This window comes from Lygodium microphyllum, chromosome 21, assembly GCF_053477565.2.
Source record: "Lygodium microphyllum isolate KBCC chromosome 21, Lygodium_microphyllum_v1.1.10, whole genome shotgun sequence".
Lineage (NCBI taxonomy): Eukaryota > Viridiplantae > Streptophyta > Polypodiopsida > Schizaeales > Lygodiaceae > Lygodium > Lygodium microphyllum.
In genome coordinates this window covers 121,609,808-121,753,986 of record NC_141155.1, presented here as the reverse complement: position 1 = coordinate 121,753,986, position 144,179 = coordinate 121,609,808, and the positions used below count along the sequence as shown (strand labels likewise).

At 39.4% G+C, this 144,179-nt stretch overlaps 2 protein-coding genes across 10 annotated transcripts; one reads left to right on the top strand and one right to left on the bottom strand.

Moving 5' to 3' along the window:
- Nucleotides 1-34,473: 34,473 nt before the first annotated feature.
- On the top strand, nt 34,474-41,052 carry LOC148018496 (uncharacterized). Of its 5 annotated transcripts, none has more exons than XR_015687640.1 (12): nt 34,474-35,278; nt 35,359-35,453; nt 35,835-35,938; nt 36,031-36,131; nt 36,245-36,348; nt 36,652-36,942; nt 37,030-37,176; nt 37,403-37,537; nt 37,614-39,148; nt 39,226-39,603; nt 39,736-40,317; nt 40,399-41,044. XR_015687640.1 is itself a non-coding variant. In XM_087661291.1 (9 exons), exons 1-9 carry the CDS (start codon nt 34,961-34,963, stop codon nt 37,801-37,803), a joined length of 1,485 nt encoding a protein of 494 aa, XP_087517417.1. In that variant the 5' UTR covers nt 34,474-34,960; the 3' UTR covers nt 37,804-39,670. The 5 variants fall into 5 exon arrangements, 1 of the variants encoding a protein (XP_087517417.1); XR_015687639.1 differs by having other exon boundaries at nt 37,614-39,394; nt 39,544-39,603; nt 40,399-41,041; XR_015687641.1 differs by having other exon boundaries at nt 34,475-34,859; nt 35,007-35,278; nt 37,614-39,603; nt 40,399-41,052.
- A 30,656-nt stretch (nt 41,053-71,708) lies between these two features.
- On the bottom strand, nt 71,709-130,434 carry LOC148018495 (uncharacterized). 5 transcript variants are annotated; one of them, XM_087662300.1, is made up of 10 exons: nt 130,031-130,434; nt 118,014-118,073; nt 102,996-103,116; nt 78,293-78,328; nt 78,163-78,201; nt 77,803-77,996; nt 72,576-72,619; nt 72,432-72,468; nt 72,264-72,338; nt 71,709-72,151 (listed from the first exon to the last, which is right to left on the bottom strand). In XM_087662300.1, the coding sequence occupies exons 1-10, from the start codon at nt 130,228-130,230 to the stop codon at nt 71,953-71,955; spliced, it is 1,005 nt and encodes a 334-aa protein (XP_087518426.1). In that variant the 5' UTR covers nt 130,231-130,434; the 3' UTR covers nt 71,709-71,952. The 5 variants fall into 5 exon arrangements, with proteins under 5 accessions (XP_087518426.1, XP_087518425.1, XP_087518429.1 ...); XM_087662299.1 differs by having other exon boundaries at nt 102,996-103,134; nt 130,031-130,433; XM_087662303.1 differs by lacking the exon at nt 72,264-72,338 and having other exon boundaries at nt 102,996-103,134.
- Between the last annotated feature and the right edge of the window lie 13,745 nt (nt 130,435-144,179).

Below are 144,179 nucleotides of genomic sequence, written 5' to 3'. Positions count from 1 at the left end.
TACTTAAGTTATCTTCCTTCATGGAGCTCTAGATGGCAATGTTAAACAATGTAGATATTTCCTTCAAAAACCTGGCGAGTCTTGGCTACAAAATCACCCAATACTTGCCCACTTCTAGGGGCTTCACTGATAATGATCCCTTTTGCTTTGGCTACCTATGTAGAAGCACGCCATTCATATCAACCATGATTAATTTTTGGGTTGTGGGAGGTAGCTATACATGCACACATGGAAGGGTGAGAACCCATGTATTGGTATGACGAAAAAGAACACTACATTATAATCAGATATTGTACAAGTTTACGTAAAAATGTCACCTTTGCTCTTAGATATCTTCCATCTTCAGCGAAGTGATACAGACATGCAATCAGTCTATTGAAATTTAGTGCTACCGATGCAAAGTCACCACATCCTGCATTGCAATCTAAAATGGTGTCCCCTTCTTTTTTGTACATTTGCAACAATGAGCTCCAAAAAAGCCCTACCACGTTGCATGCCATCTACAATATTTGGTAGTCATATAATGTATTAGGAATCTACTAAATGTTTACAAAACATATCAACAATAGTTTAACAACATTGGATCTCATATTGACCTCTCATTGGGGATCTTGATGTATCTTGCACCCATTCATTCGCAGTAATGTCATCTTTTGTGAACTCTAGAGGGATGATTTCACTATAAGCAATATCTCAACGCATATACACTAGAATATATAGCACATGTACCTACATTTAAAGATTTAAATACTAATTTTAGTAATTATATTCACTAAATGGAGCCAACAAGTGTGATACATAATTAGTATATAGCATGAGCATATCATGACTTTAAAACTCTCACCTCTCTACCTCTAATGACACATACATGTGTCTCACAATGAATAACCTGTGCCATGCGTAAGGCCCAACACTTCTGCCCTAACTCCATCCGTCGGTGTCCATCCTCCACAACCTGCTCGACAAGCTCTACCATGGAGTGTGTTGTGGCAAGGAATAGTAACATCCATGTGTCCTTGAGAACACGATCAGCCAGATAATTGGCATCGACTAACTCTGCCTTGGTATGGGAGTTCCATGATGGAATTCCATCCATCCATGCATGGCACCATCTTCAAGGAGACGAACCACCATGATATCGCATGCTGTATTTGTGGTTTCTTCGTCAAGCTCGACCATCTTGTTTTGGTTGACCTCCTCCAATGCCTCTACCAATCGAGAGAATGCCTCACTTGGCTGATCATTTCGCAATGCATGTCCAATATCGAATGGGTTGCAGAGAATAGTACGCCACTCCACCTTCGCCATCATAGCGGCATGGGAGACAGTAACTCGCAAGGGGTCTTCCATAGGGCTTTCAATGTTGTGGATCTCTGCACATTGACTCCTCGATTAGTAACATATTCTTCTTACTGAATGTTAACAATTAATAGATAATATTCTTCTCACATATTTGTTTACCTGCATGTGTGGTTGGAACATCTTGCACCATTGTAGCTTTGTGGGAGACAATGTCTTGCAAGTGGAATTTCACGTGACTTTCAGTATGGTCCTCTGTATGATAAATTCATAATTAGAAATATATTTTTCATTCAAAATGTTATTGTAGATAGTATCCTTGAGACATGTTAGTTCACCAATGTTTGTGGCTAGCACATCCTCTAGCATTATAGGTTGAAAATGAAAAATTGTATCCCCCTCTGCAAAAATACAAACCATTCTTATTGGCATTGTATTGTGGGAAAAAAAAAACCACGAGTCATGCTTGTTTATCGATAGCTGCCACGTCCCCTATCACGGCTAAGTCTATGTTCTTGCATTCTTTCCTTCCCTACACAAGGACACACATCACTATTAACATCATATAATGATAGAATATTTTAAAGCTATGACATCATCCAATCATGACATGTGTGGAATTCACAAGCATCATTTCTTTACCTCCCTGCGCATGCACCACATCCGATGTGACTTCAAATCCAAGACACTCAATTCTTCTACCTCTGCATGTTAAAAAATATTGTTGATGTTACTTTGGTGATGAACAAGAATTGTGTGCCTTCACATCATGAGTTTTGTACAAAAGCAAGCTTACTATATTGGTGCTCTATAATACGTGTGCCAATTCCATGTGATGCCTCACTGCTTCTCATCATTGTCGTGCATCTCTCTATAGGGATATGTAAGGTAACACTCTCCATCGCAAGATCTGGAAGAACTTGTTGTATCATTCTATCCATGCCAATGTCACGAACCTCCTCGATGATGCCTTCCATTGAAATCTGCTCTTTAGTGGTATCAATGAAGGGGCCTACATGGTTTGGTGGTTACAATTCATATTCAAGAAAATATTTTTACTGGAGGGACACAAGAGATGTCTTGGCTATAGTACTTCAAAACATCAAACCTTTTAGGTGTGGAGAAACCAAATTAATTGGTGTAGGGCTGATCTCTCTTCAATGATATTGGATGTGTGCTTACTCTTGTATTTTCTTTTTATAGTAACCACACTACTAGTATCAGTTTCTTGTGAACCCATCATAGTCTCTTCATTAGGAGACAACAAAGTGCAATATACTCTTAAGAATGCAACTCATTTCACTTACCATGCCTTTGGATCCTTGTGTCTCTTGTGTTTGTTTTTTCCTTGAGTATTTTTGGTACAAACTTTTCTCATTGGAGGGGTATTCACCTTCTGTATAGTCAAGGAAAATAGGGCATCTTCAATATACCTCCTCGTCCCACTGTTGCTCTATTTGGTAATCCTCATACATGCATTGATCCTCCTGCACATTTGCCCAGTCTCCTCACACTCTCCTAACAAAGTTTGTATAGCCATCCTCTCCATCTACCCGTACATGAACTTGACTTGCAAAGTCACCATTACAAATCTTGAATGGATTGGCAAGATAGCACAGTAGACATGCTACTAAAGAAGGATATTGTGAACTACCTGTACAAAATCCTCCATGCTGCTAACTTCGTTGACTTCTATAACTCTATATCTTCAGCTGGCTTGAAATCATGGAATATAGTACGAAACATTTGCTCTCTATGCTTTCTCTTTATCTCCTGGGTGTATTGGAAGAACAAATCGTGTTCCACTCGAATGTTATAGCAGCCCTCCCAACTTAAAAGCAATCTCTTTCTACCATCTTGCAACATGGCCCAAAAGGGCTCTTGTCTTACCCAACTTCGAAATGGTGTATTTCCATCTACTTGAATCAAAGATATGTTGTTTAATTCCAATTTGTCAAATTTATGATGCACATAATTTAGATGAATAAGAATAACCTACGTTCAAGCATGCCCATCAACGTTCGAATTTTCCTATCAGAACTTTCCATGGCCTTCAATATCCTTATGCGATATATCTCGTTAGCTTTGAGGATGCCAATGTGTATACTCTCTCCTCGTTTTGCATTGACAAAAACATTGCTACTTTGGACAAATGTAGTATAAGTACATATAGATGGCAAGTACAAAGAGGTAGCAACTTACGGATACCACTTCTCATCGAGACTGGGGCCTGCAACTCTTAGCAAACATCGAGTTTTCTTGATGAGATTTTCATTGACACTATAGTATGCCTCACCCCACTTGGTTCTAAACTTAGAGTCGGAGAGTTGTGTCTATTTCTGTTCGATCAGTCGCACTGCCATATCATACTCGTCTTGGACTTGGTAATTAGGGACAACATCGTTGCATTAGGAAAAAATGCATCAAGAAAACCATTTTTAAGATAGCTCTTGAAGAACTACCTACCTTCCACATAACATGGGCCAATGCAATCAATGCTGCCTTGTACCATGCGAGAATGGGTGTCAGCTTTCTGTGCACTTACACCCATGCATTTGCCTCATCTAGCTTGTCAAAAATAGTTGTGTGATCAGCCTGCCCTAGCATCCTTGCTTCACAAACAAGGTCTAGATATGAGGTATGGACAACCCCCTTTTGTGCCAGCCTGTGTACATTCTATATTAGGATCTCATGAATATGGTCCATTGCATACCTATTTGTACGAGAAATATCTTACAAAATCTCCCCCTCTGCGACAATCAACACACACATGTTGCCTCACATTATCCGGAAAGGCTATTGTAAATAGTCAACTATGTTAAGGATGATGTAAGAAACAAACACATTGTAGAATGTTAAGGTCCTATGGTTTAGGGCCAGAGTGTCTAATGACACTATGAATATACCCGTCCCTCTAACATACTCGTTGCTAAAAAAGGTTTCCAAGAGTTGCTTGTACCTCGATGTGACTTGTCTAATTGTAGGCATGGAAACAAAATGACATGATGGGATGGGTGGCAAAATGGTGGATGTCCGCATCTGAATGAGATGATGAAGCAATTAATGTTCAATCAACGTAAATAAATAAAAATCATAATCTAAATCATGCTGCCATCTCTTACAAGCACTCATCGTCAACGTATCCACCTGGTCTTCTATGCATGCTTGCACAATACGTTTATCGCAAGTGACTGTAAGAGTGGTTTCGCTATTTATTTCATGGCATCTATCACGCACTTATTTTCGGTTCTTTGTGTTTGATTCTTCTTGGGTTGCATACGGCCATGCCCTTGTTGTGCACTAAAGGATTTGATGCTTTGATGGTCATTGCTTTCCTCGTCACTATCACTCTCTGATAGTACGAGCTTTCTCTTGCCCTTCCTCGCAAGCGTTATCAAAGCGTGCCCACCTTCTCCTGATGTCACTCCTTTCCCAATGCAATTGCAACGATTGCTTATAGCTTGGTGGAAGTCAATGATCGTGTTTGTGTTACTCTTCATCTTGCTCTTGGAGGGCGACTCTCCCCTTGTGATTGCATGTTGCTGGTGACAATAGCCCGTCGTCCTGCTGTAGATCATGGAGGCAAGTCAGAGTCCTTGGGAGACTTGTCCAGTCGCCACTCTCTTTCCTGTAAACAATGATCTGAAATAGGATAAGAGGGGAAGATAGAGCAATTGTAACAAAAATCAAGAGAGGATTTGCTTACCATCTATTCAATTGGCCATTGTACAATTGCATTTTCCTCAATGTCAATCTTAGTATTGCCTTTTCCATGGGTCTTCACACCCCTCTGATGCACAATGGTGATAAGAACTCCCACTCATCCAAGGAGCAAGCTTGGTGAGGGGAACCTTTGTTGAACTAAACCTTCAGCAATCCTTTCGTTGCCCTCGTAAAGGGTGACATGATCTTGTCTTTTGAAATCAGATTTGGCCATAATAGAGGGGCTTAGGGTTACTTCTTACAGATATATTGCTTCCTCAATTTCCTGCCAATGAAATACCAATTGAGAGAGAGAGAGAGAGAGAGAGAGAGAGAGTGTGTGTGTGTGTGTGTGTGTGTGTGTGTGTGTGTGTGTGTCTAGAGGGGGGAAAGGAAGAGATGACATTGGGATAAAAGAGTGAGAGATAAAGAGAGAGTGTGTGAGAGGTAGATATAGGGAGAGAGAGTGAAAGCGAGGGCGAGAGCAAGGGAGAGGGAGAGAGATAGAGAGAGGAAGGAGGAAGGAGGAAGGAGGAAGGAGGAAGGAGGAAGGAGGAAGAGAGAGGGAGGAAGGTGGAGATAGATTGAGAGAGTGTGTGTGTGAGCGAGGGAGAGGGAGAGGGAGAGGGAGAGGGAGAGAGAGCGAGAGCGAGAGCAAGGTAGAGGGAGAGAGACGTAGAGAGGGGGGAGGAAGGAGGAGATAGAGAGAGGGAGGAAGATCGGGATAGAGAGAGAGAGAGAGAGAGAGAGAGAGAGAGAGAGAGTGTGTGTGTGTGTGTGTGTGTGTATGTGTGTGTGTGTGTGTGTGTGTGTGTGTGTGTGTGTGTGTGTGTGTGTGTGTGTGTGTGTGTGTGTGTGTGTGTGTGTGTGTGAGTGGGAGGGGGAGAGAGAGAGAGGGAAAAAGCCAGGGATAGAATGGTGAGATAGAGTATATGTGACTATGTTAGAGAGAGAGGTGTGGAGAGAGAGGGGGGAGAGAGAGACGGAACCATAATGAGGATAAGGGATAGAAAACAAGAAGTTGAATTGCAAGGGGAGGGGGGTTCTTTTAAAGACAAAGGAGAGAGAGTGAGGGAGGGATAGAGAGAGAGAGAGAGAGTCACATACCGAAAGTGGAACGATTTGCAATGTGAAAAGGGGGGGATGGGTCCTTTTATAGGTGAAGGAGAGAGAAAATAGGGGAGGGAGAAAGAGTGATGAAAGAGAGGGGGAAAGAGGGAGAGCATGTGATATGTGTAAATTTTTCTCACCAGAAAGGGGTCACCGGCAACCCCTTGTCAGACAATTTATTTTTTCGATGACCCATTCTTGGATAGTAAATTTTGGCCCAACAAGATTTGTGTGTTTTTTTTTTTGCCCATTAGGGGGCTGTTGGTGACACTTTTTTGGCGAAAAACAAACCACAGATCCGAGAATATATTGCATGAGGAGAATAGGGACCAATAGGGTATGCTTTGTTTTTTCGCCAAAAAGGGGTCGCCCCGGTAGTCCCTTATTAGGCAAAGAAAACCCACAAATCCAGTTGGGCAAAAAGTTACTCTCGCAAGGAATGGGTCACCAGAAAATTTTTTGTCGGCTGCTAGCGACCTCTTTCTAGCAAGAAAAAATTACACACATCACATGCCCTCTCTCTTATCACCCTTTCTCTCTCTCCTCCCATTATCTCAACTAATTAACAAATATTTAACTAATTAACTTTACGAGCGAAAGAGAGATATAATTTTCTAAATAGTAGATCTTTACACTCCTAGAAGCACCATATGAGATAGTCATACAAAGTAGAAGCTTATACACACTAGTTCAAACATTGTTTTATTGCTTTAAAAACACACTCGTTCAAACATTGCTTTATTCATGTTGTCTCTCTCTTTCATCCCTCTCCCATCACTTTGTTACTCTCTCTTCCCTCGCCCAACTAGATTTGTGGTTTTTTTTCACCCATTAAGGGTTATTGGCGACCCCTTTTTGGCGAAAAAACAAACCACAGATACAAGAATATACACCATGGGGAGAATAGAAAATAAAAACCGTATCCTATTGGTCCCTATTCTCCCCATGCTGTATATTCTCGAATCTGTGGTTTGTTCTCACCAAAAAAGGGAAAAGCTCGTACCCTATTGGTCCCTATTCTCCTCATGATGTATATTCTCGGATTTGTGGTTTATAGTCACTTGGCAATTAAGTGCACTTGGGTGATGACACTATCGGGATGGGTGACCTCCCAGAAAAATTAACTATTAATAAATTAGTTAATTTCTTATTTTAGTAAGTTAACGAAAAAAGAAAAAAAAAGTTATTTAATTTCTCCTAAATTGAGAAATTAATTAACTAACTAATCAATAGTGCTTAATAATTTTATAATTAATTAATTAACTATTAACAAATTAGTTAATTTCTTATTTTAGCAAGTTAACTAAAAAAGTAAAAAGTGTTATTTAATTTCTCCTAAATTGAGAAATGAATTAACTAATTAATCAATATTGATTAATAATTAAGTAACTAATTAACTACATAATTAATCAACTATTAAGTTAGTTACTTTTTTATTTTAGCAAGTTAACTAAAAAAGAAAAAAGTGTTATTTAATTTCTTCTAAATTGAGAAATTAATTAACTAACTAACCAATATTAATTAATAATTAAGTAATAAATTAACTAAATAATTAATCAATTATTAGCTAATTAATTAACTATTAACAAATTAGTTAATTTCTTATTTTAGCAAGTTAACTAATTAACGAGTTAATCACTATTTGATAGTAATTAGATAAATAATTAGATAAACAATTATTGAGTTGAAAAATAAGTGAATAAAATTAACTATTAACTAAATCAACAAATTATATGTTAAGTATTTAATTAATTTTTAACTAAATTCACTTACTAATCAATCTATTAATTAATTAAGTAACTAATAGAAATTAAGTAATAGCTTTTTTAAACAATTAATTAATTAATAATTTTTAAATTTAATTATCTAATAAGTAAAGACTAATTAAGCAATTAATTAACCAATAAATTAATAACTAGCTCATAATTAGTTATTTAATTAAGAACGAAGTAACTAATTAAATAACCATTTAACCAATTAAGAATTTAGTTATTAATTAATAAATAATGTTATATTTTATCATAGTTACTTAGTTAAATAATTAATTAAATAATATTAATCATTAATAAATAAATACTTTATATATTAATTATTAATTAATTACTTAGCCAATAAAATTATATATTGATCGATTAGTTGAAATTAATAACTACACACTAAAAAACAATTAGTAATAACTAATAACTAGTTATTTAAAATTAATAAATAATAATTGATTATTTATTAATTAGTTATAAAGTACTTAAATATCTTTAATTAGTTATAAATTAGTTTTTAACAACCAATAAATATCTTTCTTTTCAAGTAGTAATTGCTCATGGTAATATGATATATTTATTTTATTAAAAATATTAAATAATTTTATCACATAGTTATTTAGTAATTAAAAATACTTATTACTCAATTAATTAATATTAATCTATTAATCAAATTTTTATTGATTTAATATAAATCAAATAGTATTTAACAAGATTGTATCTGTTAGTTCATTGATTAGATATTTAGTATATCAATCAAATTATATCAATTAAATTATTAATGAATTTCCTAATTCATAATAGTTAGCTTGTTTTACAATTCATGTATATCAACTAGCTTATTAACTAATTAGTTATTATAGTAATCAATTAGTATGAAGTGAACCATTGATACATTAATATTACTTAACTTGTTTATTGAAAGGTGAGAAGGATCGAAGCTTGCTTGGAAGTGAGCTATGGCGGAGAGCAAGAGCAAGAAGAGAGAGAGACACAAATGGGAACTCCAATAGTCACAATGTGTGACCGGGCCTTCCTTTATTCAAACTACCACTAAAAGAATAAAGAATAAAGTGACGGTGGACGAGCGCCTACCACTTGCAATGTGCAGTGGTGGGTACTGTCAGTGTAGTAATACACGGGTGGCTAGGCGAGGCACCTTTGCCCCCAACAACCTCCCACTTAAAGGTGAATCTGCCCCAGTGAGGAGTGAAAAGAAAAACAAAAGACAGTACACATGTACAGCAGGATGAGGAAAAACGTCATCTCAACCAACGCCCATCAATCTCCTGAGGAAGGCAAAGCGCTCAGTAGTGAGGCTTTTCGTGAGGAGATCTGTAGGATTTTCATTAATGGAGATCTTGACAAGATCAATCGACTTCTCCACGACCCCACGAATGAAGTGATACCTCACCTCAATGTGTTTCGTCTTCGCATGGAAGACTGGATTCTTGGCTAGCTGAATAGCACTCATAGAATCTGAATGCAGCATAGGTATAGTATCAATCCCAAGGTCATGAACCAAATGGCCCAACCATATGGCCTCCTTGCAAGTCTCAGTGGCCACAACATACTCGGCCTCAATGGTAGAGAGAGTCGTACACTTCTAGACCTTGGACATCCAAGAAACAGCACCTCCAGCATAGGTAAAGATATAGCCGGCAGTGAACTTCATACTATCTACATGTCCTGCATAATCAGAGTCTGTGTAGCCCACAACTCTTGTATCCTAGCTACCATAGCAAATACACATATCTGTTGTGCCCTTCAGGTATCTCATGATGCCCTTTACGACATTCCAATGCTTTTTTCCAGGTGTAGCCATATAGCGTGCCACAACACCAACTGCAAAGAAGTACATCAAACTGTCCATAGCTGACACATAAGGGATCTTGACCATCTCAGCCCTCTGCTCATCCGTTTGCAGACAATCGGCCTGTGAAACTATCACATAAGAACGTAATGGACAGCCAATAGGCTTTACGTCCTGCATGCGAAAACGCTCAAGGACTTTATGAATGCACTCCCTATGTGAGAGGTAGAGTAGTCCGTGATGCTTATCACGCGCATACCAAGAATGTGAGAGGCCTGTCCCAAATCCTTCATCTCAAAGCTCTTCTTCAATTGAGATTTAAGAGCATCTAGATCATCATGAGCTTTCCCTGCTATTAGCATATCATTCACATAAATTACCAAAATAAGTAATGAGCCAGCACGAGCTTTCTTCGTGTAAAGACACGGATCCATAGCACTTCTAATTTAGCCCTGTGACTATATAAAGGCATCAAACTTATGATACCACTCCCTAGGTGCCTGCTTCAAGCCATAAAGACTTTTCTTCAACTTGCACACTAGGTGCTCCCTACCAAGTTCTGCAAAGCCCTTAGGATGCTCCATGTATATCTCATCATGCAAATCCCCATGCAAGAATGCAGTCTTAATATCCATCTGGTACAAGTCCAAGTCAAGCTGCACGACTAAGGCCAAAACCAAGCGTAGGGTGGTCATCTTAACCACAAGAGAAAAGACTTCATCAAAGTCAACTCCATGCTCCTGTTTAAAACCCTTAGCGACAAGTCTTGCCTTATAAGCCGACTTGCAGTTTCCAGGGGTACTTTTCAGCTTGTACACCCATTTGCATAGCAAAGCCTTCTTGCCCTGAGATAGTGCAGCCAAATCCCAAGTCATATTCTTGTGCAGGGAATCTATCTCAGACTGCATAGCCCTCTCCCATGAGTGACTGTCACCCCTGTGCATAGCCTCATCATAGGTGAGAGGCTCTCTTGCATATGTAACCAAGACATAATGTATCAAGGGCTCAAATCTATCAGGTGGACATCTATCTCTAGTAGACCGGCTCTGCGGCCGATCCAACACCCTAGCCATGTGTACCAATTGTTGTTGCAGGCTATCCAACTGGCCGTGCAGGAGCATGTAGCTCCTCCTGGAATATAACCCTGCGTATCTCTACCACCTTCTCAGGTTGCCTATGCATCTTGTCTTCGTGGAAGACTACATCATGGCTGCATATGACTTTTCGCGCTTGCGGATCCCAGAGGAGGTAACCCATCTCACATGTATCCCCATAGCCAAGGAAAATGCATTTGACACTCTTAGAATCCAACTTAGTACGCTTGTCTTTGGGCACATGGCAGAATGCCTGACATCCAAAGGCACGTAGATGCGCAGAAGATGGAGGTTTCCTAGTCCATACCTCCTTTGCAACCTGGAAATCCAAACCACTAGAAGGTGATTTATTTATGACATGCACAGTTGTACTAACTGCCTCACCCCAAAAGCTCTGTGGTAAGCTTGCATGGCTAAGCATACTGTGTACACGCTCCTGGATGGTTCTATTCATTCACTCAGCCAAACCATTCTGGGGTGGGGTATAGGGGGGGGTCAATTGACGATTAATACCCCTCTCATCACATAGTTTCTCAAAAGCATGTGACACATATTCTCCCCCATTGTCAGTCATAAGGCATTTTAGCCTATGTCCAGTCTGGTTTTCAACAAATGCAAGCCATCTCTAAAATACAGCCAAGACATCAAACTTAAGCTTAATGGGGTAAGCCCAGACTTTACACGAAAAATCGTCAATGAACATCACAAAATACTTTGCACCACCCATATACTGACAAGGCATGGGCCCACAAACATCCGAATGTACCAATGTCAAGGGCTCACTCATGTGTATCCTACTAGACTTCTTATGTGTATTCCTAGTCTATCTGCCATAAAGACATTGCTCACATGAATCAAAACATGCGTAGTCAAGGGGCGGTAAGTATTGCAAACCAGAAAGCATTTTCATTCCCTTCCAAGGACATATGGCCCAAATGGGCATGCCAAAGAGATACATGTGGGATGGAGCCCATTGACAAAACATGGTCAACAGAGGACCCATCAACTACAAGAGGATAGAGGCTGCCATCTTTGGCACCTCTAGCAAGCACAAGTCTGCCATGGGTGATCTTCCACGCAGAATCCCCAAATGAAACATGAAACCCAGCATCATCAAGCTACCCTGCAGATATAAGACTGCATGTAAGTGCAAGTACATGACGTACATCTTGTAACAAAAAAGTACTACCAGTAGAAAACTGCAGTTGTACATCCCCAATGCCAACAATAGAAAGTGACATGTCATCACCCAAGCGAACTGGACCAGAGACAGTGTGGTAGGAGTGGAACCATTCACAGCATGGTGTAACATGAAATGAAGCACCAAAATCCAAAAGGCAACACTGCGCATACATAGAGTGAACATTGGTCAACGACATAGCATCACAAGAACTAGTTGCAAGTATGTACTCCTCATCGGAGTCATCAGTCTGCATGTCATTTATCTCCTCGATTTTCACACTAGATTTCGTAGCCATAATGCTGCGATCAAAGGACTTTTCCTGTACTTTATCTTTCCCCTTCTCTTTGCGCTTCTCATTGCACAACTCATGACATGTTGGCGTATATGACTCTTTTTGCCACAATGATGACATATCACATTAGCATTTCTCCCACGAGACTTGCTACGTGACTTACCATGCGACTTAGACTTAGACTTCTGTGAGTCTCTACCATGGCCATTCCCATGGTCATTCTTGCCATTACCATCTCTGTCTCTAACAGTCAAAACATATGACACACAAGAGGCATCCAAGTTCTTACGGTTGATCTCTTCTTGTAGAAGAGCACTCTCTACATCATGCAAGTTCAAAATAGTAGTAGGAGTGCATAAGGCAGTGCGAAATACATCCATGACTCACTTAGAGTCCCAAGAAAAAACAATGGAGTAACCTCATCATTAAAGGTAATACCCTGCGAAGTCAAGTTTTTGAGAAAAGCATGGAACTGGCTCAAATGAGCAGACATTGTCATATTCTCCTTCATGAGAAGGTCCATAAGCTGCTTCAGCCCCAATACCTCTGACTTGCTTGACTTTTCTTGTCATAGAGGTTCTTAATTTTATCCCAAAGCTACCAAGTACTCTGTGCTTCCTCAATCACATTGTAATGCACATGTTCATTAAGAGACAAGATGAGGGTGGACTTGCATAACTCATCAAGCTCATCCCATTCATCATTAGTCATAGTTTCAGGCTACTCGCCATGCATCCTTAATGGCTTTATCTGCAATTTTTGCACCAATACCTGCCAAATTGGCTCTTCCAATAGGCATTATTCGTACCATCAAGCTTAGTGATATTGAAGATAGCACTATCAGTGGAAGAAGAACCCATAATGCAATCCAAAACATTGCAGACAGTTCAAAACTGCTTGCTGTTTTCTGCTGTAAACAACCAAAAATACCACCAAAACCAAGGCAAAATGACCACGAACTGATAGCTAATGATGCTGCCCACCAAGTATCATCAAAAGTACACAAAATCAAGATGATTTAGCATGAAAATTCCACACCATACCATACATAACTGCTTGCTATAATAAATTACAGCCAGGTACAATGAGAGCAAACTGTAGGCAAAATCAATGCACTAAGTCAACCACTGACTGTCAAAGCATAACCCACATCAAGCGGGCATAATTCAACATATGACAGTCATACAGACATCGAGCAAACACGTAAGCATGTCAAACAAATCCCTCAGTAAGCCGACACACCCCCTGTGTAATAGGGCAAAGTGTACACAACACTGGCAAGACCTCACACAAAGAGGTGTATGCTCAGGGAGTGCGAAGCCCAAATCAGCCCAAGTACATGTATGCGGACCACAATATATCAACCATGCAACATCCAAATGAAGAAGATCCCAGTCTCAGAAGACTCAAAGCTCAATAGCATAAACCACCTACTAAATGTCTGTCAAACATCCAATGATGCTCCCACTAGCACAAAAGCCATATGGATCAAGCCAAGAAGCTCAAGAAGAGATAAAAAATAACTACTAATTAAGAGTATCATACTATGTGTGTATGTATTATGTTTTCTTAATGTGAGACAAAGTAGTCTGAGACTTTGTGAATGAACTATATTGAAATGTTTGGACCTTTTGAACAAAAATGGGCCCCTCTCTTTTGGGTTTTTTTTTAAACATAGGAATTTAACATTTGACATATCATATAATGGCTATTCTCTTGACATTGCTTGAGAAAATAAAGACCTTATCAAATATAAAGAGGTTTTCTACTGTTGAAATAATAATCAATATGTGACTTTTGAATGTAATTGTATTTAGGTAACAAAATAGAGAAATTTGATCTCACAAGTTGAGAGAGAGAGAGAGAGAGAGAGAGAGAGAGTGTGTGTGTGTGTGTGTGTGTGTGTAACAAAGAAAGGTCTAAAGCTATTAATGTAGGAGAAGCACAAAGGTAGTATTGTGGTATTGTAGAAGAGAGTTGCTAGAATTTTTTAAAGCCATACACTCACAATGTATGTGCATATATATGTTTTGATAAAGATTCAAAGCTATTAATATAGGAAATACTGAAATGTATATTGTGGTATTCTAGAAGAGAGTTGCTAGAATTTTTGTTAAAGCTATGTGTTTGTGTTTGTGTGTGTGTGTGTGTGTGTGCTTCCATAGAGGTCCAAAGCTACTAGTGTAGGAGAGGGTCAAAAGTAGTATATATGATAGATATTAATGTAAGAGAGGGTCAAAAGTAGTATTATAGAAGAGAGTTGCCAGAAATTTTTTTAAGCCAAAGAAAGGGGCACCTACAATAAAATAAATTCTAGCAACTCTCTCATATACTACTTTAATACTTCTTTTGGGTCTCTCTCACATTGATTTAAAACTAGTGTTCCGCGTAACACTAGGCTACTTCGCAGCAACTTTACTGCCCCGAAGCGGCTCAACAATCTATTTCTCATCTTTCTCTCTCCTCTTTTTCCTCTCTATTTTTAATTTTTTAATTTACTCTCTCTCTCACCCCCCAAAATTCCCTCTCTCTCTCTCTCTCTCTCTCTCTCTCTCTCTCTCTCCACCCCCTTTTCTTCTACTCCCCTTTCTCCTAATTTTCCTTTTTTTCTTCTCTCCCTCTCTCGCTTTTAACTTTTATATTTTCTCTCTCTCTCTCTTCCCCCTCTCCCCTTCTACTCTCTCCCTTCCTCTCACTCACAAAAAATATTTAAATTAAGAAAAACTTTTCTCTTTTCTCTTTTTTTCCATCTCTTTTCCTCTTTCCTCTTTCTTCTTCTTCTTCTTCTTCTCTCTCTCTCTCTCTCTCTCTCTCTCTCTCTCTCTCTCTCTCTCTCTCTCTCTTCTTCTCTTTAAATTTTTTTCTTTTCTTTTCTTTTAAATTTTATATTTCTTCTCTCTATAATTCTCTCTCTCTCTTCAAATTATCTCTCTTCTTCTTCTTCTTTTCTCTCTCTCATTTTCATCTCTCTATCTCTCCCCCCTTTTTCTTCTCTCCTCTCTCTCCTCTCTTTTCCTTTTTTATTTTCCTCTCTCTCTCTTAAATTTTATATTTTCTCTCTATAATTCTCTTTCTCTCTGTTCCCCTCTCTCTCCCTCCCTCTCATCTTCTTTCTTTTTTGCTCTTTGTATATATATATATATAATTATTTTTCTTTTCCTCTCTCTTTCTCTTTCAAGTTTTTTCTCTCACTCTCTTTTCTCTATATATTTTTTATTCTCTCTCTATTTTTCTCTTTTCTCTCTTTGTCTTTCTCTCCCCCCATTTTCTCTCTCTTTCAAATTATATATTTCCTCTCTATCTCTCTCTAAGTCAAAAACTATATTAAAAAATTTTAATTGAAAAATACTTTTCTCTTTTCTCTTTACCCCCTCACTATATCTTTTTCTCTTTCTTCTTCTTTTTTTAATCATTCTCCTTCTTCTTCTTCTTCTTCTTCTTCTTCTTCTTCTTCTTCTTCTCAAAGTGTGTGAAAAACTATGTCCAAAAAACTTTAAATTAAAAAAATAAAAATATTTAATTTAAAAATTTAAATTAAAAATTTTAATCTAAATGAGAGAGAGAGAAAAAAAAACGTAGGCCCTACACATGAGAGAGGGGGAGGGGGAGAAAAAAACATTTAATTTAAAAAAGACTATTCTCTTTCCTCTTTCTCCCCTCCTCTCTCCATCTTCTTTTTCTTTTTCCTCTTCTTCTTCTTCTTCTTCTTCTTCTTCTTCTTCTTCTTCTTCTTCTTCTTCTTCTCTCTCTCTCTCTCTCTCTCTCTCTCTCTCTCTCTCTCTCTCTCTCTCTCTCTCTCTCTCTCTCTCTCTCTCTCTCTCACTCAAGGTGTGTGAAAAACTATGTTTGAAAAACTTTAAATTAAAAAAACCTTTTGAAAATGTTTAATTAAAAGAAAAGTTTAAATTAACAAGTTTAATCTAAGAGAGAGAGAGAGAGAGAGAGACAGAGACAGAGACAGAGAGAGAGAACCTAGGCCCTACACATGAGAGAGAGGGGGAGAGGGGGGAGGAATTTCATTAAAAGAGGGAGGGAAAAAGAAAGAGAAATATTATAAGTGAGAGAGAGAGAGAGGAGGGGGTTTTAATTTTAAAAAGGGAAAGGGGGGTGCTTTTAATGAAAAAAGGGAGGGGGAAGAGAAAAGGAAAGATTACATGTGAGAAAGAGGGGAGGGGAGGGGGTTTTGATTGAAAAGGGAGGTTTGGAAAAGGGGTTAGGTTCTGGAAGCCCTCTAGAGGTTTGGGGCTTTCCAAACCTATAGTGAAAATAATATAGTAGTAAGATTGAGACCTCTCTAGCCAGAATGCTTTTCATATGTCTTTGTCCTTTTTCTTATCAAAATTTTTGATAAATACACTTCTATCTTGACTCTCATCAATAACACACACACACACACACACACACACTCTCTCTCTCTCTCTCTCTCTCTCTCTCTCTCTCTCTCTCTCTCAACGTGCCAAAAATTGGCAAAGTAGTGGCAAGGCATACCTCTATGTGAGCGTAGCTGGTAGCGGTGTCGTGACGCTATATATTCATACTCGAAAAACCTCGATTGAACACTTGGAATAATGAGGCATTCAGTCTTGTGAGGTTCATCAATTTTTACCACTTTGGTTTTCTTAGTAGCTAAATAAGAGGTGAAGTGAGGGGACTCATTGCAGTGAATGGAGAAGCCAAACTCATTGGCTAATAATCTTAGTACTCAAGTGCATGTTCAATGATTCTTCGGGAATGCAAGGTTCATGTGGAATAAATAACATGGTTGCATATGGTTCAACGACCTCATGTGAGCCGATGGCTATTGTGACTTGCAAGAAGCTCTTTCATTGCAACTGAAATAACAAGTCATCCATACTTTGGAGATTTATCTTATCACAAGATCTTCTTTAAGGTTGTGTGAAGCATGAGAGAGGAAATCAAGCTTGTATTATGCTAATGCTTTTCCAAAGGCATATATTTAGGCTAGCTTTTGCTTTGTCATTACATGCAATTGGAAGCGCCATCTTTTCAAAAAAAAAAACACGTGTGGAGGAGGTGACTTTTATTGGATGCATGGCACTTTAGCAAAAAGGGAGGAGAAGAGCATACGGGAGCATTGACACTACGATATGAAGGTGTCAAAGGTAGCAAGCATACATGCTTTTTGGGATGATATATTTGCAACAAAGAGATGAAGCTACAGTGAGCCATATTTGCCAAGAGAAGCACTTAAACTTTCCAATTACAATTCATGAAGTAGGTGTCCGAATGAAGCAAGAGGACATTGCTAATCAATGTGACCATCAGAGTTGGCTTTATTGACAATTGTGAAGACTAAACCAATACAATATGGGAAGAGAGACAAGGATGATGTATCACTTTTGTGATTGTGAACATGGTGAAGGTGACAGAGCTGCAACAATTGTATGTGCATACACTGAGTGTAAGAATCCAGAAGGATTGTGATTGCAACCTTGGTTCGGTTACTTCCTTCTCTCTCACACACTCTTGATCAAGTGTGTTGAGAAACATGGATCTAGAGCAAGGTTTAGCTATGTTGGATGAAAAATGAAGACACTACTCATGATGATATGGACTTAGATAGACTAATTGTTACACAAGTGAATTAGGTTCCAAGATGGAAGCTTGGACTCATAAAGACATTCTTGTGTAAGATGGACAATGACTCAAACTGATAGTTCCATTGCATTGAAATGAGTATCAAGTACATGCTTATATAGCATTTGGATAGCACCACTCTACCTCATTGTGCTTATGGGATTCTGTCGTCTCTTCCTAGAGCATACATCATATGTCTACCTTCCATACAAAGCCATTAATGGGCAAGCCTCTTTTGGGCACACATCCAGTCTCTATGGGCATACATGTCAAGCATCATTTGCTATTCTCAACAAGGTGATGAGACTATAGCATCATCTATAGGCAGTTCTTCTAGGCACTCTCATGTTTCTAAAGGAGACAAGTTTGATGTCTATGCATTATTTGAGTATTGGTCGCACGTATTAAAGATTCAAGAGGCCCGTGAGCATGGTTTTTGTCTTTCTCGTTAAGTAGAGAATATCTTTCTAGAATGGGCTGAGAGGGAAGACAAGGTGCAATCGGAGTGATTCAGTACAACCTTCATCAAAGGTTACAATCATGGTGAAGGTGACCGATTGTTATTATTAGTAGGCAAACATCTCCAAGAGATGAACTAGAAGCAACAAACGTGTATGCAAAACAAAGGTGTCTGTGTTCCTTCAAAATAAGCTAAGAGAGCTTCCTCTTAGGGGCCTAAACTCTCCAATGTTGCTTTGGGTCTACTTTTCTTGAGCCAAAATCTTAGTGAATGGCCAAACTCATTTTCGATTTGTATCTCTTATTAGCTTGACTTATACTCCCTGTACCCAATCATGTTCATGCTAATCCAAGACATATTGATGTAATGAGTATTTGAACTCCGTGGAAGCCAAATCTCATGAAATACTAGCTTCTTCATGAAGTTCAACTTCAAAGCCTTAGTTGATCCCCCTTGGGATTAGATTCTTTGAGTCTACTTTGTCTTGCTTTTTAAGAGCAACAAGTCAAGAGTTCTATGGTTTGGATATCAAGCTGCCTTCTTCAATTCAAAACAAATCTCACTTGTTGCACTTTTAGTGACTTCTTTCATCTTGCTTCGCTCCTGATCCTCTATGGATTTGTGGTGTCCCACGAATGCCCTTCAACAGCGGGATGCCTCTCTCTCTCTCTCTCTCTCTCTCTCTCTCTCTCTCTCTCCTCCCCTTTGTCAACCTACAAGCAGTGCCAATCTCTCTCTCTCACGAGACGATAAATAAAAGAAAAAAGAGGAGATAAAAAACAAAAGGGAGAGAGAGAGAGAGAGAGAGAGAGAGAGAGAGAGAGAGAGAAAAGAAGAAAAAAATGAGAGACAGTGGAGGGAAATTTTTTATAAAGAGTGACAAAATAAGAGGAGAGATAAAAGAAACAAGCGAAAAGAGAAAGAGGGACAAGAGAGAAAAGAGAGGAAAAAAGAGGAGAGTAAAGAAAAGACAAAAAGACGAGAGAGAGAGAGAGAGAGAGAGAGAGAGAGAGAGAGAGTAAAAAAAGAGTAGAGAGAATGAAAAGAGTGAATGGAGAGAAAAGCATTAAAGGGGAGAGAGAGAGAGAGAGAGGGAGAGAGAAGAGAAAAAAGAGGAGGACAATGAAAGAAGCAACATGAATCAAGAAAATTGATTATATTTATACCAAGTAAACACCTACATCTATATGTTTATCAATCTTAGGAGTTTGCTACATTTCTTGAGGATGCATTAATTTAAGATATATTTAAGTTAAACTTTACGTGAGATTGGCCAACTTGTGTTGCAACTCTAAGGTAGTTGTGTAGAAAAATGGTATGTACATGTCTGTATTATATGTATGTATGTATTGCATGTCTACAAGAGAGCAAGGTTGAGAGCATTGTAACAAAAAAGGTCTCACAAATGAAAGAAAAGTAAAGCAAATCTATATATTAATTTCCACTCACATTTTTCTTAAACCAAATGTGTGAAATATTAAGGACTAATGATGAGAGAGAATTAATAAGGAGAGACAAATAGTTCATGAGAGAGAGAGAGAGAGATGTGTGGAGGGTCAATATATATTAGATTAGATTATATGATAAATTTTAATTAAACTTTACATTAGATTGACCAACTTTTGTAACACCAAGGTAGCATGTACAAAAATTGTGTATGAGAGAGAGATAAGAATAATAATAATAGTAAGTATGAAGAGAAGAAGAAAAAGGAGGGAGGGACAAAGGGAGAGAGAAGAAAAAGGAAAAGAAAGAAGACACAGAGAGAGGGAGAGGACAAAAAGATGGGAGAAAGAGAGAGAGGGAGACAGAAAGGACAAAAAGATGACCAAATGAATGTAGCTTAGTTGGTTAAGTTCAACACATGGTGACCAAAAGGTCTTTGTTTAACCCCTACATTTAGTATAGGTATAGAAAAAGAGAGATTTGAACCTAGGTTAGTGGGTTAATAAAATAAGTGGCTTACCACTAAGGTAGCCACTAGATCACACCCAAAAGAAAGACAAAAAGATGTGTGTGTGTGTGTGTGTGTGTGTGTGTGTGAGAGAGAGAGAGAGAGAGAGAGAGAAGAAAAAAGAGGAGAGAGAGATAGACAAAGAAAAGAAGAGAGAGATTGGAGAGAAATATGTTAAAAGGGAGGAGAGAGAAAAGGAAAAAGAGGAGGGAGAGGACAATAGAAGAAGTGAGGGAACTAGAGTTATCATGCAGTAGCATGGCAACTTTGCTTCCCTCATAAGGTTGCTTTGCAGTAGGCTTCACGCGATCCCTAAACATCCACATTGATCCCAAACCGCCAAGCCTCCACAAACCAAAATTTAAAATTGAAAGTCTATCTCTTTCCCTCTTAAGATACAAATATCTTTGACCCTCTCCCCTCCTCTTTTTGTATGATCAAGGTGCTCTCTCTCTCTCTCTCTCTCTCTTCTCTCTCTCTCTCTCTCTCTCTCAGATCAAGTTAGTCACATGGTTGAGGCACACTACACAATGTGTAGGAGCATAGCCAGTAGTCAAGCAGATGGGGAGATGATGTGGAGGAAGTGGCAAATGTTTCATTTTGTGTAGGAGAAGCCTCAATAATGGAGGACATTGACAAAAGCAATTGGGGTGATGTGAAAGAAGTCTTTGCAAATGGTGCATTGAGGGGAGGGGAAGAGCGCTTGATGGACGCATGTTGGAAGGGGGGTGCAAGGGGGGGGGAGGGAAAAGCATAGATAGGGAGGAGTGTAGAAAGGCAAAGGTGATTCTAGCTAAAGAAGAAGAGGAAGAAGGGGCCACAAAAGTAGAGGGAGTTGGGGAATATGGGTTATCACCAAATTGTGGTTCACTGGGATCAAGGGAGGGTGGGTTATTGCCAGATGGTGATTTGGTGGGAGGCGATGGCCTATGGTGTGAGGCCATAAGGAACACTTCGGAAGGGGGGAGTTCTTGTAGAAGGTGGTGGAGTTGTCAACAATGTTAGAGTGAAGTTGCAAAGAGAGTAGAGACATCTTTAAAAAATGAGAGGGAAAGAAAAAAAAAAGGAGAGAGAGAGAGAGAGAGAGGTCAACAATGTTAGAGTGAAGTCACAAAGAGAGTAGAGACATAAAAAAGGGATGGGAGAGTGTGTGAAAAACGAGGGGGAGAGAGAGAGATTATGAAAAAAAGAGAGTTATAAAAAATGGTAGAGGAGAGAGGAAAAGGGGAGAGATTGGCAGACATAGAGGGCTGTGTAAAACTAGAGAGAGAAAAGTCACAAATAGATGAAGTAAAAGAGGGAGAGAGAGAGAGAGAGAGAGGGGGAAAGAGAGAGATAGAGGTCATAAAGAGAGGAGAGAGATAAAAAAGGGGAGAGTGTGTGTGTGTGTGGGTAAAGAGAGAGGAGAGAGGTAAAAAGGGTGAGAGAGAGAGAGGGTCACAAAGAGAGAAGATAGATAAAAAAAGGGGAGGGAGGGAGAGGTGAAAAGGGGGGGAAGAGAGAGAGAGAGAGAGAGAGAGAGAGAGAGAGAGAGAGAGAGAGAGAGAGAGAGAGAGAGAAGAGAGGTAAAAAAAAGAGGGAGGGAAAGGGAAAAAGGGGAGAGAGAGAGAGGGAGAGAGAGAGAGAGAGAGAGAGAGGTAAAAAAAAGAGGGAGGGAAAGGGAAAAAGGGGAGAGAGAGAGAGAGAGAGAGGTAACAAATAGGAGGGGGAAAAGTTAGAGGAGAGGAGTGAAAAAGGTTAGGGAGAGAGAAATTGGATATATATAAAGGGAGAGTGAGAGATACAAATGAGAGAGAGAAAAGTAATAAGAAATATAGAGAAAATTTTTTAGAAAAGGGAAATACAACGTGTGGGGGAAGAAGTGAGGGGAGACAATGTTGTTTCATGGCAATGTTGCACAATAGTATGACTACACAACCTAGCATTTTGAAATTGTAAAGAGAGAGAGAGAGCATAGGTGAAAAAAGTAACAATTTGCACGGCCAACAAATAATGTATGTGGATGGGAAGTTTGTTCCTTTTACAATGTTGTTCACGATAGCTTCATGCAATAAGTTGCCATAGAAAAGGTGAGAAAAACTTTGTGGCCTAGTGTTCTATGTGCGTGAACTGCATAAGGAACGCTAGTGTACATTATCTACTATAATCTACAAAAATCAATACAAGTTCAATGATTTTATTTTGCATTTTTTATCTAATTCTCCTATGAGTTGTTAGGTTTGAGAGTTATATCTTTGTCTATTTTATAAGGCAAGTAACATTTCATATTCTCAAAGGTCTTTCTAAATTATTTAGGCCATGTTATGAGAATATTATGTTTCTCACAAAATTAACAATAATATCTAGTACAACACACGAAAATTGACAACACTATTCAATTTAAGGCTTTACAAATCTTACAATGCTTTGTTGGGGCAACTCATCATAACTTAAGATTTTTCTATCATTCTTCCAATCAATTCACCATTTATACTAAATCAAGATCTCATAGCTATGGTTGCAAAAAGACTTTGAAGGGCCTCTCTTACATATTCCAATGTCCATTTCTTTTTTGAATCCTCATCCTCCAAACTTATAGTTATAATAAGTGATGATTGATGGAAAAAGAAGGAGCAAAAAAGAAGAATGCAAGACAAGAGAAAAGCTTCGCCCTCTAAGTTCCTCACTCACTCCCTCACTCTCACTCTCAATTTGATGCACAAGAAGATAGCATGAAAGTGAGAAGAAGATGCTCTCAAGTTTGCATACACAAGAATGATCACTTCTATTCACTTGTTGGATTTTATACATGGACTTGGGATTCATGGTTTTGCCAATAGGTAGGGTATCCCTCCCACTTTTTGGGTTCTTGACTAGTTCTTTTCAATATTTGCATACATCTTGTGCTAATTGGACAGTCCTTCCTAAAAGTGAATAAAAGCTAAATGCCTAGCTACAATCTCACTTGTTGTGTAAGCCTTCCCTCGTAACTAACTTGGAGGCTTTTTACAATTTGCAAAAGAGTGAGCTTGGCCCTCAATAATGTTACATAATAGTGCAATCTGAAGTTATTGGTGCTCATGTGAATAAGGATGCCTCAAATATTACAATGCACATTGAAAAATATAGTCTTTTTCAAAAGAAAAAATCTAGAATGTTGCACTCTTGCTTAACTTGCATTCTTGTTGCCATTTGCAATTTGCTAGTTTCTTGACTTGGATCCTTGTCACTATTGACTTCACCATTTGTGGTTAGCGATCCTCAAGTGTAAGACATGATTTCAATGTGCCAACATACCTATCTCCTTGGGCATGGCGCATGCACCCTAACTACTCTACCAATAGGGCCCTCAAGTTTGGGGCATACCTATAGGGCTAGCTCCCCTGGTGTTAGACTTATACTCTAATTGCACTTACATGCATACCCCCATTCCACCTTTAGACATGCACCCTACCGATGAACCTCTTCTCTAGGTATGGTGGACCATCCACTAACAAAAACAATGGCCCCCTCCAACCCTCAATATAGTGATGAAGATACTAGCACACATCTATGAAGGGGATAATTTTGCCAAGCTTATGGGTTTTGTGCTTGTATAAAAAGTAAAGGGTCTGATGGAGTTGAAGGAATTGAAGAAATTGAAGACAACTAAAGAAAGGCTAAAACTAAGAAAGAAAATTGCAAAACTAAATAAGAAGGTTAGCGCATGCATGGCTCAAGCATATTAAATTCTTGATGTTCCTTGTAAAATACCAAGAATTGCAAATAGTTAAAGACATGAAACAGGGTTAAATGAAGAAATCCTAATCCTAGCACTTATATAAAGTGTATAATCAAATAGTTGACTCATTCTTGTGTGTACCAATGTTACTCTCAATTCTTTGTAGTTGTTAGTGTGAATGAGGGAGGGAGGGAGTTTGAGTGAGCGAGTGTTGGAGAAGGGTAGCTTTCTAATCATCCTCTTGTCTCTTATTCTTTCTTCTTGCTACTAAAGTTTGAAGCCTCAAGCCATTCATGGAACTTAGAGAGCTTGGAGACATCGGTGAAGCTTGGAGGTATCATCTTATCAAGGCATCAGAGAAGGTTAGAGTCCATAGTTAGGACTAGTGTACCCATCATTTTGGCTAAAGGGTGAGAGCCATGTGGTTGGTAAGCTCAGAACCTTTCCTTTGATGCATAACTTTTTAGTTAGCTTGCTTGTGATATATGTGCATAGTTTGTTAGCCTAGGATATGGAGAGTAGATGAGGAGAATCTTAAGTGCAAGTAGAAAACTGACGAAGTGTGCAAAGCTCTTGCACACGAGAGATCCATCCATGTACCATTTTGTTCAGGCTTGGGAAAGGCCTTAGTACAATCAAAGTTGAGCATGACAACTATAATGATCTAGGGTCCATGCCTCTAAAATTACATTACTCTCCACATTTTTATGGTAATGTTCTCACCACCCACTTGTAAGCTATACGGTCTTATTAGGGGTCAAAAAGCTTCCCTAGATTTAACTTAAAACAAACAATTTCACCATAACAAATAGATTCACTTTGTTTTCAATCCTGACTGATCTATATGTTCTGAATCATTCCTTCCATCAAAGGCTCATTTATGACCACATAGACTCCATTTCATAATTTAGATAGTTGATTACTCAAAACAGATAACAGTTTTGAATACAAAGAGAAACATAGGCAGAGAAATCTGTTTTGTTCCTTTACAATCACAACATTGTTTTTAGGCTCATCTATTTTTTTGACGTGAACAGACATACACAAATCTCACGACTCCTCCTTCTAACTTCCCCAAAGAGACTCATAATCTATTCATGACTTTTCACATCTGAACCATTACAAAGGTTTAAAATACCCTTACAAAACTAAATAAGGAACTCCTAGGTTATGCCCTTACCCTACCTTTAACACTAGCACACCCTATGGTTACAATTTTTCCAAAATAGTAGACTTGAACCCACAAAATCCCTTGATTTCATTTTAGTCCTGAGAATTTGATTCCTGCATTCCTGACTATCAATTCTGCTTTGCCTGAATATCAGGTAAAACTGATTGAATTGATTTCTCAATCTCTGCATCATTTTTGGTTTATTCCTCTCCTCTTGGAACAACTTCATCAATTTGGGTTGCAAAAAATGAATTTGTGTCCACTCCCACCAAATTCAAATCAACATCTTGGAACTTATTGAGCAAAAACAACTTTAATCTAAAACCATTCACAGGTTTAGCCAACAATTTACCCTCCAAATCAGCCAACTGAAATGTTCCTTGCCCTAAGTCCTTAAAAATTTTATATGGTCCCACATACCTGAGTTTTAATTTGTCAGGATGCTTGCCCAATTTAGAGTTATACATTAACACCAAATTTCCCTGTTTGAATTTCTTCTTCTTCAAGTATCAATTTAGCCATGCAGATCTTCTATTCTGAATCGCAGTAGCCACATAAGCACTGTGAGATTTGTCTTCATCCAAAGACATCAAACTGCTCCAATCTTTGTTTAAGTGAATCCTCTTGTGTTAGTCTATTTGAAACTGCCACCCTCAAAGATGGTACTATGAAATCCATTGGCACTACAGCTTCCATGCCATAGACCAATCTAAATGGTGTGAGTCATGTACTGACCTTAAAGGCTGTTCTAAATGCCCATAGTGCTGAATTCAATTTCAGATCCCAATCCTTCCTATTTTCTGAAATAGTCCTTTCAAAAATTTTAACCAATATCTTGTTACTGCTCTCAACTAATCCATTGACCTATGGATGATATACTGAAGACATTTTATGGCTAATCATATGAGTTTCAATCAAAACTTTAATCACCTTGTTAAGAAAATGGACTCCTTGATGATCTGATACAAGTTCCACTGGGCAGCCAAATCTGGTCATTGTGTTATTGTACAGGAAATAGGTCGCACTCCTTGCCTTATTATCCTTTAATGCAATAGCTTCTACCCATTTGGTACAATAATTTGTACCAACCAAAATATATATGTTTCCTGAAAGTTTTGTTGCTGGCTTGAATGGACCCATAAAATCCATTCCCCACTTCTCAAACGGACCTAATGGCAAAACTAGATGTTGCCTCATTGTGTCCCGATTCCTTGGATATCCATCCCTTTGACATTTATCACAGGCCTTAGCATATTTATGTGAATCTTTGATTACTGTTGGCCACCATAAACCACTCTGAAATATTTTTCTACTGGTTATGTCACCTAAAAAGTGACCTCCAAAACTTCCTATATGAGCTTCAGTTAACACTGTTGCCTACTGACATGAGACAAATATTTCAAAAATATGTTATGCCACTTGATCCGTCCAACAAATCTACTCAATTCCTTCAAGTTTGCTAGTGCCTTGGCCTTTTGAATAGCTGCCACTTTCTTGGGATCAACCTGCATTCCTTCTTCTGACATGATATGCCCTGGTAAAATCCCTCTTTTAACAACAAAAGCACACTTGGCTAGATTAACACTCAACATAGCGATTCTGCATCTTTCAAAGCATAATCTGAGTTTATTAAGGTGATCCACAGCCTTCCCAAACACACTAAAATCATTTAGAAAGACTCTCATGAATGCTGTCAAGTATGGAGCAAAGACTTCTTGTACCCATTTCTGAAATGTGGGTGGAGCATTTTTCAAGCCAAATACCATTACATTATTGGCATATACTCCCCACTCTGTAACAAAAGCAGTCTTCTTCTGCCATCAATATTTGATTATAACCACTGAATCCATCCAAGAAACTATACATCTAATGACCTACAACTGCATCCAACATAGTATCAGAAAATGGTAATGGGAAATGATAAGTTATAGTAGTTGCATTTAGTTTCATGTAGTCAACACAGATTCTGAGTTTGCCATTCTTCTTTGGCACCACCACTATAGGTGATAACCATGTCACCTTATCCAAAGGATAAATAAATCTCACTTCAGAAGTTTATCCAACTCCTCCTTGACAGCATTTGCATAATTTGGATTCATCATGTATCTCTGTGAAATAACAGGGACTGCATCTTTTTTGAGGTTAATCCTATGCATACAAAACCTAGGATCCACTCCCTTCATATTAGTGTAAGTCCATGCAAAAATATCTTTAAATTCCTGTAATAACTGACTCATATCTATTTTAAACTGGCCTTCCACATGAATACTGACTTTGACCGTCTGAGGATCCTCTATAGAACCTAAGTTAAGATCCTGTAAATCATCTTCTTGGACCCTGGCAGTTTTAGCCATATGTTCCTCAAAAGCCTTTTCAGCTTGAATAATTTGTTGAATATGCATCTTTTCTTCCTGTTCAAACAACTTCCTGTTTATGTATTCCTCTTTTGAATCTTCATGTTTACTTCACTCTATTGTTGTGAAGTTTTAGGTTTCTTCTGCTCCTTATAACATTCCAAAATTTTGATTACATCTATATCAAAAATAGGTACAACTGATTCATTAACTTTAAGGAAAGCATCTTCTTCATCATCATCAACTTCCTTTACCATGTTAATCCCTTGTGCATACAAGGCTCTGGCTTCTCTAGGCAAGGTTGCACTAGGTACCATATTCACGTGAACTTTCTTCTTCCCCTTCCTAATTGTAATTTTAGCAGCTCCCTAATCCTGTTTGACCTCTGCTTGTTTGTACCAAGGCCTTCCCAACAAAATTGGATAAGGGATGTCTTCTTCATCCATTTTCATAACCACAAAATTCACTGGGAATGCGAGTCCTGAAACAATAATCTGTTGATTTTGGAGAATTCCTAAAGGTTGAATCCTCCTATGATCTACCATCTTCAGTTGAAAAGGAGCATCTTCTAGCTCGGGCAGCTTTAATCTGGCATACATGAATTCAGGTAGAATATTCACACCTGAACCTCCATCCAGCAATGCTCCCTGTATTTCTTGTTCTTGAAAATTAACAGTGATTTTGGGCACTTTGTAGTCCACATCTTCAGCTTCAATTTGACATGCTTCAGGTTCATCCACCTATTCTTCCTCCTCACTCAGATTTTTGAGTACATGTCTTTTGAACTCATGGACCAAACTTAAAATCCGATCCATTGTTATAGTGGTATTCCTCAAGACTTCAGCTATCAACTGTGCCTCCCTTATCTGTTGCTCCTGAATACTTAACTGTATATCAGGTATTTGCTACTGCAATTTCTGTTTACCATAGTTAGTTTTTTTACTCTTCTGAATTTTCTTCAAACACCCCTATTTAACCTATCTTTGATTCTCCCAATACTGAGGATGTTTCATCTCCTTATGAGATATAATAGGATCAGCCACATACTTTCCACCTGATCTTGTAATAACCAGAAGTGATGCTGATTTTTCAAAAATCTCCTCCACCTATATGCAGTTGGAACAATCACACTGTACATTCAACACATCAAGATAATCATTATGTTGTCTCTGCACCATAGCTTCATGAACCTGTTTGGCTTCTTCCACAATAACTACATAAGCTTGTGGTGGCCTATTCTTCTGTGCATGTGCAGGTGGTCTCTGATTGTTATATCTGATAATAGGAATACCTCTCTCTCTCTCTCTGTGTTTACACCGCAATGAGCAGTTAGGACCCTACCTGTGATTCATTTCTCCATAGCATGTGCATGGGTCATCATTCAAATTACCATTTCCTTGAGGATTAGGTGGTCCCCAATTATTTCTCCCCTAAAATCTTCTAGGTGGACCTTCCATTGCTCTATTTCTGTCTGGTTCTACTGCATTTGTAGCTAGTGCATTTGCCCTTGGCACTTGCTGTCTTGGGTTTGCCCTATCGTTAGGATTATACCAACAAGTAGCATCTGTGTGCCCATGCTTTTGGCATGTGTTACAATATGGTTTGTCCTTCTTCTGAGATGTTGAAATTCCCATACTCTTCAAAGTTGCAATAATTTGTTTATTCAGGTTCTGAGACTTGCTCTTTCCCCTAGCTTTACTTCTTTGCTTCTCTTTACTTTTCTTCTTCCTGCTTCTGGATTTCCTTTCCTCATCTTCTAAATCATTAGAATCTGAATCTGAACTTTCATCTTCTGAATTTGAACCTGAGTCAGACTCTGAATTTGAGTCTGAATCTGGAATTGAGTCACTGCTATACTTCTTTTTCTTCTGTTTGATGACTCCCAACCTTTTCGCTGCTCTTTTAGCAGCTGCTACGAACTGATTAAATCCTCCTGCACCTCCAGGAATATCTATACTGGCTACTGCAGTTCTTAGGGATTCCCTCAACCCATTACAAAAGTACTCCCCCAACATCTCATTGGTTGTCCTTTCAGGTGGTGCAAGTCTTCCATTCAGATCCAAGAAATACTATGCATAATCTTCCACAAGAAGTCTCTTCTCCTTCATTATTTTCAACTGCTTCAAAATGTCAGTGGATGTTTTTTACTTTCTGAATCTTAACAGAAATGTTGTTTGTAATGCTTGTGTATCAGCAAAATGGGTTGCACCATATTGTGTAAACCAGTTCATAGCCTTACCCTCCAATGTGGCAGCAACTTGTTGCTTTTTCACATCATCTCCATACAATCCTCCTAGTCCACTTGCTTCCCATTTTGTGTTGAATTGAGCTATATGGGCATCAGGGTCTTCCTTTTTGGACTCACCCTTGAAGTTTGCAAATTTGACTTTGAGATTTACTGGATTAGGGGGTTGTGCCATTGATCCTAGCTGTTGCATTGCTACAACCTTTCTTCTTGTTGGTGTTTTAGGCAATGGTTGAAACCTTAGTTTTCTCTTTGTATGTATTTGAATTTGAGACTATGCTAGCAGTCCCACAAATTTGTTTCTATTTCTCTCCTCCTCACCTGGTGTAACCTCTAATTGCTGATCAATAACAACATCTTCTGCTGTATGACTAGGACCTACTTCTTCAGTCTGTACTTCCTAATCATTCAAATACTCTAAATCCAGGATATTCACCTGACTGCCATTGCTGGAACTCTATTGTTCCTTCTTCCTCTGTTTCTCTTCCTGTTCTAATTTTGCACATACATGGTATAATTAGTTCCAAAACCTTCACCCCTGTATTTTTCAGGAGACATACACCATACACCTGTTCTGTCATCAGATTATTCTACTGTTGAGACCCAGGTGCACAATGTTCACAGTGATGACCTGCACACCCACGCTGATTTTTTCGTCTTCCCCTGACCAATTTAGGTGTATAACTCAGTCCATATGGTTGACGAAATTGCAAAGATACTGATTATGCCAAATTTGCTTGAACGCACTGCCTGTATACTTCAAGCCAAAAGGAGCAACTTGTTTTGTCTGTTCTTTCCACACTACCTCTCTAACCTTTCCAATAATGTCCAAAGGTAAATCAAGAAACTGTGTATTCAGAAATACTTGACTATATGCCTCAAACTCCTCCTATTCTGTTGTCCAATTTTGAAACTCCTGTAACAAAGCCTGTGCAAAGGATTCCCATTCCTCCTCTTCAGTAGTCCAATACTGAAACTCCTCAAGCCAAGAATTCATTTCTGACTGTATCTTTTAACTCATGAATCTTCTGGACCTGTTTCATTTTGAACCATCCCGCTTGATGCCCAAAGACTAATTTGTAGGATCGCCAAGTGTTAGGGGTAAAAAAGCTTCCCCAGATTGAACTTAAAACAAAAAACTTCAACATAACAAACAGATTCAATCTGTTATCAATCCTGACTAATCTATATGTTCTGAACATTAATTTTGAATCTATATGCTCTGAACATTAATTTTGAATCATTCCTTCCATTAATAGGCTCATTCACAACCACATAGACTCCATTTCATAATTTAGATAGTCGATTACTCAAAACAGATAACAATTTTGAATATAGAGAGAAACACAAGTAGAGAAATCTGTTATGTTTCTTCATAATCACAACATCGTTTACAGGCTCATCTGTTTTTCTGACATGAACATACATACACAAATCTCAAGACTCCTCCTTCTAACTTTCCCAAAGAGACTCATAATCTACTCATGATTTTTCACATCTGAACCATTACAAATGTTTAAAATACCCTTACAAAACTAAATAAGGAACTCCTAGGTTATGCCCTTACCCTGCCTTTAACAGGTCTATGGATTTACCTAATGCAGGAAATATTGCCACACTTTTTGAGTCTATAAGCCTGTACATTTAAGGGCTTATATAAGTTAAGTAGGACATCTCCTTTAAGGCATGGGTAGGAAAACTTAAGTATAACAGATGTGGTTCATATAGAACACCCCCAAGTAGCTACACATTTTATCCATTAGTGTGTTGCCAACCACTTCTTTGATATGTAAGTTAGATGCTTTTCTTCTTAAATGCAAGCTCCTTAGTAAATGCAGCCCTTTTAATGTGATTGGGATTAAATTTTCCTTAAGTTTATGCTTTCCTTCCACAAGTATACTTTACATTTAAGTCTTTATAAATAGGTGTGGTTAGATTAGATGCATTGATTAATAGCTAGATTAAAACTTGATAATTGCCCCATTGCACCACGAGGAGTGGAGGGAGAGAGTGAAAACAGCATTAAGGCACTTGCAATAATGTCAAGAGGCATATATCAAACAACTACATGTTGGCATCCATTCATTACCTCCATTAAATCATATATGGGGCAGAGAAATGTGGTTCTTTTATAGAGATTTAATAGAAGCATTTTCCATACAAAGACTACAAACTAAGAATATGTGTTTATGATGAACATTTATTTTTCATTGAAATCATTTCCATGAATTATGAGCCAGTAAAGTTAATTTCAAGGAGAGATGAATGTGAGAGAAATGAATATCGATATATATGAACTTGTGTGAATTAGCATGATAAGATCTACCATAGGTAGAAGACCATAATGGCCTTGTCACTTTTCTTGTTGCACATGTCTACTGCAATGCATGTCTGTGTTCTAACAAAAAAACATGGCTTTGTCTTTGTTGACTACTTTTCAAACTCACCAATAGTTAGTCCTCTACCAATAGGTCCCAATAATATTATAAGCACATGCCTAACATTTATAGCCTTAGGTAATGAAATAATTTTACAACAAAAATAATAGAACCTTTTGAAAACTCAAGAATTTTTGTGGCCTAGGAGTTGAAAGTTCTTTTGAGCACCATATCCTTAGAAATATATTGTTTCAAACGAAATCAGGAGTACTTTCTTCATGACATGTGTATTAAAATCTCTCTTTTTTACGGGGGGAGATTTCACTTGGTGACTAAAGTCATAACGTTATGGTCTAGCAATGAGGATCATGATACTTTCTACATCTATAACCTAGAGAGGTTCTTAAATCTAGGATAGTCTAACAAAAGAACTCTCTTTTAATGCAAGAGAGAGGAAACGTTTTGGTTGATCAAAAGGGACATCCTCTAGAAACATTTTGAAATGTTTACCAACCACAAAGGATTAGAAAATATTAAAAGAGAAGAGTTACTCGTTATGATCTTTTGTAAGATAGTACATTCTTAAGTCTTTACAATTGTTCCATCTACAAATATATTATACCTACACACATAACGTAAGTAGTTTCAATAATTGTGTGGATTTTTTTTGGTAGAAAAAAGTGTGGCTACTTATATTACTCACAAGAAATTTACTATGAAGTACAAGAGCTCAAAAGTCTAGTTAAAGCTATTTGTAGATAAAAGAACGAGTCATATATACAAGCCTCTTGGTGGTCTAGGGGGGATGGGGGCTAGAAGCCATGGAGGATAGATGATTACAGCCCTAACAAAGTAACATAGATTGAGAGCTTCTCATTACAAAAAATCATATGTCAACATGCTTTCTAAATGTGCTACCATGTTAGACTCGCAACAATGATTTCCCAAACCTATTTTTGTGACACTATAGGCTTAGGCACTTGGTGGCTTTGCAAATCCTCTAGGCCCACCATGGCACATGAGCCTGCCTTAGTGATGGAGATTGTATCATGCACCTTTGTCTCCTACAATAAGTGGCAACCATGGCTAACTGACTACTAGTAGAAGGCCCCCCATGAGATGCACCCTAGGCTAGTGTGAGTTGTTGGAGTAGTCGACAAGGTTGTTACCACACCAACTGCGCTATCTTGCATGACCATAGGCAATGCTTTGGAGTCTCAAGGTGCTACAGTAAGCAATGCTTACAGACTCATGAGGGGGCCCTATTCATGTAAACCTACATCAACATGCCTACCAATCCAAGTTGTGTAAGCAAAGAGGGTCATTGGCTTTTGAGCAACTGTTGAGATCGGCTAGAGCCACTCTCATGGATCCAAATCCAACTTATCCAAAGGCCTACCCTCCCAGATCCAGAGGTGCTACTCTTGGACATATAGTAGGATTACTATCTTTTTGAAGCAACCTTGAGAGTTCTGTTACACTAACTATAGTAGTGTGAGAGGGTTTTTTTGCAAACCTTATTGGTAGTTCGGTTGTATGAGAATCTGTAACATTAAGTGGAAGAAGATTGTGACCAAAACCTATCAAAACATTCTCATTTGTTGATGCCTATTAGCTTATTACTGCCAATGCATTAAACTCACAGGATTTGTTGATAGCCAACATGGCTCCCGATTCACTATCACTACAATCATTACTAACCCTCATTTTCTCATTGGGTCCTGTAGCACTTGTGGGGGGTTAAAAAAAACCCTTACTCCCCCCAATCCCTCTCAGTGCGACTGGGGTCAACAATATAGCCTTAGTATCTCTGTAATTTGACACTACATAGGCTTGAGCAAATGGAGTACTCCAACAACAAGATTTGATTATAGTAATGTGATTGGGGGCATCCTCTCTCTCTCTCTCTCTCTCTCTCTCTCTCTCTCTCTCTCCTTGTAGCCTTTTGTTGGCGCTGTCCACCTACGTTCCATTGTGTAGGTCAATTGACTTTAATGTGGATCAACTCTAAGGAAGACGAAGGTTCCGTTACACAAGCTGTGGCTTTGTTAAACAAGTTAATGGTGGCAAACAAGCTCGTTGTACGTTTTAAATTCTTTAGGTGCATAGGACAACCTTCACTTAAAGGGGGGGGGAAACGAAAGGTGACGTGGCAAGGCAGGTCGTCGAGAACGTGGGGGACGAGTGTTTTCATTTGATGGTTGGGCCCAAAGTTAAGGCCACTTGTTACGGAGAAAATGATTCACTTGGAAGAAGGAAGAAAAGAGATTTCCTTACTTCAGGCCCCCCCTCCCCCCCTCTCTCTCTCTCTCTCACACACACACACACACATATCTCATCATCGTTATCAATGATCATAACTTCATCAATCACCAACAACAAAATCCATGGCGGGCTCAACAAAGAACAAGCCTACGAAAGCAAGCCACCTACCCTATCCGCTCGCATGGCACTGTCCTTTAGTAGCGCAAGCTCCTTGGAGGCTTTCATGGCGACACGCCCCGTCGCCTCCCCTGCCTCTTCCCTCTCCTTCTTCTTTTCCCGTGTCGGCCTTTCACACGCAACTTCGTCATCATAACGCGAGTTTTGACTCGGCAAAAAGCTTCTTGCCTCCGTGCGCCCCCGCCCCTGCACCGACATAGCCTGACCCCGTCTCGCCCCTCGGGCATTTTCTATCTTGGTGAACCCGTCCCGGGCACCTCGACCTCCGTCTTCATCTTGATGTAGCAGGATTCGAGAAGACAAAGAGGTTCCTTCCGCTGTTTTCGGGTTTCCTCTTGTGGCGAACGTTCGTAGCATGTGACTTCTTCGGTTTTAGGGTTTCCCCTTGCAGTGAACGTTGTCGGAAGCATGTCTTTTCTTCAAACATTGGTTACCTTGGTTCTCTGCTGCGCAGAGCTCTCCATCAGCGCTGTTGTTCATATCCAGTACGGCCTTTCCATCTTGCTCTCTGCCATTGTCACCGATGTAGTCGAATGGGTGTCCACGTACACTTTTCGGAGTTTCTTTGCCTCCTCCTCGGCAACTGCGCAGATAGTCAAAGGTGCCACGACTTCCATGGTTCCGAGCATTCAAGAGCATGTAAACGGTGACTGCATCCAGGCTGTGTCAGGGCTGGAGGATGCACCCATTGTTCTGGTTCACGGCATTTTTGGTTTTGGGAAAGGGGTAAGCACTCTTACTCAGGCTCTCTTCCTGGGCTTATCATCTCCTTATCTTGGTGATCTTAAATCTGGTAAATGCTGCAGAAAATGGGCAGTTTGTCCTACTGGGCAGGTGCCGAGCAGAGAGATGATCACATATTTGTTCCCGACCTTGGGCCCCTGACCAGCATTCACGACAGGTAAAGTTATCACCTAAAGCTATAAACTCCTATGCCTTCAAAATGTACTGCATTTATAGTTGCAACCTGTTTAGTTAAGGCTAAATTGTTCAAGATTGGGTATGTTATTTCCCTCACGACAAACTGAACACTTGATATTGTATTTCTGCTAGTTAAAATAAACTGAATCTGTTGTGGACGCTTTGTTTATTGACGCTTTTCTTCCCCTATTTGATTTAACAAGTGATGGTTCCTTGCTGAATTTGCTTCTCACATGTTCTTGTGCAATAAACATTGGAAAACACTCATTGCTGTGATTTAATTCAAGCTATCTTGATCCAGTGCATTTACAAAGCCTCAATAAGTCTCCCCAGAACTTTCATAACTCGGACAATATGGCAGGGCCCGAGAGCTTTTTTATTTTCTGAAGGGGGGAACTGTGGATTATGGGTTGACCCATAGTATTAAATGTGGCCATTCTCGATATGGCAGGACATATTGTCAAGGTTGGTCTTGTCTAATGTGTTTGAGCAATTTTAACAGGCCTGGACCTTCTTGATGTCAGGATGTGAAAGCTGAATTGTGAAGTTTTTCTCAGGACACTATCCAATTTGGGATGAGAGCCACCCAGTCCACTTTGTAGGTCACTCCTCAGGAGCTCAAGTTGTTCGGCTTTTGCAACAAATGCTGACTGACAAGGTACTGGGGTTCTCCAAACATCTGAGACTTTTCATGTCTTGCTATTCAGCTTCTTTAAAATTGTGGCCATGGATTGGTTCTAGAATTTGTTATGCATTCTCCTTGTTGTGCAGTGCTTTGAAGGATTTGAGAACACCAATGCGGACTGGGTGCTAAGCTTGACTAGTTTGTCTGGGGTTCTAAATGGATCAACGAGAATATACCTGGATGGCATAAGGTTTGAATGCTTCCTCTATATGTACTCCATTTCCTCAGAGCACATGGTTTAGTGTTGAAGGGGACTATCATGAAGTTAGTCTTCTTGTGGGGTTAGTTTGGGCCTTCTAGTGTGAGGAAATGCTATACACCAGTGAGGTTATTGACATTTTTTGGCTACTGATACAATATACTTGCCTTTCTGGGTGCATCGGTGTTACTACACAATCCATGTTACTCTTTGTCATTACACGAGATAATTTCTAGGCTTCCAAGTTCTGGCGGGAATAATATATTTTTGTGGCTGCCAAATTTTGCTGTGCAGACCTGAGGATGGGCGTTCATTGATGACAATAAGCCTGCTGCAGCTGCTGCGAGTAGGGGTTGTGATCTTTGAATGGCTGGACATCCCAATGCTGAAGAAGTACTATGGGTTTGGGTTTGACCACTTTGATATGACATGGAGAAAAATTGGCTTTACTGGACTGGTGAAAGGGCTGCTGTTTGAGACAGGTCCTTTTGCAAGTCGTGATTGGATATGTGCAGATCTTGGTATTAAATCTGCTGTGGAAATGAACAGGAATCTGCAAACTTTTCCAAATACATTCTACTTCAGGTGCAAGTTTTCTTGCTGTTACAATTAATGTGATGGAATGTTGGCACACAAATTGATCTATTAATATAGGACTAGTTATGCCTGCAGCTATGCAACTCAAAAAACTCGCAAGTTTTTGGGCTTCACTGTACCCTCAAGTATAATTGGCATCCACCCAATGCTTTGCTTGAGGGGCCTTCAAATGTGTCAGTGGAGGCATCCTTCTAATGTTCCTCCACCCTACGAAGGTTACAGGTGCTGATCTTTTTTCACACGATCTGTCTTGATACTAATTATAATAATGGTTGACTTCCTTGCCAAGAATTTGCAACAATCTGTGTTATCTTTGTCTTGGCTAATCTGGGTAATGAGGAGGGGCAATTTACTCAAATAAAGTGGATGCTTAGCATGTATATGAACTATGGAGTTTTATGTGATACGCGCTTATTTTGTCCCCCTACAACTTGGTTATCTGACACAGAGATGAAGATTGGTATGATAATGATGGTGCCTTGAACACCATATCTATGCTATACCCCCGTTTTCCTACAGCTCATCCTAACTGTTTCCTTGGCCCAGACTTCAAGGATGGCCAGTCTCTACAAGCAGGAATCTGGTATATCCCTTTTTTTCCTTACTAATGTCATGTATGCTACCATTGCTTTTATTAATACTGTTGTTCCATTCTTCAGGTATTACACCTTGATTGAAGGTGATCACATATTTTTTATTATCAATCGAGAAAGAGCTGGCATCCAGTTTGACTTGCTGTACACTAGCATTTTTCAGCGATGTAGAAGGCAAATGAGGAGAGAGATAACCCAAAAGATTCTGGGAAGTATCCCTTTGCCTGATGCAGCCAACATTCTTCAGGCTCAGTGATTCTTTGACAACATTCATTGTTTACTTGGCTCCTAGTGGAGCCACACAAAAAAAGTACTTTTGAGATTTTCAACCATCTTCTTTGCTGTGCTGCTGATGGCTTCATTGCGTCACAGACAATTATACTTTCATGGCAGCTATAACTTGTTTATATGTCCAGGCAACTACTCTGATGGATCTCCAGTTGGTGCTGAGGTTTGATGTATGCCTGCAAATTTCTGGGGTATTGATTGCCCAGTCAGTAAAAAGAACAGAAGTGAGAGGGTTTACGGGAGGCAAAAGAATGTAAATAGTACAGTGTGAGATTAGTTTGAAGCAGCAGTTGGTTGGAAAAGATGGGTGGCCTTGAGAGAGTGATATTCGACTTTCCTCATTTAATGCTGCTTGCGATTTCAGCAGTCTGTGGCACGAAGCACATATTTGTGTGCAACATGCTCTTGCCTGTTACATCCCACTGCACATAGCTGCAGATACTCGTAGAATTAGAGGAACTACATTTATAAAGTCTCCGTGGGGAACTCTATGTGATTGCTGTACTGAAACAGGTTGTAGTTGTCATCATCATTACAACTATTCTTCATTTTGTAAGTTTTCTGCATTTTGAGATATTTTCTTGGAACAACTTGAGGAGTTTGATGGTCTACATTTCAAGTCTGGCCTTGGAACACATTGAGGAGTTTGCTGTCAAACAATAAATGCTTAATATGATTGATTTGGTGCCAATAAGTCCTTGTGTATGCTGTTTGTTATAATTAGCTTGTAGCATACCTCAGAGCATGTGACTTCGGACAGCTCAGGAGGACAATTGTGTATTTGTGTAAGCAGTTATCATACACTCTATGTAAATACACTTGTCCTGAGTGTTTGAATGGCTTGATCACACTAGTTTATGTTAATTCTAGCATGAGAGGTCATTGGAGTATGATTTGGTTCAACCTCGAATGCTTGAGCTACTTGTATTCTTGCCTGCTTTGGCAGGGTTGCCCTGGGCAGGTACAGACGAGAACTGAACTGCAGAAATGCACATCATACGGCAGCTACTGGTGACCTTCAATTTGTGCAAAAGGAGGGAGATTTCCGGAAAATTTCAATCAGGAAAGTAACTTCTGGCAATCGTTGAGCTTCCAAAGCATCAATCAAAGCCTTGTGACCAATTTGTGACTGCAAAAATTGTGCCTGGTGAAGAGAGGCATGGAGGACCGGGGGAAGACTGGACCACTTTGGCATCTGTGTTTTCCTTAAACATCTGTGACCCAATGACTGGACCACTTCAACATTGTGTTCTCCTTCTGCTTGCCACAAGAAATTGCAACACTAGTGGGCTTTACTGGCCCCCTTGCCTAAGGTGGGTCTATTATCTCGTTGAACAAATTCTGTTTCAGGTAAAACTGCACATTGGCTTCTTAGAGATCATTTTTGCAGAATGTCAAAGTATCTACTGCAAGTCTTGTTAGAGATAGGCATTCCCTGGACAGGCAGTTGCATTTGTGAGCAGTTTTGTGCAGTTGCAGCAGGTAGGACACGTGGCAGTCTGACCTTACAGGTGACTTCAGAAGGCGGAAGGCTGTGCAAGTGCCATGTGGCATAGCAGGTACAGTCGGTCAGCTGCAGGGCAGTCATGCAGCTGACCTGCATTATTTATGGCATTTTCTGTGGGCTATTTATTTGGCTCAGTCTCCACACATGCATACAGTTCAGATCTTAGGTTTCTAGACTGCTAATCATGGAAACTGCCCTCAGGGTTCACAAAGTGCAAGATCTTGAGGTGGAGACATACATAGACATACACTCTGCACCCATGTACATTTCTGCATCCTTATATAGCATTCTTCGTTGCAAATTTTTTGTGTTCTACTCTCTTCTCTCTCTCTCTCCCCTCTGTTCACTCTTGGTCATATGCTTTTGCACTGCTTCACTTTGACATGGTTTCAGAGTATTGAAGAAATGACCAACGGTGGACCTACTTGAAGAGGAGATTTCAATGTGACACAAGGCTTCGTTTTCAGTGTTCAAGGGCGAGCAGGAGGGTTGCGCATTAGGACAAGGTTGAGGTGAGCATGGGCATGTAAGAAAGGAGCAGAGTTGTTGAAGTTGCTTGTGATTTTTGCTGCTTGAGAAGGAAGGTGTATTTTGAGCTTTGAAGTGCAGATTTTACCTTTTTTTCGCCTCCGGCAGGTGGAGTGGGATAAGCAGCATAGAGCCTAGGAGATTGTATTCACATAGTCAGAGGGTGTTGCCTTTTGTGTTTTGTGCACACATTGTAGGTGATGATATCTTCTCAGATCAAGATAGTTTCAAGTGATCATGGATTGAAAGGTACTCGTATTATAAGCTCTTCCATTAGATCAAAAGCTTGATGGCAAGAACTTTTATATTTGGCCATTTATGATGCTTGCTATATTGGAGTCATGATTTGACAGAGCTTTTTACGGAGGCCATGCATTGTCCTTTGCAAGACGAGTCTAGATTCTCTTCAAGTGATAAGTTGGAGTTGACAAAGGCTTAAGCACATTGGTACAAACTAAATGCTTGCATCCGCTCGTTTTTCTCTCTTATACACTATAGTTGTGATCTCTCATATCGAGCATTTGACAGTGGCTCGGGAGATGTGGTTGGAGCTTTGATTGGACGTATGATCGCATGATTGTCATGAAACTAGTTTCTTTGGAAGTATAAATGAGGACCATGGGTATCAAGTCATCTTCTATGCGAGAGTATATTAACAAGTTGAGGCAATTTTAGATGCAAGTGTAAAACACTAGTAAGGTGATCAGTTTTGAAAACATGGCAATAACTCTTTTTTCATCGTTTTTATCTTTTTTCAATGGTTTTTATTTTTCCTTGATTGCCTTAGGGCAGCCTGAGACTCTTCAGCAGAAAGAGTTATTTATTATGGTTTTGGACCAAGAGTAGTTGAAAGGGACCAATGCTTCAAAATTGGAGGCGTTGGTAAGTCAATCCTCACAGAAATAGGGGATAGACTAAAAGAAGAAAAACGATGAAAAATTAGAGGAAAAAGTTTGCTTTGGCATGCTTGTTTTGGCCACCTCAACTATAATTACATTTGGAAGGCGTCAAAGGGACAACTTGTTTGAGGTTTGTTGGATCTTATGGTGAGCCAACAGCCTTGTGTATCTTACATCCGTAGGAAGCGGACTTGTGATTCTATTCCTAGTAAGGCTTTGAGCGGTCTTCAACACCCTCGGAGCTTGTTTCTATCGATCTTTGTGGATCGATGAGGACAAAGTTCCTTGGAGAGAGCTTGTATTTACTATTTCATGCTAATTGTGGATGATAAGAGCATGATGACACATGTTTATTTCTTGAAGCTGAAGTCAGAAACTTTATTCCATTTTGCGGATTGGTTGCTCTTTAAGGAGAACCGATTGGTTGAAAATAGAAGACCTTGTGGTTAGATAAGCACGGGGGTTTTGTTTCTAATGAGCTTGCTCGTTTTTGTGTAGATCGTGGTATCCACCAAGAGTTTGCCAACACAAACACCCCTCAAGAGAATGATATATTAGAGCGGAAGAATCGTAGTGTGATTGAGACGGCCCGTACCATGGAGCATCGATATACACCTCATTGTTTATGGGTCGAGACTATGGCTATTGCAGTTCACATTCTTAATCATTTCCCTATTTTTGTTGTTGGTATGCCTTGTGAGGCATATTTCGGGTCTAAGCGAGATGTTTTTTATCTTAGGGGCTTTGGGTATGACGCCTATGTTCACATTCCGAAAACACAGTCAGACATTTTAAATAGGCTTCCAAACAATATGCGTTTGTGGGCTATAGCTCGCAATCTCAAGGTTACTGATTGTATGATCCCATTAAGTGGGATGTCTACACAAGTTTTGATGTTTGGTTTGTGGAAATTCCAGTCTTAGGGGGGGGTGAGAATCACCTTTCTCTTGCAAATCCCGGTGATAGCTGGGTGCTAGCGATTGTTCCTCTGGAGCATGTGTCTCTTGAGGATTCTTCTTCAAATGAGAAGCTTAGTTCTCAGTCCTAATGAACTCATTGATTGAGCCTTAGTAGTCGATGGATCTTCTAGAAACCTTAGCAGATGGAGAGTAATGAGGCATGATCATGTTGCCTTCTCATTGGGCTTGTGACACTTTGTGATATAAGGATTGAGGGGGTCCTTGAAGAGTGGCAGTTGCAGGATGGCTTGTAATGTTCTCGGAGAAAGCGGACGCACCATGCCAAGCTTATGTACTCTAATTATTGTTTGATGACTTGTGCCATGCAAGATTGGGAGCCCCTCTATGTGAAGGAGGCTTTACAACATGATCATTGGCAGAGCGCAATAGAGCAAGGGCTAGAGTCAATTGAGAGGAATGACACTTGGAACCTTGTGCCTAAGCCTTCTAATAAGAAAATCGTTGGAGTCAAATGGATCTTCAAGACTAAGTACCGCATTGATGGCACATTGAATAAGCACAAGGCTCGCCTTACTGGTAAAGGTTTTGCATAATGCCTAGGCATTGATTACCATGATACTTTTGCCCCTATAATAGTGCGGATGGCTACTATTCGTGCATTTCTTGTCTTGGCCAGCCATGGGAGATGGCATGTCTATAAGTTGGATGTGAAGTCTACCTTCTTGAATGGAGAATTGAAGGAGATCTATGTTGAGCAACCTCCACGCTTCGATTCTTTTGATGGTAAGGTGTATAGGTTGAGGAAGGTGCTCTATGGCCTTAAGCAAGCTCCCCGTGCTTGGAACGAGAAGATTGACTCATTCCTCCAAGAGAGATTGGGGTATCGGCATTCCAAGGCCAACCCCTAGCTTTATGTTTATACCTTAGGTAGAGGTCGTGTGTTGTTTGTCCTTTATGTCGATGACTTGATTATGATAGGTGATCATGCCAAGATGGTCGAGCAGACGAAGGCAACACTTCATGAGAAGTTTGAAATGACGAATATGGGGTCTCTTCATTTCTTTCTAGGTCACAAGATCTATCATACTCCGAGGGGAATCTTTATTTGCCAGCAGTAGTATGTGCAGGAGCTCTTGACTACGTGTGCGATGGAGGGATGCAAGTCTTTACACTCTGTCCACGCTTCCTATCGCCGATCTCCGCTCCTCCATTGGCTGCCTAGTTGTGGAGATCAGATTTCAGTATTTCTCTCTCCTGCAAGGGGCAGTTCTTGCGTGTGGAGAAGAATGCAGCCCGGTTGGTGAATGCTCGTCCGGCGTGGTACTAGCTTGCTTCCAAATTGAAGGTGGGCTGAAGATGGCAGTGTGGAGGTGGGCTGAGCATCAAACAGGCCCTAGTTTGCAGACCCATAACAAGTTTCAAAACCCGTAATAATAAAAAATATATTGTAATGACATTTTTACAAAGAAAATATCTCTTTTTTCGCATTTGATGACGTTAGCAATGTTCATATGGACTGAAAAGTGATGGACATGTTGTTTGCTGTTGTTTTTAGTCTTTCATAATAAAAAACTCAAAAAATATACACTTAAAAGTGTGAAAAATAAATGAAAAAAACTTGAAAAGCATGGTTTTTAGAGTAAAAATGGGATTTTTGGGCTTAAAATGGGAAAGCATGAAACAAAACACCAATAAAATCTACATGGTTGCTGTTTAAAGACTCAAGAGCCACATCTCTGAAATAATGCTAATTTTCTTTCCTTTTTATTGATAATAAATAAGAAAAAATAGGAAAAAATACTTTTTAAAAGGGAAAAAAATAGGGAATGGACGAGGAAAATTATGGATGTGTCTATGAGTGTATAATGAGGATAAAGCATGAGGGTTTGCCTCAGGTTATCCCCATTTATATATTTTTGTGAGTATTTACTGCTTATTTCGTGCGAAATACACATGAAATTACCCTTTTACCTATCACCGCAAGCAAAATTCTAAACTGTAGGGGAGGAAGGAAGATTTGAGTGTTGAAATATGTTATAAAATCTGATGTATTTGCTGCATTATCCATATAGGATGACGTTAAGTTGAATAAAGAGAAATACAATACGAGTGTGAGGCTCGGTGTCTTCTCTCATTACAGTAATTATGTGTTAGTGTATGGAAACATGAAAATAATAGATTTGCAGAATGCACGAGGCTATTTTTCAAATGTTTGAGCACTTAATCATATACACATGTGCATCAAGCATCGTTAAATGGTATCAATTACAAGCTCCTGGATGCATAGCACTTGGTTTCTCTAGGACTTGACCCACGTAGAGAGAATGAGCAACCTAGCTGTAGGTCTAGACGGTGGGTCAAAGGGGATGGATAAATGAGGATAAGTGCATTCCTGGAACGTTAAATATACTGACACTAAGAGGGGAGTTTGTTTCGAGTGTGTCTATGTATGGAAGCAACACATCGAGGGGCCAATCCCTAAGATATAGGAGAGTTGTAGTAGGGCTACGGCAATCAGTCGGTGGGGTGCCCTTGTGTCCGGGATATGTGGCATCTATTGCCGATATATGTATAATCTCCCTTTAAGGAGACGGGAAAGGGAACATTCGTTGGATTACATACTATAAACGCGCAGTGATTAGTGTTTAGGATAGTGTATCCCTCGACAGACGCTTCTGGCCCGCGAGGTCGTGTGGTGGGATTGTCTGTTGAGTGCATAAGGTCTGGTTAGTGCCTTAGCCAGTACCGGCCCATTTTAGGTCCCATCAGTGGTGTGTCTACTGGGAGCCGCCAACAAGTGGTGGTTCTCGAATCTAGGGTTTCTAATGACGAAATAGTTGGTTTATGTCCTTAGACAAGGACTGTCAAGTCGAAATACAAAAAGCAGAACATGCTGAGAGGGCTAGACGGCGGTCAGAGATTGTAAGTCGTTATTCTCCTCAAAGGAGCAGCCCATTGCGCATAAGTGGTAGTGGTTCCAGTAATCTAAGTGTTACAAGTAGTTCTTCGAGTGCAAGTGGAAGTCTTAGTACTTCCCTACTTCTAGTTAATCAACCCATAACAAGTGGGGGTGTAGTTTTACCTACAAAAACTCTTGATGTCAATCTGGTTGTAGCCATGGCACAACCTATCGCAATTCCGGCAGGGACACCAGATTTGTCGGCATTAGGAGCATTTTTGCCCATTTTCCATGGGTTAGCACAAGAAGATGAAGAATTCCACATCAAGGAGTTTCAAACACTCATGTTCAATTATCGAATCCAAGACGAAGGACACCTAATGATGTTCTTCAACATGACGTTAAAAGGAAGAGCGGCAGTATGGTACCACAGTCTCGAAGGTGGAACCATAACTAGTAGTGCCCAATTCTTTACGACTTTTCGTAGAGAGTTTGCCCTTGAGAAGGGTGGAGAATATTGGTTGCGTGTCTTGAATGTAACACGCCAAGAGCCAAATGAGAATGTCCAGACCTATGCCAAGAAATTAAAGCAAGTTCTTCATAAACTAAATACTTATATTCCCATTTCAGCGGTTTCCCAGTTACAATATTTCCTACATGGATTGGATTTTAATATCTAGGTGCAGTTGAGTGTTGTTGCTTTGGTCGACATTGACACTACTATTACCCAAGCAGAAGGACTAGAGTCACGCTTGCAAGCGGCTTATGTAGCAATGATAAATTGGAATGGTAATAACTTGGCCTTGACCAATGGGAGTCAAGGGGATCCCATGTCAAATAAGAATGGGAGAGGAGGGATCATGCTGAATTTTCCTATGTTACCAGCTCCTCCTAGCATGATTATGCCCATGGCTAGTTAGGCAGCCTCACTAAATAGTGGGGGCCAAACAATGAATCCTAATGTTGTCCTAGTAGGTCAACGGCCAATCCCTAATCAAGTGGTTAGGCCCATGGGACGACAAATTGACGATCGCGGCTACGAGTCGAGTGCCTCTAATGTCCTTGGTGAAGTTAAAGACATGATGAACCACTATAACGATATGATCTCTAAACAATATCGACAAATAGCTGTGGATGTTAATTTCCTTAAGAAGCAACAGAATTTGATAGGGAGTTGACGCCCTGAGATGGTGGCCCCTCAAGATTCAGCTGTGCGTGGTGTGGTGGCCAGCATTTTTGTAGGAATTGACCGAATGTCAAATGTGATATTTGCGAAAAGTCTGGTCACTTACCTGCTACTTGTTGGAGTAAGATCAGTTCTCTCCAACAAGGAAGTAAACAACCCGGTCCAGTTAATCATCGTGCATAAGGGAATAATCTCCAGCAAGATGAGGGACCAAGACAAATACTGCAATGAGGAAAGGACGTTGTAGAGGAGTTGCCTCATGGCAATGGAGTCAGCCTTATTGAGGCTGTACGTGTCAATGATGCTGAAACTTTTAATTTACGAGCCGACAAGAGGGCAAAAGATTAAAGAGGGTGATAAAGGAACCATTAAACCTGTCGAGGGAAACCCTAAGCACGATGCTAGGGAAAAGCGAGTCCTAAATCCAGATATGGAAGGTGGACCTCTAAGGCCTGTTGACGGTAAAGTAGATCCTGAGAAGGATAGAGAGATGCTAAGAAATAAGACAAAAGTAAAAAAAGAGGCACTAAAGCCGGCGGTCCAACGACCAAAAAAGAAAGAATGGTTTGGCGCGAGAAGAAAACTTTGGCTAACTATCATGACTTTGACCTAGCAAGTTCTCTTTGTGAAGTCAAACCAGATGTGAATCTCCTGCAATTGATTAAACTTTCTCTAGGAGTACGCAAGGAATTCAAGAAAATCCTGCGTATCGGGTATATAGTAGAACCTTTGGGAATAGCTAGAGTGGGAGAAGATTGGTTCAATCATGCTGAAAACCATTGCCCTAGGGTTCCAGCGTATGTGGATGGAATATTAGTGCATACTGAATGGTGCTCACCAGTTGTGATCAAGAAGAATAATAATAATCAAATCCGGCTTTGCGTAGATTTTAGAGAGTTGAACAAGCAAACTGTTGAAGATTACTACTCGTTGCCGTTTATTGGCCAAATTTTGGATCAACTAGCAGGTAGAAAAATCTATTCGTTTATGGACTGCTTTGTAGGGTATAACCAAATGGCGATTGCTGAGCAAGACAAGCTAAAAACGACGTTTATTACTATCTTCGATACCTTTGCGTACCATGTGATGATATTTGGGTTATGTAATGCACCAGGTTCGTGGCAAAGAACAACCGACAAGACCTTTGCTGACATTTCCCCCGAGGAATTGAAAATATTCATTGATTATCTGGGGGCAACCACCGTAAGGGATAGACAATTAATTATCTTACGTAAGTGTTTTGAGCGTTGCAGACAATTCTGCATAGCTCTCAACCCATGGAAGTGCATCTTCGGAGTTCCTTATGGGCTCTTGTTAGGCCATGTGGTCAGTTTTGTAGGGATTGCGACTGATCCTGAAAAGATCAAGGTCATAGTCACCATGAGTCCACCGCATACCCCAAAGGAAGTGCATAGCTTTCTGTCTCATCGGTAGGGTATTATCGGAGGCTTATCAATGCCTTGGCAGAAAGAACATTGCCACTGACGAACCTATTGTCCTTTAATTGTCAGTTTTCATGGAGTGATGCTTGCAAAGTATCTTTTGACGATGTAAAGCAGGAGCTTGCCAAAGCACCTGTTTTAAAAGCACCAAAAAGAGGTGAAATGCTTTATATATTTTTAGTAGCAAGTATGTATAGTATCAGCTGCTGTTTGGTCCAAATTTGGGAGGAAAAGTGGTACCATCCGATAGCTTTTGCTAGTCGAAAGTTGGGCATATCGGAAATTAACTACACCTATATGGAGAAGTTTTGCCTCGCAATGGTATTTGCGACCAAGAAGTTCAGGCACTACATTCTTTATGAGAGGATGGTTTTTTATACGAAGGCAGAAGGGCTTCGATTGTTGTTGAATAAGTTACAGTCGCCTGATCGTTTAGCAAAGTGGTTAATCACTTTGTAGGAGTTTGATTACGAGATTAAGAGCAAGTCGTCGAAGCTTTAGGGCCTTGTTGAGTGTTTTGTGTATTTCAGAGAGCCAAAAGAGGTCGTGGCTGAAGGAAGTGACATGGAAACATTGTTTAAGATTGATAGGGCGTCTATTCCCTCATGGTATGCTGCTATAACTCACTATCTTTCTACGGGAGAGACTGGAGCCACTCTATCAAAACCCAAGAAAAGGAAGATTAAACAACATGCATTGAAATTTTCCTTGATCATAGGGACATTATATTGGAAAGGTGTTGATGATATCTATCACCGATGTGTGATGCCTGACGAGGTTCCCTTCATTTTGGAAGAGTGCCATGACTCTGCTTGTGGAGGGCACTTTGCTGGGCGGTTGACGGCACAAAAGGCTTTACGAGCTGGTTATTGGTGGCCATCCATCTTCCATGATTCATTTGACTATGTTAAGAGACGTGACACATGTAAAAGACATGACAGTCGAGAGAATAGGAAGCGTCCACTTACGTCTATTATGGCTATCCTTCCATTTGAGAAGTGGGGCATCGATTTTGTGAGACCTATTACCCCGTCGTCTACTACTTAGAAAAGATACATTATAGTATCAACTGATTACTATACAAAGTGGTCAGAAGCACGGGCGACGAGGCAAGACAATGCAAAAGAGACTGTTAGTTTCCTACTTGTTGAGCAGATCATCTGCCGTTTTGGCTCCCCAAAGGAAATAGTATCGGACCGTTGAACTCACTTTTTGAATAAGTAATTAGAAGCTTGATTGAAGCATGGAGCATTAAGCATAACAAGATGACCCCCTATAATCCGCAAGCCAATGGACAGGTTGAAAGTACCAATAAGCAGCTTGTGGGTATCCTATCTAAGATAGTCTCTAAAAAGAAATGGGTTTGGGATACAAAATTATATGTGGCGGTTTGGGCGTATAATACGACGTTTAGATGAGCCACTGGCCACACCCCATTCAAATTAGTTTACGGAGAGGAGTGTGTCTTGCCCTTAGAAATTGAGTTGTCGCCCATAAGATTTGTAATCAATCATTCTTTGGGTGATAAAGGTGCCTTATTTGAGCGGTTTATGACTATAGCCCACTTGGATGAGCTCAAATTGCAGAGTTTGATGCACCAAGAGGTAGCTAAATGTCGGATGAAGCGATTGCATGATCTAAAGGCGAAGAAGTATTCCTTTAAAAAAGGGCAATTAGTTCTGTATTATGATGCACGTAGGGAGCTATTTCCAAGAAAGCTGGAACCTCGCTGGGATAGCCCTTACAAGATAGTTCGGATAGGTAAAAATAAGTCAACGGTTTTATTAGCTGATCTACAAGGAGTGGAATTTAAGAATAAGGTTAATCTTAATATGATTAAACCTTATTATTTCTAAATATGCTAACGCGCTAAATGCATTGCAGGTCCATGATGGTGCTGATTTGAGACCTGCACGAGGAGCTTAAACTAGTTGATGGGACGGTTAATCCCTTATTTGGAGCACCCATATCTAGAGCGAAGATATCATCAAGGGAGGCTTATCTGGTGGAGCAAGGGATACAAAGTGGTTGAGCAAGAAGATGGTATCTTTGTGTGGGAGATTAAAGTTTTCTGTCATCACTGTTTATAAATTTCGATAAGCATCCCTATTGAGTCTAATGAAGAAGGGTGGGATGGAGCCATCAGTTCATCCTTTAAATATGTTGAGTTTTGATTATCATACTTATGAATAGAGGAGTTTTTGATGGCTGGCTGTGCAAACTCGTTGTGGATGTAAACGTTATACTTTGATGGAGTGTCCAGGGGGCCTAATAGAAAAGGGAGTGTTGGAGTAGTTATTCGAGATCCCCGACCTAGAGTTACAATGAAATTAGCTGCTTATCTCAGGGTGGGATTCACTAACAACATGGCGGAGTATAAAGCCCTGATTATGGGATTGAATATTGCCAAGAAACGTGGCATTAGGAGGTTATTAGTAAAATGGGATTCCCAACTGATCTTAAATCAACTTAATGGGACATATAGAGTCCGGAATCCTATCCTTCGTATGTACCATCGAACTGCTATAACCCTACTTGATGAATTTGAGAGCATATCTCTTCAGCTCATTCCACGTTATTGGAATCAGTTTGTAGATTCATTAGCCAATCTTGCTTATGAGGAGGACCTCTTTTTCAACTGTGGTCCTAGTCCGGATGTTGTTATTGATAATGAGACGGGACCTGGTTACTTGTGGGGACTGTTATTAGACCACGCGTTATATGGCAGGCGATGGATGATATGGGTAATGAGAAGAGTAGCCGAGACCCATCTACCACTATTATCTTGGACCCATAGGTTGATTTGATGACAAGTTATGCGTACGCCTCTTGCTGTATATGCAGGAGGTATGGGTCATAACTTGATGCATTTAGTTTAGGGCTGAGCGCCCTGTCTTTCCCCTTAGAGTGGAGCGTGTGTTTGTATATCTGCCTTCTTCCAAGGAGGGATCTATATGAGCAGGTTTGCTTGATTTCTTTAGGCTAAGAGGGCTAGTTTTTTTTAGGTTTTAATGATCTATTTCCTTAGGCCAGGAGGGCCAACTACTTTAAAGTTGGTAATGTCTGCTTTCTTTAGGCCAAGAGGGCTAGCTAGTTTGCAGTGAAATGTGATATTTCTTTAGGCCAAGAGGGCCATTTGTATGTTTGGTGCAGGTACAATTAATGGGTTTTTGTTGTAGCGATTGCATCATACATGTTACGGAAGTCGTTGGAGTGATTGCATCATACATGTTACCGAAGTCGTTGGAGGGAGCCTTTGCTGCGAAGGAGCTTCTTGTAGCCATTCCAAGTGGTTTCGTCCCCTTTTCGAATCTTTTCCATTAAGCGATTAATGATACATGTGTGTGTAAGGGTTACTTTCTTTTGTTGGTGGGGACCGACAATTGAGGCATGAAGTCCCAAGATTAGGCGCTATATATCTGGGGGAGGTCTGAGTAGTCATTGCCTCCTGCAAGGCATTATCAGGCATTGTAAGACCTATTTTAGATGGGAATTCTAGTGACCTTGTTCTGCTGACATGCTAGGCGGCTGTTCTAGGAGTTCTTGTTAGTTGTGAGGCTGTTAGAGAAGCCTACTAAAATAATGATGGAAAGAGACAAAACCCTAAATATTTGAAAGACAATATATGAATATACGGAGGTGTGTAAAAAGGGGTTCTAACCCCTATAAAAATAGAAATGGAAAGAAAGAAAAATCCTTGAGCTGTTGGTTATCGCCTTGCGAAGGCCTGGTAGGTTCTTGGGGATGAGACAAGACCCGAGGCCAATGCCTTGTCTTCTGAGGGGTGGCATCTAGCTAAAAAACAAAGAATATAAGAAGGTTGGAGCGAAAATAAAAGTGAGCATCAGAAAAGGATTAAGTGTCGCCTTGCGCGGGCTTGGTAGGTTCTTGGATATTGAGACAGGACCTAAGGCCGATGCCTTGTTCTCCTTGGGTCACTACGCTCAGCTCCCTCCTTTTTACACGCTCGAGTATGAAAAATAAGAGGCTAAAGATCCACTGTGCTAAAAGATAATATTTGTTGATCAAATTATATGAGTCCTCACCTAGTAGGAGCTCCTAGTTGAGTTGTCCTTAGTTAGGTAGGTAGTTTAGACCACCACTGTTGCGGATGACCTCTTTGATGGTTCTTTTTAGCTTAACTGTGTTGGAGCAGTTGGTTAGTGACTAGCTTTCAACTTTCTGTCCGATTATGCTAGGCCTACTCCTCGTGGATTTCATGCCTTGGTTTGGACAAGGGGGTAGAGTGAGAGCTGTGTTGTGTTTTGTTGTGTATCTATTTTGTATCAACTTGATGCTCTTTGTGGTTGTGGTTATGTGCAGATTTGTTCGTGGGATTCAAGGGCTGAGTCGCCCTATCCCGTGGTCACCAAGGACAAATGATTTTTGATGTCGAAAAGTGCTTAAAAATAGCATTCGTCAAAGGCAGGGGTGGCAATTAGTATGATTTTAAGTGGGCAATGCTCGGAAAAAGCTTAAAAGACCCACTTGACGACATTTGATGAAATTTCATAATTATTTGGCATGTCAAACAGGATACTGGGAGATGCCTGACAGTGGAGGACTTCAAGACGGACGCCCATGATTTTTCGGACTGCGAATTGGGTACCAGATGTGGAAATGGGAGTGCCCGGGAGGCCAAGGACCAAATGCCAAGTGTGAATAGGCTTTAGGGAGCCCAAGAGATGTGACTTTTGGGGGCTCCCTTTGGGCCCCCCTCATTTTTGAAAAAACGCGATCAAGAAGGCGCCATCATTTTTTGATGAAGAGGAGGGGCTATGGAGGCTGTAAACAACCCCCCCAACTGATCTTAGGCCTGATCTACACTCTATCTACGCTTCCTATTGTCGGTCTTTGCTCCTCCATTGGCTGCTTAGTTTTGGAGATCAGATTTTAGTCTTTCTCTCTCCTCCCTCTCTCTCCCGCAAGGGGCAGTTCCTGCGTGTGAAGAAGAATGAAGCCCGATTGGTAAATGCTCGTTTAGCGTGGTACTGGATTGCTTCCCAACTGAAGGTGGACTGAAGATGGCTGCGTGGAGGCAGGCTGAGTATCAAACGGGCCTTGGTTTGCAGACCCACAATAAGTTTCAAAACCCGTAATAATAAAAAATACACGGTAATGACATTTTTACAAAGAAAATAGATTTTTTTTCGCATTTGATGAGGCTAGTAATGTTCATATGGGCTGAAAAGTGATGGACATGTTTTTTGCTGCTGGTTTTAGTATTTCATAATTAAAAACTCAAAAAATATACACAAAGTGTGGGAAATAAATAGAAAAAATCCAAAAAGCATGGTTTTTAGAGTAAAAATGGGGTTTTTGGGCTTAAAATGGGAAAATCATGAAACAAAACACCTATAAAATCTATATGGTTGCTGTTTAAAGACTCAAGAGCCACATCTTTGAAATAATGCTAATTTTATTTCCTTTTTATTGATAATAAATAAGAAAAAATAGGCAAAAATACTTTTTAAAAGGAGAAAAAATAGGGAATGGACGAGGAAAATTATGGAAAATTATGGATATGTCTGTGAGTGTATAATGAGGATAAAACATAAGGGTTTGCCTCAGGTTATTCCCATTATATGTTTTTGTGAGTATTTACTGCTTATTTTATGCGAAATACATATGAAATTGTCATTTTACCTATCACCGCAAGCAAAACTCTAAACGATAGGGAGAGGAGGGAAGTTCGAGTGTTGAAAGATGTTATAAAATCTGATGTATTTGCTGCATTATTCATATAGGATGACGTTAAGTTGAATAAAGGGAAGTACATCACAAGTGTGAGGCTCGGTGTCTTCCTCATTATAGCAATTATGCGTTAGTGTATGGAAACATGAAAAGAATGGATTTGCACAATGCACGAGGCTATTTTTCAATTGTTTGAGCACTTAATCATATACACATGTGCATCAAGCAACATCGTTAAATGTTATCAATTACAAGCTCCTCGATGCATAACACTTGGTTTCTCTAGGACTTGACCCACGTAGAGAGAGTGAACCTTGGTGTAGGTCTAGACAGTGGGTCAAAGGGGATGGATAAGTGAGGATAAGTGCATTTCTGGAATGTTAAATATATTGGCACTAAGAGGGGAGTTTGTTTTGAATGTGTCTATGTGTGGAAGCAGCGCATCGAGGGGCCAGTCCCCAAGATGTAGGAGAGCTACAGTAGGGCCATGGCAATCAGTCGGTGGGGTGCCCTTGTGTTTGGGATATGTGGCATCTATTGCCAATATTTGTATGATCTCCCTCTGAGGAGACGGGAAAGGGAATATCCATTGGATTACAGACTATATACGTGCAGTGATTAGCGTTTATGATAGTGTATCCCTCGACAAACGCTCCTGGCTCGCGAGGCCATGTGGTGGGGTTGTTTGTTGAGTGCATGAGGTCCGCCATGTGGTGGGGTTGTTTGTTGAGTGCATGAGGTCCGACTAGTGCTTGAGCCAGTACCGGCCCATTTTAGGTCCCATTATCATTCTAAATAGATGGAATATGGATTTCTACAATTATTAGCAAAGGTATTGGATTATATGCAATAAGTAAAATGTAAGAAAAGACAAAGAAGGGAGAGCTCCGTCATCTCTGCTTAGAAGAATAGGATTAAAGATTTCCACAAACTTGGAGCAAACAAAAAAAGCATAAAAAGCAGTTTTAGTACAACATATATTTACGCACAGAGAGTTACATTTGGAACCCTTGAGCTTCAGATCTCCCATTGCATAGATCGAATTGTAAGTAATTTATTCTCAATGCTTTTCTTTTATTAAATTTGGTACTAGGTTTTATTATGCCAAGTTTTCTTTTTATTTGTAGATGTTTATCGTTCTAATATTGAGGAATGGCAGCCTGTCGAGTTTATCATTGATGTTATGCATGGTTTGATTGGAGAAAAAATATACAAAGGCAAGAGAAAAACATAGCTCATAGGGAATGTGATATTTTAAATACCCATTCTTATATTATCCCTATGCATAATGGCCGATGGGGAGCAATATCCCTGCTCTCTTTGCCTGATTTTACAAGCCTTGAGTGGTCTTTACCAAGTCAGCCCCCACCACTAGTGAGAGCTATAGATGTAAAATCTTTTGTGAGATATAGATAATATTAAAATCTAATAGCTCAAGTAGGCTAAGCAACAATACTTGTTTATACCTATAAACGTATTTATTGATTTATTTTCCAATGCTAAGATAAGAAAATCGAAGGCCATGTTGTCAATTAAGAGGCTGGCATATAATCATGTTCTACAATTTGTTGATGAGGGATGGGATATTATTATAGAAGGCAAGATAACTTGTGAGACAGATTAAGACTCTATTGCTTGCAAATACATGCTTTCTTCTCAAATTTTCATCCTTAGCTTTTATTACAATAGATGGTATTATGTTGGTGTTAGTCTAGTTTCTTTGGATTAGAATCTTAAGGATTTTAGCAAAGATCATATAGAGGATCTTAATGTTTGGCTCAATGAGGACATTATTACGATACTTAACATTAGATCATCATGTGCACTACATCAAGTGAGGTTGGATTTATAAAATTAAGATATCAAATTGCCATGTTCATTTGCATTCCAACTTAACAATAAAGGAGTAAGTTTGTACATCAAGTGATATATAGTATATATATATATATTTGATTCCACTTCTAGAATGGTAAATATCTATGCTAATTTTTTTGCAGATATCATAGAGAAGAGAGAGAAATATCCAGTGTAAGGATATTGAAAAAAGAATCTCTTTACTTTCAAAATAAATATAAGTTTAAATATTGTAACAAATTTTTATTTCCTTTCTTCATGATCTATATGCACGAGGTTTTACAAGACAATACATAAATGATATTTCTTTTTAGGAGTTCTTTTTCATTTCTTTGATGCGTTGATTGCCTTAGGTGTTGAGGGCCCCTTCTTCTCTATTTCCACACTCTCTATCCCCTCCTTATCTATGGTCTCCTTGTCTCCTTATTCTTGATGCATGTAATTGACAAGTATGTACTTGAAAATCTTTGCTCGCATATACCAAACATGCTCATTATTGTAATAATCATCGAAAAACTATTATACATTTGAAAGAAATGAATATTAATTTAGTGCTATTTCACAATGTACTATATTTTGAGTGAAATAATATATTAAAATTAATAATATCTCACATTATCTTTATAAAATTTTCATCATTAAGATAAATAAACTTGACCAATCTCCTAGGGTTACAATTACCCTTTAACCATAAGAATGACTATCATCTTGATATCCTTTTTTTTTGTAGAACTTCAATCAATCTTATTATAGCTTTATATAAAATAATAATAAAATTTAGAGTACTTAGAACAAATAAAGGTTTAAATGATCAATCGCCTTATGCTAATTCAACTTTCATCTTAGCATTTTTATGTATTCTTTTCAAAGAATTGATTCAAAAAACATTGATTATCTATACAATTTATGGCAATCAAGCTCTAATGAGATCTGGAAATAGTCATACGTAAATAATTTATCATAATAAACTCTTCTGAAAGTAGCAAAAATATCAAACAACTTACTTTTCATAATATGGAATCATAACAAGCTCTAAGGTATCAAATTAAATTCTACAAAGCCAATGGTCAAATGTATTTGCTTTAAGCTCACTTAGCCTCATATACTAAGAGATTGAATGATCAATAATCTCAACCTCTTGTTGTATATCAAAAGGGAGTTCATGCATCATACATCTAGTAAAAGAAGTAAAATAGTGAGTATATAGGAAAAAAATTATTGCTAGAAAAAGGAAGGATGGAGTCATTTACTTCTCTCCTTTTATTCTTAAGGATTTGCACACATTTTGAGTCCTTTAAAAAATATTATTTCTATTACCTATGTCACAGGAAAGAACCAATATACATTGAAACTTATTGGCTTAATCTTGTCAAGAAAGCTCATCTTCTAGAGGTCCTAGTTGCTTTGCTTCCTTTTCTTTTGCTTTTTTCTTCTATGCTCCCTTCATTTCTCTACTTGTACGTATGTAGCCTTTTCCTCCTTCTCATGTTGTCTTATGTCTCTCTCATATGTGACATCCTTAACTTTAGGACATGTGTCATTCTTTTTCTTTCTATATGGTGACAAATTAAGAATATTATATGTCTTCTCATCTATAAGAGAAACTGGCTCTAAAACCTTGGAGAATCTATATCTCAATCTTCATGGAATAATCATATCATTATCCATAAGTATCACCGTATGTGCATGCACAACATAGATGTATGTATCTTAAATTTTTTTAATAAAAAGTCACGTGTAGCTTCTTAGATGCAAGTAAGGGCACTCCTTGTCTATATGTAACGATTGAGACTATGTCCGTCATATATTTTTATGACCATCCTTTGGAATGGAAGCTTTGGAACTATATTATCAAGAGCTTTCAATGCCTTCACGATCTCCCTAAGATATCTTATATCCTATGAAAATCTCATTTTACGCTTTTCTGTGGCCTGGATGGCTTGAAGGATTGATGGATGTCCTCAGTAATGTTCCTAGGATCAACCTTCTGCTTGTAGTAGCCTTAATTCTAGCCATAGCTCAAACTACAAAAAAATGACCAAAAAAAGGGTTATCAAACCACCAAATTGCAACCCAACATATGAAACATGAAAATGTTCACATTTAACAAAAAGAAGGCCTTAAACTTGCATTTCATTCAACAAAAAGTGAAAACAGATCCACTAAATGTATGAAATGTGAAAAAAGACCAGTGGGAGAAGGAACCTTGCAACCCAATTCACATTTCACATGATAGGGCTTCAAATTGATTGAAATCACTTGGACTACGATGTTTTATTCTACAAGAGATAGAAACCAAGTAGTAAATGTATGAAATGTGAGAAGAAGACACTGGAAAAAGGAACTGGGCAACTAAATTTGCATTTCATATGACATAACAAAGTCCATCGAAAACCAAATGTTTTACAATGTACAAAATGCGAGATTTTTACTAAACAATGAAGACTCGTAGTTTAAGTTATTTTATTCGACAATTTGACAACAAAATATCACAAAATGTAGATTTGTGTATGTATACCTACTTGATTGCTAAAAAAAATTCATTGGAGTATGGATTCTTACGAGTAGAGGGATTGATCTTGCTTGAATACTCTTGTTGGAGCATGAATGCCAGATGTATTCAAAATGTGGTTGCCTTGGAATAGGAAGATGTAAATGAATCTTTACTAGAAGATTTGGGGTTGAATATCAAGTGAACATATTGTAATTATTGATTAGGATGGTATGTGGTAAAACATGGTCTCATTAATTACTTTTTCTAGGACCAAAAAAGAAGTCTTAAGTGTAGAAAAGCTACCTTAAAAATAACAAAAACATAAGCACCCTCTTTTTAGGTGAAAAAAGTTCTTTTTGGCACAAATTCTAAGAACAACAACTCTATTATTAAATGCCTTTTCAAGAGTCCTTTTAAAGCAACATCTTGCAATCATCAACCATTTTCACTTGTATCTTGTGCTCTATTCAAAGAGAAGACCACCATACATTATTGAATCAAACATTGTAAGTGGCTAAATCAATTCATTTTTCCTCTCATGTCGAACAGAGCACGATTTTTCAGCTCTACTTGCATTTTTGTGGCTTATGATCGCGTTTCATCAGGGCTTTCATTTTGCCAAGGTGTCTATTATTGTGTCATATGAAATGCAAATTCAGTGATGATGTTACCTATTCCGTGCTTCTAAACTTGCTCTCATACATTGGGCCTTAGTTTTTTGACATACGATTTGACTATTCAAATTTTTTTGCTTTTAAGGGTATGCTTGGCATATTTTTGCTTTTGCAAGGTTAGGATGTCAAAGAGAAAGCTATCCCTTGAGGGAATGGAGCAAGAAGTGTTGGAGGACAATTGTGATGAGAGGGTTTTTCATCTCCTGTAGAAAACAAGGAACTCATCCATATGTATGTGCATTATGGATGTGCTCAATGTCCCATTTGATTTGCAAGATCTCTTGGGACATCTCAATGAGAAGCTTAAGGACTATAGAGAATTCTATTCTAGACATGCAGAGTCTCTTACAATTGATGAAAATTATGTTCATTTTAATGATGTGATGTACACAACCAATGCTTCTAGGACAACTTTGATTACCATGTATTATCTTATTGATGAAGAGTTTGGAAGGCGTGAAATAAACTTCCTTTTTCATAGGGATCAACCAATAGTGTCTTCTTTTGATTTAAAGAAACATAGGTTTTCTTGTGTTTCTCCAATATACAGAGGATTCTCCTTCAAAGAAAGTGCAAAAGAACAAGGGAAAAGATGTTGCATGTATAGATAAGGAGGTTGAGGAGAAGAAAGAGATGTTTCAAGGGGATGTTGAGAACTAGCTAGTGCAAGGTTTTGATCATGTTATATTCAAGAGTAAGAACATTACAAAGGTAGAAGAAAAAGAGACAAAATTGAGCACAAAGATTAAAGAATGCACTATGGATTATATCCTCAAATTTTCTACCTATCTTATCAACAAAAAATGATATTTTTTGCTCAATTATATTTGATATCTTTTTTATCTTAGAGAAGATTGCTGCTTGGCCATGCTAGTAGCATGGGGCTAGACTAATAAGGATTTCATAAGTTATAAATCATGCCCACTAGTAGCTCTAGATGTTGAGATAGAGAATTTTCAAGATAGCTCCATAGCTTTGCACACATGTACCAAAGAGATTGTGGAATATGAAAAGAAGGGGCTATCCACAAAAGATTCTTAAAGGTACAAAAAGGCTTGGCATTGAGGGCACGGAGTATCAAGACACACTGAAGTAGCCATCAGAGGAGAAGCCAAGGAACTCAATAAATCTCTATTAAAATGGAAACCTTCTTGAAGATAATGCAAACCCAAAGGTATTATAGATATTTCCAAGATCTTTCTACGCTTAATAATAGGTATTAAAAGATAAGTGACTTTAAGATTTTCATCTATTAATGAGGAAAACTTTTTTATTTCTTATATAGACTGAAATTGAAAATCTTGATAGTTTTCTCTTGGAAGAGCCAAGGGCTCCAGACCATTGAAGATTGGGAGAAGTCAAGGACTTGGTCACTATATTGGAAGCTCAAATAATCAAACTATTGCAATCTATCACAACATATTCTCAAGCTCTCCAAGTTTACCAATGATGGCTTGAAAAGCTATTTGCAAAGTCATTGGATCTGAAGTTTTCAACAAAGGAGTGGAGAATGAAGAAGCCATAAGGATTTTTAGTTACATGCTTTATGATGGGTCTAGAGCTAGATACTTTGGAGTTCTTAGTTCCTATTTACTCTTCCATATATAGGAGAGGCAAAATATTTGAAGCTTCACCCATGCTACAGAAAGCAAGAGTTTTTGAAATGTAGAGGCCTTATTGAGTGGAATGAAGCCAAAGATTCCTCTGCAATAGAGACTGACTAAAGGATATTAAAGAATCAAGGGTTTCTTGAAACCTATCTTTTGCCTTCTTTTTGTTTAGTTTGTAACCATTCTGAAAATCTCTACCTTGCATAAGAGTTTAGATATTCCTATTTCCTTTGTGTAACCATTTGCATGGTTTTTGCCAAAGATGGTGTATCGCATAATGTGGTTGTATCTTTAAGCTTCAATTTATATCAAAATTATTTGTATGATAATGTGATTTTTCCATGCCTTGGGTTGACCCGATAGATAGGCTTCTATATTGTTTGATAAAATATGGAGCATGGTTGTATAAAATATATTGCATAGTTGAAAAATAAATAGAGTTAGTTCAAAAATATTATATGAGTTAGAAAATGAAGAAACATAATGACTTATTACTATACAAACATATGAACTTTTTACCATATAGCAAGTGAAGTGTTGATTACCCCAAGCTTCTGTAATTGCCTTTTTGAAAAGGTTCAATTGGTCTTTGAAGTCTTTGAGATCATCATCTTTTCAATTAATTTTATCACAATTAAAAAATATTTTATCTAGTGTTTTCCAAACTTTGGGTTTCCTGTTTCAAGCCTATTCATTATTAGCATGATCCTTAACTACATAACGTAGGTATTTTCATTGAGTATATTCAATGGTTGAACCCCCATTTCTAGATCTAATCTTGCTAAGCTTTCCATGAAAGCCTAGGAACCTTCTAGCCTCTATTCCACTAATAGATGACTTTTTGGGAATGCAATTTTCATCCTCGGACTTTTTAAGAGCGATCTTTGTTATAGCATCTTGTCTAGTTGATAAGGGCTTTAGCTTCCAAGCAAACTCTATGTAAACATGAACGAGCTTTTCAATTATTATATAGAGTGCACGAAGTGTACATATATGAGCATATGAATAATATGAACGAGATTTTCAATTATTGTGTAGAGTGTATGAAGTGTGTATATATATAAGCATATGAATATCTAAAATTGGCTTAAATTGTGGGTCCTTGATATACATGGAGGGGGCTCTATTTTAGTTGCTTGAGTTTAGTTATGCAGTTGGAGACATGCAATATAGATATGGACATCTAGAATTTGCTCCTTTAGACACATTGTGCATGCATTTGAGTGTCTTTAAGTCACCAAACTATGTGCGATTTGACCTTGTAGTTCCCAAATCCCTCAAGAAATAGCTTTTCTCTTGCTTGTTGGCTCTTAATCACATCAGGTACTTAAGTTTGATGGGGAACCCAATATAGTACGTCAAAATCCTCTATGTCTAGTTCAAAAGCTCCTAACCACTAGATATTGTGTTCAGATTGAACACTTAACAACATTGAATCACTCTAATGACTTGATGAAAGTGCTCTATCCATTAAGGTAATGGAGACCCTTTCTAATTTTGTACACTTTGAAATCTCACTTTCATCAAGTTTAATCACAAACCTAGCTACTCGTACCTCTTCTAAAGAAAATCTGATCATCAAATGTTATAGGGTAGGTATAACAAGGAAAATGTTGTTAAATTCATTGCAAAGAACCTCTTTCTTTCTTGCTTTTGGAGCTAACCTTGATATAAAGGATCACCCAAATTTTTCATCACCTTGCCATTAACTCTTTGTCTAATAGTCTTCATTATAGATGGCATCGGAAGTAAACAATTGTATATATGACACTGCTTCATATTTGATTGTATTAGCTAGAATCTTTGTGTATACACATCTCAACTAATACCAATATGATTTGTTAGGGCTTGGATTGCATCATCCACTTTAGTACTTTTTTACCTTTGTACTTAGCATGCTTTAAGGTGACTGAGTTAGCATATGTGTGAAGCAACCCTTGCATTTTGCAGGATTTTCATGTGAAAGAAGATGCATGTCCTATGAAAATGTAATGTTATCTACTATGAGTTTTGTATTCAAGAATAATATAAATCATATTTTTCAAGAGAGTATAATATTGTGAGCAATGATGATGTATATTTCATGTTTGTATACCTTTCTTGAAAAACAGGTGTTAGTTATGATCGTAGATTAATTTAGAAAGTTGTATGGTGTACTAGGATTATTTCAAGTAGATTGTTATTTTTTTTATCATGTTAGCCCATTACACTTTGACAATCATGCTAGTTTTGTGTGCATATCATCCATGATTTAGGTGTCAAAAATGGAGAAAATCAGCTTTGGGAATTTGCTTTGGAGCATAAGACTATAATGGCATTGATCATGATAGAAGTGCTTTAGGGTTGTAGCATTTATATAAGAGCAACACCCTTAACAAGGGGGCTGGATTGTAATAAGAGCAAGAGCCTATCAATTCAAGGAGTATTTGAGAAGCTCAAGAAATTTTGTATGAGGGGAAATTTGAAGTATAGGTGGATAAGAAGTGCACGCAGAAGTAGAGGTGCATGCTGATGAAGATTTGGAGTATAGCAGTAGCTAAAGATTTTTCTTTTGAAGATGTTCCCTCTATAAGTACATCAGGGGCGGATGCCAAATCCAAATGTTCAAACACTCCTTGATGATTTCAAAAGGTTTGTATGGGATGTCCTCTTGGTAGGAACTGCTCTTTTTGGTCCACTTACATAGAGAAAATTGTTAATTAATCTGTTAGGACTTGGTACAAAAACAAAGAAGAAAATGTCAACTCAAGTACCACCACAGAACCCTAAGGTTTGGGCATCAAAGTTTTTTAGTAAAAAGAAGGAGATCCTGATTGCCATGTTGCCTAGTTTAAAACAAGGTGGACAGCCAGTGGTTTAAATCAACTATATGGAGATTAGGTTAAGAAACACCAATTTGCAACAACCATTTAGGGTAAATCTATATGGAGATCAGGTTAAGAAACACCAATTTGCAGCAACCATTTAGGGTAAAACTATGGACTTGTTTAACAGTTATGGTATGGATGCTTTTAATACATATAATGTTTTAAAGGTGGCATTTTTGGGAAGGTTTAAGAAAGATAAAAATCTAGGGGATGTGTTAAGGAAGATCAAGGATATAAAACATAAGAATATGCTAGTTAAAGAGCATGCTCAAAAGTTCAGGAATCTATTGAACCAATTGACCTAGGCAAGTACACCATTAGTAGAGATGAAGATTTCTTATTCTATTAAGGGCTTGAAGAGCAAGATTAGAGGCCCTATAGCTAATGTGGAGTTAGTAGCTAATTATACATTGGATACCATGATCAAAGTTGCTATGAGGGTGGAGAGAAGGCTTGGTACTTCTCATTCAAAGAGTAGAAATGATAGATATTCTTTGGATTTAGATATAGATACAGACTAAGATGGTGATAGTGAGGATGAAGACATTGGTTCCTATTTAGAATTAGAAGAGGAGTTTAATGATTTGGATGTCAAGCAATGATACTAACATAGATAGATGTGGTGGATTATGAGGTTCCTACAGTTCAAGTTGAATATTCTAGGGAGAAGTTTAATGATGTCCTTCTTGATGAAGGCTTTAGAGTATATATTTTGATGGAAGAGATATATTTGGCTAAGAAGTACGGAAGTTTATTGCATATATCCTTTCAAGTGAAAATGGAAAATCAAAGGAGATTACAACCATGAGAAATTCTCAAGAATCAGCTCATCAAAGTGGCGGGCCTAAAGTTCAAAGTTAGTTTTATGGTGTTAAGAATGTTAGAAGTTGGAGGAGCTCAGCTAAAATGAAGCAATATTGGGGAGCATATTATGTGTGTATTCTAAGAGGGCTAAAGGAGATCAAGTTATCTATAGTTAAAAAGGTGATCTTGAAGAGCAATGCTAGACCATCAACTTGGAAGAAGAAATTGAAGATGATGAGGAAGAGTTATTCCTTCAAGCAAATCCATTTGTGGTACTTGTATTCAAAATTGATGTGGAAAGCATCATTGAAGGATATCATGAGCTCAGTAGTGCTAGAAATGGGGAGTTTTTGGAGAGCAAACTGTTCAACCTGCAGTTCAAAACCTATTAGGACAACATCCTGAAGAGCTTTTGGCAAGCCAAGAGTGATCTGATTTTCAGGATAGGTTAGGGGGGGGGGGGGATGAGGAGCATAAAATATTTCACGACTAGGACCAACCGTCCTAAATTAGGATAGTAGGAAAAACTTTAAAATCAAGAAATTAATGAAGCTCTATATGTGGACAATGCAGATGTGTAGGATGAGGAAGGCCAAAAAGCTATTATTTAGGGGGTGTAGAGATATAAGCACACCATGAGAAGCTCAGCAAGAGTGGTGGAGAATGAAGTTCAAGAAGTTAACTTGAATGTTGAAGGAGAGGATGAACCTATCAAGGTCAGTGTATATGTTGAGGAAAACTTCAAGAAAGATCTCATCAAGCTTTGTAAGGAATTTTAGGATATCTTTTCTTGGGACTATATTGATATGAAGGGCTTGATCCAATGATCTATCAACATAGAATCAATGTGAAGAAGGATGTAAAGCCTATCATTCAAAAGAGGTACCGAATGAATCCAAATTATGCTAAGCAGGTGAAGGAGGAGATAGATAAGATGCTTAGGGCTTGATTCATCAAACCTATCAATGAGGTGACTTGGTTATCCCCAATAGTAATACTACTTAAGAAGTATGGGAAGATTAGGGTGTGTGTGGACTACAAGAAATTGCATGTAGCCACAATCTATACCCTTTCCCAATACCACTTATTGACTCTTTGCTTGATGATGTAGCAAGCCATGAACTGTATAGTTTTTTGGATGGATTTTCAAGATACAATCAGACAAGATGCATCTAGATGATATGGATAAGATAGCTTTCATTATGAGATGGGGAGCCTATGTTAATACAATGATGAATTTTGGACTTAAAAATGGACCTTCATAGTTTCAAGGAGGTGCACACAAGACTTTTGATATGTATCTAATCACTTTTATGAGAGTATTCATAGATGAATTCTATGTGTTTGGTAGTAGGAAAGAACATCTAAATCATCTCAGGCTATGCTTTGAGAGGTGCAGGAAGTTTGGCATGTCTTTGAATCCTTTCAGGTTTTTCTTTGCAACCAAGAGGGGAGTGCTCTTGGGCCACATATTGTCTAAAGAGGGTATGGTTATAGACCCAAGGAAGCAATTGTTGAGAAGGCCAAAGCACTGTCAAGTGTGTAGGAAGTGATGAGGTTTGTTGGGTAGGTGAAGTGGCATAGTAGATACTTAGGGTTTTTGTCTCATATTTGTTCTCCCCTCACCACTTTGACTAAGAAAGCAATGCATTACGTTTGGAGAGAAGATAATGAAAATGACTTTGTAGTTCTTAAGAAAATGTTGGTTGTGGCATCCATTTTACAGCCTCTTGCATGGGATTTACCATTTCACGTATTTGTAAATGATTCTAATTTGGTTGTGGGAGCAGTGCTTATGCAAGAGAGAGTACTTGGCTAGTTTAGGCCCATTTATTATGCAAGTAGAAGACTCAACATATTGAGAAGAATTACTCACTTATGAAAAGGGAGGAACTTGTAATGGTGTACTCATTGCAAAAATTCAGGCACTACTTACTGGGTGATTAGGTTATATTTCATGTTGGTCACCAAGCATTATTGTTCTTGATCACAAACCTCGATTAACTAAAAGACTTGCTAGATGGATCTTATTATCACAAGAATTTGATTATAAAGTGATTCATACTCTGGGTAAGGAGCATGGCAGTGGTTGATTATCTTAGTAGGTTGGAAAGTGATGATAAGAAAGTAGGAGTTCCTAATGAGCTTCCTAATGCTGAGTTGTTTGAACTTCAAGTTATTGATTCCTGATTCATATTATGATTAGCTACTTCATTTTATGGTGGAAGAAGTCATGCCAACACACTTGATAGTTGATTAGAGAGGAAAGCTAGCACTAAAGAGTAGGTCATATCATGTCATTATGAATGTATTATACCATAGAGGAGTTGGCAATGTGCCTAGGAAATGTGTTCTTGAATATGAGTAGTAGTCTGTTTTACATGAGGCATGTTACAAGGTCATTTTTCAAGAGAAATTACAGGCATGAAGATCTTACAGGCTAGTTTATAGTGGTCCACTATCTTGAAAGATGCCCATCAATATGCCAAGGAATGCTTGTAGTGTCTGAAGGAGGGTTAGTCTTTGGATTTAGGAAAGAACTGAATGCAAGATCACCCAGTTTTGCCACTTGAGCTCTTCTAGAAATGGGGTATAGACTTTGTTGGACCTATCAACGCTACACAAAGGACATGTAACAATGATATTTTGGTTTGCATAGATTATTGTACTAAATGGGTTGAAGGCCAAGCTCTAAAGGACAATAAGGCAGCCAGTGTAGCCTAGTTTTTGTATTCAAACATTATAACTAGATTTAGATGTCCTACTAAATTGATCAATGAGACACAGGCAAGCACTTTTTGAATCAGTTTATTTAGGAATTGATAGCCAAGTACATGATTTTACTTAAGAAGTCTACCCCATATCATTAGCAAGAAAATGAGTAGGTTGAAATATCTAATAAGATCTTGCTCTATATCCTGAAGAAGATTATGAAGGATAATAGGAAAGATTAGGAAGCTAGATTCAACATTATAGGCATTCAAGAATGCATTCAAGGTTACAAATGGGACTCACACCCTTCAGGTTGGTGTATAGCTTAGAGGCTACTGTGCCCATGGAGTTCGTGGTTCCTAGCCTAAGGATTGCTGTAGAACACAAGCTAGATCCTAACAAGTTAGTGCAACATAGGGTGTAATAGTTTGTGAAGCTAGAAGAGGATTGGGTTTTAGCTACTTATGTGTCATGAGTTACCAGTCAAGAAGGCAAGCACGAGTAAACATACATGTAAAGAAGATCTTTGAAGAGGGGGATTGGGTTCTAATGTACAACTCGAGACTTCGTAAGTTCCATGGCAAGCTAAAACTTAGGTACGCTAGACCATTCATCATTTTCAAGGATTTGGGTTAAGGAAAATTTGTGTTGAAGGACTTGAAGGGTAATAAACCTATTATTAATAGTTTTAGATTGAAAAGAATGGTGCAGCCATATTAAAGTCCTATAAATCTCATTATCCCAAGTTGAAGTCATGGTTTAAACAAGGACATCTTCTTGTGTGAAGAGTCATAAGATCATGAGAATGAAGTGACATTGGCACAAAGAGGGTGAAGTTTCAGTTGAACTTGGACATTGTAAAGTAAATGGAGCAAGAGAGTGTTTGTTTCTCCTCCTTTCCATTGCCTTTGCAAGCTCGATTTGCTACTACTGTCGCCAATGACACACACAAGGACAACATCTGCACACAAGCTGGTGATGTCAAAATGTGCCAAGGCTAAGCTCAAGGATGAAGAGACTAATTATGGGTAGCTTTGAGAGGAGGAAATGATGCCAAAAAATGCAAATATTCTTCCAAGCACAACCAACATGGTAACTCCTTTTGTTGACTCTACATTAGTGTTGGATATTCATGACCCTACAAATCGGCATTGGTTGGAGAATATTGGTTTGTGGACATATGCGATGTTGCCGTGGGAAATATGGATGGCTAATGTTCATGCTTCTATTGAGATGGACATTTTGAGGTAAACCAATGGCAAAATAGCAAGCCGAATAGAGTTAACAATAGGGATTATTAGTCATGTATTTGCTCTTCCTATGAATTCCAATCCCACGAATTGGAAATGCTTTGATGACCAGATGCACGATGCTTTTGGAGTTCCCATGAGTCCACGCAATGCGTATATCTTGAAGAAGTTGGAAGTAATTAGAAAATTGTAACTTCATTGGTTTATGGAAAGTTTTATGTTGTTTATAAAGAGCGACAACATTACAAGAGAAACTTATGGGACTATATGGTATGTTGAGCATGTGGCAATGCTGAATTTGTTAGGCCTATTATATGATCGAATCATGGCTGAGATTAGGGTGTCCAAGTTAATGAAGCTATTTCATAAATCAAGAATGGGTTGTTTCTTAGTTGCTCTTTATGAGTATGCAATGTCCTTACATCCAAAGCTTACTCTTGAATTTCTCTTGAAGGCCAATTACAGTGATATGATGGATAATATCATTGATGTGGATGTTAGTGTGGATGGTCAAGAACAAGGACAACATGCTAATGTAGTTGATATGGTGTTTGATGGTGATCAATCAATCCATTTATAGGGATATTGTACAGGTTGGTTATGATGCAATGTATGCTAAGAAGGTTGCTTTTGAGTTTGGGTTAGATGCATCTATGGACAATGTGAAGGAATGCAACTTGCGTGAGGGTATGCAGGTTAAGGAGCTTCATGCTAGAAAGAAGGCTAAAATTGGAAAATTTAGATTGGGAAATATGCATAAGCAGGATACTATCTAGCAGGTGATGCTTAGAGCACTAGTCTTGATGTTAAGTGTCATAACACTGTGGATACGCGTGTGGATTTTTCTATGGATAAGGTTGTATCTACTTTTGTGACTTCTATGGTTTGTGAGTTAACATTCAGTATGTCAAATGTATTTGAAATGAATTATAAAGTCTTAGGATATTTATAGTGGTGTAATAGGGATTGTATCACAAGAATGAAAATTGTAAGAAAGTGTCAACATCTTTGTTTGAGAAATGGATGGATGAATTGAGGAGAAAATGTATGGGTAAAATACATAGTTTTACGGACATGTATGCTCAATTATAGGTTAAGCATAAGCTCTTGCTTGAGAGGTATCTACCTACAGGGGGTTGAGAAGAAGATATTGCAAAATATTGAGGTTAATTTGGATGCATTGGTGGTGTTGAATTTTGAACTTCATGACATGAAAAATGTTTTGCTTGTTGATGTAAAGAATGCATGGGAGTTGGTTGCTATGAGATTTACTAGTGTTATATCTCAACCATGTGGAATGCTCAAAGACTTGTTTGTTTCACTTACTGATGATTCATTGGTTCAAGAGAAGGAGACATTGATTCATAAGGTTTGTGACTTGGAAAATAAATGTTTGGCTCACTAAAAAATTGAGCAATGTCTTGGATGATAAACTGAAAAGTGATGATCATGTTGCATGTTTATTACACAGCAAAGAGTTTTAAAATGTTGACAAGGATGATATGTTGCCAAGGAAGTACTTCAAGAAGTCCGTGAGGAGCTTAAGAGAATGGATAATGATGCTTCAGTGATGTCTCATGTGTTTGCATGTTTAGCCATTATTCGTTATGTGCTTAGGCAGATGATGTAGTTTCTTTCAAATTCTACTTTTTGTTCTTGTGTCATCTACATCTAGCAATTAGTTTCATGTTTTTGACACTTAGGAGTGGTTATACAATTGCACAAGAGGGCTTTGAGTATCCAAGAGTGGCTTGTCATGGGGTGCAAGGCCTCTAGCAATGTATAACTATGTTCTCTCAATTAATTCCACTACATTATAGTACTTAGTTGCACGCTAGTGGGTTGGAGTCCTAACTGTCCCAACAGGTGTTAGGGCTTGGATTGCATCCTCCACTTTAGCATTTTTTTACATTTGTACTTGTCATGCTTTCATGTGACTAAGTTATCATATGTCTGAAGTAACCATTGCATTTCATAGGATTTTCATGTGAAAGAATATACATGTCCTAATATACTTCAGTTGTATTTTCATATCTATTATCATTTGGAATGAAAGATCTTTAGGATAGTATCCACATAGGGTTGCTAATGGTTGATTCTTTCAATTTGTCTTTCTCTTGAAAAATTAATGTTATCTATTATGAGTTCTTTATTCAAGAATAATTTGATGCGTATTTTTCAAGAGAGTGTAATGTTGTGAGCGATTATGATGTATATTTCATGTTTGCATACTATTCTTGAAAATTAGTTGTAATAGAATTATTTTAGGTAGATTGTTATGTTTTCTAATCATGTTAGGCCATTACACTATCGAAAATCTTCTACGCACTAGCTCAAAATCCAAAGAAAAATGCCTAATAAAAGAATCCAAGCATTGTCTCTTTACTTTTTTGAACTCCTTATTCTCAAGAATATCATGTGGTGGTGTTGAGAGCAAGAGATGATAATAAAATTGAGATACTTTGAAGAATCTCTATCACTTACATTTGGCTAAAGAAGAGACCTAAACAAGATCAACGTCATAAAATAGGAGGAAAATAGCATTATTGTGGTTCAAAGTAGCAACAAATTTCATCTTACAAACATTTGATTTTTTTTAACATTATGATAAAGGGAAGAGTCACGACCTCACATTACACACTTGTATAGGGAAGCAACCCTTTACTAGTATGCTTATGTCACATTACACAATTGTATTGAAAATGTACTAGCAAATGGTTGAAAAGAATTCAATTATATGACCAGGTAATGTAGCCTCATGGGTGGATATTGTTAGATTCGCGCCGTGTATGTGAGCACAACAGAGATCTCAATTTCATGTAATTGTTATTTTGGCTTATTTGCAACCAAACTTCTCAAAAGGCACAATGAATGATAGTCCTTGGGATTCAATCATAATTAAGTCCACTCTAGTTGTTTGTTCATATCTAATTATGCATTGTTACGTTTAACCTTCTTAGAGAAAATTTTAGTCAAACTACTAATCCTTATTAAAGATTTTTCTCCATATCAATAGTCTATCTATTTTTATTGGCTTTCATCTCCCATTTAATAGTAATACCTTAGTTTTGACATTCAACTTAAAAGTATTGTCATTTATATACTTATTTCTCAAAGTTGCATAATGAACCCTTGGAAGGTCCATTCTTTTGTTGTCAAAAAAATACTTTGTAAAAGGAACATTGGGCTCCTAAAACTATAACTATTGCTATCTTGCAATGGTTGGGGTTTCACATCAATACTCATAGAGCGTGCCATTTGTTGGCCATGAAGTGTCTCACTTATCTTTTTTTATGAAGGGGAAGCACAAGCTATGTGCCTCCTTTTGCTTATAAAAATGCAAAGTGAACACAACAAAACATAGCAAGCTTCATAATGATGCCAAATACATGAAAATAGTTTGCAAGCTTTTGGTCAAAGTTATATGCTAAGCTAGCTAGAATTTCTATGACAAATCCCTTGAAGTACTTATAGAAAAAACAATTTAAAACAACAATCTATCTCGCAAAGAAAAGTCAAGTGACACAAATTCTACTACTACATATACATTAATAAAAATTTACATGAGACGAATCTTTAGATAGATACGATAGAGGGGATACTTTTATAATCATGAAGAAAATTGACATAAGCATACTAGTAAAGGGTTGCTTCCCTATACAAGGCATAGCGTGTTTGATCTTACATTCCTACGTCTCTAGCACCCTTCTATGGAGACTCGAGGGAAGTAGATATATGACTTCTATGCTTGCAATGCTACTTTCAAAATAGTCTCTCCAATTTTGGATGTCCCCCATCGAGTTCAATTTTTCTTGAAACAACTCTTCAATCCGAACCTCATGGATTTTGTGATTGAAAGAAAACTTTGTAGTCATGAATTTTACATTGTTGATGTGACTGTCATTAGGCAAAACATGCAACATTGAAAACAATCACTAGATGCCTTTGAAGCCATATTCCACAAATCCAAGATAGCAAACTTTGCAAAGCTCAAACTTCAAAATTTGGAAACTCTTACACCAAACATTTTATGGCTTTTTGTAGCTTTCCCTCTTCTTTATCCAATCTCTCCTCAAATATGTTATCCTCTTTTTAGGTTTTTCATTCCATCTATACATTAAAAGTTCACAAATTAGGGTTGCAATGAGCTATTAAGACAAGCTATTGCCATGTTGCTTGATTTTCAATGACCATGCTCTTCTAGGTAATGCATGTGTACCCAACAAGTTATGGCTGTGCGGCAAGGAGAAAAGAAAGTTGAGAAGATTTAGAAGTTCTTAAAAATTGGTCCTAAAAGTTAAACCAATTACCTTTTTTCCCCTTGCCAATTTTGATACATACAATAGTTACCAATTACCTTTTTTTCCCCTTGCCAATTTTGATACATACACTAGTTACCACCAAGCGTGTTGGCAGATTGGTAAAATGGGAGTTCCAAGCCTAGGGGCACCTAGAGGTTGGCCTACACATTGTTAACCTTTAATAATGTGAAAAGGCATTACAAAATAAATAAATAATTTACACATTGTACACAAATCATAAGAATGTTACGTATTAGTAGGTGTTTGCAGTGTTTGGGAAAAATATTATCAAGAAACGTACATAAACCCCAATGGAATGTTAGAAACATGCAGATCAAGCAATTTCAACATACATTTTCAACGAATTTACACTAAATTTGAGCTCAAATCCTTATAAGCTTTAAGCCCAATAGAATATTCTCGATGGTAACCCACTCTCTCACAAGTTCTGTTCCTTTTTCCGTTTATAAGTTTAGTCAAGATTGGCCATTAGTCTCAGGATTGGCTCCACGTTCATTTCTTGATTCTGCAAAGCTTCCACTTGTCACAGACGTGATATGCCAATCAAATGGGAGACCCACTGGCCTGACAGAGGCACCATTTTGATGTAGTTCTGACTGTTTCCTGGTCGCGTCACTCGTTAGGTAGCTACCCCAATAGTAGTGAGCAAACCACCTGCCATCAGCAAAACCATACTCCAAAAATGATTTTTAGTTGTTTCAGCACTGACACATTAATTCCATAACACCTGGTTTTGGCCAAGTATCCCAACCCATCAGGTTATTACCAGACTAAGATAGATACAGCAATAACTGCTGTAAACATTCCAGCTGTTAATAAGGAATAGCTGAATTTGATCCACCTACAGATGCCCCAAAAAGAAATAAGATGCTTACTGAGCTTCATGATACAAGAAGAATACAATGGCCTGTTGATAAATGTTTTGAGGCTTTACCCAATTGGGATCAGGCTGCACAGGAAGCATAGGACACCTACAAAATAGATTGGGCAAACTGGCTTTAAATTCACACTCTCAGATGCTTTCTGTATTCCTTTGGTAACCATAAAAGTAAGAAACTTGATATTTTTGCTCACATACCCCAAGCAAAAAATTGAAAGGCCCGTTCAAAATCGTCCTCACATCTGTAAAATAACAATTTCACTACATACTTTAGCACAATCTATGTGAAATTATTTCAAATGTTTGCTGTACTCGACTAACACTTCAAAACAGCACTTCCAGTAAAGATAGTCATACGAGACAAATTCCTTCAAACAACATGAAAATGATCCAAGAATGATATTTGATAAAGGGTTTAGACAAACTTCTATCATTTCTCTAACTAATTTTGAGATACAGTATTCACGTGCATTGTAGAAGCATATTACTGACATGTCCCTGTGGCAGGGAAGTTTAGATCTCCATAACTGAAGCAGCTGATCACACCAGTCATACCATCCTATTAAATTTATCATAGTCCATGTGCTTATCATGCCAATCAAGTAACCTAGATGTGATCAGAACCTCATGGGAAGCAATCAAGCGGTAAATAAGAAAAGACTCCGCTGTTTTGATTTCCTGAATCAAATTCAAGACATGTCACCATGGGGCCTTGATTCTAGTATGACCATATGAGAAGCCAACCTACTCAATAAAAACCATAGTGATATCTGCCCAAGGGTGCTGTTGTGCACATCAAGACGATAATAGGGCCATTCATAGAGCTGTCATATGAATATTGATATCCAACAAACTAGCTCTGCCCTTACGCTTTGACAGGGTAATATTTTGCCAAGAGACCCAGACCTGCTGACCTAAATGATTCTCCTACTTTTTCCACAGCGTAAAATGGACAGACTACACCAATACCTACAATGATTTCTATATCCAAGGAAGCAACAGCAAGAAATAGGAGATCATATTGATCATCACCGTCTATACAACTTTGAGGCACACACGTAGAGATTACATATACTTGTTATGAATGCATGAAGGCATCCAATCAAGCAATGCTTGAATCCACTCCAAAGGGATGTTCCAAGTGTCTAGAAATCCCTCCGTGAGAAATAATCCCACCCTCCCACCCTACCAACCCAAAGCATGCAGGTCTCTCTGAGTACAACTAATGAGAGTGGACTTTTGTGCATCAGTGTTGAAGCCCAAGGCCAAACCAAACAATCTCCAAATGGCCATTGTTCAATCTAGATTGGAGTTCTCAACCTTGAGAAACACAAATGAATCATTTGCAAGAGACTATCCAAGAACCTTAGCCCCACTAGGAAGAGTCAAGCCTACGATTTCACCGTTAGTTGCTAGCTTATCCAATATAGACAGCATTCGATGAGTCACCAAGGAAAACAACAAAGGACTAAGGGGGCATCCCTAATGATGGGATCAAGTGAGAGCAATCTCTTTAATTATTCCCCCCTTAGGTGCTAGCTTGCCACTCCATCAGAGCCGATTGTATCACTAAGAAAAGTCATTTCAGGGCCAAAACCAATGGAAGACATTAGTTGGCGATGAAAGACTTGTTGACACAATCAAAAGCTTTGTCAACATTCAGCTGATCCCCCATTGAACATTGAAAATATTAAAGACCTGTTGACACAATCAAAAGCTTTTTCGATATTCAGCTGAATCATAACCTCCTCTTGACTAGATGTTTTGGGATAGCCAATTCCCAGTTGAACATTGAAGATATTATGCATCATCTCCCATCCCTTAATGAAACCATATTGCCCTTACACTTTGGCATGGTAACTAGTTGGGATCTCTCTCTCCTTTTTTTTCGTGAAGATAATTGGATTAAGTAGAAAATATTTACATCAGACCATCAAGTCAACAAAGAAAAAACAGATACATATGGAAGTCTACAAAGATAACATAAAAATATCACACAAAAAGGACAATTGTTGTAGAGCGAACAATATCCAGCCAAGGAGCAGCAATGTCAGGGAGAACCAGATCAACCGACACCATAGAGGAGATCTGCCATAACACTAAACCATGAACACGGCCCACATACTGAATCAAAATAAAGGCATTCCAAGTACACCAAATATGCCACAGGGCTGTCCATCTAAGGAAATGGAAGAGGCAGGAATAATCTGAATGCAAAGTACACATAGAGGTCATCTTTCCCATAATCCATGAACGAGCTGATATCCGGTCCTGAGTTGCCGAGGACCACACACGGGAAACAAAACTCCAAATCTGTCGAGCAATGGGGCAAGAGACAAAAAGATGAAGCAATGTCTCGTCACATGTAGTGCAAAATACACAACGACCAACAGAGAAGTTGTGGGCACGCAACACATCCCCAGTTGGAAAACCCCCAATAAGCAACCTCCACATGAACACTTTACCCTAATACAAAACCTTAGACTTCCAGAGTTGGATGAATCTTTCCTACCACTTCTTTTTGCTATCTTTCCAGTGACCCATCTCTTGGCCTCCACCATCTGATGATATATTTGGTTAGCTGACCTTTTCTCGAAATCATCACGAAGCACAAATATCCAATCAAGCCACGAAGACAATGGTTGTAACGCAGGCAGAGGAGGGAACCTCAGATGCTTGTCCTATATGGACAACCAAATGTCATGATATCCTTGAGGCACCCGAAAGTGCTGACGAATATGCCGGAAAGAATAAAGACGGGGCTGCCCAAGAATGACCCCATCAAGGAGCCATCCGATTAAACTTGTCTTGCTGTAAATCTTTATCAAGCCAATCCAACAACCTGGAGGTAGCTAGTACTTCTCCTTGCAGCAAATTCTCCTTCTTGCGAAAATCAAGAGGGCGCCAAACTACAAAATGTAACATCTCTTGCCAAGATGCAATCGAATGAGAAAGGAGAAAAGACTGGGAGACCTTAATAGGCCTCGTGGAATTAAGCACATGTCACCATGAAGCATGAATAACTGTGCTACCATGAGCAATGCCAACCCCCCCCCACCCCCCCCCCTCTCTCTCTCTCTCTCTCTCTCTCTCTCTCTCTCTCTCTGCCACTGCATTTTGAAATAAAGAATAGAAATATTTACAATGGGACTTCTAGACAACCAAACAAATACAAAGATAGGAGATAGAAAATTGACCCTAACACAATCCTTCACTAGCAAGGTTACTCTCATGACCTCCACAAGGGTGCCTATGAGAGCTTTCCATAATATGTCCTTTAATGAGTGCATTGGTGGTTTGTCACCAAACAGTCAGCAAGCCAAAAATTATGCCTTGAAGGCCGCCATTCGTTTTTGGTGTCCAAATCTACATCAAGATCAAACCTGAGGAAAGTATTGTCCATGGAAGTTTCAAGTAGAGTTCCTTGAGGAAGAAGAGGGACACCAACTACTATTGGGAAACGGGTTTTCTCCTTCATTGAGATGTTTTGCAGGTTCTTGCAATTCATGAGGCTCTGAGCCTTGCTTAGAAGCTCTGGTATCACTGAACAGCAGGCACTGGCATCACAGCAGCAGGGAACACGGTTGCAACAGGAAGCAAAAAACATTTGCTCTAGAAACAGAAAGCAGGGTCACAACCAATTCATCCAAAGTTTTCTCAGTCCAAGGTAGCAATTGCTTTTTCTTTTCTTTAGTCTATGCCCACAGTCATAAGCAGAGAGAAGGCCCTATTGTTTGATATACCTTTCTCTATGGAGAGAGTCAAAGGTGTGGTCTTCTCTGCAAAGAAGAACAAAACTCCGAAGGCCAATGGTCTGCCTTTGGATTCCATTGAAGTGATGTGGGACCTCTATGGTCAGGATGTATGTAATCTTTTGAGAGAGCAGAAATGTGAGCTGCATGTTTCCTTCTTAGAATACTGGCATGATTGAACTTAGTACCAAAGAATCATAGAAGACAGATATGTAAGATTGGAGACCTTTGACTATGCTAAATGTCTATTACAAAGCATTAGCCAAAGCTATTGTTTTAAGAATCAACCATATGCTTGTGGAGGCTGGTCCTCAGAACCAATATGGATTTGTGCACAGAAAGTGTCCTATAAAATTTAAGCTGATGGTTATTTGAAGGAGTCTTTCACCTTGAAAAGGTCGACTAGACAAGGTTGCCCACTAGCACCTTCACAGTTTGCTATTGTAACTGACCCTCATGGAGAGATTAGTAGCTGCCTGATGTATTAAAGCTCTCCCCTTACCTAATGGTTCTTTCTTTGCTGGCCAAATGTTTGCAGATGATAGCACCGATATCATAGAAGAAATCTCAAAGAAGATCCGGGTGTGCTGAGCAAGGCTTAGTCTGAGGGAGATTGGTCATGGGCAGGTGGTAACGTACCTTGGATTGCCCTCAAAGTAGAAGTTTGAAGTGTTATTTCAGAAAATAAATGGAAAAATCACTGGTTGGAACGACTCCGGCATCTCCTTCAGATCATCCTCAGAAAAAGATTGAAGAGATCCCTAAAGAATTTCCATGGGCCAATGATACACATAGTTCCTATCAGGCCATTGGATTGAAGCAAAAGACTGCCTCTAAGAGTAAAGGGGGACTTGGCATTCTCTTGTATGACACATTAATTTGAAACCTTCAACGTTAAGATTAAAGCCTCTGAGACGGTCACTCTGGCTCAATTCAGTTGCTTACTTTGATAAAACCTCTCCAGAAAACCAGAAACCTAAGCTGGCATTTAAGCTCCCTTTCAAGGGGATTAACTACTAGGAGGACCTTTGGATTCACAGGAATCTTGACTGACTGCCAATGCAGGGCATTAAAGACAGGTTTTCTATAACTCCTAAAGAAGGTAGACCCAAGGTCCCAGTCCTAGTTTAGCCTTAACCAGCTAGGATAGAGATATATTCCTCTATGTAAAGTGAGCATGACTAAGTCCAATGGGTAAATGACTTGGTTCTCCAAAATGCATGCCTTTTGGTCAAGATTTGACATACACAACCATTGGGAAAATGTAGATCTTTGGCATTGGCTTCTTGTCCTGATGACCAGTAAAAACATTGGGATTGAGCCTGATTCTTGGCCATGGTTGAGGTTCTTTCAGTTACAGTCATGCTACCGCTTAAATCCAGGGAAACAAAGACAACCTCTTAAATAGAAAGTACGAGGCAACAAAAATATGCCATCCAAGCTACAAGAACGTGTAGTAGGTACCACGTGTGGCCTTCCTCATAACTCCCTCTTGGTTTGCTAAGCATGCAAACAAGCTTTGGGGTTTGGATCACACTATCAGCTGGTGCAAGTTTCTCACAAGTTTCTTTGGGACAGGACTAAGCAACTATAAAACATGTATAGCTGTCCGTTGTTCCAGTTCCAAACAAACAGTAATAAGCAAGAAGAAGAAATTTAGAAGATTATCATACCTGTTTTCCCAGAACTTGTCGAATGTTCGCTGTGGAACTGGAGGACAAGCTCCTATAGTATATGATTCAATAAAATCATGGCATTCAAACATGAACTTCTCTTCTGCCACCTCATTGACATAGGTTTTCCCATTTTTCAAGATGCATCCAAGGATCAGTGTACAAGAGACCATGGAAATCGTCATTAGACCAACCTGGAACATCCTCAATTAGTATCTTATACTAACTAAACTAAATCTTTTAAAAAGAACTGACAAAACTAGAAACGCTAAAGTTAAGGAATACGAAATGATTGCTATGTTTTCAGTAGATGATAGAAGGCATAGAACAAGGAAAAGGGAGGGGAAGAAAGATACATACTACGAGAGCTGTTAAACCCCCATAAGATGCAATTCCAACCTGTAAAGAGGAATTCCATTTACCTTAAGCGATCAGCAACATTTTTCTTCCCTCAGTCGTGCTTCTAAAACAAACGTTTTTCATCTCTTACCATTAAGCGCATTAAAAACTTGTACATCCACACCTCCTATAAATAGCATCATTTGTACAAGTCATGCAAAAGGTTATTCTCTTATCACACATGCATACAACAGTTTATGATGCAGCCTGTGTAATAATAAGACACAGAGAAAAGTTGTCCATAAACACACCGCATAAACATCGTGATTTCAATATCAATAGGTTCATACATTGGGTGATTCACTTGACACGTATATGTACAATGGAGCTTTATGATTGTTAGTGTACATGCGAATTCTCATAGTATTGTTGTTAAAATGTATGGTCTATTGAAATCAGATGTACATAAAGCTGTAGGTGTGCTCACAGATTTACAACATTGCATGCTAAACCTTACTAGCAACTTTTGCACATCTTGTTACTAAGATATAACAATACCATGCTGGTTTTGGGTGAATCGAATCCCCAAAAAGTAGTGAAGCAACCCCATACCTAACATATCAAAAGTAGACTGCAATTCATCCTTGAAATCTGCAATTTTTCTCTCATTTGGTCCAATGAGCAACATATCATCTACATAAAGAATGACGATTATCAAATCCCCCCCTTCCTTCTTGACGCAAAGATTCAGTTCAGTTGGGTTGTTTTGGGACCCCTATGCAGTCAAAAATGCATCTATCTTGGAGTAGCAAGCACATGGAGCCTGTAGCCATAGCAATCACACACCTAATGGTGATCATCCTGGATGTAGGAGCAAATGTCTCCTCATAGTCAATGTCCTTTTTCTAAGCATATCCCTTTACAACCAGCCTTGCCTTGTGTCTATCAATAGGCCAATCAAGTTTCCCTTTTAGCTTGTAAACCCAATGTGTACCAATGGCCTTTTTGCCAGGAGGAAAGTCTCCAAGTATATTTCTCCTCAATAGAGCTCATCTCATCCCTCATGGCTTGCACCCAATGCACATCCTATGATGCATCATCAAAATATGTAGGCTCGTCCTCATACAAAAGAGTACCAACAAAAGCATATGCTTCCTCATCATCAATGAGATAGCCTATATCAACAAAACGTGTCCCCCCTTGCATTTCTAGCACTTGAACATGTATGCTGAGGTAAAGAAAAATCAATATGACTCTCTTTAAAAGTCTGTAACAAACATCTAGGGACTTTTTTGGCTGCATGTATAGCAATCCTTTCTCGCACAACTACCTCATCCACCGCCCTAGGAATAACTGGATTAGTTGGAGATTCATTTGGGACAAGTGGGGCAGGTTTAGCATTGCTGTAATTGCTGATTTTCTGCATCATAATCAGCCCCTATAAACATAGGGAAGACCACTCTCAAATACATGCAAAGAGTTTGAAGTGGCTAGCATTTCAAATTCAGCATGCATATGTGCTGAATTTTCAGAGAATATAACATCTCTACTCACAAAAACCTTGTGTGTGGCAGGTTATATAGCCATTTTATTGTCTTGTCATCACGCATTTCATGAAACTCTTCGGATGCATGCGCATATGCAATGCAACCAAAAACACAAAAATAATCCACACTAGGCTGCTTGCCATACCATGCCTCTTAGGATGTAATTATGCGAGTAGCTAATGTCTCTTGGCCAACCATATTGGAGTTATTTTCTTCTCTTTTGCAAGTCTTTTTCTCCATTCATCAATGTAATGACTTGGCTTTTTGTAATAATGGCATTTTCCCTAATTCCTTGACCTATTTGCATCATTGTTGCCCTTATTTGAAGATTGCCCAACATCAAGCTTGGACTGATTTGTATTTTGCTTGCCTTTCACTTTGCCTTTGTACCTAAAGTGCATGGATAATCACTTGAACATAGGACCATATTCTTGTAAGTCTGTTCCTTATGAAGCAAGACGCCAGTCAACTCCATGAATGTGAGGGGCTAAGCTGCCCCTCTCAATGACACATTTAGAGAAATGTGAAAACCAAGAAACAACTCTGGAAGAGAGTTCAAAGTGATGTTCACCATCTTCAATCACCTCATCAATGTTGAGTAGCTACTCATGAAAGCCCTAAATACATGTGATTCACCTTCATTTAGGTGAGCATTGACCAACTCTCTTTGCAATAAAGAGATGTGGGCCTCATTACTAGCTACAAACATATGCTCCAAAACAACCCAACCTGCATGTGAGGTTTTTCAAGACCAAATGTGAGGTATGATGGCTCTCTTCATTGATAGAGCTATCAAAGACTAAGCTTGTGCATCTCTAGAATCCCATCACTTTTGGCCAAGCGTAACGACAACGGCAATAGTAAGTTGTTCTCTACCTCTCCCTTATGCGAGAGGTGTGCTAAAAGCACATAGTCATCTTGAATGCAAGATTCTCCTCAAATTGAAGGTAACCCACCAAGGTAAAGGTACCTTCTCATGGAGACGAGAATGGAAAAGGTGAAGCTAGAGTTAAGCCCTTACTCCATTGTTTTACTCTGCACCACTCCTATCCCTTCAATATACCATCCTAATGACCATGACTACAACCTAGAGGAAGGTGCACAATAGCCCAAGTACGATGCTAATGAGGATCCAAAACTCCCAAGTTGAGGAAATATGAGCGTGAGAGACATGCCATATTCAATCTCTCAAGATCCATAATATTTGGTAAGGTAAATGAGCTTTAAATTTATCAAGTCCTTCCTTTACTCCATTGTTTTACTCTGCACTACTCCTATCACTTCGGCATACCATCCTAACGACCATGATTACAACCTAGAGAAAGGTACACAATAGCCCAAGTATGATGCTAATGAGGATCCAAAACTCCCAACTCGAGGACATACTAGCATGAGAGACAGACCGTATTCAGTCTTTCAGGATCCATAATATTTGGTAAGGTAAATGAGCTTTAAATTTATTAAATCCTTCCTTTTTTACTTCAGCAAATATATAAGACTCTAAGTCTTATTTGCACAACTAAGTAGAAGATGAGAGAACCCAAAAAGGTAAAAGAGATCCTTAAATCTTTATTACAGAATGTAGTGGAGATTTCTAAATCCACTGGCTTGAGAGCCCAAGCATGAACCAACCCTTTAATTTCGATTCTCTAAAGCCGCCTCATTACCGTACGACTCTTCTATGTTGCACACTCATCCTTGATTAGTCTTCAAACGTGATCTGCTATGAAGACTACAAATCGTCAATATCTTTTATATATATATATATATATATATATATATATATATATATGAAAGTACAAGTGCGCTAAGGGCGTATTCACACCCGAGCACATATAAAAGGCACGAGAGCCCTTTATTCCCAACAACCTCCCACCTAAAGACAATGTGCCTTAAGGGGAGAAAAGAATCAGCTAAGTCTAGGTATGTATAAAGCTGAAATACATATATCTATCCAACTCCCATCATTTGTCGACAATGAGCAAACCACTCTACTAGAAGACCCTTCGTGAGAAGGTCTGCAGAATTATCATCTATATGCACTTTGACAAGCTCAATGCTCTTGCTGTCAAGTACACCTCTAATGAAGTGGTACTTCACCTGTATGTGTTTCGTCTTTGCATGAAAGACGAGATTCCGTGCCAACATGATAGCACTCTGACTATCACAATGGAGAACAGGTAACTCTATAATTTCAAGCTCTCCCACTAGACGTGAAAGCCATAAAGCCTCCTTGCATGCCTCAATGGCAGCCACATACTCTGCATCTCTAGTAGACAATGCAACACACTTTTATAGCCTGGAGATCCAAGAGATTGCTCCTCCTATGAAGATAAACACATACCCAAAAGTGGACTTTCTGCAATCCGCATCACCGGCATGGTCTGCATCCGTAAAGCCAACAACAAATGCCTTCTGCTTTCCAAAGCAGATGAACAAATCCTTGGTGCCTTTGAGATTATCTCATAATACCTTTCACTGCTTCCCAATGCTTTTTACCAGGGTTTGCCATGTAACTACTAACCACTCCCACTGCAAAGGCAATGTCAGGACGTATAGCAACCATAGCATACATCAAACTACCAATAGTTGAAGCATATGGTATCTTGGCCATTTCAGACGTCTCATTATCAGATATAGGGCTGTCCTCTGCACTGAGTTTTACATATGGAGGCAATGGAACCCCAATTGTTTACTCTATCTATCTCAGCATGAGTATATCTCCAAGTTTTTGCAACGTTTCAATATGGAGCAGGGAAAAACAATTGGGGTTCCATTGCATTCATATGTGAAACTCAGTGCAGAGGACAGCCCTACATCTGATGATAAGACAGCTGAAATGGCCAAGATACCAACATGGAGGCAATGGAACCACGATTATTTTCCCTCCCTCCATATTGAAATGTTGCAAAACCTTGGAGATATACTCCTGCTGAGATAGATAGAGTAATCGTTTTGACCTATCTCTGAGTATTCGCATGCCAAGAATGTGATTGGCATCACCAAGATCCTTCATGTCAAAGCTGCCATGAAGACTTTGATTCAGTGAGTCCAAGGCATGAGTATCCCCACCAGCAATTAGCATGTCATCAACATACTGAACCAAGATAATCAAGCTATCATCTGCTGCCTTCTTGGTGTACAAGTAGTGATCCACTTGACTTCTATGGAAACCTTGAGACTGCATAAATGTATTAAACTTATGATACCATTCTCTTGGTGCTTGTTTCAGCCCATACAAACTCCTTTTGAGTTTGCATACCATCTTCTCTTTCTCTTTTTCCACAAACCCTTCAAACTACTACATATATATGTCTTCATGCAGATCACCATGTAAAAATGCAGTCTTTACATTCACTGTATGAGCTCCATATCTTCAGCTGTAACCAAGCCCAAAATGGTTCTCAATGTAGTCATCTTGATTGTAGGAGAGAAAATCTCATCGAAGTCAACTCCATGTTCCTGCTTGTACTCCTTCGCAACCAATCTTGCTTTGTACTTTGGCAAGGAACCAGAAGTGACCTTTATCTTGTAAAACCATTTACATGGAAGGGTTTTCTGCCCTTCAAGCAATTGCACCAAGTCCCAAGTGCCATTTTTCTCAAGAGATTCCATCTCTGACAACATGGCTTTATACCATTTCTTGCTATCCTATCTGTGCATTGCTTCCTTGAAACAAGACAGTTCACCACAGTTTGTCAACATGACATAATCAGCCACATTGTTTGCATCAGGATGAATCTATCAAGTTATCTAGTAGCCCTAGATGATCTCCTAACCCAATGATCATTGTTTGCTGGCTAATGAGTATTGTCAGCTTGCTGTCCTGGCATTTCAGCCTACAAATCAGCATTAACAACTTGCTCTCATGGTTGTTCCTGCACACGTAGTGGCTCATTATCATAAAGAATAGCTGGCTGATCATTTTCGATATTATTTTCTGCATTTAAAGGTTCATTTATAGCAAGTATTTGCTGTTGTACAATGGGCACATTTTGCTGTTCAAAATGTATTTCTTCCCAGAATACAACCCTATGGACCTCCTCAGTCTTTTCAGGTTGTTTATGCATGCGATCTTCCCGAAAGATAACATCATTGCTGCGTACTACTTTCCGTTTCTCAGGATCCCATAATCTATAACCCATTTCACCCTCGTCACCATATCCTAGGAAAATGCATTTACAAGACTTTGGCTCAAGTTTGTTGCATTTTTCTTTACGAATATGCACAAATGCTTCGTAGTGCCAAACACTTTCAAGTGTGCATACGAAGGTGGCTTGCTCGACCACACTTCTTGGGAAACTCTCCCCCGTCCCAAAGACTTGTTTGGCAACCAATTAATCAAGTGTACGGCTGTCATAACAGCCTCTGCCCAAAAACCATGGGGTAATGCAACATGAGACAGCATTGTATGGACCTTATCCTATATGGTTGGATTCATACACTCTACAACTCCATTTTGGGGTGGATTATGGGGGGCAGTGAGGTCCCTTTTTATCCCTTTGCTGTCACAAAATGCCTAAAAGGCCTTGGACACATATTCCCCACCATTGTCAGAGCGAAGATACTTAAGTATCTTATCAGTCTGATTTTCAACCAATGCCAATAATTTTTTAAATTTGTCAAGCACTTCATCCTTGCTACGAATAGGATGAACCCATACCTTCAGTGTAGCATCATCGACAAAGGTGATAAAATATTTCTTTCCCCCTAAAGATAACCCTGGCAATTGACATACATCGGAATGTACTAACTCTAGAGGAGAAGATTTCACCGAAAGAGACTTCTTATGAGACATCTGTGCATATTTTCCATAAACACAATGATCACAATGCTCAAAATCAACATAACGAAGACAAGGCAAGTAACCCAAACGAGAGAGCACTTTCATTCCAGTTTGATTCATGTGTCCCAACCGGCCATGCCACAAAGAAACACTTGGCTACTCGGTCATGGCAACAACATGATAATTGACACTAGCTACATGGAGAGGATACAAGGTATCACTTTTACAACCTCTAGCAATCACTCTAGGTCTCTTACAAATCTTCCATTTCCCATCACCAAAGGTGGTATGAAAGCCATCGCCATCTAGTTGCCCTGTGCTAATCAAGCTCTTCTTAAGCTAAGATACATGCCGTATATGCTGAAGTGTGAAGATAGTGCCATACTGAAACTGCAATTGCACACTGCCAATACCTACAATGTCACATGCATAGTTGTCCCCAAGATGGACAACACCATGTCGACCGTCTCTATAGTCAAAGAACCACTCACGATGAGGGGTGACATGAAAGGAAGCACCCGAATCGGGAATCCAAGTATGCATGTCATCATATGTGTTTGCAAGTAAAGCATGTGCACTAAAGTGTCAAGAGACCAAGAGTACGTCATTCCCACTATCATTGTCACGAGTGACTACATTCACCTCTTCAATTTTGACACTGCTCTTCTTAGGCTGACTCTCTTTCTTCCTTGATATCATCTGTCTTCTTGCCCTTTCCTTTCTCTTTCTTCTATTTGTAGCAATCACATTTAAAGTGACCCTTCTTGCTACAATGATGGCATTCAATATCCTTGCTACATGATTTACTACGTCCCTTGCTATCAGATTTGTTTTTCTGCTAGGATTTGCCCCCAGTATGCAAAGCACTAGAAGACTTACTGGATACATTGTTCTGCTGATTCATTTCTTCCATGAGTAGAGCACTCTCTACATCAGCATACAAAAGAATCACATTAGAATTGCTCATAGCAATCCTAAATGTATCCCAACTCTCTGGCAGAGTGCAAAGCAAGAGCGTAGCCTCAAATTCTTCATCAATCAAGAACTTCAAGGCAACCAACTAGCTACTGAAAATGGAGTTAAACTCACTCAAGTGAGTAGACATTGTTGTACCCTCTTTCATATGCAAATCCATAAGCTTTTTCAGTCAATATACTTTGGTTGCGGCACTCTTCTATGCATAGAGTTCTTCCAGTCGAGTCCAAATAGCATAGGCAAAATCCAAACCTTCAATGTTAAACAGTAAGGCATCAAAAATTGATAGCTCGATGGTTGAGAGTGCAAGCTTGTTTAACTCATCCCAATCTTCATGTTCTATATTTGCAAGCTTTTCCCCTTTGGTCTTAATCGGCTTTGCTTGCTTCTTCTACAACAGGATATTGTAGCATTGTTTTTGCCAGCCTGCAAAGTTATGTGCTCCTTCAAGCTTCTTAATGTGCATGAGATTACTGTTGTCACTGCTTCCAAACATGATATTCAGCTCAAATGTGACCAAAAAATTCAGCAAATGCAAGCCCAAATTGTCACACAAGCGACCAAGGTACAAACAAGTACCAACCAGCAATAAATGACCACGTAGAAGCAGAAATTTCAGATTTGTAAGTAAATATTTAGAAGCACCAAACCATGTGCTACAGCACTCCTCAACTTATTACAGCTGTTCCAAGGGCAAATGCATCACATTACATGTGAAGTCCCAAATTTTAGCTGCAATTTCTGTTGTACATGTACCCACGGGCATAAAATTTGACACACACGGTCAAAAGCCCCAAAATTTTTGTGCTCAAAGCATCAACCATATATCTGCACTGTCTCTCACATGCATAGAACAAGCTAATTTTAGCCAAAATAGAGCAATTTCAGCAAAACCCCCAAATTTTTCCAAGTGCTAGGTGTCCAAATTGCATGGAATTGAACCCACATGTACATAAAATGACCGAATGGCGCACAAATTTTGCCCAAACAGCAAAAGCCCCAAATTGCACAGGTCCAATGTACATCAATGTCGAGAAATTGAGTAAATTTCAGCCCAATTTTTGCATATACATGAAAAACCCCAAATATCAAAGGCAAAATGTCACAAGATCCTGCAAATTCTGAGACATGGTCTTGCTCTACATCACAATCCCCAATTGCAGGAAAAGCCCCAAATTTTCGGGCCAAGATTGCACAAATCTGAAAACTGTGCTTGTGCGTCCGAACACCCGGCAAGGGGAGAATGAAAAAATTCCAGAAATTTTACAAAAAATGATGAGAAGAAAAAAAAATTTGTCACGTCTCGCGCCTGTCGGCGTGTGTCGTCAGCTTGCTACCTATTAGTCACCGCGTGTCAACTGCCACATTGGTCAACACCCGTGAAGTCACCTGCTGGTCACGACTGTCCCCTCGTCGACCTACAGCTAATGTTGTCGCTCCCGCTAGACACGTTACCAGGTCTAGTCGTCTGCAGTCCATCAAATCTGCCGACTGTTGCCTACCAGCGACTCCTGCTCGCCTGTGAGTTGTCTCATCACCACGCTGGTCACCCTCTGCACACATGGTCTTCTGCCTCAGGCCGACACACACAGGTCGCCAAGAACTCCAGCTGTCGGCTGGTCGTCAGTACTGTCAGTTGGTCTCGTCAAGTCTCAGGAAGCACACAGAACCTGATGGCTCTGATACTAGTTTGTTGAGCTCAGAGGTGGCGCGAGGATCAAGACACGCAGTGCTTGCTAACAAGAGAGAGACAGAGAGAGTGCAGAGTAGAGAGAGTGTGTGCGAGCTCGACTTGTGGGTACAATAACGAGAGTGTATCTCTTTAGGTTTTTAGATAGATTTATATGTGAAAGTACAAGTGTGCTAAGGGTGTGTTCACACCCGAGCACATATAAAAGGCACGAGGGCTTTTTATTCCCAACACACTCCAATTCACTAGCTAGACTTATCTTCATTGTTCCTTGCAATATACTCAAACGGAAGATGAAAAAGAAGATTGCTAAACTCGTTCCCAATCATGATGCCAGATGTAGTCACCACGATCAGCTTGTATTGCCTTTGGAAAATTGTGCAGCCAACATACCTTTCCTAGTTGTCAACACTTTGGGTTTGTCACTTGAAGTATGGTTGACTAGTCTTGTGCACTAGCCACATTGGACTTCTCACCGCAAGCTCATCTAGCCACTCTTCTAAGGGCTCATGATGCAACCACCATCCAATCAGTTTCTCCGTCTTGTTACAATTTCTCTTTGGAAAAGACCTCCTGCTGCAAGATGTCTAGATGGTAGCCAAACCCTTTGGTTAGTACCTCCTAGGTCCCTTAAGGTACACTTGGATAGTACATCCTTAGGCTAGTCGAGCAATTCAACTCTTACAATCAGGCTCATATGCTACTTTTTTTTTAGGCCAATATACTTTTAGAACTTAGTTTATATTTTTGCACATTCGTTTACATAGACTTTCCATTGCATTTTACTCTTTTAGATTTGCTTTGTTTCTTTTCTTAGCTTACCACCAAAGCATCACAATATGAGGCACTAGCATGCAAGTTTTGGTCTCTTTTGGTTACATGATGGGTTTTGTATTTCAATTAAGGAGTAACATTACAAGTATGAAATAGTCCTAATTAGGCTGCAAATACAATTTCATTGGTTGTCTATGGTGACTCCATGATCTCTCTTGGTGAGCCCTTGATCATCTTTGGAATACATTTATAAAGTCCAACCCGTAGGATTATCCATAATCCACCCGAAGGTATCTAGTAATCCACTGAGATTACTAATCCAAGATTCTGCACATAGACTAGTATGCGGGCCTCGAGATCCAATCCCAAGTCACGTTGGCCTCTTATGCAGGGCTCGGAAGGCGAGGGATTTACGGCCAGAGCCCCCCCGGCACCCAAGCGTCCTCCTGCTCCAAGTAGCGCTCAACGGAGAGACCTCTCACGGCGGGTTCGGTCCACCTTCCCGGCGCAATTAACAACCCCCTTGATTAGGGTTAGGCAGACAGACAGTCAGGGGTAACTGAGGCTACCTCTCCCTTCAGGCCTTCAACCTGAAGCATTAGATATCTTTTCATCCTTTAATTCCTTGAGCAAACAAAGCAAACAGTGCTCTCTAAACTGTTACAAGCACAATCATTTCCAGTGGTCGTTAATTTGGCCAACTGCTAAGGAGTGAATCCTTCTCTCCAAATCCATCCAACATTCGATCCGGGATCAATTGTGACTTGGCAAGGTCCCCAAGGTTTTGTTTGATAACCCGTATCTCCTTGGGTTAGGGCCGTACCCTATTAACCCAACTTAACCAATACCTTAAGTTTTATTAACAGAAAGTATGTTGCGCCAAATTATTGATTGGTCCTTTGCTTCCAATCAAATATCTAATCCCCTTATCTTGGTCACTTTTTCCAAGAAATGTACTATATCAGGACGACTACTCATCCTCTTGCAAGATAACCTTGTGCAAGAATCTGTTAATCTCATTCCGAGGAATTGGCCATTCTCTTGTGATCAAACCACAAGATCATGCGACTTTGCAACTTGTTGCACAAGTGTTGCATCTAATCCATGGGACTATTTTACCCATCGAACGGTGTCTTCTAATCACAAAATCATGATTAGATAGGAAAAAGGGTTGGATGTCTTCATATCCAATCCGTTCCTGATTGCACTAGGCCGACATCGTCGATCCTAGGATTCCAACTCAAACCGAGTTTTATCTTTTTAGCGAGCGATCCTTAGGGTAGAAACCCTAGATCGTTTCTCGTAAGTATATACTATTGTCCCTACATTCCGTGAATGTAGACAGGTCTTTAGGGTATGAGAGTTTCAACTTGGCAATAAGTGCGACTAGGTCACGTCCTCAACATGCTAAACCCTAATTAGCACTTGGGATATGTTCCATCGTTCTAGCGAGTCCTTTGCGGTTTAGGTGTTTAGGGTACCAATTTACTTGTCTATTCTTGAAGATATTGTCTTGATCAAAGAGGAAAAAAACTAGTTGCATTACGATACCATTCTCATAAGCACACGATTCATTGCCTACGTTTGATTAGATTTACAACCCCTAACTTTTCTGGTTAAGATCAAAGCGTATGTTAAGCTACGACATAATTTCAATTGATCCTTCTGTTGAGATATTGAGCTCCACTCGTGATACGCCAGGGTGACCGTTGTGTATTTATGTCACCGACTTGTCAGTTGCAGACGCGGTTGGTACACCGCCCATGAATAATAGCTACATGATAGCTATCCTTATCTACTCTAGTTCGTGGCTCAGTTAGTATGCCACCTTAGTTAGTTGAGTTTGGTTTGAGACCCATATATAGGGTTCTTCTATTTCTTTGTACTAGAGTTCTTTTGGCTTACACAACTAAGAAGAGAAAAACAGTTTTCAGCCTCCACCTTCTGTGTGTATTCCCCCATTGTGCAAGCAAGATAGCTACAAGTGAGACTCCTTCCTTCTCTCCCACAATCTTGACATGGTATCAGAGCCTTGTTCGTGGTAAGGAGCTCAAGAAAGCAAGCCAAGCTCGCGGTGTTCTGGTAAGAGGAGCAGTGTTGCTTTCATTTTCTGTTTCGGGAGCAGATCTCTGCAGGTAGCACAGCCGGAAAGTGCAGGAGTGCATTGTCTCAGGTTGAGACGCCCTTCGCGGTGAAGCAAGAGGGCAGTATATGCTGCGGGAGAGGGCTTTAGCCCATGGCGACCTTGTTTTTTTTATTTGAGGCCATTTGGGGGCCTGTTTTGGAGGCGAAAGTTTTCTGCACGCACTCAGGAAAAGGCCCAGTTTTATGCTGTGCAGCCACTGTTCTACAGGTCGGTGAATAGTTACTGTAAAAATTGCTTTGTATGCTTGTACGCAGAGACATTGGGAGTTACAGAATCATCCCTGTTGCCTGTTGATGCAAAATCGTCACTAGGAAGTGACTGTGTGGTCAAATACCACTTTCGCCAGTTTTGCAGATTTTTCCTTGTGAGGGTGAAGCTGTGGTTTTTGCAGTGACAGAATTTTTTTTGCAGTCTTCTGTAATGGCATCTGATTCTCTTTCACAGATTGTCACTGAAAAGCTTGACAAGAACAACTTCCAAGCATGGAAGTTTAGAATGACGAATTTCCTTATGGGAAAAGGATATTGGGAATTTGTTGCAGGAAATGAAGAAGAACCAGTTCTTCCTGATGTTCCCAATCAACAGCAAATGCAGGCATGTAAAGCATGGCATGAGAGAGCCAGGAAAGTTATGTATTGGCTGTCTATCAGCATTTCAGACTATGATTGTGCATATTCAAGATGCAAGTACGCCAAAGGAGGCATGGGATACTTTGTCAAAAATGTATAGCACAAATACGCAAGCCAGGAAAATGCAGCTCAAGCAAGAGTTGCACAATGTGCAAAGAGAAAATATGAGCATCAACGACTACCACATGAAAGTGAAGAAGATTGCAGATGCACTTGCTTCCATTGGGTCACCAGTGGAAGATGATGATTTAGTTTCTGTGACCTTGAATGGTCTAGGAAAGAATTATGCACAGTTTCGGACATCCATTTCAGTTCGTGAAAGATTTCCTGATTTTGAGGAGCTGATTGCTCTTCTAATTTCTGAGGAGCAAAGAAATGGTGGTGCATCTTCTTCAGGAGGAACTTCAAAAGAAGCTGTCTTCTACTCAAATGCTGGAAGAGGTAGAGGCAGAGGTAGAGGAGGCCGATATGGAGGCCGTGGTAGAAATCAGAATATACAGCAAACTCAAGAAAACCAGTCCTATGGAGGAGGACGTGGTAACTCTAGAGGCAGGGGGAGCCAAAGAGGTCGTGGTGGATGGCAAAGAGGCCAAAATGCAAACAGTAATGTTGAATGCTACTATTGTGGTAAAATGGGTCATATGGCTAAAGACTGCTATAAAAAGCAGAATGACATCATGAATGGAAAACTGCAACAAGGAAATTATGCATTCTCTAGTAGACAGGGTGATGACAGAAATGAGCATCTGTTTATGGTGCAGCACATGAACAATTCTGTGACAAGTGCAGAAGAAAGCAACGATGTATGGTATGTTGACTCAGGTGCATCAAACCACATGACAGGTCATGCAGAATGGATGGAGAATACAAGGAAAATGGAAAAACCAGGATTTGTGGAGACTGGTGATGATACTGCACATCCTATTGTGCAGATTGGAAAAATTCCCTTGTCTATGCAGGATGGGAAAAAGAAATACCTGTCCGATGTATTTCATGTCCCGAATATCACCAAGAATCTGGTTTCTGTTGGTCAAATGGTTGAACAGGGCTTGCAGGTCAGATTTAATCCTCATGGATGCTTTGTTGAGGATATGAAAAATAAAGGTCGCCTGATAGCAAAAGGAAAGAAGAAGGGCAGAATGTTTACATTGGATGCAGACATGTCTGAATTGAGTGCAGCAATGTTTGCACATGGGACCGGTGTAGTTGCAGATATTGATATCTGGCATAAACGCATTGGTCATGTTAATGTACAGCGACTTAAATCAATGCAGGCCCAAAATATTGTTGCAGGTTTGCCGAAATTCAAGGTTGCAAAAATGCATAAGGTATGTGAAGCCTGTCAGTTTGGAAAACAGGCAAGGAAACCATTTCCTAGACATGTTCAAGAGAGTAAGAAGCCATTGGAATTAATCCACTTTGATGTGTGGACAACTAAAGCTGCATCTCTTGGAGGCTGTCATTATTTTGTCAGTTTTATTGATGACTATAGCAGAAAAGTTTGGGTGTATTTTATGAAAAAGAAAAGTGAAGTTTTTGGGCATTTCAAAACTCTTAAAGCTATGGTTGAAAAAGAAACAGGCTTGCAGAGTAAGGTCAGATGGAGGGGGAGAGTACCTCTCAAATGAGTTTGCAAGGTTCCTGCAGGAGCATGGCATAAAGCAACAATATTCATGCAGTCATACCCCACAACAAAATGGAATTGCAGAAAGAAAAAACAGGCATATTGGAGAGGTATCTCGTGCCATGCTCAATGAAAAAGACTTGCCAGATTTTTATTGGGCTGAAGCAGTTGCTACAGCAGTCTACATAATGAACAGGACTCCCACTGTAGCAATACATGGAATGACTCCAGAGGAGAGGTATACTGGTAGGAAACCAGATATTTCTCATTTGAAAATTTTTTGTTGCATTGCCTATGTACATGTGCCAGATGAGTTGAGATCCAAGTTGGATCCAAAAGCTGAGAAGTGCATCTTTATTGGTTACTCTCTGCAGCAAAAAGAGTATAGATGCTATAACCCTTCTACTCGTAAGTTTACAGTGAGCAGAGATGTTGTTTTTGATGAGATGAGTAGCTGGTATAAACCAGTAAATGTGATTGATGATGTAGATGCACAAAATGGTAATGCTGCACAAAATTCACAGCAGCAGTCACAAAATATTAGTGGACCTGGAGCGTCCTCTAGTAGTGGTTCACATTCTTCGCCATGGACAGGCAGATTGAGATCAGGAGAATCTTCTCAAAGTAATGCAGATAGTGGTATGCAGGTATCACGAAAAGGAAAAGAGAAGGTTGATCAGCCCATGTTTGATGTGAATGCAGGTCACTCTTATGTGGATGGTGAATCCAGTGGCTCAGAACAGAGCATTGATGATGAGTTGGGTATTCCTTCTATTGTTACACCTGGAGTAAGGAAGACCAGGGATGTTTTGAGAGCACCTGGGAGTGAACCTACTTTGCGCAGGTCTACGAGAGCTAGGTATCCTGTGGATAGGCTGAAATATGATGGATTTACAGCCATTCATTATGCATATATGGTTAAAGTGATACAGGAACCAGAACCCACTTCTTTTGAGGAAGCCATGGAAAAAGAAAAATGGGAGAAAGCCATGGATGAAGAAATGGATGCCTTGGAAGAAAATGCTACATGGGAGTTAGTACCTTTGCCTAAAGGTAAGAATGCAATTGGCTGTAAGTGGGTTTATAAGGTGAAGCACAATGCAGATGGTTCTGTGAACAGATACAATGCAAGATTAGTAGTCAAGGGGTATGCACAAACATATGGCATCGACTATGAAGAAACATTCAGTCCAGTTGCAAGGATGGCAACTGTAAGAGCAGTCATTGCTATAGCTGCATCAAAGGGATGGTCTTTACATCAGATGGATGTAAAGAATGTCTTCTTGCATGGTGATTTGCAAGAAGAGGTCTATATGGAGCAGCCACCAGGTTATGTGCATGTTGTTCATCCTGAGTTTGTTTGCAGGTTGAAGAAAGCCTTGTATGGCTTGAAGCAAGCACCTAGAGCATGGTCTGACAAGATAGGACAGTATCTTGTCACTATTGGCTTTCAGATTTCCAAGGCAGATTTCTCACTTTATGTGAGAAAAACAAAGAAAGGTATTATGCTACTTGTCATTTATGTTGATGATTTGATTATGACAAGTGATAGTGACGAAGATATCCTTCATGTGAAAATGCTATTGAAGCAGAAGTTTGAGATGAAGGATTTGGGAGAGCTGCATTATTTCTTGGGCATTGAGGTGATTAGATCACCAAGTGAGATACAGCTCTTGCAGAGGCGGTATGGATTGGACATGCTGTCCAAATATGGGATGACAGGCTGTAAGCCTATTTCAATTCCTTTGGAGCAGAATGTGAAGCTGAGCACAGATGCAGGTGAGCTTCTAGAAGATCCTACTATGTACAGACGCATAGTAGGAAGTTTGATTTATATGACTATTACCAGGCCAGATTTGAGCTATGCTGTTGGATTGGTAAGTCAGTTTATGCAGGCTCCAAGGAAACCACATTTGGATGCGGCAAGACGCATACTCAGGTATGTGAAGTCCACATTGCAGTATGGACTATTTTATGAGACTGGGGTTCAAATACAGTTGCATGGATACACTGATGCTGATTGGGCTGGTAGTATTTCTGATAGACGATCTACCAGTGGATATGTGATCTCTTTTGGGAGTGCTGCAGTCACTTGGAGCAGCAAGAAACAGCCTACAGTTGCCTTGTCGAGCACAGAGGCTGAGTACAGGGGTGCAGCAATGGCTGCATGTGAGGTAGCTTGGTTGCATAAGCTACTTTATGATATGCATGAGCCTACAGATGGGCCAGTTGTTATTTATTGTGACAACATGAGTAGTATACACTTGGCAAATAACCCAGTCTATCATGCTAGAACAAAGCACATTGAGGTGCATTATCACTATGTGCGAGAGAGGGTTTTACTAGGTCTTATTGATCTAGTTTATGTCAACACAGAGGATCAGGTAGCTGACATATTCACGAAGGCATTGGGCGCAGAGAAGCTGCGCAAGTTCAGAGACCTGCTTGGTGTGCAGGAATTGGGATTGAGCTCGAGGGGGAGTGTTGAGATATCGAGCTCCACTCGTGATACGCCAGGGTGACCGTTGTGTATTTATGTCACCGACTTGTCAGTTGCAGACGCGGTTGGTACACCGCCCATGAATAATAGCTACATGATAGCTATCCTTATCTACTCTAGTTCGTGGCTCAGTTAGTATGCCACCTTAGTTAGTTGAGTTTGGTTTGAGACCCATATATAGGGTTCTTCTATTTCTTTGTACTAGAGTTCTTTTGGCTTACACAACTAAGAAGAGAAAAACAGTTTTCAGCCTCCACCTTCTGTGTGTATTCCCCCATTGTGCAAGCAAGATAGCTACAAGTGAGACTCCTTCCTTCTCTCCCACAATCTTGACACCTTCTAGAACATGCATTCAAGATTCATGCCGCTAAACTTTTAGGGTTTTATGTTAAAATGAACCATGCAGCCTTTCCCTAACTTCATGAAATATTTATACGCTGAATGAGCATTACACAACCTTTCCCTAACTTCGTACGTAGTTGATTGAGATTTATGCCAATTGACTAGAGATTAACCTTCTTCATGCAGCCCTAGAATCATTTCCATACCTTGCAAATTCCTACGGTTGTTAGCAACCTTCTTTAATGAATCATTGCGAAGAAGAGATGTCTAATAATGCGACATGCGATTTAATCTTTCCATGCATAATCGAAGTGTACTACAATAATTTCGATTTGTAAAGATGGTCATTAGTTTATCTAGATTTGATACTTTGCAATGTATAGAAACAACTTGCTAAGAATGCATAGATATCTTATGTTCTTTCGTTCGTTTCTTTGAGAAATACAAATGACCGATTCTTTAATTGTGAGTTATTTCCTTAAATTAGCCAATGTACTTCAAGCGCAAAAGTGCATCTTTATCAAACTCGGTGGATTTGACAAGCGTAAGCGCAACCTAATTCCATGAATTAACCATGCATGTTTGTAATACTTCAACATAAATCAAGAAATAGGAAGAAAACCTGGACTTGTGGGTTCGGTGAAATGTCCACATGAATGTTAGGAGATGATCCTGCTGCGGTTGCGCCTTGTGCCTTTTTAGGGGCTATCGCGAATTCGGTCTTCTTGCCTTGACTGCAAACTTATGATCTTGGCCCGTCTCCCTCGTACGCAAAGACCTTATAGGCTTCCTCCTCGAAGCTCGGAGGAAAGAAAAGTTATATTTAGGAGGTTTCAATGGGAAAGCCCTTGAACCCGACAAGGAGATTGGCCTTGTGACGGATGCAATGAAAAAGGCTTTAAAATTCCGGATATAAAATGGCCTCCACGGAAAGGGATAAAAATAGCTTTTAAAGGACTTGTGTGGGAAGGGTTTTTAAAGGAAATCGAGAGTAAAATGGCATTGTGGAATGTAAGGGTGAAAAAGGGGGCTTAAATCCCGGGTTTGTAAAAACCGCTTGTAGGGCCAATGGAAAAGGGGTTTTAAAACTGGCTAGTGCGAATCCACGAGAAGGGGGTTTAAAAACCCAAGCTAAGGTGGGCTTTATAGGGGATGCAAGGGAGGAAAAGCCTAATTCTCGGGGGTATAAAAGACCGCTTGACAAGGGCAATAGAAAAGGGGGCTTAGAGAGCCCCCTTCGAAGCTTCCAAGAAGCTTCTTGGAAGTTTCTGTGGCCGTCAGGAATCCACGTGGAGGAAGAGAAGACGATTTTTAATGGCGACTTGTTAGCAGGCAGGGGCGAAATGATAGCAATGGCGAATCTTCTGCGGCAATCCTCCCCCCTCACGGTGCACTTAGAGCAACGTAGCTCTACTCTCTCTCTCACACGGCCTGGCAGCATCACGACTCAACTTTCCTTCTCCTCTTCACCCCATAGAGGAGGGTATTTATAGGAAGGGGAGGTAAGGCCTCCCTCCCCCACGTGGTGCCCCGCATGCAGTCTCTTCTTCCACCTCACGACTTCCCATTGTAGCCCCATCCTCTTCCCTCAACCACGCTTCGGCTGGGGGAAAGAGAATTTAAAAAATTTGCAATAAATCTAACATTATCCTCTTAACCTCCTCCCGAGAGGAGGTACACATGTAGATATGCGGATTTTTTTAAACCTTAGTTTCGATTTTTGCCAGTGGAGGGTCATGTTGTGTACAACATAAAGATCGCACCGTCTGTATCTTCAATGTCGGGACTATCATTGCATGAGACTTTTATTAAGATTTCTTTAAAAAAAACAAATCCTTCGTTGGTTCGCTCTGATACCAATTGTAACGTGTCCAACCTTTCCCTTCAGGACACGTCTTAGCAGTCCATCGGAAAGGAGGTTTAGAAAGCTCCGCCCGGCACTCCCATGGAATGTTACGGGGTTTGCGATCTAGGACTTTCCGTGTCTGCCACGTAGCGGAAGTATTCTGGCCGTTCCCACTTAGGACCGACCGGAATCAGGGTTTTGCCTAATGGTCATTTCCTAAACGGCAACTAGCGTCGAACCAACGCTGCACTTGGTTCAAGGAGAATGGGAAACGAGAGGGATGCAAGGCTCGACCTCTCTGCCATAAGGCATAGTCCCATTCCGTTCCCCTAAAACAGCGTAAATCGGGATTACTATAACCTAGAGTCTAGGTCAGCACCTTTGCTATTCATTTCCTTTGAGACGATCTTTTTGCTGTCCATTATGATTGAGAAAAGTCTCCGGCCAACCGGGACCACCCATCCGTAGGACGGACCCATGGCCACATCCACCGCACTTTCCTCACTTCTTTTAGTTGTCAAATTAACTACCACATTTAGTGGGACATGCATCAAGCAGCTTCCTTAATTAGCCCGTTTAGGCACCGGTTCCTTCACGTAATCTTAGCACTTGACATAGAAAAACAGTGACAAAGAAGTTCCTTTTCAACAGTTTATCATATTTATCTTTGGAATACATTTATAAAGTCTAACCCGTAGGCTTATCCATAATCCGCCCGAAGGCTATCCAGCAATCCTTAGAGATTACTAATCCAAGATTCCGCCCGTAGACTAGTATGCGGGCATCGAGATCCAATCCCGAGTCACGTTGGCCTCTTGTGGAGGGCCCGGAAGGCGAGGGATTCACGGCCAGAGCCCCCCCTAGCACCCAAGCATCCTCCTGCTCCAAGTAGCGCTCAACGGAGAGACCTCTCGCGGCGGGTTCGGTCCACCTTCTCAGCGCGGTTAACAACCCCCTTGGTTAGGGTTAGGCAAACAGTCAGGGGTAACCGAGACTGCCTCTCCCTTCAAGCCTTCAACCTGAAGCATTAGATATCTTTTCATCCTTTAATTCCTTGAGCAAAGGAAGCAAACAGTGCTCTCTAAACTGTTACAAGCACAATCATTTCCAGTGGTCGTTAATTTGACCAACTGCTAAGGAGTGAATCCTTCTCTCCGAATGCATCCAACATTCGATCCGGGATCAATTGCGACTTGGCAAGATCCCCAAGGTTTTGTTTGATAACCCGTATCTCCTTGGGTTAGGGCCATACCCTATTAACCCAACTTAACCAATACCTTAAGTTTTATTAACAGAAAGTATATTGCGCCAAATTATTGATTGGTCCTTTGCTTCCAATCAAATATCTAATCCCCTTATCTTGGTCACTTTTCCCAAGAAATGTACTATATCAGGACGACTACTCATCCTCTTGCAAGATAACCTTGCACAAGAATCTGTCAATCTCATTCCGAGGAATTGGCCATTCCCTTGTGATCAAACCACAAGATCATGCGACTCTGCAACTTGTTGCACAAGTGTCGCATCTAATCCATGGGACTATTTTACCCATCGAACGGTGTCTTCTAATCACGGAATCATGATTAGATAGGAAACAGGGTTAGGATGTCTTCATATCCAATCCGTTCCTGATTGCACTAGGCCGACATCGTCGATCCTAGGATTCCAACTCAAACCGAGTTTCATCTTTTTAGCGAGTGATCCTTAGGGTAGAAACCCTAGATCGTTTCTCGCAAGTATGTCCTATTGTCCCTACATTCCGTGAATGTAGGCAGGTCTTTAGGGTATGAGAGTTTCAACTTGGCAATAAGTGCGACTAGATCACGTCCTCAACGTGCTAAACCCTAGTTAGCACTTGGGATATGTTCCATCGTTCTAACCATTCTTAAGCGAGTCCTTTGCGGTTTAGGTGTTTAGGGTACCAATTTACTTGTCTATTCTTGAAGATATTGTCTTGATCAAAGAGGGAAAAAACTAGTTGCATTATGATACCATTCTCGTAAGCACACGATTCATTGCCTACGTATGATTAGATTTACAACCCCTAACTTTTCTGGTTAAGATCAAAGAGTATGTTAAGCTACGACATAATTTCTATTGATCCTTCTAGAACATGCATTCAAGATTCATGCGCTAAACTTTTAGGGTTTTATGTTAAAATGAACCATGCAGCCTTTCCCTAACTTCATGAAATATTTGTGTGTTGAATGAGCATTACACAACCTCTCCCTAACTTCTTACGTAGTTGATTGAGATTTATGCCAATTGACTAGAGATTAACCTTCTTCATACAGCCCTAGAATCATTTCCATACCTTGCAAATTCCTACGTTGTTAGCAACCTTCTTTAATGAATCATTGCGAAGAAGAGATGTCTAATAATGCGACATGCGATTTAATCTTTCCATGCATAATCGAAGTGTACTACAATAATTTTGATTTGTAAAGATGGTCATTAGTTTATCTAGATTTGATACTTTGCAATGTATAGAAACAACTTGCTAAGAATGCATAGATATCTTATGTTCTTCTTTCGTTCGTTTCTTTGAGAAATACAAAGGACCGATTCTTCAATTGTGAGTTATTTCCTTAAATTAGCCAATGTACTTCAAGCGCACAAAAGTGCATCTTTATCAAACTCAGTGGATTTGACAAGCGTAAGCGCAACCTAATTCCATGAATTAACCATACATGTTTGTAATACTTCAACATAAATCAAGAAATAGGAAGAAAACCTGGACTTGTGGGTTCGGTGAAATGTCCACATGAATGTTAGGAGATGATCCTCCTGCGGTTGTGTCTTGTACCTTTTTAGGGATCATCGCGAATTCGACCTTCTTGCCTTGGCCGCAAACTTATGATCTTGGCCCATGTCCCTCGTACGCGAAGACCTTATAGGCTTCCTCCTCGAAGCTCGGAGGAAAGAAAAGTTATATTTAGGAGGTTTCAATGGGAAAGCCCTTGAACCCGGCAAGGAGATTGGCCTTGTGACGGATGCAATGAAAAAGGCTTTTAAATTCCGGATATAAAATGGCCTCCGCGAGAAGGGATAAAAATAGCTTTTAAAGGACTTGTGTAGGAAGGGTTTTTAAAGGAAATCGAGAGTAAAATGGCCTTGTGGAAAGTAAGGGGAGAAAAGGGGGCTTAAATCCTGGGTTTGTAAAAACCGCTTTGTAGGGCCAATGGAAAAGGGGTTTTAAAACTGGCTAGTGCGAATCCACGAGAAGGGGGTTTAAAAACCCAGGCTAAGGTGGGCTTTATAGGGGATGCAAGGGGGGAAAAGCCTAATTCTCGGGGGTGTAAAAGACCGCTTGAGAAGGGAAATAGAAAAGGGGGCTTAGAGAGCCCCCTTCGAAGCTTCCAAGAAGCTTCTTGGAAGCTTCTGTGGCCGTCAGGAATCCACGTGGAGGAAGAGGAGACGATTTTTAATGGCGGCTTGTTGGCGGGCAGGGTGAAATGATGGCAGTGGCGGATCTTCTGCGGCAATCCTCCCCCCTGACTGAAGACAGTCAAGATGATGGAAGCAATAGCTGCTGCAGCAAATCTGATGACATGGCAGTGCTGAGAAGTAAATTTAGCTATCTGGATGACATCAGCAATCAGGCAACATCAGGAAACTGATAAACACAAGCAGCAGCAGATCCAACAGCAGTAAACGTAGCCTATAAATGATGTTTGACACTGTAGACTGGCTAAGATAGTCACCAACAGCAGGAGGGGGGACTGGATGCAAGTGCCAGCTGGTGGACAACAGCACCATCATTGAACTATTTAGGTGTGTTGTTGTACATGAGAGCTTGTACTCCTTGCCTCTGAGGGGGAATTTGGCTGCCACATCCTCAATATTTAGTAGTGTGTGCCCCAAAGTGCTAGTATTCCTCAAAGCCTTTCCATTCCCACTGAATTTCCAAAACTTTAACTTCTTGAAGCCCAATAACATCAGCCTGCCCTGACTTTAGAATCTTGTTGCAAGCCTCATACTTCTTTGGTGACCCGATTCCCCTGACATTCCAGGGGAGGATCCTGACCTTTTGTGAAGTGTGCGAGCTGTTTATCAATGACTTTCACACCTTGCAGGACAGCATAAATATTGCGTTCAACCAACAGCCTCCTAACGTCTTTCTTAATCGAAATCTTATGAGCAGAGGATTTACCCACAATCTTGGTTTTGCCTTTGTCCATTGGGGCATTCTCCTTTTGTGATGATTCGAGGCCATCTGCTTTGGAATTTTGATGCTAACCTCTGACAACTTTGGTGAATCTGTCTGCATCAGTGTTTGGACCTTTCTTGGCTTGCTGATTGGTTGGCAAGGTGTGACGTTGGGTTTAGATGGATGAATCTTCCCTCCACTACGATCCTCTATGGGCCATCTCTAGCATAGTGCCCAGCAGATTTGCATACATAACAAGAGTCGGGTAAGGAGGACAAGCATACCTCAGAATGAAGCTCCATGCCATTGTCATCAGCTACAACTCCAAGAGGATGCAGGCACGCTTTTCTGTCCGTGAGATGCCGTTAGCGAGAGGGGGAACATACAGAATTTGCCCCAGAGCTTCTGCCAAAGAGTGCACTTCATTGTCCATCCAGTCTAGGAGGAAAGGGGAGGTGACCCATACCGAGAATTCGTTCTGAAGTATATCCTGGGCGGTATACACCAAATTGCCTTTATGCCAAAATATGCTGCCCAAAATCCAGTCACGCTCTTGCTCCGAGTTATCCAGAGCAAGGAAGAAACCACGGCCAACGAACCTGAAGGACTATAGTAAGGTCCGCCCTTGGAATGTGACATCGAACCAACGCTCGAACTCGTACTCTCCCGGAGGCTTCCCTAGGAATAAGAAAAAGAGCCCAGAGAGAGAATGATCAGCATACCTAGCCCGAAGCTTAGGTAGGGAGAAAGCGACAGTTGCCTGCATGAACTTCTGCTCGCCTCCTGCCAACTTCTTCTTGCATCTCCTCCAGCATAGCTTTCTCTCTGTGGCTTCCTGATCGAAGGAGTCTTTCCGAACCACTTCAGTGTAATCAAGCTCCTTTCCCTCATTCGAGTCTTCCTCACCCTCTGCTCAGACTCCCGAGTCGGGGTTGACGCCGGGGTCTTTGGTGGGGCCTACCTCCTTGCATGCAAGCGTGCAGAGGAATGCGCCATCGTGTGACAAAGTAATAAAAGCGTTTAAACGCCCCTTTAAGGCACGTTCAGCTCAACGGTCTCTCCACCCTACTTCCTCACCCACCCAAAACGAGCCATATACTTTCTCACCCACCCAAAAGGAGCCATGGCTGGTTACACACCAAATGGTGGATGATGTAATTTTTTAAGTTGGGCATGGACATGGGTACAAAGCTTTTACACAACAAAAGGACAAGTTTTGTAAAAAAGTAAAAATTATTATATTTATAATTTATTTGATTGATTGCAAATACAAAAGGTGCACCCTTGTATGTCACTTTACGACCTAGGCGGGCGAGACTCCCCGTCCAAAAGTAGTCGGGGGAGTTCACTTGTTTAACAAGTAAACAATAGATCATGTCCTCTCCAGTGTGTAAAGGATTGTGAATATCTGACCCCTAAAGAAGTATTTTGATTGGTTAATACTTGCAAAGTGGGCATCCACCATTGGGTGTATAACTAGCCTATCTCGACGCCAGAGCCTTACTCAATTATTTTAGAATATTGAATGAAGGTGCTAATTTCTCAAGTTCACACTCTAACATCCTAGTGAAGGCGCTAACTTCTTGAGGCTTATATCTTAACATTGCACTCTCACATGCTAGCCTCTCATCAATTCGGCCAACTTATATGGTTCTTGTACAATCCTAAAAGAAAAAAAGAAATTCCAAACTTCATTAAAAACCACAATTTAAGAATTTTGGTATGGATTACATTATGAAAGTCAAGATTTGGGAATATTCAATCACTTCTTATCCATAAAAATGCTCATCTGAATTGCACTAGGACGTTTTACTACACACAAACTTGCAAAACCATATGACTTACTATGCTTATAGTAGTCGGATCAAATTGAAATTGTGTTAAGGTCACTACTGCAAAGCCCGCAAAAAGTGCTGCCAAGTTTGATATTGCCTTCAATTGCTCAGATTTTTCTTCAACGTCCCTTCTGTTTTTTTCCACAAACCTATGAAAGGTGAAGGTCCAATTATACAAGCATAAATTCATTAAATCTTCATTGACTTTACTATTAACTATAGGCCCTTGCTATAGGAAAAGTAACAACTCTTACATAAAAGTAACATTCATGTTAAAGTTAGAGAACAATTTTTAGTGTAAAGGGAAGCTTGGATGTATACATTTTGAAACCATTCAATTGTCCTTCAACCTAGAAATTCACCTAAAGGTAGTTTGGGCTAACACATTGATTCTTCACTCCATCTTTTAGTATTTGGGCCTATTTGGGCCTAAAGGTGTATTTTAGTCTTTGGGCCTATTGGGACCCCATTTTCAATTGTCACAATAGCAATTGTGTATCTTGTTTCTTGTTTCTTCAAAGTGAAAAATGCATCAACATTCATTTTTTCAATATGCTTACTACCCATGGAAAGGTTAATGCTCTACCTTGCAAGAGATGGCATATAGATCAACCCAAACACTTGCAAGAGATACTGGACTTATTGAGCAAGCCTCAAACCACCCTTAAAAAGCTCCCATATGTACCTTTCTTTGATTACAATGGCAAGTTGGGGAAGAGAATATAGTTGAACAAGATGAGAATGGCCCTAGTGGACTCACAGCATTGGTATTAACTAGGCATCTCTCAAAATTTTGATTTTCCTTATGGCTCAACATAAGCAAGAGTTTACTAGTTGGATCTTACCTTAGTTATATTAGAGTTCACATATGTGATGCAACAAAAGACTAGAGGACGAGGAAAACCTTAACCCCAGCTTACTCAGAGGCTATATTGAAGGGGATGCAATGGCAGTGGAGAAGGAGAAGAGGAAGATGCAGGAGAGAAGAGCACACACAATGTAGGTGTTGTCCAACTGAACTCACTGCCTTATTGCACTATCATATTATGTCACAGTGTACACATGTAGGCCCAGAGGCCTTTTACCCCAACAACCTTCCACTAAAAGGCCAATGTGGCTGGGAAGTGAAAACAAAGAAAAGAAAAGAAAAAAAGACAAGATGGGGAATCATGACATCTCACCCAACGCCCAATCAAAAAGCGAGCTGTGCAAGAAGTGTCAAGAACCTTTGCAGAAGAAGAGTCAAGCATCCTCGAGTCCATGACATCCAGAAGATAAGCGATCCCACAACTCCATACAATGGAGCAATCCAAGAATGCTTCTCATGAAGCAAACATAACTAATTAGTGCACAGTTGTAAAGCATAAGAGTCGCGCATAGCATCACTGTAGCGCATACAAGACAGCGGAGAGCAATCAAACTCTCTAGAGTCAATCACTGAAAGAGAGCCAACATCCTGGACACTTGTCCAACGAGGTCTCAAGACTACATGTGGCCTCAGCTAAGCGGAAGACTGACATATGGCTAGCTATCTAGCCTGCAAAACTACAAGAAAACGGCTCTCATGAGCCTGCAAGGGGTCTAGCAACTGACCACCAACATCCTGATCCTGACTGCTATGCATAGCTATGTCATCAGGGCCAATAAGTACCTCATTTTCAACATAAACAACTTGATGTAATGGCACTATAGCTGCTGTAAAATCAGCCATAAAGCGTACTGAACGCTCATCAAGAGGCCTGAGAGGTGTCTGTGTCTCATAGAGGACAACACGACAACTACATATGACTTGCTGGGCATCCAAATCCCATAATCTGTAGGCCTTAAAGTCACCATCTCCATAACCAAGGAGGATACATCTACGTGACATAGGCTCATGTGGCATACGTATAGATGCCTGGCAGTCAAACATCCTTGAGTAATCATAGGAGGGCTGCATGCCACTCCATGCCTCATGGGGTGTAATACCATCCAAGGTTAAGCACGATGTCCTGTTTTAACGAAATAGACTGTCGTCATAAGGGCCTCAGCCCAAAAGCCATAAGACAATCCAGATGTGGTAAGCATAGAAGTAACCTTTGCTTGTAAGGCCAGGCACATGACATGAGCAATCCCATAATACTATGGGCATAAGAAATCAATGCCATATTGCTGACAAGAGATCCGAAAGCTAGGAGAGAGAGCATGACTCTCATAATCCATTTGCAAGCACCTAGGCCTGCTACTAGCAAAATCCATAAACCTATCAAGCATAACTGCAACATCCTCAATCTGCACAAAGGGAAAAGCCCAAACACGGTGGGTAACATGATCAACAAAGGTCATAAAGTACGACGCTCCACCACGTGACTGGGAAGGCATAGGTCCATGTACTGCATAATGGACAAGATCTAGAGAAGCATGCCTCGTACAATTGCCATAAGCCAAGGGGGCTCTGCAAGGACCAAGAGTATAATCAGGGCAAGTATCAAGATCTATAAGTGATATAGGAGGAAACAATGAGTCTAAACGAGACAAGATCTCCATCTCTCTGTGGTGCATATAGCCTAGGCAATAATGTCATAACAATGCATGTGGTATCTGAATAACTGCAACCATAGAATCTCCCACATGAGAGACATGCAACGAGTAATGAGAATCAACTCTAGAACCTCTGGCCAAAACCAAGCAACCACGACATATCTTCCATGGCCTATCCTGAAGAGAAATAGTATATCCTACATTATGCAACTGACTGACAGAAATCAAGCTCTTACTAAGCATGGGAACATGTAAAACATCCATGAGTACAAGAGAAGTCCAATTAGGCAAAGCTAGGTGTATATCCCCTGTACCAACAATACCATAAGAGTGCTCAAGGCCCAAATCAATATATCCGTCAACCTCCGTGTAAGAAGAGAACCATGCTCAACATGACAAGATGCCATAGAGTCCAAAAGCCAATCAAACGCATAGGCCTAATTACTAAGCAAGTAAGCTGTAGGGAAATAAGATGACAAGAGTACATGCTCAACTACATCATCATGGGTAACTGCATGTACCTCACCACTAGTAAGAGTGGTAACACCTGCTACATCTATTGTATCTTTGACTCTCTACTCGTGTTGAGTCCATCTCTGTCTCTACTGCTCTCTAATTTGTCTAAAGCATTTTCTTTGAACATGCCCAAGCTTCCCACAATGGAAGTAAACAACATCTGAAGTAGAAGAACCTATAGAAGATGACAAGGAATCCAAGTTATCATGAATAGGGCTATCCATAGCATCCACGGAGCTCAAGTAGTCGAGGGCTATTCCAACGGAGGGAACTTGCTCATAAAGACAATCATCTACAAGTACATCAGTGGTAGAAGCATGCTACAAAGGCTCATGAAACCTCAATAGATGGGAGAACATAAAGGCATCAACCAAGGATGCAAAAGCTTCCACATGAAGAAAAGTCATAGCCAACTACGTGACATAACCAACCACAGTACTGTAAAGCATAAGACATCTATCATAAGAGCATATGGTATTCAGCCATCAAATCAACCCATAACCATAATGGCAAACATGACTCTGCAGTACATCAGACCACATAGTAGCATCCAAGTCTATGCAAGACCGATAAGTGGCATAAGATCCTACAATGGTCAAGCTCTAGGAGAAGCCCAAGTATCTGTACAACAACATCCAAATAAGTGGCTCTGTAAAGTACATGACAATAGACAAAGTGCATAGCCGAGTAAGTATCAAGAGCAACTGCTCTCTGACCTGTATGGGCAAAAGCAACCCAACTAGCATAGAAGCTAGGCAACATAGAAGCAACAAATCCATAATTGCTAAACCCAAGCATTGTCAAGAAGTCTAGTGATCAAGGAGTAACCTGCAAAGAACTAAGCATCAATGAGCAATGAAATCTCAATAACCAACTGCCAAGGCAATGGAGCAAGCACTGCTCAAAACATGTATTTGCATCCAAGTAAATCCAAGATCCATAATCGGGGCATTAAGGGCCAAATACCATCCAAGCTGCATAAGTGATAAGCCAACCAAATGCAAACTGCTCCACAAAATTCTCAAATGTAAGTCGATTCAAGCCCAAGCATCTGCCATACTGCAACCGAACCCAAAAGCATCCACATTAGACATCAGTCCCATAATGGGTAGCACGGGGCATAAACCTTGTCAAGTGAAATGCCAGCTGCAAAGAAAATGACAGTGAACCAAGAAATTTGTACTGATAAAAAGGGGGGGGGGGGGGGGGGGTTCCTATGGAAGGAAGCATGGCTTGTTACATCCTCTCCCCCTTAGAGGAATCTAGATGCCCTCATCTCGAGAGGACCTGGGGATATTGTTGGTTGAGAGTATCTTCGTCCATCCATGTGGCATCCTCAACATGCGATAATGGATGCATATCTTGAATTTCCTTAAAATGAGGGAGTATCTTTATCATCATCAGAAATAGATGCATTAGATGATTTTTCTAGTAATGGGACTTCATTAAGTGATGAATCAAAAGAGGGGTCCACCATAGAGGATGTCTACTAGGTGACTCTAAATGAGCTAATAGAAGCTCAAGATAGAATAAGAGAAGCGGATGTGATTGAGCTGATTGGACGATCCATGAACAATTATATTAGGGTTTATACTTAGTGTGATCATGCCACTGCTCCTCTCCAAATGTTATCTTGTTGATATTTTAATCAGGTTTTAAATCACTTTCAGCTTGTTACTTATTTGATTTGAGCATCCTTTCATTTGATTCTGCTCTTAATGCCTGCTTTGTAAAGGATTAGTAGACACTGGTAAGACCTTCCTATCATGGCCTATGTTGATGTAAAACCTCAAATCCACAAGTTTGATAGGAGATGTTTCCATCCAGGACAGGTATTGGTGAAATATAAAATGACGAAGAGGGGTTACTAGCCCTTCATCAAAGGGACCAAGGCCATTGACCCATCCAACCCTATAGATGTAGAAGATGATGAAAGAGCCCAACCAAGCTATGATAATGTTGCACTTAAATGGATCCTTAATCCACCACATTGATCAACTCGCAACAACTGCAAAGAACAAGTGGGATGAGCTTGAGAAATTGTATGGTGCAGGAGGAAACAACTCCAAAATCTTCCTCAAAATAGAGTTCTTCAGCTTGGAATACAAGCAAGGAGAAGACATGAAAGTTCATTTCCCACATGAAGGGGCTAAGGCCGCAACCAACTTCAGTAGCTCAAGTTGCTAAAGATGATGCCATTGTAATACTTTTAAAGGCTATAAGGAAAGTCTTCCCACTTTTGCAACTACTCTAACAAATGTACCAATTCCTACAATTGAAGGTGTTATTCAGTCTTGTCTAGATGAGGAGAAAAGAAATCAAAAGGAAGGCAACACTAGTTCAACATCTACTTCAACGGCTCGTGATCAACTCTTAGTTCATACCATTTCCCCTAAATGTTCTTTTTGCAATAAAAAGGGACATATTGTAAGCAACTATTGGAAAAAATATCCCAACAAGATGAAGTGCAACAAATGTAAGCAAACAAGACATATCACCAGTGAATATCCTATATCCCCTGAAGCACCAAAAGAATTTGAGGCCAACTATGTCTCCAAAGCACATGATGACCACCTTTTTATAGTATCCTTTGTATCATCTATCCTTAAACATCCTTGTAGTCTACTTTATAAAAGCATTCCATTGATTATTAAGGGGGGAACATTTCCATGCTATGTGATCCAATGCCACCTTAGCATTGAGGGGGTGTTTAAAGTATAGCATGAGAACCCTATGTAAGCAAGGGTGCATGAGGGAAGGTGAGGTGTGAATAGACTAGAGGACAGGGGAAACCCTAACCCTAGCTCACTTAGAGGCTATATAAATAGCCTTAAGTGTCACTCTGAATGTAGATGAGAGAGTGCACAGGTTGTACTTTCATGAGCAATTGAATAAGCAAGATCTTCTTCTTGTACGTTGCGAGCTCTCTTCTCCCTCTTGTGCACACTCTTCCATGCTAAAACTCTAATATTTCAACAAGGAGACCCAAAGCAAGGGACTGCCTTAGAGCCTAGGAGGTATGGAATAGGGTTCTCAATTTGTTTCTCCATGGTACAAATGGAGACATGATAGTGACCTAGGGAGTAGTAGCTTGGGTCAAAGGGCCAACCCATAAATGTGAGAAAATTTAAGGACTTTCTTTCCATAGCATAGGTTAATAGATTGGCATTCTCACTAAATAAAGTTGATTAGATTATTGCCACAAATGGGACATCATGGTGAGCATCACAGTTAGATAGTGAGATGTAATTGTGCTATCTCAAGATGGTTCTATTGCAGGGATGTTGTCTAGGGCTTAAAAAGATCATTCACGCTTAATGAAGATGAAAGAGACTCCATGAAGACTCATAGCACATGAGGAAGAGGAGGTCATTCTTGCTACATGATGTTCTAGAACTTAGTTTCACATTGGATCACCATACCAAGCTACCTAAAAGTTAAACTCATGTTGTTAACTAAATTCCTTTGGCTCTCATATAGCCCCAAAAAGATTTCTCAATGGGTAAAATCAAAATAAACATATAAAATATTGGTAGGACAACTAGCTCAAAATTCTTATAAAAGGGAATAACATACATTATCACATTCACCCAACTGAGCATATTTTCATCTCTAATTTCCTCAAACCTTTTCACACGTCCTCATTGAAAGGTGGAGCAAAAGTGGAAGCATAAGCAAAAGCAAGAGGGAAGCAAGAGTTGTGAAGGTTTAAGCAAAGAAGAGAGAGACCTATGTGTGGAAACTCCAATAGTCACAATGTGTGACCTGCCTTCCCTCATTCTATTGCCACTTAAAAAATAAAAAATAAAGTGATAGTGATGGACACTCACCACTTGCAGTGTACATGTATGTGGATACAATATACAAAGTAAATGTCGATGGCTAGGCACATGCACCTTTAACCCCAAAAACCTCTCACTTGAAAGTTAATGTGTCTCAAGCGACGAGAAAAAGAAAAGTACAATATGTACATAAGTAAAACTGGATCAGGAAAGACAGTATCTCATCTTATGCCGATCATCTTCCCAAAGAAGGCATATCGTTCCACTTGGAGACTTTTAGTGAGAAGATTTGTAGGATTCATAACCATAGGGATCTCGCTCAATGGACTTGTCCTCTACCACCTGCTTGATGAATTGATAGCATACCACAATGCGATTTTTCTTCCCATGGAAGATTGAGGATTACATGCCAATTGAATGGCACTCTTTGAATCTAAATATAATATAGAAGTCATAGTTATACTAAGACCTGCAACTAGATAGCCTAGCCATAGATCCTCCTTGCAAGCCTCGATGGCTACAATGTACTTAGCCTCAGTAGTAGACAAGGCTGTGCATTTCTACATCTAAGACATATAAGAGATAGCATGTCCAAAAAAGATAAAGACATACCTAGAGATGGACTTCTTACTGTCTACATGTCCTGTATAATTTGAATCAGTGTAATCCATGACTCCTATATCCTAGCTACCATAGCAAATGCATATATCTGGAATGCCTTTAAGGTATCTTCTTGATACCCTTTATAGCATGCCAATGTCACATGCTAGGTGCATCCATATAATATGCCACAACTCCTACTGCAAATATTATGTCAGGTCGAGTGGCCCCGTAGTATACATCAAACTTCCCACTTCAAATGGATATGAAATCTTGGCCATCTCAACTCTCTCATCATCTGATCGGGGACAATTTTCTTAACTAACCTTCACATGAGAAGGTAACGAACAACCAATAGGCTTACCATCCTACATATGGAATTGCTTAAGTACTATCCTTCTAGGACAAGTAGAGAAGTTTCTTTTAGAGCAATTGCACGTTATGCATATACTAAGTATATGTGAGTCCTATCCCATGTCCTTTATCTCAAAGCTCTTCTTGAGTTGAGTCTTTAAAGCATCCAGCTCAACATGAGTACTCCTCCCAGCAATAAGCATGTCATCAACATAAAGCACCAAGATAATAAGGCTACGGTAGCATCATGGGCCCTCTTTGTATATAGACACGAATCTATATCATTGTGGGAATATCCCTGTGAATGTATAAAAGCATCAAACTTATGGTACCATTGGGCCTAGGTGCCTGGTTAAGCCCATAAAGACTCTTCTTCAATTTGCACACTATCTGTTCCCTAACTTCTTCCATAAAGCCCTTAGGGTGCTGCACATAAATATCTTCACGTATGTCCCCATGTAAGAAAGTTGTCTTAATATCCATTTGATAAAGATCCAAATCCAACTGGGTAACCAAAGCCAATACCAAGCGTAGGATAATCATCTTGACCACATGAAAGAATATCTCATCAAAGTCAACTCCCTTTTCTTGTTTAAAACCCTTAGCAACCAATCTGGCCTCATATGCTAGCTTAGGGCAACTAGGGGTACTCTTCAACTTGTATATCCACTTACATGGAAATGCACGTTGTCCATCATGCAAGGAAACCAAGTCCCATATATGATTCTTCTATAGTAAATTAAACTTAGACTACATGGCTCTCTCTTAAGAATGAGAATCACCTCTGTGCATAGCATCCTCATAGATAATTGGCTCAATAGAGTCTGCCACCATGACATTGTCCATACAAGGCTCATAACGATAAAGGGGAAGGTTGTGATTACAAAATGTGTCCATTTAGTAAAACTTATAGACTATATAGAGATATTGTGATTTCATCTGTTTGTTGTATATGATTTAGGATGCATCAAAGACTTATCAAGTGTAAGATGATGTTTACATATGATATACCTATCAAATCACATACCATGTCCTTTGCAAAGTTTTTAAATGGTTAGGGCCAAAAGTGTCAAGAATAAGTGAGTGCCCAAGATAATGTCCACTGCTCATGGGACAAGGTCAAAGTATCCAAATATAATGAACATGTAAAGGGTAAGAAAGAGACTTTTGTGTGAAGCCAATCATGGATAGCTAGAAAGAGAAAAATTGGTGCAATTTTTATAGCCTGCTTGTGGAAAAAATGTGGAGAGGTTAGGATGGATGGATATACACTTCTTATGTTTGACAGGAAGCTCCCAAGACAGGGTAGAAGGAGAAGCCATCAAAGCTTATGATAAAAGAACTTGAAGAAGGGTTTTACGAGTGATCTCTAAAGTGTATTTGCTATCCAAAATAGGGCAAAACAAGGTAGCATGTTGTCCATGAAATTCATGAGCTTCAAACAGAATTTTGAATGCACTTATTGATGGAATCAAACTTTGTGACATTAGAGAAGATTCGAGTACCATCAAAATTCAAGTTTAGAATGGATTTATGGGCAGTAAGGAGTGTTTTCTTCTTGTTGCAATAAAATTGTCATATAGGATTGACGTGGTTTTTGAAGACGCATAATGGATAAACGATGGTTTTGATGGATTCTAATGCTTGGTATCACTTCCTGATATTAATACGCATCATCATATAGAGATTTGGATGTACATATGAATTTATGATGCACATGTGTGATTTCAATCCATGTACAATAGAGATCTTGATGCATGCCAGAGGATTTTTGAGCTATAGCCTCGGATTGTGTGTTGGGCAATTGTCCCAAGTGTGTTTGTATGCCTAGGATTTGGGCATCTTATATGGTTGTACTAAGATGTACTGTTGGACCATATTTGTTGTCTCTGGCACAGCAGTAGTAGTATGATGGGCATATAATATATTAGCTTATGTATAAGTATATGCATTGGAAATTGATTTTTATGAGGTTTTCTAGTATTCATGGATTCGGTATTTTGCTTGTATTGTTGTGTAGGCACTGAAAGAGTGGCTTGCAGATTTGTATAGAAAGGATCCAAAGATTGAGAGAAGAGTTTTTCCTTGAAGACATTAGTTTGATAACATGATAGACCCAATAAAGGGATTACATCTTTAGCTTTATTGCGTAAATTTGAAAGCCGATATGTACAACTGGATGTTGACAACTAGTTGTTGTTAGAGAGTCAAAAAATTGAATTGTTCTTGAAAGCTACAAATCTAGTCTTGCAAGAGAAATTGATTGACCGTTTTGAAGATGAGACATTAGAGGTAGGCTTGTAAACTAATTGGGTACATGTAGCAGAAGTTGTAGAAATAATTGTAAAGAGGGAAAGAATGAAATTGCCGTAAGGTTCATGGACTATGCTTGTTGTCTCTATGAAAGCATTGAAAATTGCAGCAAAGCCAATTTTTTCTGTGGTTGATCCACTAATTATCCTTGCCGGTCCATTTGTAAAAGAGGATATAATGGATGAGTTAGTGAAGGGATTGCATGGACCTAGTCTGAAGGTTAAAAAATTTGATAAAAAAGTGGAGAAAAGGGGATGGGCGATAGCTCAAAGACCTGTTAGAGAAGGATTGAAATGCAAATGTATATGTTGTGATAGTCTTCAGCATGAAAAGTGTGACTGTGTGGCTTATTGTGATGTAGAGGCTAAAAATTTGGTCTTTTAAAAAGATGGAAAAAAATTCGTGCAAGTGTTAGCCTTTAAATGTGACAATGAATATTTTGTGGGTGCTCATGTGATTATTGAGACAAATTGGATGCTAGTATTGGGGATGATTTCAAGTTGTGCCATAGTGGACATTGCTATGTTGTGGTAGATAGCATATATTAAGTCATTAAATCTTGAATTGTAGCATATGGCAAGAAGGGATAACCCATTTGTTGACATGCTATCAAGGGCACAGTTTGACAAGGAAGAGGACATGATAGAAGATAAAGTGGATGATGATTTGACTACTAAAAATGCTTATTTTGCTATAGGGGCTAGTTGGATAGCTATTGTAAATGCAAGTACATGTGTCATAAATGAAGGTACAACTATCTAAGTGTTGGGACAGCATTATATGTAGCAAGTACAACAAGTAGACTAAGGAAGGGTGCTATCGTAATAGTGAATTTAGTAGCAAATAAAGTATTTTTAGCAAGTCAAAATGCATGGATAGTAGAAGGTAAGCATTATAGATGTTATATTTCAAACATGGAGAATTTTTTGGAGGACTTATATGCAGATGATTGGTTGAAAATAGGACAACATCTCACCACATTGTCCAACAAAGAGGAGTGGTCAGATGTAGAGTACAAAAGAATAAAGAGAAAGGCATATGGATTTTTCATGAAAGATGATTATCGTTAGAATCATGCAAAGAAAAAGAATGGGACTTCATTGTTACGAGTCATTGGGGATAGAGCTACTTAGCTGTGGATTTTGTAGTGATTAAAGTCTACGGGCTAGCCATAGAGGTGTTTAGGTCTTTTTCAAGAAGACATAAAATATTAGTGGCAGAATATATACAATGATATAGCATACTTTGTGGAATCATGTAGTACTTGCTAAATGTACTTTGTTGTGAGACACAAAGATGGGTTGGAATTGACTTATCCATTTTCTATGCACTATAAATTGGTGGTTGATTTAGAGACAATGCATATAGGTCTTTGGTAGATGCAGTATCTTATACTTGCACAAAAGGATTTAACAAATCAAGTGGAGGGAAGAGCTCTTAGTATAAAGACTACACAGGCTATTTGTAGATTTCTCTTGGAAGAGGTGTTTTGCTCATATGGATGTATTGGCAAGATTATAGTTGTTAGAGGGGAATTAGATGTAGACGAGGCTCACAAGTTCTTCTTACGGTAGGAAATTAAGTTGGCTTTGACTACAACATACAATCCTAAAAGTAATGGAAAGAGCAAAAGGGGACACCTGCATATCATTAAGGCACTAGCAAAAGCATGTAGATGTAGGATAAAAGAGTGGCAAAGGGTGCTACCATTTGCATTATGGGCTAGCAAGATGACACATAGTGCAATGATAGGTTTTATACCTATCAAATTCATGTATGATCAGAAATCCATTATGCTGATTGATATGGTTGCTAAATGGAGTGTACTTTCTTAGCAAGAAGGGTTGAGTAGAGAGGAAACGTTGACTCTATGCTTTAGACAATTGGAGAGAAGGCCAAAAGACATTAAGATAGTAGTTTCTAGGTTGCAGGTAGTAAGGCTTCAAAATAAGAAGAGGTTTGATAAGAGGTATCGACTAAGATAGAGGGTAATACAGGGAGGATAATTGGGTGTTGATTTATAATAGCAACTTAGAGAACCATCACAATGCTATTTGCACGATGTCAAAGCAATGATTTGGTCCATATGTAGTACGACATGTACATGACAATGCTTCTTATTCACTCAATGAGTTGGACGAGATTGCATTGCAAATTCTACAGCAGGTAAGTAGATCAAGCTCTTCAAGAGAGAGGAGTTTGATGCATACAAGATATAGGAGCTGGAGATAGAATCTATTCGTGGTATAGTGGAAGAGGAAGAAGAGGATGACATGGAGATGAATGATGAGGGCTCTGAGCCTGTGGATGCTTAATACAACTATAGTAGACAGGTTGAGGTAGAATTGAAAATCTTGAAAATTTCTCTATCTCAACAAGGATTTATGGTAGCTAACACTTCCAAGATGGACTTTTATACCTAATGAAGAGGCCTACCAAGTTTGATTATCATTTAGGTTCGTATGCAAAAGTTACAGGGATGAGAAATTTGATGTCTAGCCAAGACTAGTGCAATAAAAGATAGTTACAGGTTGTGCATAAACTTTTAGATGCTAAAATCTTTAGAATTTGGTTGTGACTTATTCATAAGATTGTAGATTAAAAGCAAGCCTATAACTTTACATGAGAAACCGTAGAGATTCGACTTATGGATCAAAATACATGTACAATTTTTGGTAGGGTGGTCTTGTGGGATAGTTTTTGGGCAAAGAGAGAGATTGAATCTGATGCATGTAAAGTATTGTACACGGCATATACTTTAATAAAGATGGTTAGGGATGACTTATGGAATACGCAAGTCATAGAAAAGGACCGAGATAGTCAAGGAGAGAAATTTAGAAGCATAAGCTGTGAAGGATGAAAGGCAAGATGATAGGGTAGATGAAGAAGGTATTGCAGAAGAAGAAGAAGAACTTAAAGTAGAAGATCATGACTTTGAACAAACAATTGAGGTTGGGGATGATGATGGATAGCTATGGCTCATTCAAAGGATGTGAAAGTTTGGAGGAGGTGGATGTCATGACACAATGTTCCCAATTAGTAAAACTTATAGATTGCATAGAAATGCTATGATTTCATTTGTGTGTTGTGACCAATGTTTGGCAGGAAAAATGAAAGTTGATTATATCTTAAAGATTATATGGGAGTATGAGTGATAATTTGAGATACATCAAAGACTTATCAAGTGTAACACGGAGTTTGTATATGATATACTTGTCAAGTTAGTGACCATGTACTTTGCAAAGGTTGCAAATGATTGGACCAAAGGTGTAAAGAATGAGTTAGGATCCAAGATAATATCCACTTTTCATGGGACAAGGGCAAAGCATCCAAATACAGTGAACATACAAAGGATAAGAAAGAGAAAAGTGAGACTATTGAGTGAAGCCAATCGAGAGCCAATCATGGACAACCAAAAAGGAAAAAAACTAGCACAATTTTTGCACCTTGCTTGTGGAAAAAATGTGAAGAGGTTGGGAAGGAGAGATGTATGCTTCTAATGCTAAACAAGAAGCTCCCAAGATTGAGTAGAAGGAGAAGCCATCAAAGCTTATGGTAAAAGGACTTGAAGAAGGGTTTTAGGAGTGATGTCTAAAGTGTCTTTGCTATCCAAAACATAGCAAAATGGGGCAGCATGCTGTCCATGAAATTCATAACCTTCAAATAGATTTCTGAATGCACTTGTTGATGATGGAATTGGACTTTGTGACACTAGAGAAGGTTTGAGTACCATCAAAATTCAAGTTTAGAATGGATTTATGGGCAATAAGGAGCGTTTTGTTCTTACTATAATAAAATTGTCGTACAAGACAGAAGTGGTTTTTGCAGTCCCATAATGGATAAAGAATGGTTTTGATGGATTCAAATGCTTTGTATTACTTCTTGGCATTAATATATATCAACTACTATAGAGATTTGGATGTATGTGTGGATCTCCTTTGCAACTCGACTCACAAAAAAATGCTCTAGTAAGCCTACTTGATTGGACTCCTTCCTTAGTAGTTCGATTCATGCACTCTACAATACCATTTTGGGGTGGGATGTATGGGGAAGTTAACCGATGCTTAATATCCATCTCATTACAAAGATGCTCAAATGCCTTAGAGACATATTCATCACCATTATCATATTGTAGACATTTCAACCTATGTCCAGACTAGTTCTCTAATCATAGCAAGAAAGCATTGAAATATAGGCAAAACATCCAATTTCTGCTTAATATACTTAATAGAATAGGTCCAAACCTTATGTGTATAATTATATATGAATGCAACAAAGTACTTTGCACCACCTAATGAGTGACAAAGCATGGGACCACAAACATTTGAATACTTCCTTTGCAACTTGACTCACCAAAAATGCTCAAATAAGTTTGCTTGACTAAGCATACTACATACTGATCTTCCCTTAGTAGTTCAATTCATGCACTTTGCAACACCATTTTGGGGTGGAATATATGGGGCTATCAACTAATATTTAATATCTATATCATTACAAAGCTACTCAAATTCCTTAGAGACGTATTCATTCCCATTGCTAGATTGTAGGCATTTTAGCCTATTCCTAGAGATGGGTTCTCAACCATAGTAAGAAAGCATTGAAGCATAGGTATTTACTTTTTGCTTAATAGGATAGGCCCAAACCTTATGCAAATATTCATATATGAATGTAATAAAGTACTTCGTACCACCTAATGACAGATAGAGCATGGGACCACAAACATCTAAATATCTTCTCCACAACTCGACTCACCAAAAATGCTTCACTAAGCTTGGCTGACTAAGTATATTACGGACTCTTTCCTTAGTAGCTTGGTTCATGCACTTTGTAGTACCATTTTGGAGTGGGATGTATGGGACAATCAATTGCCACACAAAACCATGCATTCCTATTTAAGAACAACATATGGATTTACTATCTTATGGCATAAGCTGATGATGTACCGTGTCCAAAGGTAGCGTGCATTATCGACATGTCGTTGATCAATATCTTCACTTCGCCATCTAGAAAAGCCAGATAATGAAAATATGAAAATGTTTTAAATATTTGCATGCAAGGTGATTGAGATACACATTTCCTAGCATAAAAATGATTAATCCAATTCCTTACACAAAATGTGTCATACAATATAAGTTTTTTTAAAACACCTCTAGTATTTAAACATAACTAGCATCATTTAGTGTTCCCCCATCCTCTCTCTCTCTCTCTCTCTCTCTCTCTCTCTCTCTCTCTCTCTCTCTCTCTCTCTCTCTCTCTCTCTCTCCATTAATAAAGGAGTTTGAATTGATGAACAAAGATATCTATAAAGGGCCATTTGGCCAACCAATCTACATGAACATGGATGTGCATGTAGATCACCAATGAAAAATGTGAATTTACACAACATTTTGGATTAAGTACTCACCATACTTTTTATTAGAAAATCTCTATTCTAGTATCCCTAGCTTATTATTAGTTTTTCAAATCTTCCATAGACATTTCAAACCCTAGGTTAGGAAAGGGTCACTAGACAAGTAAAGAGTCCAAAATCATGTCCCATAAATCATGGTGCCCTCTAAACACACAAATTATCCTTCACATGGAATGGAACAATGGCAAGGTATTGCTTGTTGAATCTAGCACATCAACGATACATGCCTAGCTACGTTTGACCATCTTGTTTAGCTAGGGGTGGAACTAGCTAAGTTTAGCTAGAGAACTTCTTGTTTTGCATCCCAAGGAACATAAGTAGCCAAAATTTCACTAATATAGAATTGGCTAACAATTGATTATATGATGGATGCCAGTAGGACTTCTTAAGAACCACTTGCCAAGAACAAACAAGATGAGTCAAACAATAATGATGATGTCAATAACGTATCAATTGATAACTATAAATTACATGGCACCATGAGGTCTAATGTGAGTATGGTCATTCAAACTACAAGCAACTTTGAGAAGATAAAGGCAAGATATTGGTGGCAAGGGATGTATCAAGAGATTGCACACTTTGTTGAATAATGTACTACATGTCAAATGTATTCAAGCAATCAAACATAGAGATGGGTTGCACCCAACCTATCCCCTCATCTATTCATTATAAATGGGTGGTAGATTTGTTGACTATGACTATAGGTATGTGGAAGAAGAGATATCTCATGCTTGCACATGATGATTTGACAAATTAGGTGGAAGGTTGAGCTCTTAGTGTGAAGATAGCACAAACTGTAGGTACTTTTCTTTTGGAACATGTCTTTTGCCATTATGGTTGTGTAGGAAAAATGACAGCTAAGAGAGGAGAAATGCATGTAGATGAACTATGAATTCTTTGCTTACTTACGATTTAAACTTGCAGTGACTTTAGCCTATAATACGAAGGGTAATCAGAAGAGCGAGTGGGGACATCTCATAGGGCTATCATGTGCATCTCCAGATCAAAAGTTCCTCCATGCCTTTAGGTATACATATATAATCCTAGGAAATTTGAGTAATGCCAAAATGTATAGAGTCTTATTTTCACAACATGAAGTAGATGGATCCCATAATATCTCACAAAGAAAATTCTTATTAGGGTAGTAATGAAAACTAATATGAAATCATGGGTAGTGTGATCATTTGAGCAACCTTGAGGTGCGTATGGAAAGCCCAAGCTTGTGACTTCCAATAAACAAATTTGTCCACAATGTAAGTTGAAATGCAATCAAGTTGTTCCTTATGCATGCCTTATCTGTGAACATGGTTTCCTAAGTATCTTATAATGCTACCTTATGGAACAACTTTCCCCTCCTAAGCCACAACTAGAAAGTTTTATTTTGTGTAGCTCATGAGAGCTAATTTGTGGGTTTTAATGTGCAGTCTTGAAGCTAAAGCAAATAAGTCCATATGTCCATGAATCTACAAGTATTATCCTTGTCAACCCTCAAGAACATAAAGGTACCATGATATCATCTTCCAAGGCTTGACCTACTAATTGTGTTTTGAAGGGAAAGACAAGTTGACCACCTCATCATTTTTTGTCTGATGGGATAACATTGTCACAATGGAATGAGTTGCAAGAACAACAAACAAAGGACTCAATGGACACCCACAATGATTTGTGGACCCGTGACCATTTGATCTTAAAGAGTTTTGCAATCCACAACATTTCCTAGGGAAAAAGAAGCATGTAGGCTAAGACAAAACTTGTGTATCGATAATTATTGTCATGCAAATACTTAGTCAAGCTACAAGAATACCCTATTGATAGCAGTGCCAGTGAAATTGTGTAACAATAGTTGCCAAGTGTAGAGATGTAGAAATGATCATTTAGAGATTCAAATAAAAATAAATGCAAAAATGGAAATAACTACTCCATTGTCTCCAATCTCTACATTTGAAGTCTAGTCTGATGGTTTCCATCTTGCATGGCCATACTTTAGACATCACATAGAAGTAGCTTGAGGTAGCCCCAACACCAAGGAGGACAGGCAAAAACTAATCCAATAGTTTCCAAACATAGCCACCAAAGACATCATATAGAGTTAAAATGCAATGGTAGCTTGCCCAAATGACATTGAAAGGCATGCACAAGTTGTTTAAGCATTGTAAAATCTAGAGAAACATGATAGAAATGGACATGTTGCCAACCAACCACATTCTCTGGCACGTGTGGTAAGAAATAATCATTGTCTATAACATACATGCAAACTAGCATACTCTAAGTCTCCATAGATAGGGAAGTGCAATGTATAACCATGCTCTAAGGGACATAGACGAAGCCATAGATCCTATTTATTAAGGATTGTTGATGCAAAAGCATTCTAGTCATTGCATTTGGATATGTCCATAGGATCATCTTTAGATGTGAACTAAGAGGGACCTGCATATATATTGAAGTCATCCATCAACAGTCTAGGCCACTAAGTCTATGACATGATTGTAATTTTTTCCATAAGTCATGGCAATGTGTTACACCATTCCCTAGCTAGCCACCTAACCTCACCTTCATAAGGAATCTCAATCACACTTGATTCGCCACATACATCCCATTTAATTATAACCAATATTGGTTGCAATTTCTCATGCACAATCACACCCAAATAGTTCATTGATGGGCCCAAAGATAAAATAATTTGAAGCCATGACAATGACTACATTCTTGCCTCTTTATGACTTATATGTTCAACTGCACATAATACATCCCAAGCATTTTCATGCAACACTCTCCACATATATCATGCTAGTTGCTCTATGAGAGCAAACACCTTGTAGATTGCAAGTGTCAATTTTCATAAGGAATAGGAATACACATTAGGTGCAAGACTATTACTTAGTCTACCTCCCCTTTTGCTTTGTTTCAATGCACCCAATATCTCCTCATCCAAGAAAACAACAATTGGTGCAAATTCACTTGTTCTATGATCATCACTCTTTGAACTAGATGGATAATCAATATTCTTAGTATATTGATGCATGCAACTTCTATCCTAAGTGTAATCACTTCCCCTTGCTTGTTAAACGCAAGCTGCGTAGGTGGATCACTTCATCTACCCACCATTAGAAATAAAAAAATATAACTTGATGTAATTCCCCATGACCCCTTCTCTTTTATCATGGGCTCCCGAAGTAGTTTTTCACTTCCTCCTCACATACATGTGAGCCACTTCATTGTGACTTTCTTAACTACCAGAAGGTTATCCCATCTTTGAGTGTGGCCATTTGTGCTATATGTAGTGATAAGGGATAAACCAATTGTTTTCTCTTTTCCTTGCTATGCTTTGCATGGAAAAACATTTGTGTGTAAGTCTATATGAGGTCCATCATCATGCATCTCAAGATCATCATTCAAATGATACATGTCCTTATTGGAAGCACTTGCTACCATAAAGTGCCTCAACTTTCCACAAGGAAAAGAAAAAGCTAGAAAATGTATCACATGTCAATCTAAACCATATAATTGATTTATAACTAGTTGGGACACCTTTTGATTATATCCCAAACCATGCAAAGTCAAATCTTATTCTTTGGGGGGTCGCAAAACCTTCCTAATTGTAGCTAGAACATCTAGCAAAAGTGGCCAAAAATGACCAAATAGCCTTTACCCTCACCACAAATCAACCTGTTGCTCCAAGAAATGGCACATGTCCAAATTAAAGTAAAAGCTTATATCCACATCCCCCTCCCCCCCCCCCCCCCCCCCCCCCCCAATTATATCTCTTTTTTCAAGTGATTTGCATTCACAAAAGAGCTACACGAATTATATCATCATATGGTACTCACATAAAAAGTCTTGGGATGTGTTGATATTTTTATCAAGTAGATCTAGTTATAAATGAAGTGTTGAGATGGCAAGCTCAACACATGCAGACATTGATGATGGACTGCATGGCTAGATGGGTCTGCACGTCTATACTTAGCATGTTGGTGGTTATTATGATACTCACATGGTCATTGACTTATCACTTATTATATTTAGTTTATTACACCTACCTACAACTAGCAAAGATATAGCGCTAGTCGATTAGTGTAGACTGTTATGCATTGTTTGACTTAGTAGGCCACTTTCTTTTATGTTTTATCTTATCTATACTTTGTATACATTGTATTGTGTGTGGAAGAAAAATAAGAAATCAACAAGAAAATGTTTTGGCCTCCATCTCTCTTCTTGTGTTCTTGAGTGAGCTTTCTCTTGTGTATATAGTGTGTGTTTGGCACAGTAACTCAAGAAAGTTTCCCCACCATGTGATTATTGACATGATATCAGAGCCATGCCACTGAGAGGCATTGATTTTGAAGGCTCAAGTGAAGGAAAATAAGCAAGGTTTGAGCAAGCAAGCAATGGGTAATAAGCTCTCCCATTCTTCCACTCTTTTTCTTGGATAGTGCCTGTGGAGGCATTGGAAGTAGGGTGGTAGAGTGAAAATCTCAGATTGCTGTGAGATTTGGTGTGTGACCAGAGCATTGCAAATTCTGCAGGTTAGTCTTGAAGGGCTAATCACAGTTTTTTTGGGCATTTGAGGCCGTTTCAGGCCCCATTTTAGAGCCTCAAGGTTGCAGACAACAATTTTAGGGTACACTATGATTTCGGCTGTATTGACTGAACATGGGTGTATAGGTTATAGATTTCGAATCTGTAATTTTTGAGGTGTTTGTCAAGAAGAAAACATAAGGTTTATTTGCAAATAGGTCGCAAATTACAGGTATTATTGAGCAATCAATGAAAAAGGTTGCTCGGTGTATTGCTATGCACTTGTTGTGAAAGGCTACAGAAGACTAGCTTACGGTGTTGTATCCCTTTTTGTGATAATGGCAAAGAATAGTGGAAATCCCATTATTGAGAAGCTCGACAAGAACAACTACCCTTCATGGAAGTTCCATGTGACGAACTTTCTCATTGGAAAGGGCCTTTATGAGTTTGTTTCAGGTGAAGAAAAGGAGCCAGAGTTGGGGCCACGACTGCAGATGAATTAAAGGCATGGAAAGAATGGAATGCAAAAGACAAAAAGGTGATGTACTAGCTATTTGCAGTCATTGATAATACTATGCTGGCACATATCAGGAATGCAGAAACTTCACATGCATCTTGGATAATTTTTGAGAAAATGTTTTCAATAAATACAAAGGTACAAAAGATTCAACTCAAGCAAGAGTTGAATACCTTGAAGAAAGGGAAAATGTCTATCAATGAGTATGTTTTGAAGGTGAGGAGCATTGTAGATGCTTTAGCAGTGATTGATGCAATGCTTGAATATGATGATTTGGTTTCATCCACTTTGAGTGGCCTAATAATGAGAAGGCATGGAAATCATTTGTTACTTCAGTATACGTACGGAAGCCATTTCCAGATTTTGATGAGCTAGTCTCTCTCATGATTATCGAAGAGATCAATATGTAGGGTGACTCGTCTGAAAGAATTAGTAAACAGGTCCAAGCATTTTACTCAAGTTTAGGAAGGGGACATGGTAGATCCTCTTCGAGAGGTCGTGGTATGGGATGTGCTGGCAATAACCAGCAAAATAGGTTCAATCAACAATTTGGTGAAATGCAGGTTTCAGGAGGCAGAGGAAACTTTAGAGGCAGGGGGAGCTCTAGACGAAGAGGTGGATGGCAGAATAGAGGTTCTAGAAATTCTGCTATTGTTTGCTATTATTGTGGCAAAGGTCATATTGCAGCCCATTGTTATGCTAAGTATGATGATATTCATAGTAGTAAATTGCAACAAGGAAACTATGCATTGTCTTCACGATAAAATGAAGACAAAAATGAGCATTTGTTTGTTATGCAGCATATGATGAATGCAGTTACAGAAAAGGGAACACATGATGATGTATGGTATGTCGATTCAAGTGCATCTAATCATATGACCAATCATGTTGAATGGTTTGGAAAGATGCAGGACTTACAAAATCCAGGTTATGTGCAAACGGGTGATGATTCATGCCACCCAATTTCACAAATTGGAAAGGTTCCCTTGTCCTTCCATGATGGCCAGACAAAGAGTCTGATAGATGTATTACTTGTGCCTTCAATCACAAAGAATCTAGTATCTATTGGCCAAATGGTAGAGCAAGGGTTGCAGGACTGATTCAATGCAAAAGGTTGTTTTGTAGAAGACTTTAATGATAAGTGTAGGTTGGTCACAAAAGGAAGTAGAGTTGGCCACATGTTCACTTTAGATGTTGGAATTCTTGCAATGGATGTTGCTATGTATGCTAAAGGAAAAGGAGTGGTTACAGACATTGAAATATGGCATAAACGTATTGGACATGCAAATGTGCAAATGCTAAAATTAATGCAGTACAAAAGATTGGTTATAGGGTTGCCTTCCATTAGAGTTGCAAAATTTCATAAAGTTTGTGAAGCATGCCAGTTTGGTAAGCAAGGAAGACAACCACTTCTCGCATGATAGAGAAGTGAATAGAAATATACTTGATGTAGTGCATATAGATGTTTGGGGGCCTACACAAAATGTTCAGGAGGATAGTAGGGAGTTTGATTTACATGACTATCACAAGGCCAGACTTGAGCTATGCTGTTGGCTTTGTCAATCAGTTTATGCAAATGCCTAGAAAGTCTCATTTGGATGCAGTTAGGTAAGATATGTGAAGTCCACTTTACATTATGGACTTTTTTATAAGGCATGTAAGGATATGCAGGTCTTTGGATACACAGATGCAGATTGGATTGGTAGCATGTCAGATAGAAGATCTACTAGTGGATTCATGTTTTCCCTTAATAGTGTAATAGTTACATGGAAAGCAACCTACAGTTGCTTTATCGAGTATAGAGACTGAGTATAGAGGTGTTGCTATGGCAGCATGTGAGATGGTATAGCTACAAAAGTTATTAGGTGATTTGGATGTGAAAGGAGATGGTCCAATTGTCATTCATTGTGACAACATGAGCATCATACAGTTAGCTAGGAATCCAGTGTTCCATGCTAAGACAAAACACATTGAGGTGCACTACCACTTTGTGAGAGAGAAGGTACTTGCAGGAGAGATTGACTTGGTATATGTCACCACACATGATTAGATAGCTGACATTTTCACAAAGGCATTGGGTGCAGAGAAGCTTCGAAAGTTTCGAAGCTTACTTAGAGTTGCAGAGATAGAGTTGAGCTTGAGGGGGAGTGTTGAGATGGCAAGCTCAACATGTGCGGACATTGATGATGAACCACCTGGCTAGATGGGTCCGCACGTCTACACTTAGCACATTGGTAGTTACTATGATACTCACATGGCCACTAACTTATCACTTATTATATTTAGTTTGTTACACCTACCTACAACTGGCAAAGATATAGCGCTCGTTGATTAGTGTAGACTATTATGCATTGTTTGACTTAGTAGGCCACTTTCCTTTATGTTGTATCTTATCTATACTTTGTGTACATTGTATAGTGTGTGGAATAAAAAGAATAAATCAATAAGAAAATGTTTCGGTCTCCATCTCTCTTCTTGTGTTCTTGAGTGAGCTTTCTCTTGTGTATATAGTGTGTGTTTGGCGCAGCAACTCAAGCAAGTCCCCCCACCATGCGATTCTTGACATGAAGGGTTCATAAACAAGTGACAATGAGGGATGAGGGGCCAATAAAATGACACTTAAATGTTCTCGCGGAGTATACCTCTAAGAAATCATCTATATAATACGCATTCAAAGGATATTAAGAAAAAACCCTTACTTTATATGCTATAAGGTCTTAAAATGACCCCTTTTACTTTACTAAACTTACAATTTTTTTTCAAATTGTAATTAAAAAATCCATTTTGTAAATGTAATCCTGTAAATTTTACTAAATATAATACCCTTTCTTTCGAACTCATGTGGTATCTTACATGTTCTATAAAATGGACCCCTCGGGCCTATTTTTAAAAAGAATGTTTATAATAAAATGGTGATATTAGTTTCTCTTTTGACAATTACCTCTAGTTAATTTGCGTTAAATGGTTTAATTTTAGGAATAATGCTAACAACAAAAGGGAAATGCTCCTATTATGCATGCTTGAAATGCATCCTTGTTTTTATTTGACAAAGATATTCATGCCAATTATTGGCACAACAGGTTCACTCCATTTAGTTGTCCTGTAATATTTGAGGCATATGTCTTGGATCTTGTCTCTTGAGGGACATTTTCTTAGATATTTAATCATATAATGTATAATGCATTTGTAATGTCTAATTACACTATTTTCAATAGTATTTTTTGAGAGCACTTGTTTGCATTCTTGAGAATGCGTGCAAAATAGCCGCCTTGCATCTTCATTGAGGAACCTCATGTGATATAATGAGGATATAATTACCTTTAGCATTCATGAAAACTAGGGTTTGGGATGAAGAGATTTATTGAATTTGAAAAACAACCTTAGAATATTTTAGAGAAGGTTAATTACAATCGAGAATCATTTTAACTATCATCAAATAACTTTTCAAATTTAAGAAAAAACCTAAAAATCATCAAGGTTGAAGGTTTTTGCATTAGTTCTCAAAATAGTTTTCCATGAACACTTATAATCTCTATCTTATGCCCTTGAGGTGTCTAATGAGAGATACATCTTGTTTTGAGTTAGAGCTCATAAGAGGAAATTAATTTCATTAGATTCCTCTATACTTCTCCTATTTGCTTTTGTTGAGAAGTTGAAAAAAGAATTGCATGACATGTTAATGGAGGGACAACTAGGAAATAACCATGTTTAACTTAAGGAACTTGATGGGGAGAATAACATCTTCAAGTTGTGTATAGGTGGGCCACTTCCACTGTAGATCTTTTCTTTTTAGGCATAGATGTGATTAATTTAGTTTCGATTAAGTGTCTATCACACAATGCTTGCAGTCAAGTTATGCATGTGTTTGAATAGGTTTGATCAAAAGTCTATTACGACCAAGTTGTACATCACAACTTTTCATTTGAGTCTTGCAAGTAGTGAATGTGTATTACATAGTGGTACCAACTTATTGGGCAATCCAAGATAAAAGTGTTTAGCAACAACAAGAAGGTGAAACAAGAGGGTGGAAAGCCTCCATTGTGCTAGTAAACCTTGTCATTAGATGTTGCCATAGCTTTTCCACCTACATATAAGCATCAACATGTAACAAGAAGGTGGAACTAGAGGTTGTTGATTCCAAACTAGAGATTAATCCTAATGTCTCCACCTATATGCAAGCATCGCCATGCAACCATAAGAAGGTGGAAGTGGGGGTTATGAAGGGATGTTGGTGGTAAAACAAGTGGTTGTTCTTGGTAATGATAAACTTGTTGTTGGAGGTTAACCCTAGTGTGTCCACCTATGTGAAAGCATCATTTTGTGAATCTCTCCTTAAGAAGGGGTGCCATTCAAGTGAGATTTAAGCTCCCAATGTGCCATAGGAAGGCAAGAGCTCTAACCACTTGATCTAACACTAGAAATAATTTGGTCTTTTTATTGTAACTCGTAGATTTGTGTATTGTGGATCAAGATCTAAATTCTAAATAATTTAATTTTCATATACTACTTTAAACCTATTTCTTGGATCTTGTCTCTTCATGGACATTTTCTTAGATCTTTAATCATATAATGCATTTTTAATGCATAATTACACTATTTTCAATAGCATCTTTTGAGAGGTCTTATTTGCATTCTTGAGAATATGTGCAAAGAGCCACCTTGCATCTTAATTGAGCGACCTTGCATCTTAATCACCTCTAATGTTCATGAGATCCAAGGTTTAGGATGAAGTGATCTATTAAATTCGAAAAACAACCTTAGAAGGTTTTAGAGAATGTTAATTAAAATCTAGGGTTATTTTAGTTATCATCAACGAACTCTTCAAATCTAAAAAAAACTGAAAAATTGTCAAGCTTGAAGGTTTTTGCATATGCTCTCAATAGTGTTTTCCATGAACACTAATCACCTCTATCTTGTGCCCTTGAGGCATCTCCAACTTGTGTGGAGATGGGCGACTTCCATTCTAGATCTTTTCCTTTTAGGTACATATGTGATTGATTCAGTTTTGATTAAATGTCTATTGCACAATGCTTGCCAAGTTATGTATGTGTTTGAATAGTTATGATCAAAAGCCTGTTAAGACCAAGTTGTATAGCACAACATTTCATTTGAGTCTTGCATATGCCTAATTGAGTGTGATTAATAGTGAATGTGTATTACATAGTGCTACCAAGTTATTGATAAATCCAACATAAAAGTGCTTTTTAGCAACAATAAGGAGGTGAAATAAGAGGGTGGAAAGCCCCCATTATGCTAGTAAACCTAGTCATTAGATGTTGCCATAGCTTTTCCACCTACATATAAGCATTGCCATGTGACAAGAAGGTGGAACTAGAGGTTTCTGATTCCAAACACGATAGTTTATGGGGGTTATTCCTAAAGTTAGGAATAACCTCTCATAGTATGTGGATGTTATAGTTTATGCAAGCATTACCATGTGACCACAAGAAGGTGGAAGTGGAGGTTTTCAAAGGGATGTTGGTGGTAAACCTAGTAGTCATTCCTAATAATGATAAACTTGTTTGTTGGTTTAGGTTAACCCTAGTGTGTCCACCTAAGTGAAAGCATCATTTTGTGAATCTCTCCTTAAGAAAAGGGTGCCTTTCAAGTGGGATTTAGACTCTCAACTTTCCGTAGGAAGGCAAGAGCTCTAACCACTTCACCTAACACTAGAAATAATTTGATCTTTTTGTTGTGACTTGTAGATTTGTGTATTCATGGATCAAGATCTAAATTTTATCAACATTGTGCAATCCTATTAGGTTTACAAGGTTCTCTTTCAACATGCACAAGATCTAAAAATGCAAGAGAAAGTGCTAGCTCTTTAGCACATTATTGGACTTCTAATAATTTGTCGGTATGCAAATGTTTGCATTTAGTATACAAAAAGTTAGCAAAATAATTTGGAAAGAATAATGGAACCATCATTAATTCATTATGAGCATGGAGTACATAAGTTCAATCTAGCCTCTTAATAGCATTAACTTTGTGGCATATCTAAGCTATTAGTAGGTGAAAGTGAAGATGGCATTTTTAGTGTTATGATGCTTTGTTTTGCAAAATGGATTCTTAAAAGGATCCCTTATGCATGCATTGCATTTGCTGCAATTGAATAGTACATCAGCTAGTATATGCAATGCACAATTGGCCACTAACTTTTTTCTTTGGTTTTTCCGAGGGGGACTTCACATTCGTGCCTCAAGAAGGATCATGAAGTGAGGATTGTTCTAAGGTGGTGCTAAATGTAGTCTTTCTAGGACAATATTGTCTCCCTTTGTTCAAAATGTCTTTGTGATGCCCGAGGGTTATAGCCTATTTGGCTTGAGTGTGGGTTGAGTATCACACGTGTGTGAGTTCGAGAACCCTTGGTTGTGCTTCCGGGGTGGCACAAATCTATGTGTGTCTAAAACTCTCACTTATACTGAAAGATCTCTTATTAGTTTGCTTGGGACTCGATCCCCAAGAGCATGAGTGGGCGGGGAGCTGCATGCAATCGGGGTGGGGGGGTGGTACATTACCTCATTTCAGCTTCACGCATTTGCTCTTCTTGGTCTCTCCACTGGCGCTCCTCTCGGCGGTACTCGAGGTCTTCCTCTCTCCACTGCCTGTCTTCGCCTCTCCACTGCCTGTCCTCCTCCCGCCATTGCTTGGACAGGCTGATGTCGAAGGCTGTCAGGACGATCTGGGCCATGTCCATGGGAGCTGACGACGAGCCCATCTAAAGACTGTAGTGAATTATAATCAGACGATAATATATTGTGAACCCCAATGATAACAACGAGGCCGGGCGCAGCAAATCCAGTCCATGCAGGTGAATCAGGAAGGAGACAATATCATGGCACATGCGCTCTCTCTCTCTCTCTCTCTCTCTCTCTGTCTGTCTGTGTCTCTCTCTCTCTGTGTGTCTGTGTGTTTGCGCGCAGGCGTATCCAGACCATCCCCATCTCTGCACTCGCAGTATCCAAACCATCATCGTCACCCACCAACTCCAATCGTATCTTGCTTGGCCCGCATGTCCTTCTCTTGATTAGAAAAATCTAACACTAAACCAACTTCCATAAACTTCACCTAAAAGAAATAAAAAAAAAAAGAAAAGGGCTGATTATGCTCAAGCTTTCATATTGTACTTATAATACTTACACCATCAACTTAGGATGCAATATTCGACAACTTAGGGAAACTTCACCAAACAAAAGAATAAGACAAGAGCGGATGATGCTCAACCTTTTCACTGTATTCATAATAGTCACAACATCATCTTGGATGCCCAACTTTTCACACTACTCATAATAACATCATCTTAGGATTCAACTACATGTGGTTAACATCATCTTAGGATGCAAAGGATGGCCATAATTTATTGGTCCTTCCTAAAGTGATGCACGTGCTTGCTTCCACAATGTCATGTAATTCCATCATCATGGCCAAATAGGCTAGCCCTCCAACTAATTTATATTCAAACAAGTGACATTATAAGGATGTGTGGAATTTGTTGTTTAAATGGACTTCTTTGATATGTTACATAGCATTCTATAACTTAGTTCATCATCTGCAAACAAGATACTACTCAAAGCAATGATTATCGAATCACATGAGTGAAATTACAAGGGCCCATGGAAACTATGATCTAAATAAACTCTTCGATCGACATGAATTGACAATAGTGTTGGGATTTATAACATAGTAGCTATCTACTTGTTGCAGGCTAATTGCAAATAGCAAATGCAAATTAAAATTTTAAAGTAAATTTCTCAAAAGACACATGGATTTAAATGATACTATTTATGTGTGCAACCATTTCTTTATGGATTGTTATGATAAGGTCTTCATGTATATGGCCAACAAAAGAAGAATTAAGTTTCAAATGGTCTATCTAGCTAGGGTTTTGTAGAGGAGTAAGGTGAGAGATTCTACCTTAATGTATTATAAATTATATCTAGCAACTTCAATGAGGAGTGCAATAATGTCTTCTTGGTTTGGTAGTTTTGGGGAAATGGTAGTGGAAATAGTACGATGTTTATAAATGATGTGTTATAGCCTTTTTAGGATGTTGTAGTTATTCTATTAGGGACAAATAGAACCACAAAATGGGCAAGCAAATGAATATCAATAAGAGTTGATAGTTCATAAGTTGATGTAATCAATTTTAGTTGATGATCAAATCCATTTCTCCAAAGGTTGGTTAAGATAGTCATGAGATTTTACCAATTGACTTAAACTGCAATGTATGCGGTTTTTCATACATCAAATTATTAATTGCAGTAACAAGAGCAGCCTAGTTATCCTTGAGTCAATGGATACAATTAAACCATTAAGGGATATGCTCTTGATACATTGACCTTGTAATTTTAATAGTGGCAAGCCTATTAGTAGAGTAAAAGAGCATCGACATACATTCTAAACTAGTGGCTTTTAGTGTTCAAAAGGATTAAGCAACATGACATAAAATATGATTTATGCCAATGAAAACCCTTAGTTCATTGTAGGCATCCAAGAAGAACAATTCAAGTCATATTCAACACTGTTTAAAAAGGGCAAAAGATGATCTATTTCTAATGAATTATTCTCACTACAATGACCTCAATCTACCTTCAAGTAAAAGCCAAGTATACACCTTGATGTGTTTCTTCTAGTAGACCTTTCATTAGTGTAGATCAATCTTCTTAGTTCCTAACCCTTCTAATAATCATTTTAAGTCCTCTAGTCCTTTTCCCCACTCAAGGCATGAATACTATCAAAGTAGATAGTGCCGTGAATGCACTTTAAACGAGACTTTATTTATTAGATAAGAACATTTATCAATCACTTTACATTGTTCGCATGAGATGAAAATATAGTAACTTGATGTTATCTCTAATTGGGCTAGTGAAATGAAATTGGATTTATATTTTTGGTTAAATTATCTGCCCCATCAACCACCAAGTGTGCATGTGTGTGTGTTTCAACAAAATGTATGAAATATAGCAATTACAAGGAAAGAGCAATGTATTACAAGCTCGGAATCATATAAAAGCTTGAATGTAACAAGAAAACCAAACTCAAAAGGAAGGATACCCCCCTGTCACCTGAAAAATCAAATAGGAAGATATTTATTAGTAAAAGCTACTTAATTAGTCCTTTGTGTGTAGGTATATGTTAAAACACTACAAGGATTTAAGCTTATAGCAACGACGGGTAGCGACGACTGGTAGCGGCATCGCTAATTGTGTCGCAAATAGCAACGCTCCATAGGAAAAAAAAACAGTCCGAAATCGAGCGCAGCTTTATTTCGTGTTTTTGCGTTTTGTGTTTTGAGAGCGAGAGCGAGGGAGAGAGCGACTATCATGAGAGAAGGAGAGGAAGAAGACTTGCCGCCACCGTCACCGCCGCCGCCGCCATTGTTCCCGACGGAGAGGAGGAGCCTTCATCGCGAAGAGGAGCCGCCCCACAGTCGCCATATCTCATCGGTGAGTCTCCCTCTCTCCTTCTTTTGCTTGTTTAAGGTTTAAATCACTTTCTCTTTTGCTTGTTTAGGAGAGGAAATGAGAGAGAAAGATAGGGAGAGGGAGAAAGAGAAAGAGAGGGAGAGGGAGAGGGAGAGGGAGGAAATGAGAGAGGGAGAGAAAGAGAAAGAGAGGGAGAGGGAGGGAGAGTGCATTCTCTCTCTCCCTCTCCCTTTTGCTTTTGGAGAGTGTTAGGATATATTGTGAGAGGGAGAGGAAATGAGAGAGAAAGAGAGGGAGAGGGAGAGAGAGGGGGAGGAAATGAGAGAGGGAGAGAAAGAGAAAGAGATGTATACTCAAATGGATAGCTTTATAGAGATGTATGTCTACTCAAATGGATAGCTTTTGTCTACTCAAGATGTAGTCCACCTATGTGTGTATATATTGGAACGATAACATATCCATGATTATGGTAATGGTATGCACTTTGCTTTTTTTATGGGTACCATTACATCGATTCCTTAAGACGGCTAAAAATTGGTCATACACTTTATAAAGTCTAATTAGGAGATTTAAGATGCACGATAATAGACTTATCGATAATGGTATGCAATGTGCTTTACCATGGGCCACGTACATTGGTGACTCTTTAAGATGGCTTAAAATTGGTCATATCCTTCATAATGTCCAAGTAGGGGATCTAATTGTGATATGCATAATTCCTTGTTTTTGTATTAACTTTATAGGCATAACAAATTAGTAATCATGGCAACTAGTCAACGGAAGGACTAAAAGAAAATGATCCCCTAGCTAATGGTCATTATGGTACTTCATCAAAATGAACCCAAAAGTATTGCCATAGAAGAAGAATCCCTTAAATTGAGCATAGGATATTTTCTTCAAATGTTATGACTATGAGTATAATTGATTGGAACAAATTTTATAACTATGGTACGCACACACGCATCCCCACACAGGCACAAACATTTTTACTATTTGATATTGCCTTTGATATGGTAACCTTGTATTACATTGTTGCATTTGATGTCTTCCAATCATTACAATAAAAGTTGATAAATTTCATAGATGGCATTAATTTTTATACCTGGACCTAGGACAAAAAAACCACATTACTAAGATGCTTTTTGTTGAGACTGATTTATTATTAGACTAAGAGATCCTCAATGATACTCATAAATTTTGTTGACTAGGATTACTTATACTCAAAGCCCTCTAGTGCAGTTGTATAAGTAATCCTAGTAGAGCCCCTCTAAGATACTCAAAGTACATAACCTAGAGACCATAGCTAGGTATATAAGGTATAATGGCCATACAAGAAGACACCTCAATAATTGACTGATCACCACTAAATCCCAAAGAAGAATCGTGTTCCATCCCCTTCAACTCTATATTCACCTCGTGAAGAACTTCATTAATCATAGCATCCTTGTCACCAATCTTTTTGTTGCAATGATGAAGTAACATATTCATTACTTTTCCTTTTAGCATCTAAGGCATTATCCAATCTTTTAGTCAAGTTCAAACATTTAGTCTTCAACTCATGAACCTTATGAACCAATGCTTTTTTTTTCTACAATAATGAATAATTATCTACCGGGACAAACAAATCTATTGTTATGCTTATATGGTGAAGGTAGTTGAGGATGTTGAGCCCACTTGTTTTGAGGATTTGTTGGTTATGCTCATTGGGATGCAACAATGGATGAGGAGATGGCTGCATTAGAAGCCAATAAGAGTTGGGATTTGGTACCCTTGCCTAAGGGTAAGAAAGCTATTGGCTGTAAGTGGATTTACAAAGTCAAGCATAATGCGGATGGTTCGGTTAGCAGGTATAAGGCTAGGCTAGTTGCAAAAGGCTATGCTCAAACATATGGCATAGATTATGAAGAGACATTTAGTCTAGTTGCTAGGATGGCAATGGTTAGATGCATGATTGCCTTGGTAGCAACAAACAAAGGTTAGAGTTTGTAGCAAAATGGATGTTAAGAATGCCTTCTTGCATGGTGAATTGCAATAATAGGCGTGAGCAGTCATCACAGGTTATGAGGATTTAGAGCATCCCACATATATGTGTAGGTTAAAGAAGGTGCTCTATGGATTGAAGCAAGCACCTAGAGCATGGTCACTCTGACAAGATTAGAGAGTATCTTGTCAATATTGGCTTTTGTACTTCTGATGCTGATCATGTTAAGAATCGTGTGATGGGGGATTTGCTTGAGCTGCTGTGCCAAACACACATTGTATACACAAGAGGAAGCTCACTCAAGAACGCGAGAAGAGAGATGGAGGCCAAAACGTTTCTTACTGATTTTTCTTCTTCTTCCACACACTATACAATGTGCACAAAGTATAGATAAGATACAACATAAAGAAAAATGGCATTCTAAGTCAAACAATGCATAACCGACTACACTAATTGATTGGCGTTATATCTTTGCCAGCTGTAGGTAGGTGTAACAAACTAAATATAATAAATGATAAGGCAGTGGCCATGTGAGTGTCATAATGACCACCAACGTGCTAAGTGTAGACGTGAGGACTCATCTAGCCAGGCGGTCCATCATCAATGTCCACACGTGTTGAGCTTGCCATCTCAACACTCCCCCTCAAGCTCAATTCTATCTCTGCAACTCCAAGTAAGCTTCGAAACTTTCAAAGCTTCTCTGCATCCAATGCCTTTGTGAAAATGTCAGCTATCTGATCCTGTGTGCTGACATATACCAAGTCAATCTCTCCTGCAAGTACCTTCTCTCTCACAAAGTGGTACTACACCTCAATGTGTTTTGTCCTAGCATGGAACATTGGATTCCTAGCTAGATGTATGCTGCTCATGTTGTCACAACGAATGACAACTGGACCATCTCCTTGCACGTCCAAATCACCTAATAACTTTTGCAGCCATACCACCTCACATGTTGCCATAGCAGCACCTCTATACATAGCCTCTGTACTCGATAAAGCAACTGTAGGTTGCTTTTTGCTGCTCCATGTAGCTGTTGCACTACCAAGGGAAAACATGAATCCACTTGTAGATCTTCTGTTTGACATGCTGCCAGCCCAATCTGCATCTATGTATCCAAAGACCTGTATGTCCTTACCTGCCTCATAAAAAGTCCATAATGTAAAGTGGACTTCACATACCTCAATATATGTCTAACTGCATCCAAATGAGGCTTTCTAGGCATCTGCATAAACTGAGTGACAAGACCAATAGCATAGCTCAAGTACGGCCTTGTGATAGTCATGTAAATCAAACTCCCTACAATCCTCCTGAACATAGTAGGGTCTTCTATCTCATCTCCAACATCAACACTCACTTCACATTTTGCTCCAATGGTACTGAAGAGGCTTACATGCTGTCATACCATTCTTGGATAACATATCCAAGCCATACTGCCTTTGGGATAGCCATATACCATCATTACATCTGATCACCTCAATACCAAGAAGGTATCTTAGCTCACCTAAATCTTTCATCTCAAACTTCTTCTTCAAAAAGTCCTTAACTTCAGCAATCCCATTGTCATTATCACTTGTAATAATCAAGTCATCCACATAGATGACTATGATGACCAAATTTGCATCTCCCTTTGATACCAGATCACTTGTGGATGTTATGCCTCTTATGTGAGATGCATTTGGAGCTAATTTAGCTCAGCCATTGACTATTTTGAATAATCCTAGATCTGTCCAAAATAGGGAAGCCACCTGTTACTTCAATTTTATGCTTATAGGTCTTGGCATATGATGCCCGATTATGCCCGGTTGGTGCCTATACCGAATGTGATGGTGATAATGGATTTGCCAAATTCTGATGTGACAAAATATTTTGCAACAGATTTCAGGTCTGAGACAGCATCTATTTGTATGCCTATGGCTTATGTGATGCTTCTACTGATGTCTATTGATATCAGATCACTTGTGGATGTTATGCCTCTTATGTGAGACGCATTTGGAGCTGATTTAGCTCAGTCATTGACTATTTTGAACAATCCCAGATCTGTCCAAAATAGGGCAGCCACCTGTTACTTCAATTTTATGCTTACAAGTCTTGGCATTTGATTCCCGATTATGCCTGGTTGGTGCCTATACATACTGGAATGTATGACTATGGTTTGCCTATGGATTTGAGCTTGGATTGAGCACTAATTTGCTTAGTTTATAGAGGTTATATGCTGTTTGAAACTTCAGGGTTGAAGCTATTTATGCTACAGTTGGGTTATGCCTATTGGTCACGAAGTGCTCTCGGCTACTCGTATGATGTCATGATGTATTTGGACTATGCCACATGTCTTGTTTATGCTCCGGAATGCTTTTGAGCTAAGATTAGAGCTCGATTTGGGTTTGACAGTCACTTCTTTGCAGCTGGCATTTCATCTATGACATGGTTCATGCCTAGGCTACCCAGTACGGGTTATGATGTCTTGGTGAATGCTTTATGCTTTGGTTGTGGATGGCAGTTGTTTGAGCTCGTCTCTACATTCATTTGAGTATTCCCTTGAGTAGTTGGACATTGAATTGGCTTTTTCCATTACAGCTTGGCTTTTTCCGTTACGACCTTGGATGCTATATGGGATTTGATGCTCCGATTATGGATCTTGGCTATTACTTGGATGCACTTACAGGTATTGAGAAGTGAGTTGCTCCCTTGTTTTGGCAGTTGCCTATTGAGCTGTGATTGCTCATTTGCGTTTGATATGCGGAATACTTACTGATCAGTGGACTTGGATAGTGCTTGGGATTTACAGTTATGGCTTTCTTGCTTCTCCATTGTCTAGCTTCTATGCTTGTTGGGCTACTGTTGCCTGTCCATGTTAGAGAGCAGATGCTATGTATGCTTACTCGTCTATGCACATGGTCTACTGTTGTATACCTTACAAAGCCACTTATTTGGATGTTGTTGTATAGATGTTTGGGCTTCACCTGGAGCTTGACTCTTGCAGGATGCTTTGCCACTTGTCGGTCTTTACTTGACTTGGATGTTCCTTGGTGGCATGATGTACTGCAGAGCTATGCATATGCATATGGTTATGGGCTGATTTCATGGCTGAATATCATATGCTCTTATGACAGATGTCTTATGCTTTACTGTACTATGGTTGGTTATGTCATGCAATTGGCTACGACTCTTCTTCATGTGGGAGCTTTTGTATCCTTGATTGATGCCTTTATGTCCTTCCATCCATTGAGGTTTTATGAGCATTTGCAGCATGCTTCTACCATTGATGTACTAGCAGATGATTGTCTTTATGAGTAGGTTCCCTATGTTGGGACAGCCCTCGACTGCTTGAGCTCCGTGGATGCTATGGATAGCCCTATTCATGATGACTTGGATTCATTGTCATCTTCTATAGGTTCTTCTACTTTAGATGTTGTTTGCTTCCATTGTGGGAAGCTTGGGCATGTTCAAAGAAAATGCTTTAGAAGGATTAGAGAGCAATAGAGACAGAGACGGACTCGACATGAGCAAAGAGTCAGCGATGTAGCAGGTATTACCACTCTTTCTAGTGGTGAGGTACATGCACTTACCCGTGATGATGCAGTTGAGCATGTCCTCTTGTCATCTAGTTTCCCTACAGCTTACTTGCTCAATGATTAGGCCCAAGCCTTTGGCTGGCTTTTCGACTCTATGGCATCTTGTCATGTTACCCCTCATAGAGCATGGTTCTCTTTTTATAGGGAGGTTGATGGATGTATTGATCTGGGCCTTGAGCAGACTTATGCTATTGTTGGTACAGGAAACATACACCTAGCTTTGCCTAATGGGACTTCTCTTATGCTCAAGGATGTTCTACATGTTCCCATGCTTAGTAAGAGCCTGATTTCTGTCAATCAGTTGCATGATGCAGGTTACTATGTTTCTCTTCAGGATAGGTCATGGAAGATCTGTCATGGTTGCTTGGTTTTGGACAGAGATTCTTGAGTTGGTTCTCATTACCCAGTGCATGTCTCTCATGTGGGAGATTCTATGGTTGTAGTTATCTGGATACCACATGCATTGTTATGGCATTATCGCCTAGGCCATATGCACCACAGAGAGATGGAGATCTTGTCTTGTTCATACTCATTGCTACCTCGTATGTCACTTACAGATCTTGATGCTTGCCCTGATTGTACTCTTGGTCCTTGAAGAGCCCCCTTGGCTTATGGCGAGGCTTATGGCGATCGTATGAGGCCTGCTCCTCTAGATTTTGTCGATTGTGCAGTATATGGACCTATGCCTTCCCAGTCACTTGGTGGAGCGTCGTACTTTGTGACCTTTTTTGATCATGCTACCCATCGTGTTTGGGCTTTTTCCTTGGTGCAGACTGAAGATGCTGCAGTTATGCTTGACAAGTTTATGGATTCTGTTGGTAGTAGGCCTAGGTGCTTGCAAATGGATTATGAGAGTCATGCTCTCTCTCCTAGCTTTTGGACCTCTTGTCAGTAGTATGGCATTGATTTCTTGTACCCACGCTATTATGGAATTGCTCATGGCATGTGTCTGACCTTACAGGAAAAGGTTGCTTCTATGCTTACCACAGTTGGGATGTCTTATGGCTTTTGGGTTGAGGCCCTTATGACAGCATTCTATTTGGTTAACAAGATGCCGTGCTTGACCTTGGATGGTATTACACCCCATGAGGCATGGAGTGGCATGCAACCCTCCTATGATTACTTGAGGATGTTTGGCTGCTAAGCATCTGTACATATGCCACATGAGCCTATGTCACGTAGATGTATCCTCCTTGGTTATGGAGATGGTGAATTTAAGGCTTGCAGATTATGTGATTTGGATGCCCAGCAGGTCATACATAGCCGTCATGCTGTCTTTTGTGGGACGTAGACACCTCTTAGCCCTCTTGATGAGCGTTAAGTACGCTTTATGGCTGATTTTATAACAGCTACAGTGCCATTACAACAAGTTGTTTATGCTAAAAATGAGGCACTTATTGGCCCATATGACATAGCTATGCGTAGCAGTCATGGTCAGGATGTTGGTGGTTAGTTGCTAGACCCCTTGCAGGCTCACGAGAGCCGTTTTCTTGTAGTTTTGCAGGTTAGATAGCCAGCCATATGTCAGTCTTCTGCTTTGCTGAGGCCACATGTAGTCTTGATACCCCATTGGATGAGTGTCCGGGATGTTGGCCCTCTTTCAGTGATTGACTCTAGAGAGTTTGACTGCTCTCCGATGTCTTATATGCGCCACGCTGATGCTATGTGCAACTCCTTTGATGCTTTACAACCGTGCACTGATGAGTTGTGCTTGCTTCATGAGAAGCATTCTTGGATTGCTCCGTTGTATGGAGCTGTGGGATCGCTTATTTCTTGGATGTCATGGACTCAGGGATGCTTGACTCTTCTTCTGCAGAGGTTCCCAACACTTCTTGCACAGCTCGCTTTCCGATTGGGCATTGGGTGAGATGTTATGATTCCTCACCTTGTCTTTTTTCTTTTCTTTTCTTTGTTTTCACTCCCTAGCCACATTGGACTTCTAGTGGGAGGTTGTTGGGACAAATGGCCTCTGGGCCTACCCGTGTATACTGTGACCACCCATTCTTTATTCATATATAATATGATAGTGCAATAAGGCTATCAGTTCAGTTGGACAGCACCTACATTGTGTATGCTCTTCTCTCCCGCATCTTCTTCTTCTCCTTCTCCACTGCCATTGCATCCCCTTCACATCCCAAACCACCATAATCCACAACTCGTCTGTCTGTGCAAGCACAAAATCATAAGAGCCATAATTCATTCACAACTCCAAAATTAGTTATAACCATAAGACATCTTTAACACACTTATCAATGTATGTGATGCATAGAATCTACCCCTCCATCAATTCCCGTGTTCCTTCCTAAAAAGCAATTGATAATACTAACATGTTTTTGTAAGTTTAAGTGTGTTCTAACTGATCGTTATCTATGTAATGGACTAACTTATCCCTCATTAGGAAGTTATAGAGCTAATAGTTTAAAAGTAATCATTTTCTTATGTACTAAATTTGATTATCTCCATTCGGCCATCCATCATGATTATGGTTTATGGCTACAACCTCGGTTTGTGAAATAACTAGTCCTCCGGGTTGAATGGGCTTAGGGTTAACTTCCGCTTGTGCTTCAACATCTTGTTGAGTTCCCTCAAAAGTGGCTACTTCCTCACATTGGGAAGCTATCTGAGTATGACCTCGCTCAACATCTTGACATCTCTTTGGAGCCATGGAAGAATCTTGATGGATTCGAGTAGCGCTTCCGCGTAGGTGTGGAGAGAGAGAGAGAGAGAGAGAGAGAGAGAGAGAGAGAGAGAGAGAGAGAGAGAGAGAGAGAGAGAGAGAGAGAGAGAGAGAGAGAGAGAGAGAGAGAGAGAGAGAGAGAGAGAGAGAAGCTCGACTAATTGCACTAGAGCTTTGTCCCATCAACAATAGAGAGACTTCTGCATGGGTCATTGTGTTTTTTATGTGATACTCTACCCCTATTTATGTAGTAATGGGAGGGGGGTAAAGAGAGGACGCTTGCTTTTTAGCGTTTTCAATTACATAATCGATGATAAAGAGAGGGTGCTTTCTTTTAGTGTCTTTGATGACATCATCGATGATGTCAGAGAGGGGGCTCCAATTTTGTAGTGTGAAGAAAAATTTACGAATATATGGGCGAGGACCGCACGTTGCATTGTCGGGCGGGCGCGTCACTCCAAGGCTCATGACCAAGGCGGCGACCAAGGAAGCAACCAAGGCATAGATCTTGGCATACTTGGCAACGAATTACAAAGGCTTCATTGGCACCATTGGCTGTGCATGAGAAGCTCCCACTAGCTTGTAGGAAAATCTTCTCGGGAGGTCACCCATCCTGGCAGTGTCATTACCCAAGTGCACTTAACTACCAAGTGACTATCCATTAAGCTAGTTCTTTTTGTTGTTCTATACTACAAACATAGTTTTAATAAGATAGTATTGGGAGGGTTTCCCAAGTATTTCTTCCATGAGATGGTATATAATACCGCATTAATAATAACAATTATCTTTATATTTATAGCTAGTTTTAAAAATGTGCAATTTTTTTCAACATAAATCAATTTTTGGAATGTATACTTACATTGTCTATTAAAATAAACTAAGTAATGGGGACATTACATAATGGAAGGAGAATTCGAAAGGTTGCATTTGTTCTCTCACTGCTTCCAAATTCCTAGGCCCAATTTACTGGATAGTTTTCTTCTCTATGTGGATCTGGACCTCAAGAACTTGCTAGAATTGGGCCTTCAACCTCCTCCGTGCTTGCTTCACCATCTCTCTTTTCTTTCTTCTTGCTTCTACTACCCTTTCTAGAATGGTGCTTCCCTCAAGATCTTCAAGTGGCATCTCCTACTATGATAGGCTAGATTGGCATGGTTTCTCTTCCTCCACTTGACCCTAATGAAAGTCTTGCCCCTCTTCCTACACTATCTCTCTTGGCTTTTTAGTAGGGCCATGCATCTGCTAATGTTGTTGTGTGATCCCTAAAGCCTCCAGCTCCTTTATCAAGAGCCCAGCCTGCCTTAAGTATTGTCATTGTTGCTCTGCACTTAGGGGCTAGTGTTGGTTGTAGAAGTGTGCCTTTGGAGACTATACCTTAAGGATATTCTTGTAATTTCCAACTTCCTTTTTAGCTCTTCTATAATATCTTTGTCTTCACTTGGGTCACGTGTAGCATGGTATTCAAGAAGGCTTGTTGCTGGACTTCTATACCTACCTCCACTACCTCCGCCCTTACTAGTGCCATGATTTGTTCACTTTTCTCTAAGGCAAGGAATTTGGCAAGGTCCTTGCTCCTTCTAACAATCTTTTTTTTCCAAGACCTAGCCTTCTCCTTCATTCTTTCCATGCCATAAGTCTGTCATTGAGACAAAATCATTATAATCTATTCCTACTCCTTCCAGATCTTGAGCATCTTCTCTTTATGCTATCTAAGGTAGTTTGGTTGCTCTTCCAGTCATTCTTGCTCTAGGAGGGCCACATGGAGTTAGTTTTCCACCTCTACCGGCCTTTTGGCTGACATCTAATCTTTTTGTGCCTAGCCCTTGTGTAGTTCTTTAATGTTTCTCCTTACAAAACTTTGCATAGGCCTGGGTCTTTACTCTTTCTAGCTCCTTGGTGAGCTCATCTCTAAATTTCCTTAGTTTCTCCAGGTGCTCCTCCATGTTCTTGTTTTGTTGTAAGAGGGCTAAGAAATCCATCTCTAGCCCTATCTCCTCCTTTGCCTTTGCATCCTCAGGCTCTTTTACGCTCTCTTCTTCCTTCTTTGCTTCTATCTCCTTCTTCAAGTCTTGCCTCTATTGGGTGGCTCTTTGCTTTATCTTCTCTAGTTGATAAGCTAAGAATGCATATCTTTCCACCTCCAACTCTGCCAATGCTCCCTTCCTCTCTTCCTTCACCTTTTCCAGTTGGGATAGAAACTCTTTTATGTATTCATCTACTTGTTGGAACTAGCATAGCCGAGGGTATGGATGTGGTCATGGCTTATATTCTAGGCTTGATCATCTTCTCTTTATGCTATCTAAGGTAGTCTAGTTGCTCTTCCAGTCATTCTTGCTCTAGGAGGGCCACATGGAGTTAGTTTTCTACCTCTATTGGCCTTTTGGCTGACATCTAGTCTTTTTGTGCCTTGCCCTTGTGTAGTTCTTTAAGCAACCATTCCTTTTGATGTTTCTCCTTATGGAACTTTGCATAGGTCTGGGTCTTTACTCTTTCTAGCTCCTTGGTGAGCTCATCTCTAATTTTCCTTAGTTGCTCCAGGTGTTCCTCCATGTTCTTATTTTGTTGTAAGAGGTCTGAGAAATCCATCTACAACCCTATCTCCTCCCCTACCTTCGCATCCTTGGGCTCTTTTTCTCTCTCTTCTTCCTTCTTTGCTTCTAGCTCCTTCTTCAAGTCTTGCCTCTATTGGGTGGCTCTTTGCTTTATCTTCTCTAGTTGATAAGATAAGAATGCCTGTCTTTCCACCTCCAGCTCTGCCAACGCTACTTTCCTCTCTTCCTTCACCTTTTCTAGCTGGGATAGCAACTATTTTATGTGTTCATCAACTTGTTGGCACTAGCATAGCTGAGGGTATGGATGTCATCAAGGCTTATATTCTAGGCTTCTTCAATTCTTTCCTTGACTCTACATCTACAACCAACTAGCACTGAAGCTCCTCCACTTGGCGCTGGGCCAAGCTGTTGCACTATGTTGACTAGGTATTGCACCCAAGCCATCACATTGCTCTGGTTC

Bases quoted from the DNA above. Each gene is read 5' to 3' on its own strand.
- LOC148018496 (XM_087661291.1), top strand. From the start codon at position 34,961: ATGTCTTTTCTTCAAACATTGGTTACCTTGGTTCTCTGCTGCGCAGAG. The intron at 35,939-36,030 runs GTTGGTCTTGTC...AGTTTTTCTCAG, and splicing joins TGGCAGGACATATTGTCAAG to GACACTATCCAATTTGGGAT. The intron at 36,349-36,651 runs GTTTGAATGCTT...TTTGCTGTGCAG, and splicing joins ATATACCTGGATGGCATAAG to ACCTGAGGATGGGCGTTCAT.
- LOC148018495 (XM_087662299.1), bottom strand. From the start codon at position 130,230: ATGGGCTCGTCGTCAGCTCCCATGGACATGGCCCAGATCGTCCTGACA. The intron at 78,202-78,292 runs GTAAGAGATGAA...TCCTCTTTACAG, and splicing joins AGTTTTTAATGCGCTTAATG to GTTGGAATTGCATCTTATGG. The intron at 72,620-77,802 runs GTATGATAATCT...GTTATTTTACAG, and splicing joins GACAAGTTCTGGGAAAACAG to ATGTGAGGACGATTTTGAAC.